The 144,179-nt window shown below is 42.9% G+C and overlaps 1 protein-coding gene across 2 annotated transcripts; it reads right to left on the bottom strand.

Annotated features, from left to right (window-relative positions):
• Positions 1-1,006: 1,006 nt before the first annotated feature.
• On the bottom strand, positions 1,007-114,493 carry PLPP4 (phospholipid phosphatase 4). Of its 2 annotated transcripts, none has more exons than XM_090058242.1 (7): positions 114,352-114,493; positions 75,679-75,787; positions 65,693-65,783; positions 62,119-62,182; positions 60,442-60,566; positions 16,180-16,350; positions 1,007-4,069 (listed from the first exon to the last, which is right to left on the bottom strand). In XM_090058242.1, exons 1-7 carry the CDS (start codon positions 114,405-114,407, stop codon positions 3,870-3,872), a joined length of 816 nt encoding a protein of 271 aa, XP_089914368.1. In that variant the 5' UTR covers positions 114,408-114,493; the 3' UTR covers positions 1,007-3,869. The 2 variants fall into 2 exon arrangements, with proteins under 2 accessions (XP_089914368.1, XP_089914369.1); XM_090058243.1 differs by lacking the exon at positions 114,352-114,493 and adding an exon at positions 73,994-74,125.
• Positions 114,494-144,179: the final 29,686 nt, after the last annotated feature.

Raw genomic sequence — 144,179 nt, forward strand, 5'->3', positions numbered from 1 at the left:
CACTGCCAAGCATTGAGCCCAACCTCATCACCTGCAAGTAGCACCAGGCTCGGCGCTTGGCTGGTACAGCCAGCCTCGGAGCTTGGCAGCACACACGGAGCCAGGCTCGGTGCTCAGCTGGCATGGCACCATCCCCTGTGAGCAGTTCTGGGCTTGGCACTTGGTTGGCACAGCCCAGGCAGTGCCGCTTACAGGGGATGGGGCCACACCAGCCAAGCACCAAACCTGGCTTCATCCCCATTTCCTGTGAGTGGCTCCAGGCTCAGCGCTCAGCTGGCTGCCTCCATCCCTGTGAGCAGCACTGCCTCAGCTGCACCAGCCAAGTGCTGAGCCTGGCGCCGCTCACAGGGGGGTGGTGATATGGTATATAAATTGAGGTTGAATTTCAAGAATTAAAGATTGGGCCTCAAAACTCGACTTATATACCACTAAATACGATATACTGTCATGGAACGAAAAACGGTGGTCAAGACCCTAACTGAATGTATAGTCAAGAACATGCGAGAGTAAGATAACATAAACATTTCTGGCTGTGCTTCTGGTACTCTCATTCCACCAAGCAGTTATTTTCTGAAGTTCATCTGTTTCATAATTGTTCCAATATTCTCCGAGTTTTGGTATTTTCCCTCAGTTTTCCATTATATTTATTTTTTCTTGAATCAGATGATTTATAAAGTCGGGAATTTTTGGCATGTTATGATATACAGAACTTCACCGACAAAGGGGTGGGCTGTGATTCAGCTGCTTGTGTATCTGAGACTAACTTCAAGGGCTAAGATACAAATGCTGTGTTTTCCTGCATGAAAAGCGGATAGCACATTCTGACTAAAAGGGCAGCTCCTTTCATACAGCAATAGTAAATAGCTCTCAGAATTGCTGCTTGCCACTAAATGACTGTAGTTACTGAGAAGCTGGCAGTTTGCTACATTCAGTAAAGTTTGCTAATGAAACCAAACTGGTTACCTTCTCTTTACCAAAAAAATGATAACAAGCAGATGTACAAAAACCCACATTCATGTGTAGTTTTATTGGTGCATTACAACATTACATTTCCTTCACATTAAGAGAGCATGAAATTAAATACACTGATCCACAAAAATGCCTTCCCTGTACTGACTTCCACTAGTAATTACAACTCCTATGGATCCTTCCATAAGTTTCACTTCATTACATCTTTCATAATTTTAATTACATTTAATCAAAACTTGTACATGGTCTATTTTATGACTTTCAACTGAAATATCCCCATTAAAAATACTATATTCTTTGATGCTTTGCTATGTCCTTTCACTCATTTATCTTGCAATGTAAGTATTTATGCTGTATTACATTTAATACTCCAACATTTTAACAGTTGCTATTCATCTGAAGGCTGTGTAAACCTTTCACATCCCAACTTAATAAGGGGAAGATAGTTTACTGTATCAAAAGCCTTTAAAATACAGGGAATTTATAACGCGCATTTTGGAGGTCCTACTCATTTTTTAAGAATAAGCCAAATCGTTATAAAAACATGCAGAATGCATTATACACAGTCCATTTTAATTCAATGTTTTTGAAACGTTTGTGTATAACTTGCAAGATGATTTTTTCCCCTACCGAAACACAAAGGTAATGGGAAAAGTCCTATATCATTTATAAAAATTAAAACCTTGTACTAAGGCTTTCCACCATCCTATCTGAATTAATAGAAAATTATATCCTTGTTACAGAATTTCTTGGAGTGGTTTAAAGCTCTATAGAAAGGCAAGTATCACACACTATCACATTGTGTTATTTTTTAGGGGGATTTTTTTCCCTGCATTAGATGGTTTTGCAGACTTACTGGCAAAACTTTTAATATAAATGCAACTAAAGCAGCATAACAGTGCTTATAATGTGCAATCTGGCATAGTAATACCAGTGCAGGTAAAGTAATTCTAGTATACTTGCACCTATACTAGGTCCTCTACTGGCACAGTTATAAAATCATACATCTTACTGGCACAGCTACGTAAGTTTTAAGTGTAGAACCCTATTGGACTTGCCCCTGTTATGTTGTTTTGTAGATCATTTCCCCTTTATGTTTCTTTTCATTTTTCATTCATATGTACACTGAGCTTGAGTGCAATTGCTTTTTAAATTTATTTTTAAAAATGGGCTCATAACTTTTTTATTTCTCCCTCGCTATAAAAATTCAAGCATTGCCAATCAGGGAATGGCACTTCTTAAAAAAAAAAAAAAAAAAAGCAAAACCAAACTACAAAGTTGTTACTTTTGACAAAAAGGAATGACAAGCCTTTACATAGACATACACAACTTGTTTGAATCACAAAACGCCTACAAGGCCAATACATATTCCAACAGGAACACATTAGGTATAAAGTAACTATGGCAGCAGTCTCCTCCAGTCTAAAGCACCATAATGGGTATTGTTTATCAAAGCTATCTTGATTGTATTAACCAGCCAATCCAGGCAAGAACGCTTTGACTGTTAGGATGTGATTGAGAACATTCACCTGCTCTTTCAGAATACATCTACTGAAGGAAATGCTGGAATTTAACACTCTGCCATCCAAGGATAAATCATTTCACTGGAGCATGATGTATTTTTGATACTGCATAGTGCACAAATAAGTCATGGAAATACGAACTTCAAAATAATAAACCTATTGTTCATCACATGCTAACTTCCTCCCCACCAGTGGCCAGATCCAAAGCCAACAAAGAGTAGAACAGTAATATTCCCTTGAATTTCAATGGGCTTTGGACTGGCCACAAATGCCCCTTGTGAACACTCTCCTTAAGTGAGTTGAAAATGCAGAAAATATCAAACAGAACATTTTTTGTCAGACTTCCACCAAGTATATTTATAGTGCTGTAAACTAACACAAGCACTCATGAACAGAAAAACCAATGGTCACAAACTCGAAGTCCTTATGTTCCTTGAAATCACCACTGCTGCGGTGTGTCATTAGAGACTTTGACACAGAAAATTGTGGCACACCGAGATTAACAGAAAACATAGCGATTCTGCATCTTCACAGTTTTAGATCACGTGTTTTTGTTCTTGGTTTTTTCCTGTCGGATGTCATGGGTGTCATTAAGTTTCACTTCATTTTGAAAGAAATTGCTGCAAGAGCTCACAGGAAAATCCAGATGTTTTAATATCAGTTTTTTATCCACCCTATAAACATGTGTTATTGCAAGCTGACAATTTCAATAGCTTTGGATAGCTCTGCTGTCAGCACCGTCCTATTGAAACGAGTGATGTGCCTAAGCTTGGCTTTTTCAGATGCCAAACTCTTCACACTTTTAAACTACCATTTCACTAGCAGTTCAGAAGAACCCTGCCAAAACTTCACGTCTAGCACAAAATATTCTTGTCATGTGACGATTTATTATGAGAAAAGACCACAAGATATACATAAGGATGTTTTCCTTACATATCAAATTTATATGAAGAAACAGACCAAGAGTTGGTTATGACAGGTGCTGGATATCTCATCGAAAATGCTGAGTGCCCCCAACACCCACTGCAATCATGAGAGTTCAAGGCAATCAGAAATTCCCAGGCAATACTCAGCGTTTCACAAGATCAACTATTTTCAGGTCTATTGGATCTTCAGATACATCCTTGCTAAGCTATTCATTTAACTAACTTTGCTGCGAGATTTTCCTTCTTTTAACTCTCTGTTTTAATCTTGCAATAGACTGAAAATGGACAGCTGAACAAGAAAACAGTATGAAGGAAGAGCTGAGCTTTTCAAAGTAGAAGGGTGTTATAGTATTAAAAAGAAAGAACAAATGTACCATAAGAAACATCATGTTAAGAGACTGGTGTGGAGGAGTGTGAGAAGGGCTAAAAGTTCATCCTGTCCGTTCATTAGTCATACTGGTCCTTCGGTTATTCCCTCAAGAGGCAGGCCAGTAGCATTATCTGCTGTAGGTCTCTCTTCTGTCTTCGCTGAGTTCTGAACAAGGAGGCTGACGTAAGGTTTATGACAAGATGTGTTACCCAAAGGTGGGTAGTGCTGTCTGTAGCAAATATAAGCGAAAATGAGCCCAATGACTCCTCCAACAAAAGCATCTAGGTAGGAAAAGCAACAAAAAGTTGATTATTGAAACAGCAGTAAATATTGATGACTGTGAAAATAAAAGCTGTGGCATTGTCCTGGTAGCATGCATTCTCAGGAGCTACGCAAGTCATATAGGTACATACAGGCTTCAGACGTGAACCCAGAAATGTTCATATGCAGGTTGAAGATCAAAGGGAATCAGGCTGCTACATTCCAAGAAGATGGCCTATGAGGCTTACAGGAAAAGTCGAGATATACTAGCTGGTCACAATTTGTTGTTAACTTGCTTTTATAATTTTTAAACATTTTGCATTAAGCTATGCAAAGCTTTTGCAGAGACAGGTCAAGAGCATTTAGACATTACAAAACCAGCTCCAGAGCCAAGGGGACAGATTCTCTCCCCACTGAGCCTCAGTTCTTTGTGGCCGTGGCATTGGAAGGGTCCTAAACACACCACGGGATACAGATGCACCGTGGTAACTGAGAACTGACCCTAGTACTCTTTCCTGCCATAGCAGGTGGTCGGACTCAATGATCTGCTCAGGTCCCTTCCGACCCTACCAACTATGAAACTAAGGGTCCCATGTTGTCCCCTCACAACATGCATGGGAAACTGTGGAACAACTGCAAGATGCTGGGGGAGAGATGGTGATCTGGACTGCACTTTTGTGTTCCTTAATAAGTGTTTGCACTGTAAGATTCATTTGTGCATTTAAGAGTTTTCCTTCTCCAAGCCTGCCATGTATAGGTGCAAACTCACTAGCATATTTGATGCTGGTAGAGGATCAAATACTCAGCTATACTATATGGCTGTTTACCTACTAAACGGTTTTTACTCTTCTTAGTGCAATTGCATTTTTATATTTAAAAATATCAGCTCATTTGAAACTTAACATAGTTGGAAAGACACATCCCAGTTAAGCAGTTTGACTTTTTTCTTTATTTCCCTGCTCCTCCCTGACGTCAAATGGAGATCTCCAAGCCTGCACTCATGCCTGGTGACAAAAAGGCTCTGACACCTGCCAGTGGCAGGGTATTATTTTGCCACTGACAGGTATGGGTTTAAATGGTGCATGGTCATTAAAGCATATTTTTTCTTTGGTGTCACCACCCCAGCAAACGAGATAAGGATCTTCCTTGCAACACAGAGGTTTGCTATCTCAGCAAGTGGGGGAGAGTGAGGTGTTGTGGGACTGAACTTCTCTAAGAAAAGTACCGTCTCTCCAGGGATAAGGTATCATGCTGTTTTTTGTTAAGTTCCCACCCACTTCTTGGTAATCAATCTGATCTTTTTTTTTTTTTTTGGTAATATGTTTGTTTTCAAGTGGTCAAGAAAAACAATTCCTCCCCAAATAACTGCTGATATGAAACTCTCTTAGATTTACATGCCAAAAATACTGAAAGGGAAGTGAAAGGAATGACATGACACTGGGTTTAATTTTTTACAGAGCATGTAACAGAGCCTACTATATACTCTGTGATTGATTTCATATTTGCTTTGAAGAAAATTGTAGCATATGAAAAACCCAAATCATTGTGGTTAATTACCAAGAAAAGGAAATCAAATCAATACAAATTTGCTTTTCTTGTCTGAAATATAATACAAGAGTAATTTAGAATAAAATCTCACAGTTTGTCAGTCTGCTGTACATTAGGAAAAAGGGAATGTAGTTCCCACTTCAGTAGATAAAAATATAGGGCCATGTCCTATTTAACCTTTACATGCATCAATGCCACATAGTTGCCTAAGTTACTATTTTGTCCATCATGCAGTTTACATTTTATTGGTACTTAAATAGCCCACACTTCCCCTCTGAGCTCAGGTATATGCATAATACGGGATAAGTCCCCAAAATTTTAATTGTGATTTTTCTCCAACTTGCAGCTGTTTGGTGCTCTCCCACCTTTCAGCTTAGCAGGCCAGAGTGGGAGTTGTGATATCTGGCCTTCTCAGTCCAAAGGGACCTGAACCTGTCTCTTGCATCCCTGCAGAGTGCTTTCACCATCAGACCATAAGCTAGGCAGTGCCTGAAATACACCCCAGCCTTTTTCTTCAAGCTACCAGGCAAGAAGGGAAGATATGTGGAACCAAAAGAAAGAGCATTTAGGGCTCTGATCCACCCGCTTCTTCCAATAAGGCAGAAACTATTCTACTGGGGATGATCTATGTAAAAATTCAACAAATATTAAATGCAACATGCCAAAAAGTCATTGGGAGCATCACAAACCCATCTGTGGGATGCCCCCAGAGCCCTGAATGTCTCCCCTCTGTCCTTTTATTTGTCAGGGGGCAGACAAAGGCTTGCTCCAGAATAACTCCTTATCCCTGCAAGCCTCAGCACCAGTGCCCTCATACCAGACCTCACAGATGCAGCAAGGAACTCTCTGCCAGCCCTAGGTGGCCTCCAGTTTGGGTTGTGATAGACATTTTAGGGCCCCCTTACTGCAGAACCAGCTAGCTAGCCTGGAATATCACTTGCCCAGAGATCACTCTTTCCACAGGCAATCAGTAAGCAGACAGAACAACAAAAGGATTCATTATGTAGGAGAAAAGAGTTATAGAAGTAGGGCTACACAAAGCTTCAGGTGGTGACTCGATTCGGAGGAGATTTGGCCTAATTCGGTGGCCAAATCTCCGAATCGAATCAGGGGACTAATTTAAAAGTCTGAATTGATTCAAAGCTCTCTGCATCTTCAGAAAAGATGCGGAGAGCTTTGAGGACTGGGACAGTCCCCAGTGGCTGCAGCACGGAGCTGCAGCTGACTCTGGGCTGGTAAGTACTAGGGGCAGAGGAGAGGCGGTAAGTACTAGGGGTGTTGGGGGCAGGGAGAAGGGACCATAGGGGGACCTTGTCACCCCCCGACCCCTCCCTGCTCCCGCCCCAGCTCAGCACTTTGAAAAGAAGCCCCAGTGCTCACTGGGTGCTGCCGGGTGGGGGGGTTGATCCCTGCTGCCCCTCGCTGCCCCCCACTGCATGGGGGGCTCTGCATGAGCCCCTTAATGCCCCCCTGCTCCCTCAGCCCCTCCATGGGTGTCCTGCTCAGGCCAGCTCCAGCTCTTTAAGAAAAAAGAAAAAACTAGGAAAGCTCCAGACTCACGGCTCCTGCAGTGACCTTGGGGCTTCAGGGGCTCATACAGAGCCCCCCACATGGCGTGAGGCAGCAGGGATCACCCTCCTCCTGGCAGGAGTAGTCAGTCCAGGGGTTTACTTGGGTTTTTGTTTTTCTTAAAGGGCCGGAGCTGGCCCAGATGGGGCACCCATGGCGGGGTTGGGGGAGCGAGGGGCAGGTCAGGGGGCTTGTGCAGAGCCCCCCATGCAGCGTGGGGCAGTGGGGGGCAGCAGGGATTGCCCCTCACCCGGCAGCACCTGCTGAGTCAGGGTTTTTTTTTTTTAACAAGTCCCAGGAGCTGGGGCAGGCAGGGCAGCCATTGCCAGGCTGGGAGAGCAGGTCGGGGATGGGCCTGGCCGATTCGGAGATTCGGCCAAATTGAATTGGGACAGTGATTCAAATCACTGAATCAAATCGCTGTCCCCCAAATCATCCAAATCCGAAGCAAATACTAGCCGCTTCGCACAGGCCTATATACAAGCAAAACTAAGCATAAGTTTGAAGACAGAATAAACAGACAAGCTTTATCCCCTCTCATCTGGCTACACCTAAGCCCTCCTGGGAGTCCTGGCAGTATCTCCAGAACTCAACCTTTCTTCTGATTCTGCCAGCCCTGGCTGCCGGAGCCTTGGACCCTTCTCCAACATGGGGAAAAACCGCAGGACCAAGCATATGACACAGATGGTCCCCTAAAACAACACCAAGCCAGCACCTTCCACAATACTGTCATAGTTCTCATGGGTCACAGAATCCTCCAGAAACTTTTCTCCCGGGAAACTTGGTATTTTTGGGGGTGATGGACCTTTCTTAGAGGAGGTGGATTTCCCCATTACAGGCAGACAATGTTTTGGGTGCCCAACCCAATAATGTTTCCTTCTGCCTGGATCTGGGAGTAGCTATTGTCCTTAAGTATTCATCCCTCAGTTCTTTCACTAAACTGTGCCCAAAAGCATAAAGATCTATACAGTCAGTGTAACAATCTATACAATGATAAAAGAGACATAAATGAATACAGTATAGCATGGGCTTTTGAACAGAATCACAAGTGCCATCTGAGTAGAATAAAACATTTATGATACCCCACAAACCCTCAGACCATAGTGGGGCTTGTGACAGGGTGTAGGGGCCAGAAGACAAGGTCCCCTACTTGTCGGAGTATACTCAGTAGGAGTATACATCACTATACTATTTATACCTAAGCATTAAAAGCTTTTTTATCCTATTTGCTCAACAACTGAAGCAGCATTTTATTAGGTTTGCAAATCTAAATAGAGCTCAAAACTGATCTCTGTTATGTATGAACTGTTTGACTGTCTGACACAGTACTGTAGTGGTTTGCCTATTTCTCTAAATATAGTACAATTATTAAGAAGAACAAAAGAGTGGCCAGTGGCAATTTTAAAGCTCAGAATTTGCATGGGGATATGGGACAAGGAGGGCAAAGTCTGCTGCTGCAATCTGGACTACAAAGTCATATAGGCATACTGTGTTGGTGGTAGGGAGGCAAACAATGGCGGTACTAACTAGGCCTGTGCGAATAGGGAAGTATTTGATTCAGATTCAGCTGATTCGGAGGACAGTGATTCGATTCAGAGATTTGGATTGCTGTCCTGAATCAATTTAGCTGAATCAGCTTTGGACGATTCAGCACTGATTCAGTGATTCGGATCAGCCAGGGAGAGGCAGCCCCACCCTCTGCCCAGCCCCAGCCCCAGCCCCAGCCCCAGCCCAGTCCTTGCATTAAAAAAAAAAAAGGGCCCTGCACTCACCGGCTATAACAGGGGCTGTGGGGGCCTTGAGGCCTCCTAGCAGAGCCCACCCCATGCATCCCTTGCTCCCCGATTGCCCCCCTCCAGCCAGCCCCACCCCTGATGTCCCTGCCCTGCCCAGCCCCAGCAGTTCTGAAATCAAAAAACCCCCAAAAAACAAAAAAAAACCCCACACTCACTGGTAGCAGCAGTAGCTGTGGGGGCTCTGGGCCCACGTGACAGAGACCCCCGCAGATCCTCCACTCCCCAATCTCCCCCCCACTCCCAACACAGCCCCACCCCTGATGAATGCCCCACCCAGCCCCAGCATCCTGGCAATTAAAACAAAAAACAAAAAAAAACCCTGCACTCACTGGTAATTGGGGCTTTTGGGCACTTGTGGCAGCATGGGGCAGTGGGGGGCAGCAGGGATTGACTCCCCCCTGTTTTGCACCCCTGTGGCAGCTGCTCCGTGGCACAGGTGCAGCACAGCTCAGCAGGGCACCTCCCGCTGCCTGGGAATCAGGTGGAATCTCCTCTGAATTGAATCAGCTACCAAAGCTTCACACAGCCCTAGTACTAACCTTTTCTAGATCCATCCATGCCTGGTCCTGCCACCACCATCCTGCAAAGTACCCCACAGCCTGTATGTAGCCCAGAGGGATGAGTGAATTTGTCATAAATTACTTTTCATATTTAAAAACAGCTTTTTCTATATATAAGTATGATTTTGTGGTTTTAGTGTTCACACTATTGCCCCAGCAAATGCCAAAAGCAATCAGATCTTCAATGCGTCTATCAGTATAATTCTGTTGACTTCAAAGGAGCTACTCTAATTTATATCAGCTTAGCATCTACCCTGCACTGTGTTTATAGTAGAGCTTACTTCCTATTTGAGTACTCAAACACAGTGTGGACAACATGAATGACATGCTATAGTTTCTAATATCACTGGATGGTTGCCATATAAGTGTTGTACAAAGCAGGCTACTAACCAAAAAGCACATACCAGATCACTGGCGATGCACAGGGGATACACGGGGGTGCACATGCACCTGCTGCGAGTGTCGGTGCACCCCCTGCCAGGCCATACTCCCTGTTTAGGCAACGAGCAAGGGGGCAGGCAGGAGTACTAATGCCTCCCCCTCCGCAAGCACCAGCCAGGGAGTGGGGCTCCAGCAAAAGCAGCTGTGCTGCTTCTGGAAGTGGCTGCAGGACTTCTGGAAGCAGCACAGCCACTTTTTGGTAAGTGAGAACAGCTGCTGGGGACCCTTCCCTGGTCAGCGCAATCAGCCATAGGGGGACCCCCCAGTCCCCGGTGAGATCAGTCACTGGGGGACCCTCTCCCCAGTCAGCATGATCATGGGGGACCCCCACCCATTGCTGACTGGTCGGGGGGCATGTACCCCCCCCCTTACTCAAGAGGCACCAGTTGCCCATGTACCAGATTAATGTTGCATGCTGTACTGTTTCTCCGCATTTACTTTCTCCCTTCATAACTATACCCAGAGTACCCAGATCTAAAAACACACTGCTAATTGTGTCATGTCCCCTCTACACTGTTCAACACATTTAGCTTTAGATATAAAAATATCTTGACTTGAACTTCTATTGACAGCTAGGCCTTAGAGACCAGGCACCTATATTTATACTTCCTTTCCCAGTCTGTGAATTAGAAATCCTGGGATACCTGTGAGCTGTTCATTTCTCCATCCCTTAAAAATTGAACACTATTTCTGAAAGGTTTTGAACTGTGAAGATAAGTAATTTGACTTTATGTTATTGATACAGCAAGACTGATAACTCAGGCATTGATTTTTTGCAGTCCTACTCACTGGGTCCATCTACATGTGTGCAGAGTTGATTAATAAGCTCTATAGTCTATGGTGCCCACTGTGTACCCACTGTGAGTAGCATGTGCCCTCTGTGAGTAGATGTGCCCACTGTGAATAGTATTTTAAGCAGGAAAATCTAATAAAGACAAAATCGCCATAAATATTGCACAGCTGTTTGAAGAATCTCATTCAAAGACTAAGCATCAGCATTTGATGTCAAACTAGAGAGACATTTTGAATGGGCTCTCAAGTGTGCCCAGGGTCTAGCTCTTTTCAATATTTTTATAACTTGGACTATAAAATAGAGTATCCTTGTAAAAACTATAGTTGACATCAACCAGGGAAAGGGCATATCCACTCTGGTGAATTCATAACAGAATTCAACATAAGCTTGATAAATCTTGGTCCAATTTACTGAAATTAAATTCAGCTAAATAAATACAAAGTACTGCACTTAAGAAAGAGAAATGAAACACACAAATGAAAAATAGAAAATGAGTCACAGAATCATAGAAAATGAGGGTTGGAAGGGACCTCAGGAGGTTATCTAGTACAGCCCCCTTGCTCAAAGCAAGACCATCCCAAAGCAGATCATTCCAGCCAGGGCTGGGTAGTCAATCGTATGTCAAAAAAAGGAAGTAGGATAATAAAGGATTACTAGCTATATGTGAGTTGTTAAAGTGATCTTGCTGCAAAAATGCAAATGTCATTCAAATACAGACTGGGGAATGACTGGCTACGCTGCAGTACTGCAGAGAAGGGTTACAGTAGACCGTAAGCTGAATATAAGCAAAGTGTGCTCTTGTTGCAAAAAAGGCCAACAGTACATTGGGTGGTATAACATGAGTGTTACATCAAAGGAAGTGAGAGAAGAGAAGTTATATCAAGAGAAGGATCACAGGAAGCAATTCTTCTGCTCTATTCAGCACTGGTGAGGCCTCACGTGGAGTACTGTGTCCAGTTTTGGGTGCCACATTTCAAGCAGGATGTGGACAGACTGGAAAGAGTATAGAGCAGAGCAGCAAAAATGATTAGGGGCCTGGGAAGCAAGACTTCTGAGGAAAGGCTGAAAGAGCTAAGGTTATGTTGTCTGAAGAAGATAGGACTAAAGAGAAATTTGATACCAGCCTGATGGGTAATTATAAAAAAGATGGAGATGGGCTTTTCTCTGTGGCTGAAGGGGACAGGATTAGAAGCAATGGCCTCAAGTTTCAACAGGGGACATTTAGGTTGGACATTTGGAGAAATTTTCTGACTATGGGGGTAGTTCAGCATTAGAATAGACTACCTAGAGAAGCTGCACAATCTCCATCCTTACAAACTTTCAAGAGCAAGTTGGACAGACATTTGACTGGGATGGTTTAGTCAGGGATAATCCTGCTTTGAGCAGGGGAATAGAGTAGAGGACTTTGCAATGTTCCTTCCAGCCCTACTTTCCTATGAACAAAAGAGTCATATGTAAAACACAGGAAGGACTCATTGTTCAGTGTGGCTGAGTCCTGGAATAATGTGTCATATTTGGGGCACTGGGCTTGTTTAGTTAATAAAGCAGAAGACTAAGGAGGGCATAATAACAGTCTTCCAGTTTCTAAAAACGTAGTGTAAAGAGACTGGTGGTCAATTATTCACCATATCCTTTGGAAGAACAACAAGGGATTGACTTTATCCACAGCACAATAAGGCCCCTGAGAAAAACACTTTCTAACTAGCAGGGAAGCAAAGCTCTGAAACAGACTACCAAGGACATTGGTGGAAGCTCCTTAATTGGAGGATTATAAGAGCAGGTTAAATAAATATCATTTTACACTTGGACACACTATTACTTTCTTGTGGCCAGAGTTACCAAGAGCTAGAGTGACGTTTCCTTTTATTTACCTCTTCCCCAATGTATGGGCTACCTGCAAAATTTATCAAGATTGAATATGTGCCTTCAGATTCTCAATAAAAATGCTAAATAGTTCAGAATAAGAATATGTGGGACCCCACTAAAAATCAATGTCTTTGATTTCTTTTTTTCTAGTCTTGTTGCATGTTGTCAGAAAGCCTTCAAGAGGGTACTTCCACTCCGGCCTTCTCAGAGCACAAGTGTGTTTTGTGTTTTTAGAAGTTACGGCCTTGCAAAATACTTTTTTTTCCCCCATTTACCAGTATTAGAAAGGGAATTTTGTTCCCAAGCTGTTTATTACCATTGGTTCTTTTATCTATATCTCACACACACACAGATAAATCTATCTATCTATACATCTATATATCGATATATATCACTATCTAGTCCATTCCCGTTTCTGATGCAGGATCAGTTAAATATACCTAGGCCAACCTTGAGAAATATTTATTTAACCTGCTCTTAAAAACACCAGTTAAGGAGCTTCCACCAATGTCCTTGGTAGTCTGTTTCAAAGCTTTGCGTCCCTGCTAGTTAAAAAGTGTTTTTCTCAGAAGCCTTATTGTCCTGTAAATAAAGTCAATTCCTTGTTGTTCTCCCAAGGGATATGGTGAATTATATATATATATATATATATATATAGCGCGCGCGTGTGTGTGTGTGTGTATACAAATCAATATATATGTATGTATATAAAATGCAATACTTGTATATGAACAATATGGATGAAAATAATATATTATATAAAGATAGAAATATTTGGATTTTTCAAGTTAGGAAGAGAAATATAATCTTTTCAAAAAGAGAGCATGAAAAGCAAAGCTTGGATTGGGATACCAAATGGAATATGCTAATCTTGTAGAGTTTTCTAATAGTGTCAGACTATTAAGACTGTATTCCGGTGGAACAGAAGGACGTTCATAAAGCCCTAATAATATTTTGAACCCATTCTGTGGGTTGTTAATATAAGGTTACTATATTTCATCTTTCACCTACAATATGCCAATTTCTGTAGATTATATTGATGGCCCTTTCTCCTTCTCTGCTGGGCAGTTAAGATCATATGACAAAGGCATCAGAAGTGATTTAATAGTACTTGCGGCCTCTTCTGAGCATAAAAAACAAGGGCTGAGTTACCATCCTGTCTAACACTGAGTGAATTAGTATATCCCTTGAGGATGTGGTTCTTTTCTGACTACGGGGGTAGTCAAGCATTAGAATAGGTTACCTAGAGAAGCTGCAGAACCTCCATCCTTGGAAATTTTCAAGAGCAAGTTAGACAGACACTTGACTCTCTTAGGTAAGAGCTAAGGTCACCTGCAGGATAACACAATTGCCAGTACAGTCCTGGCTTCTGAGCAGCCAGTTTTCAGTACCATCTCCTTAAATATTAAACAAGCATCTAGGCAGATGTAATGGACACAGTGGCAACCCCTTGGGTGTAGTCTGTTTCCGTCACATATAAAATATACTGTAAGTATCTGCCTCATGGCGCACATTTCAGTTCATAAATAATTCTTGTTCATGGCAGGATAACGTATGCACTGCAAATATGCATTCAGAAAGCTGGAGAAGAAACAGTAAAACCACCCTTCCCCCTTTTCGGTCCCTCTAACTGATAAGCATGAAGGTGCATGTGCTTTTATGTATACAGTTTTAATAGTACTTTCCACTGCTTTTCTCTGTGCAGCAGCATCCTCTACAGCAACCATCTACTTCTTTGAAATTAGATTTCTGTATTTCTTAATACAGAATTGCCACTATGGGTAATACAGAATATGCCACTCTGTCCTGTATCTAATTTGTCCCTAAATTGCATCTAAATAGGCCCCTGAATCTAAGCTGACTCAGAATAACTCTCTTAGAACTTGAAATTGTTGAAGTTTTATTGACATCCTTGATTGTTTGTGGATTTAATGCTGTAAAGTGTCAATTTTTTAAATATTCAAATGGGAAAAAGAAAATAAAATGTTTGCCCTGAACAGTTTCTCATATTCTACTTTTCTTCATCATTTGCTATTGGGGAAAAAAGAAGAAAAAGTAAAAATGGGAGAAAAATCCACAATCCATAATCCCCCAAAAAAGAATGAAAGTACTTTCTTTCCAAAACCTAAAATGAGATTTTAAATTAAAAATTTCAATTCTTGTAAAAAAAAAAAAAAAGAAAGAAAAAAAATCTGAATGAAGATCTTTTTAAGGGAACACCCCCCCCCCCGGCAAAAAAACAAACAAACAAAAAACCTGGTTTCTGAACATCCCACCTATTTGCTACACTGGTTTGATAGATATTAGAAAGATTATCTAATAATTATTAATGAGATGAGAGAATAATGGAGTTAGTACAATTAATCCATGAAACAAGACATTCATGAAATGTCAGCCCTTCTGTTCATTAATTGTTCATGTACCAAACCGGATTTCTGTGAAGGTGTTTGCTTATCTCTAAGTATTGTCTAACAGTTTGGCTGAACCTTTTAAGGCCTAGAAGTTGGCAGTATGCCATCCATTTCAACTATCTGCAATTCACTGCATGTAGTTACCTAAGTTACTGGTAACAAGAAGCAATAAATCTGGGAGTGATCAACAGGGACCAGCCTTCAGACTGACTATCATTTTACCTAATAACATCGCCTGTTGTCTCTGCGTGTAGACTTTGGACTCACTTATATTTAAGGATACATATTTAAGCTACTAATGACACTTTTTGCTGCTGTCAGGACCATAGGTTTCTACTCTGATAAGTAAGTCCTTAATTGTTGGAACAAAAATTGTAAAGTTAAGTGTTTATTATATGGTGCTAAGATTTTTTTGACTGAGTTTGTTTCTGGTAGGAGTGGAAAAGAAGAGTATGTTAATGTAATATGTGCAGAATTCCTTAATTTGTAATAGCGTCATAGCAAACTTACACTGGTACAGCATGCCTGGCACATATTGAATCCATAAAGATAACAACTGTGAATTTGTGCTTCCAAAAGTAAAATGCTGGGCTCACAAACACTATTCAGCCAGAGGCTATAGAAAATCGATTTTTTTTTCTTTAGGACATGATTTGAACACAATTCATTTCCCTTTCTAAATTAGAAGCTTAATGTGGAACCTCTGGCTTTAATTCCTCCAGAGCCATTATGACCTTAGTTTCTCTCCCCTAACATCTGTTTTACCAAAAAGTTTTAAAGAGCTAGAAAAGCTCAATCTTTCCAGCAAAGCTTTCAGCATGGGCAAAAGCTGTTACCATCTGCACTTTATCTTATACACCTTATGCTACCATGGTTCATTTAGGACCTTTATGAAAAACGGCATCTTCCACAGCAATGATCCAAAATAGGTTTATGTGCATTCACTCATATACAAAAATGCACATTTATTGCGCACCTGCCATATTTGCACACACTACAGATACTAAAATGAAGCTGAGAATGAGCAGCAAGTCAAACAGGCTGTAGCACTCCATCCCAGGAGCTCTCGGGACAGATGGCTAATCAGTGAACTACAAGGATTTAAAAAAAAAAAAGAAAAAAGAAGACGGCACAGCCATGGCTCACCTTGCCAATGATGCTTGTAATCGCACATGCGTGACAGGGCAATCATCATGGCACAGTAGAGAGGCAGAATAGCTGCACAGAGTCGCCAGCTTTTCCCACGGCCATTTTCAGTGAAGCAATGCAACTTTCCAGCTAGGTAGAAGGTCGTAAAGCCAAGCCCTGAAAATGCAACTGACAGAGAAATATACCAAATTACAGAACCATAAAATTAACAAGACAAGAAGAATAAGAGTGTGTGCCTGCACGATTTAACTCATAGGAGCCCTCTGCTGCACCAGATCCTGATCCCGGAGGCACAGATCCTGAAGTTCTGTATACTTGCAGCTATTATTAGAATTTCCTTTTCAAAAGCACAGGCTGTGTACCTTAAACCCAGATCAAATCTAATGGTGCACTCTGGGAATTGAAGATGTTCTGTACTTTGTAGGAGGTACTTGGCACTTTCAGACTCGCACACCCATTCTGTAAGCTGTGAACATGTAGCCGACGAAGAAAAGGTGAAGTGACAACATAAACCCTCAATCAAATGACTCAGCTATTTGGATTACAGAAAGAAATGAGGTGCATGTCCCAAGCAGCTAACATTTCAACAGCTTTTTAGTAACAACAAGAGTGACATTGCTAACCTTACAATTAATACTGTGAGTTCTAAATTTGGGGGGCGCAGTCCCGCAGAAAATCAGGCCCATTGCCTGTAACCTCACCTAGGCAGCAACACAAAATAATGAAGATAAGGAAACCCTTCAGAATAAATCCATTTTCTTCTCATAGGTGTGCTTTTTGCATGCAATCCACTATATCCTCAAATACTGTGCTACCTGTACATTTTATAATATTTCCTAGAAAGATTTTGCCATTGATTTAATCTTTTAGTCTTTAGCCTTTGTCCATTACTATGTCAGTTTCACAACTCACTTAAGCACGTGTTACATTTTATATAAGTAACTACTTGGTTTTATGCATATGGTTAAAAGCCTTGCTGAACTGGGGGGGGTATGCTTGGAAAGGAATTTACAGTGTAAACAGATTCAGTGTAGACACAAATGTTTCAATACATTTCAAAGATATCTCTGGATTCCATTTACTTCCTTCTATTTAGCATACTTAGTTAGCAGTTATGACAGAACCCACATGCCAAATTTCTTTACGCTGGATGTTTTTTCCACTAACAGCTGTCGATGGAGCTAGAGTAGAGATATTTAAAATTTATATGATTTTAGCACATTTTAAGGTTCTGTTGTTAAATTAAAATCAATGTCAAACACACAGCTCTGGAAAGCAAGCCCTTCTGTTTTTCCAGATATCCAGAGACTGTACTGCCATTCTCACCTATAATCTAACCCAGTCTGGAAGAAACAGCAATAGAAATATAAGTATATGGCACTTTCTATGTTCATTTCCTAATCCTGTTACTAAATTCCAGTTCTAAGAGTAAACTAGAAATAAACCACTGAAAATTCCCATCATTTAAAGTTTTAGTTTCAGCCAATGTATGCCTGATTCTGATTCTAGAGGCAAATGTCTTTGTGAATGAACTCTTTTATTGGACCAACTGCATGCCTGCAGTAAAGTTAGTCAACCTTTTGAATGCAAGGCATTCTTCATCAGGTCTCAGGAAAGAAACAAGGAAATCAATTATTAAAAATAGTGGGCAGGGCTGTGAAAGTGGAGAGGTGAGAAGTTCCCAGAGTAGCAGACAAACAATTAGTAAAATAAAAGATTCTAACTCTACTCATACCTGCACAACCTGGAAAACAGCCTATCGCTAGGACCAACTGCTTTATGGGTGCACGACTAGAAGGCAATACATCTAATTAATACGATAAATTCATTATCCTGCTTTTGTTTAATTCCACAGCAAAATTCCTAGTGATGTTTGGTCAGGCCTAGATTTGTTTTCTAAGGCTCTTCAAATGCCCTTCAGCACATATTTTCCATGATACAAAGTAATTACTTTTGTGCTGTCCAAATGCATCTATGGAATGGCCAGTTTTAATTTGCTTCTACAATGAAGTATCTTCACAAGTTTAAACCGCACAGAGAATTGAACCTAATTACCAAAAGCTTGCTTTTCACCTTAGCGCATGCAAATAAATCAGTTCCTTTGAACAGAGGTGTCAGGGAAGGGATGGCTTGTATGTTAAATATCAAACTGGGGCTCCAAACTTCTAGTTCTCTCCTAGACCTCTTCAATCCAAGTTGATTTTCAGAAGAGTCTCCCTATCAGAAGAAGGCAGGAAGTGAACTTTGAAGGCAATTTCAGAATAATAAAGTCTTCCTAGAGAGCCGTTTCTTTTAGGACAGATGTCTGTCAACAAGTGACTCCTAGATGAGTATAAATCTACTTCATCCAACTCAAACTGAATCATAATTCTTCCCTGAAAGGTTTATATTGTTCATGATTTTTTCCTTCTTCCAATTTCCGTTTGGAAATCTCCCTTGTGATTCTTTCCATGATTACAAGAACCATGACTGGAATACCTCTAGTGCAGCTAAAAATGCAATAATTTGAACCAGTGAAACTGTGTGTGTAATATCTGCACACATCTAAGAGATCTAAGAGTTCAGCGAATTTCAATAAGCATCTGAAATGTCAACTGATTTTCCCAGTTTCTAAACTGCTAAGTGATACACTTGTGACATCGGTCTACAGTTCATACCTACTCATATTCAAAGTTGCTGTACTTTGAAAAGCAATTCCAGTGCAGAAAAAAACAGCAAATCTATTTTACATTTCCTTCTGATGAATAACATACTTCACCAGAGTAAAAACACCAGAGAGGAATTGCTTTGCATCTCTCCAGATTAGGCACCAACACTGAAGAGAAAAACAGCTATTAAAATGTGTTCCTATGTTAACGTCAATGCCTTATGTTTTATTAATGTGGTCAGAATATAAATGGCATCTGGTAATCAGAAAAACGATTTCTGAGTATTTATATCAATATTAGTTTATTACCAGAGGCTGCAGGAACCACTTTTCTTCCTAACACCATGCAACTAAAAACATGGGTGCCTGTTCCTTATGTTCTTTAATCTAACTATTTTTACTTCAGGCACAAAATTTCCATACTCATAATACAACCAATATTGGATTGCATTAAGATGCTGCAAGGCCAAAGATCTTTTATAAAGGCAGCAAAACAAATATTATTACTCAGAGCATAGTGGTACCCACTGTCATAAAAAAAAAATTCCCTGAAATCCATTTCAATACACTTAGTTCCTAAAAGCCCTTCCCATCCCCCAAAAGGCTTTTCTTTTAAGAGAAGATCATTAAGTTCAAATTGGGATGAGAAGTAGAGAACATGCTTGATATTTATTATTTGCATAGCCTCTCTCACCTCCGGGACTCTCAGAGAACTAGAGACTGACAAAAAAAGAAAAGTATTTGGAGTGTCTTTGCTTCAGCTATACAAAGTAAAAACAAAACAGATCATCAACAGGAGGTTTCAAAATCTTCTTTGTAAATGGCTCCATTTACATTTCTCTTTGCTGAGAGAACACTTTGAATTTTTAAACACTGGTGGTAATTCAAATGGAGCTGAAATGTCCAATTGCTGAATGGAATAGGGACAGTGGGGGAGTTGTTGGGACTGTCTGATCCAGATCTGAACTGCTGAGTAGTGGCAGTTTGCTCCTTACTATATGCATTATATATCTTAGTCAAGCCATCTATGCAAATTTTTATGCTCGATTTCTAGGCTCACTGCTAAATCTCTGTGGAGATCATTAAAAACTTTGCTTTGTGGAAAGAAGTCTTCTGAATTATGACTTTCCACTTTGTGCACTCAGATTTTTCTTGGGAATTCCCTCTGCGGTATATAAGCAAATGGGAAGCAGATGGAGATTTAGCTAGCTATATCCCTTGCAAACAGTAAGTGGGCGCATTATAGTACTATAACTTACAGGGCTTTGAATTTGAAACAAGATGGTAAATGAAATGTGAAGGCTTAAAGCACTGGACAAATTCAGATTAAACCTGACTCCAAGAACACAAGGCAAGTCAATCCCACGTTCTTTCCAGAGCTTCCATTTCTCCCTTTATTCTGTGCAATCTAATCTACAGAGCAGCATCCAGAACCATAACCGCGCTCTATATTGCTCTGGAGATTGGTGACAAAAGCTAATGACTTAAAAGAATGTTTCTGCAAAAGTGCAGTAGAAATTAATTGCAGATTTAGCTTGACAGGGTTAGAGTCCAACAAACTGGCTGGCAAAAAAAAATCTAATTTTTTTCTCATGATCCAAATTTGTTCAGAGCATGCAACACCTCCACTGAGTTCCTCATCAGAATGAGCAGGATCGATATTTACTGTATAGACAGAGAGGCAACATTTGCCTTAAATTGTCTGTGCCTGCAAATTCAAGGTCAGATAAAAAATATTGAGTGACAGACACGAAATTCAGAGGGACTTTTCCTCCACGCAATATGAAGAAGTGGAGCAATGAAGCTCTAGCTTGTGATTATGAAACTAATATTCTCTATCCTGGCTTTACATTGCAATATCATGAGATTAATTTTCCTCAGCCTGGACCTCAGCTGTTTTTCCCCCTGGTCTCTGTGTGTACAGTAGCAGCTGCAGAGGAGAATGTGGAATCAGTAGATAAAGGGGGAAGATCCAACCGCATACTCTGAAAACATTGCTTTACACTCTGTGGAAGCCACTTTTTGCTTGATGGCTACATTTTAAAGATATGTTTCCTCAACAGCATTAGGGTCCAGAGAAGGGCCACTCGTATGGTTAAGGGCCTGCAGGCCAGGCCCTACAAGGAGAGATTAGAGAAACTGGACCTTTTCAGCCTTCGCAAGAGAAGGTTGAGAGGCGACCTGGTGGCTGCCTATAAGTTCATCAGGGGGGCACAGAAGGGAATTGGTGAGTATATATTCACCAAGGCCCCCCCGGGGGTTACAAGAAATAATGGCCACAAGCTAGAAGAGAGCAGATTTAGATTGGATATTAGGAGGAACTTCTTCACAGTTCGAGTGGCCAAGGTCTGGAACGGGCTCCCAAGGGAGGTGGTGCTCTCCCCTACCCTGGGGGTATTCAAGAGAAGGTTGGATGTGTATCTAGCTGGGGTAATGTAGGCCCAGCACTCTTTCCTGCTTATGCAGGGGGTCGGACTCGATGATCCATTGAGGTCCCTTCCGACCCTAGCATCTATGAATCTATGAATCATTAAGGAGAAACAATTCAGTCGCATAAAGATAAACCTGTGCGGAATTATATGTGAATTCACTCCTTCACATTCAACCAATGTCATGTATTTCAGGGGGGGATGCTCAAGGTAAAGACAATAGCTCAGCTGTACTATGCCAAAAATGGACATACACCCTGACCACACGTTTGGGTATTAAACACATGAAAAGCATTGTCTAATGTTATATTAAAACAATTGTTATGATTTTGCGTTAAGAAGATAGATGTGAAACAATCAGTAGACCCATTGGTATAGATCTTTCTGTTCCATTTTCAGCTGCTTTGTTCCTGGTTGTAATTAATATTCAGAGCCACCTATATAATGAAGACAAGGAATGACCCACAGCAAGCCTGCCTAGGAAGCAGCTAGCACAATCTGAAATGAATGGGTCACAAGGATTTAGCTGAAAACACTGTTAACTAAGGTGAAGATTGATACTGTTTCAAAGTCCGGATATAAACATGTACGTGCCTTTATAAAAAGGAGAGGGGAAAATTATCTAAATATGTATTCCAAAAAAAGTAACAAGCTTCCAGCATTTGCTCAATCCCAATCTTGCCGTTACAAATCAAGACCATCATCTAAGAAGTGCTAAGTACACTCAATAATTACTCAGGACCTCAAAGAAGTTGTGAAAAACCTTGGAAGGTTGGACTTCAAGTGGTAAAGCATCACAGAGCTTGGCACATGTGTTGTGTTAAGAAAACAGCCCTATTTAAAAGATGTACTATGCTACTACTCTTTGTGCAGCAGTGGCATTGAGAGCTGAGGCGAGGTTCCCATTATGCTAAGCAGTGTGCAAACACAAAGTTGTTCAATGGGATTAGGTGCCTAAGATGCCTGTACAGTCAACTGATGAATTCCCATTGACCTTAATTTGGTGTCTCTAATGGGGCCTAATGCTCAGCCAGGAAGAGATGATAATTAACTAATAGGGAACACTGAACATGGGATTGACTGCTCTCTTGTTCTTCCTCAAAACTTAGGCAACTAACTCAGGGTGGCACCTTAGGTACTTCTATCAACATAGGTACCTTCCCTCTGGGTGGTCTGGATCCTTTCTCATTAGGGCATTTAATGAACACCACTAGCGCACTGACTTCAAAATGTAGCACAGCACTGTCAAAAGGCATTGTGTTGGTGATACCCGTCCTTTACGCATAGCTTATGTATTCACCCAGGAAGTGGGAGGACTGAATTCTAAGTCTATCGCAGCCTGAGAGCGTTTGAATATACAACTTTCACTCCCCAGAATGCTTTAACCACCAACCTATAAAATAGGCCAAGTGTAAGGGGTCCTGCACCCTATGTGTTGAGTCTAGGTCACTGGACAACAAAGAGTGCACATCACAGAGCAGAAGGACAAGAAACAAGAGACAGCCTTATTCTGTGATGAGGATACTCCCCTTGGATGTTCCAGACATCACCACCAGGAATTCTTATGCATTTTACATTGATAATCATTGATTTAAAAAACAGAATGTCCCTGACAGCAGGAACTTGGCCAGACGTGTTTTCCCTCAAGATCTCCCACTTTGTGGGCAAGTCTACATGTGCGCTCTACTGCGCGGCAGACTAATTTGCTGCACAGCAAAGCATCACCAACTGCATAAGTGACAATGAAGCCAGCGTAGATTAATTTACTGCGCTATCAGATAGTCCCATCAAAGACAAGTACTATCCAATGGCAGAGGAAATTACTTAACATGTATGGATGGTGATATCCACATAAATTTACTATGGTTCAAACTGCACCAGAGTTTATTCAGTCACTTTAATTGCACATGTAGATGCACACCCAGGTGAATGTTCTATAACAAGAAGCCTCTTTTTGCCTGCACATCCTCCCCACACCATTTTATGTATTTTTTTTCCTTTTTTTCTTCTAGGTATTGACATAGACCTAGTACACTCATTGCAGAGGTGTGGCAAGGCTCAGAGCAAGCCAGAAAGCTGAAGTTGCTTTCTGTAGGAGAAGCCTACAAACTACATCTACAGATCAATTGAGTTCAGTATCACTAAAGAAAACCAAAGAATTAAAATATCCTCTTCAAAGCAAAGCCTGTATGAGACAAGAAAAGCCAAGGTGCATTGAAAACATGACTAAATATATCCTGGTGAACACATTCCCCCTTTAAGACATATTTCCCAAAACAAACTTCCCATATCTGTCTAAAGTTTTATGCTAAATCAGTCTACTCCATCTAACCCAACACACTTATTTTCCCCTGTGGCCATTAATCATCACTACCTCACATTTGCATTTATTAATTAAGGTACATTTCTTTTTAATTTCATCTGTCTTGTCTTTCTTTGGCATTCTGTGTTTTATATTTTATACCTTTTAACAAATGTATTTTTCTGTAAAGTAAAGCCATACCTTGTATTACTAAAACTATTCTTATAAGAATACATTGAAATTGTATCACTGGAATTGCATTGCTGCACTGGGTCTAGTTTCCGGAATAAACAGGAGTGAATCTGAGTGAGCAATTAAGTAACAGGCAGAGCCAGCTGCTGTTACAAGTTAACGAGCGGCAATTAACAGCTCCCAGCCACATAGTGACTGGAGGAAGGTATCAATGCCACCACCTGAAACTCCACTGTATGTGCAACAAGGTATATGGTTTGAGATAATCAACACTGGAGACTAGATGATCCCCAATGGACTGCTCCTGCAACCTTAACAATACGACTGTTAAATTAATCAAATTTACAAACTGCCGCCTGACACTGCACCATCGGGCAGAACCCCCAGTGACTCTGACTAACAGCTGTCATGCACCACTCAAGACCCATGTGGGACAGTGACCTCCAGACTGGGCAGCCAAGATGATGCTGGGGGACCACAAAAGTCTGCCAGAGAAGGGATAAAAGGCAGAAGCGTAACCCTCAGCAACTCCTTCTCATCCAGCACCCAACCTACCGAGACAGAAGAACAAGCAGGCAACCTCCTTCTGGAGAAGACATTGCCTTGAAGGAAGCTGACCATCAACAGCAGATTCCAGCACCCCAGATAAGTATAAACCAACATTGTTGCTACCCTACTATTGCAGCAATTGTGTGTGTGAGTCCATGTGTGCTAGGGTGACCAATACCCATCATAACCCCCCAAAATTTGCACTTATAATTTTATTGTAACTTCGCATCCTGTCTAACAGATTAGAATTTATGATGATCCTAAGAGTTGGTCCTTTGTAGCCAACAGTTCTAACCACTGGGTTAGCGTGAAAAAAGTAAAGATCAACAGTAACAGTAGCTGGGCATGAAAGTGAATGTGCGGTGCTGTACTTTGTACTGAACGTAGCACTGTTGATGTCAATCAGGAGTTAGGGATGCTCTGCAAATGCCAACTGAGTGGGGATCAGGTAGCATTTAGGTAGCTACCAGAACTGGTCATACTAGAGTAAGGAGGTGATGTGCTTAATCTGGACTGCTTGTGGACGGCTCTCCAGGGATCTAGCAGGCCTCCTAAGGCTAAAAAAAAAAGCCTACAAAGGACGGAGGACAGGATTAATCTCCAAGGAGGATCATTCTGCACTGGTCCGGTCCTGCAGGGAGCAAACCAGGAAAGCCAAGGCTGCAACTGAACTCCAACTAGCTTCAAGCATCAAGGACAACAAAAAGTCCTTTTTCAGATATGTGGGGAGCTGGAGGAAAAGCAAGGGCAACATTGGACCCCTGCTAAAACAGATGGGGCAACTGACAACTGATGCCCAGGAAAAAGCCAACCTATTAAATGGGTATTTTGCATCAGTCTTTCATCAGTCTCATGGAACACCCATGCCCTCTACGGGACAGGGAGGTCCGGGTGGGGGAGATCCCCTGCCCTTCATAAATGCTGACCTTGTGAAGGAACATCTTGAGAAGCTGGATACCTTCAAGTCAGCCAGACCTGACAATCTACACCCCAGGCTACTCAAGGAGCTGGTGAGCGTCATAGCCCAGCCCCTGGCACGGATCTTTAAAAACTCCTGGCACTCTGGTGTAGTGCCCAAAGACTGGAAGAAGGCCAATGTGGTGCCTATCTTCAAGAAAGGGAGGAAAGCGGATCCGGCTAACTACAGGCCCATTAGCCTGACTTCTATCCTGGGGAAGATCTTAGAAAAGTTTATTAAAGAGGCCATCCTTAATGGACTGTCCAAGGCCAACATCCTAAGGGATAGCCAGCATGGGTTTGCCGTGGGTAGGTCTTGCTTGACCAATCTCATTTCCTTCTATGACCAGGTGACCTATGACCTGGACAAGGGAAATGAGATTGATGTCATATATCCTGACTTCAAAAAAGCCTTCTATCTGGTGTCCCATGATCGCCTCTTGGTGAAACTAGCCAACTGTAGCCTTGGGTCCACCATGATCCACTGGCTGGGAAATGGGCTCTGTGGTTGGACCCACATGGCAGTCACTCATCATGGTGTCCTGTAACCAGTGGGGTCCCGCAAGGCTCTGTCCTTGGACCCATCCCATTCAACATCTTCATTAATGATGTGGACATTGGAGTCAGGAGCTGACTGGCTAAGTTCGCCGATGACACCAAACTTTGGGGCAAAGCATCCACACCAGGTAAAAGGCGAGTAATCCAGGCTGACCTGGACAGGCTCAGCAAATGGGTGGACAAGAACCTGATAGTGTTTAACATCAAAAAATGCAAAGTTCTCCACCTTGGGAGAAAAAACCTGCAGCATCCTTATAGGCTCGGCAGTGCTACGTTGGATAGCACTACAGAAGAAAGAGACTTGGGGGTCATCATTGACCACAAGATGAACATGAGCCTGCAATGCGATGCTGCGGCTAATAAAGCGACCAAAACGCTGGCTTGCATCCATAGATGCTTCTCGAGCAAATCCCAGGATGTCATTCTCCCTTTGTACTTGGCCTTAGTGAGGCCGCAGCCGGAGTACTGCATCCAGTTTTGGGCTCCACAATTCAAAAAGGATGTGGAGAAGCTTGAGAGAGTCCAGAGAAGAGCCACGCGCATGATCAGAGGTCAGGAAAACAGACCTTACAATGACAGGCTGAGAGCCATGGGACTCTTTAGCCTGGAGAAGCGCATGCTCAGGGGTGATCTGATGGCCACCTATAAGTTTATCAGGGGCGACCACCAGGATCTGGGGGTCGAACGGTCACAAACTACTACAAGACCGTTTCAGGCTGGACATAAGGAAGCATTTCTTTACTGTCCGAGCCCCCAAGGTCTGGAACAGCCTGCCATCGGAGGTGGTTCAAGCACCTACATTGAACACCTTCAAGAGCAAATTGGATGCTTATCTTGCTGGGATCCTATGACCCCAGCTGACTTCCTGCCCTTTGGGCGGGGGCCTGGACTCAACGACCTTCCAAGGTCCCTTCCAGCCCTAACGTCTATGAAATCTATGAAAGCACCTATGGAACTTCTAAAGCCAAAGTTGAGGTACCTAATTATTCTAGGTGCTTAGCACTTATGGTACAGGGTCAACCTGAATCCTTTTTGGACTTAGGCACCTAAGTTCCACCCGAGTTCCCTGTAAGCACTTATAAGAATGATTTAGATCAAGCCTTATGTGCTGACATCCAAAGGATAATATATCTCAAAATAGAGGAAAATAGATAGAGCTACATTCTATTCCTCCATTTCCTAGCTATCCTGATAGCATCACACAGACTACTGGGCCTGTGGGGCTGCTTTAGTTCCAGTGAAGATTCTGTATTTGCAAACCTTTGTCCCATTCAGAATGGAAGCTGAAACCGTCCTGGGAATTGTAGTGCAAGCCAAGGACTTTTAAAAGGAAATTCTATAGTTCACCCTGCTAATGTTGTTTTTATACTGAAATCTTTTTACTCCCAAGTACAACCAACAAAGAAAGCTTCATTGCAAGTGCACATTACATTCCTTAGCATCCATTTCTGTACGTATCATTAGTTATTCCTTTTTTGCTGGTACAGACTGATGGTTACGTAGACCTGCAAGTTAAAGGTGTCTAATTGACTTTCCCTTAAGTATTACTGAAAACCTATTTAGTTACTGTACAGCACGTTCCACCCACAATGCATACCTAAGGGATGTTACCAAGGAGTCTCGCTAGCTCTCTGTTTATCAAAGGAACGCGCAATTTTCATTCAAAGTCAGGCTTTTTGGAATACTAGTGTGGTAGTGGATTTGGTCGGGCTTCTGGCCTGCTTGACTAGGAAAACAGACAGAGACCAGAAGTGCTGATACTGCTTATTTCAGTTATATGTTCTGAGATAAGGAATCCTGCATGCCTTGTTTTGTCTTGATATATTACCCTGTGCACAGATGTTTTCTTTAAGTAAACTGTCTGTATGTCTGTGTGTGATTTACCATTGTTTTGTTTCTCCAAGGTTGTATTTTTTTCTCTTTCTCTGTCTTAACCATGTATAAACATGGTTGTAAACTTATAGAGTTCAAGAAATCCTTTGAAACAGACAAGCCGGTGATTCCCCTTGCTGTATGGAATTCTCCCTGTGATCACAGTATAGCCCTAAATAAAGAAAAGCTGGCTCTGTCAGTTCTGATTCAACCACAACGCGAAGTTTGATTTCTTCCACTCTAGCTACACGTGGGACCACCTTGCCACATGTACAGGCTAGCTTGCTGCACAGTTAGCTTACATAGCCTCTTGGGTTTACTGCTGCTGTGCAGAATACAGCCTATTTTGTTTGTGGAAAACAGCCATTTTGAAAGACCATCATTTAAAGCAAGAAGGGATCATTGGTGCTGACTTCCTTTTTATTGCTGGCCATTAGCTTTCATCCTGTCTCCCCTGCATTGAGCTAAATAGCTTGTATTTAATCAAACACCATCAAGACAGCCTTGATGTACAAACATCAAGGGGTGGAGAACCCACCACTTTCCTTATTAATTTGTTCTAGTGGCTAATCAACTTCCTAAATGGTGCCTTATTTCAACTTAATTTTGTCTGGCTTCAGCTTCCCCCCGTTGTTTTGCCTTTTGTTGGATTAAAGGTTTTGGGATACAGTATTCCCATCCCAAGGAGCTATTTATAGGTTGTAAGTACTACCACTCAATCTTCTGCTTTGATTACCAAAGCAAATTGAGCTCCTTAAGTAACTGTATTTTTTCTATCCCTGAAATCATTGCTGTGGCTCTTTTCTGCTCCCTCTGCAAGTTTGCAGAACCCTTTATAAACAAGAAGTGGAATAGGAGTCCAGTGTTGGTCTCATCACAAGGTAAATCTACACAAGGTGTTTACTACGGAGTTGCCTACTTAGCTCAGCAGCAAACATTTCAGCATCTACATATGTAAGACAATTAGACTAATAAAATACAAGTATTATCCTGCTGCAGAGTAAAAAACTCTGCAGTAGAGCATATGTACCTGCTGACACGGCTGGCTGGGACACAAAGGTAGAGGTGTACTGATACATTGGTCCAATATCGGATTGGTACAGATATAAAGAAAATTGGCTGTAAATGGGCCAATACAGCTGATAATTTGGCCAATAAATGCTCATGCATGCGTACAGCCATGAGCAGAGCCCGGCAGCATGGAAAGCTGTGTGCAGCTGGTAAGACTGGTGTGGTAGAAAGGAAGGGGGGGAGGAAGGGGCATGGGGGAAAAAGATCAACTCCCACTGTGGTGAGGGAGGGGGCAGGTGCTGCCCAGCAGGGGCGGGGCATGGGACGGAGCCACAGCTCATTGGGGGGGGTGCTCCCACTGTTGCTTGCACCCTGGGAGCCACCGGGGGGGGGGGGTGGCATTTGCCCCTGGATCTGTGTGAGGTGGGTAGGCTGCAGCTGGAGCTCCAGGCTGGAGCTGGGGCTGCTCTGGGCTTATCTCAAAAGGGGCTGGGCATGGGGCAGGGGCTAATGGAGGGGGCTGCAGCCAACCCCAATTTTGCTGTAGCCCCACTCACAGTGCCACCACACACGCAAGGCAGCCTTGGCTCTTCCCAGCGCGTGGGTGGAGATGGGGCATTGAGCAGGGGCTGCGCCAGGTGCGCAGTAGCAGCAGCGCTAGGAGCAGGGCTATGGTGGAATTTGGGGTGGCTGCAGCCCCCTCCATAGCCTCCTTCCTGAGCCCAGCCCCCACTGAGAAGAGCCTGGCATAGCCCCAGCTTCATCCCACAGCTGCAGCCTGCCTCCCCTGCCCTACTCAGATCTGGAGGCACATGCACCCCCACCCCCTGTGTCCTCCTGGGGTGCAAGTAGCAGAATAAGCTCCCCCACAACGAGCCACAGGTCTCCCCACCCCAGCTGGGCAGCGCCTGCCCCTGACTCCTCCCTCACCACAGGGGCCCTTGATCTGCCCCCCCCCAAAGCCCTTCCCCTCCCCTTCCATCACAACAGACTTACCAGCTGCATGCAGCTGTATCAGAAATCAGATCAGTATTGGCCAATATGCTTTCTTAAAAATTGGCTGTCGGTATTGGCCCCCTAAATCTCTATCGGTGCACCCCTACACAAATGTGCTCCAGTGCTGGGGCTGCCTGATGGTTAGCTCCACACTGGAGCACCCTCATGCCCCAGCGACCCCCTCCACAGCACACTGAGCCAGTGGGGAGGAGCCCCAGGGTGGGAGGCTAACTCTGGGGGGTCCCCTGCCAGCCAGGGCTGCACTAACACAGTTCAATGTGCTGTGGTCCCGGGCGCATGTTCAAACGGTGTACCCAAGAGCAATAAACTCTGGAGTTTATTGCTTCATATTAATTGCACAGGAAGACATTCACACACAGAGGTAAACTGAGCCTTCCATTATTACACTCCTCTACTCTTAAACTGAGTGGCTTTGAGAAAAGGCTACCCTCTGATGACTAGTAGCCTTCCAGTAGCCCATGTTTATACACTTAGGAGCCTTAAAGTGGCATCTTTTTTGTTGTTTTTTAGCATGCATCTGAAGTGCACTACACAGAGAGCTAAGCTAGCTCTAAATATGCTATTTTGAGTACTGGAAGCAACTAACACAAGAGCAGAGAGCACTCAGTGAGCTAAATTACCCCACTGAGAAGGGCTGCGAATGAGGATCAGTTAGCCCAGATTGAACTAACTTGGCTATCATCCACAGCATTCAGTGTACTCAGTCTATTATGTGCCTGAGTGCTGGCTGAATTACACATAATCCTTTCACTAACAGCATCACTCACCTGACTACTGTTCTTATTAACAGTAATTCTTTTTTCTTTGCTGTCTATCTTCCTACCATCTGATATTCCTTTATTCGTTGCTGCACCTTCATTTACCTGATTTTCTTCTTCCTATATAAGAAAAGCGGGTGCGGAGATTACATGAGCCTAATCCTCCTTTTTTTCAGTCATTCAGAGGGCTGGTACCCAAGATACTCAGGTGGAATCATCTGAGAAGAAATGAACCTTTTCATGAGTACCTCCTAGTATAAGTATCCCCAAATCTTTCTTATAGTACCAATTTGTTAAGTCTTGATACCTTCCCATGCCTTCAACTCTTCTTCTCCAAGGCCTGAAAGAATTCAACTCAAGATCTCTTTAGTCTTCAGTTCTTTGCTTATCTCCACTAACCTGAGCCATAGTCATTTTGATCTGTTTAGCAGAAATTTGGCATTATTATTTCTCCCAACATAGGTGCTCAATGATTTTTTATGCCCTTTTGGGATCCTTTCCAGCCTCAGGTCCATGTCTTGCATTCTTGCTAATGGCCAACAGTGCACATTTCTGTTCTCTAGATCTGAGCTGATGATCAGACACCACGTAAAAAGAAGTCCCCAGCCACAGAGACCCAGACCTGCCTCTTCCTGGTGTTGATGCGTCTCTGGTTCTCCCTCTTCCTTCTTTCCTTCTTTCTGTAGTCTGCTTTCTCTCACAGTCTCCTTCACTCTAGTGCCTAGCATTTCCAAGCCTTTTCTTTTGTTCTTGTAGAATAAGCCATTCTTTTCTTTTGCCTTGCCATCTCATTGTCCTGAGATGCCCATTTCTCTTCATGTTCCTGTGCAGAGACCTTCTTTAACTCCGTTCTTCCTCTCTGTCTTGTACCTAGGTGTCACCCTCCATTTTTCTGCTTACACAACTGATTTGTCATTATGATGCTAATTATAAATATTACAGTGATTAATACTAGAGATGGGGAAAACAGAAACCTTTCATTGGACTGTTCCTTCCCCCTGAATATCTGGCAAGAGTTCCTCTGGGAAAAAGAACTTTGCATCCATTAAAAAAAAAAGCCCTTCCCTTTCTGAATTCATTGTTGGTAGAATATAAGCGTGCCTCCCCAATAAGAAAGTGTTTTGATCTGATAGAGAAAGTGGAAGAATATGCAACTAAAAAGAGCTATGATCATTTGATTTGCAGCGTTTTAGACTGTTCATTTGACTTTGGTACCTAAAAAATAAGAGTGTAAATTTTACTCAAGTTATTTTAACAACCAATGTGTTATTCAAACTACACATCATGATGTGCTGACCTGCTGTATTTTTCCATTTTTAATGTCTACTCGGTTCTGAAGAAAATTACAGATGTGAACGAGTGCAAAGCTGTCACACATCTGGAGGTCTCAGTTGAGGTTATAAAACACTTAAGTGCACTTAACATGCCTGCTGACATGACAGCAGCAGGAAAGCAAGGTGTAAACAGAGACGGTGGTAGGAGAAGAGTCCAAGTAACAAAATACTAATACTTAGATTAAAACTATCCACTGACAATCATGCAATAATTTGTCAATCCCAATTCAAGACAGTAGAAATTATTAGTTATAACATGATACTTAAAATCAATAATTTATTTAGGAATATGTTATTGTTAATGGTTCAAAAGTAGATTAAATGAACTAGGAGTATATATCACTGCATGTCTTAGCTGGAACTATTAGATTATAAATATTAATGCCTTGATTTTTGGCTACAAAACACAGGGGCATCTTTAAATCAACTCAGAATGAGGGGGTTCCCCTTTTATATTCAGAATTTTCATATCACTGATGTCAGTGGATGGCAGAGAATGAGTAAAAATAAACCTGATGACAATGATCTGAGAGAGAGGGTAATCATTCTTTTCCATCATAACCAGTGAGCTGCTGTACTTTTGTACAGAAAAAAAATGAAAGGAAATATTTGAAGAAGCTTATGTAATATTTACAGAGCACCGAGGGTGTGCTAGGTACTTTGCAGACAAGGCGAAAGACAAGGACTCTGCTGAACGAGTTTGCATTCTGTGCCCTGATCCTGCGACTAGATCACAACAGGAAGCCCCCTTACTCTATATGGTACCCACTGAAGCCAGTGTGGCTTAAAAAGGGTGTAAGGTTTACCCCTGATATCTGATTGTCGGATCAACAGTACATACAGGATAGAAGCTGTTGTTGAAGTACATGCAAGCACCTGAGCTAGTACCTAGGCTCCATAATCTGCACTGGCTCCCTGTGGATTTCTGCATGCAAGCAATGACTTGGACATTTCTCAAATACCTAAGGTCCAATATGCCTCAGAGAACACCTCTCTCTACTGTTTGAGGGGGGAGGGAAATGAAGATGGGCAATCTTAAATTGCTGAACACAGACATATTTTAAGCTATATCACTGGGGTTCACCTGGAGTACATGGTTAAGAGCTCTTATTAGATATTTATAATGAAAATATATTCATTTTATGTTTATGTGCCTTGTGCTTGGTTTGTTTCTGGTAATCTTTTTTGCAAGCGTTTAACAAAAGGGTGTGGCCACAGGAACTAAGTACAGACAATCAAAAAGCCCAAGGCTAAACCGATTCAATCTTTGCAGGTTAACCTAAGCTGTGTAGATTGAACCAATAAGCAAGTGAACAGACACTGACTTTTGATACTGGAAATGCAGCCACATGCCTGCAGTGGCCCAGGCCAGAATTCGGGGGGCACTAGAGCATGCCTCCCTACTCAGGTGGAGCAGATCGCTTAGGCCAAGTCCAGCCTGCCCACCCTGAAAGCAGGGGGTATGCAGGGGAGATGCAAAGCATCCTGGGATGCTGGGGGACTGTGAGTTAACTTGAATCTGAAGCAGATCTGAGACAGAACCTAAATCAGTTAAGTCTGATACGATATCCATCCTGGTTTATCTTAAACCAGTTTCAGCCATTTTGAAAGCGTTTTATGTGCATTGAACTTCCATTGTTACAGATTTGAATTGCTTTACAATCACTTACACTGGTTTATGTGTAATTTCTGTCCCTAGCCATGGAGACATGAGAGGCATCCATCTTGAAATCTGATCTATTCAGGCCATAGGCCTTGAGGCTGGACACCTTCAAGTCAGCTGGCCCTGACAGTTTACACCCCAGGGTACTCAAGGAGCTGGCTAGCATCATAGCTTAGCCCCTGGCATAGATCTTTGAGAGCTCCTGGTGCCCGAAGTGCCTGAAGATTGAAAGAAAGCCAATGTGGTGCCTATCTTCAAGAAAGGGAGGAAAGTGGATCCAGCAGACTATAGACCCACCAGCCAGACCTCTATCCCATGGAAGGTCTTAGAAAAGATTATCAAAGAGGCCATTCTTAACAGACTGGCCAATGGCAACATCCTGATGGATAGTCAGCACGGGTTTGTCGTGGGTAGGTCTTGCTTGACCAATTTCATTTCCTTCTACAACCAGGTGACCTATTACCTGGACAAAGGAGAAGAGATTGATGTCATATATCTTGACTTTAAAAAAGCCTTCGATCTAGTATCCCATGATCACCTCTTAGTAAACCTAGCTAACTGCAGCCTCAGCCACATCACAATCTGCTGGCTGGGGAATTGGCTCCATGGTAGGACCCAGAGGGTAGTGGATAATGGAAGTCAATCATCATGGTGCCCTGTGACCAGTGGGGTCCCCCAAGGCTCTGTCCTTGGGCCTATACTATTTAACATCTTCATTAATGATGTGGACATTGGTATCAGAAGCAGACTGGCCAAGTTTGCCGATGACACCAAACTCTGGGGTAAAGTGTTCACACCTGAGGACAGGAGGGTGATCCAGGCTGACCTTGACAGGCTCAGGAAATAGGCGGATGAGAACCTGGTGTTTAACATTGAAAAATGCAAGGTTCTCCATCTTGGGAAGAAAAACCTGCAGCATCCTTAAAGGCTCAGCAGTGCTATGCTGGCTTGGGGGGTCACAAAAGGGACTTGGGGGTCATGATTGACCACAAGATGAACATAAGCCTGCAATGTGATGCTGCAGCCAGTAAAGCAAGCATAACACTTGCTTACATCCACAGATGCTTCTCAAGTAAATGCAAAGACGTCATTCTCCCATTGTACTTGGCTTTGGTGAGGTCACAGCTGGATTACTGCATCCAGTTTTGGGCTCTGCAACTCAAAAAGGTTGTGGAGGGTGCAGAGGAGAGTCGTATACATAACAAGAGGTCAGGAAAGCAGACCTTATGAAGAGAGGCTGAGAGCCATGGGACTCTTCAGCCTGGAAAAGCGCAGGCTCAGGGGTAATCTCGTGGCCACCTATAAGTTTATCAGGGGTGACCACCAGGATCTGGGGGAACGTCTGTTCACCAGAGTGCCCCAAGGGATGACAAGGTCGAACAGTCACAAACTCCTGCAAGACCGTTTCAGGCTGGACATAAGGAAGAGCTTCTTTACTGTCCAAGCCCCCAAGGTTTGGAATAGCCTGCCATTGGAGGTGCTCCAAGCACCTACTCTGAACACCTTTAAAAGATATCTGGATGTTTATCTTGCTGGGATCCTATGACCCCAGCTGACTTCCTGCCCCTGGGGCAGGGGGCTGGATTCAGTGATCTTCCGAGGTCCCTTCCAGACCAAATGTCTATGAAATCTATGAAATGGTACAGAGTTACCTACATAGATTCTATGAACTGCATATCATGAAACTGCAAAGTGAAGATGGAAATCCTGAGGAAAAAAAATCATTTTTTGTGCCTGTTTGCTAGGAATAAGGTGATCCTATGTGCAGCTTCAGCTCATGAAGTTTTAAAGGTCTGGTTTGTTAAGCATGGCACTACATACATCTTCCTTACTTTTAACTGCTTTTGTACTGAAGAAAAATCCTCACTATATCCAAGGAGAAACAAATTATGAAACTGCAAACCAACAATTTACAAATGCCTACATAACAATCTGTCTGTTTGCAGCACTTCATACTTGCAGTGATTACTGTATATATTCCAAATGCAAATGCAAACAGATACTATTCATCACTGGAATTGCATGGAAGTGTACTGCAATCTTAGCTGGGGCAACTGGTGGGTGTTTTCAGTTTCCCACTGTTCAAAGAATGAATATTTATCTTTCCTAAAGGAAAATGTATGATAGCAGATGGTTGTGTAAATGTTAATGCTGATTCTGAATTCAAAGAGGACTTGATAGAAAAAAATCTCCCTGAGAACATTTACTGCTTTGTTACAGACAACAGAAATGTTTTTTAACAAGTGGGATAATCTTTTGATTTAATTGTATTTAATTGTTGTCATAAAAAACAAAGACAATTCAGCATGCAATAGATATTAAAGAGCTGAGCACACAAGTGTATACAAACATACAGAAGACAAAAGGGAAAAGATATCAGAGGCAGGGATACTGCAGGACAGGAGTGCACCTAACATCACCATAAAGGAAATTAGCTGGTATTACGTATTCCTTTCTGTATTTTCTCTGTAGGATTCTTTTATTCAACTGCTAAAAAAATGGAGCCAATTTACATTAATATCATTATGATCCACTTTTTTTGTTTCATCTTCCAGCTCCATCTTATGGACCTATTAAGCCAAGGTATCATGCCTGAAGGAACTCGTGAGCATGTCAGCACTACCAAAAGATGAGAAATACACTAGCAAATGAGTCTCAAGTTTATGCTAGCCAGCCCACCTGTATTAAAAACAAGTTTCCTAGCAAAGGCTAGGGCTTCTGCATAAGGAAGATTTTTTGTGAAAGTTCATATTTATATAGACTCAGAATCTCAGCATGGATTCACCAGGGGCAACTCATGCCTGACCAGCCTGATTGCCTTCTATGGTGAGGTGACTGGTTCTGTGGGTGTGGGGAGACCAGTGAATATGGTATACCTTGAGATTAGCAAGGCTTTTGATACAGTCTCCCATACCATTCTTGCAGGCAAGCTAAGGAAGTACAGGCTGAATGCATGGACTCTAAGGTGGACAGAAAACTGGCTAGAGCATTGGGCTCAAAGAGTAGTAATCAATGGCTCGATGTCTACCTGGCAGCCAGTATGAAGTGGAGTGCCCCAAGGGTTGGTCCTGGGGCTGATTTTGTTCAATGTCTTCATCAACAAACTGGAAGATGGCACAGAAAGCACCTTCAGCAAGTTTGCAGATGACACCAACCTGGGGGGAGTAGTAGACACACTGGAGGTTAGGGCTAGGATGCAGAGTGACCTAGACAAATTGGAGGACTGGGCCAAAAGGAATCTCATGAGGTTCACCAAGGACAAGTGCAAAGTCTTCCACTTAGGATTGAACAATCCTATGTACCGGTACAGGCTGGGGGCTGACTGGCTGGGCAGCAGCTCTGCAATAAAGGACCTGAGGGTTACAGTGCACAATAAGCTGAATATGAGCCAGCAGTGGGCCCTTGTTGCCAAGAAAGCTAGCAACAACCTGGGCTGCACTGGTAGGTGAGTTGCCAGTAGGTCAAGGGAAGTGATTATTCCCCTCTATGCAGCACTGGTGAGGCCACATCTGGAGTACTGTGTTCAGTTTTGGGGCCCAATACAAAAAGGACATGGACAAATTGGAGAGAGTCCAGCGAAGGATAACAAAAGTGGTGAGGGGGCTGGGGGACCTGACTTATGAGGAAAGACTCAGGGAACTGGTCTTATTTAATCTAGAGAACACGAGACTGAGAGGGGACTTAATAGCAGCCTTCAACTACCTGAAGTGGGAAATGGGGGTTGAAAGAGAGTGGAGTAGGACTATTCTCAGTGGTGGCAGATGACAGAACAAGGAGCAATGGTCTCAAGTTGCAGCAAGGGACATTTAGGTTAGATATTAGGAAGGCTTTTCTCACTAGGAGGGTATTAAAGCACTGGAACAGGTTACCCAGAGAGGTGGTGGAAGCCCCATCCTTGGAGGTTTTCAAGAACTGGCTAGACAAAACCTTGGCTGGGATGATCTAATTGGGGCTGGTCCTGCTTTGAGCAGGGGGTTGGACTAGATGTGACCTCCAGAGGCCCCTTCCGACTGTAACTTTCTATGATTCTAACTCCAGGCAAACCTAGAGTAAGCTAGTCCTGGAGAAATACATTTTATAGAATTTATTTCCAAATTACTCAAAAATTCAAACAGCCCTTGCTGTCTGCTGTTTGATGGGTAAATCTGCACGAGAACAGGAAATAAGTATAACATGAAAATCCTGCACATTCCTAGGGTCACATTAATAAACTGATAAATCCTGCAAAAGATTTCTTTCCGCATATCTAAAAAATTATTTCTTTATTTCCCTCGACTATTCTTTAGGAGAATTAAATATTTCAGAGTGACATTACTATAAAGTTGTTAATTAACAAATTTATCTTGAAAATAGGAAAGTAGTGGCAATTACAGCTGAGAACCTGGAGCACTAGCACATCTATTACTTAAAGTGTTCAATCTACAATGATGGAAATATAGTTATCTGCCATGAAATTACTAACAGAAGATAATTAAAAGTTTAAATTTAGATACCCAGCTATAATTACACATGCTGAGGAATATTTGAAATAAATGTTCCCCATATAGCAAACAATCCTATTGAAATTCAACATTTTACCACTCTATATATTAATCACTTAACTTCTTAAACCCTGAATAAAAAGTAAAAACACTGTATTTTCTGCAATTCCCTTGTTCATTTTTTTTTTTTTTATGAACAGGGAGGATCTTGTCCTTTCATATCTACTATTCCATATTTTCCAAGGACAATCTTTTCCCTTTCAGTGGCACAAAAAGGCATGCAGTAAATTCTACATTGATATAATTAGTGTTTCATAAGGCACACGTGATTCTGTTGTACACTGCATAGTTGTCTTTGATATCCTAATAGTGGATGACTCCTCTAGGGGGTATCAGTATGATAATGAACTGTACAAAAGGAAATGTTGCCACTTTTGAGAATATTTAACTGCCAAACCAAAGGGAAAATAAACTATTCAAGAATCACAGCATCATCAGCACATAGGATGACAACAAAGGTATCAGTGCCATTTGCAATGGTGGCTTTTTTGATGAGAACATTTGAACCCTACTGAGACTCCAAACTCATTTCACAATGGGCCCCAGACTGCTCCTAGGCTATTTATGGAGCTGGTTTTGACACGTCACCACAATGAAGGACATAGCAAAAACTAAAATGGAGGTTCCAGAACAGAGAGAGAAATGGCAAAAGGAACATTACAACAGTGGTGGATGTTAAAAGAAAAGAACCCCTTTTTGGTTCTCAGTGGCACTCTGCCAGGTGTTAGCCCTTGTTCGTTTGTGCCTCGGAGTGGAGACTCCCGGCTCCTAGAATGGAATACAAGTAGAACAGCCTGATTATACCAGACAGTTGTGCTCCTTCCTTGGAACCAGTGAAATAATGATCAGCAGCCTTCTTAAAAAAAGTTAACGTATTAGAACATTGAACAAAGCATAAGAGAAGATATTTTCAAAGGAACGAGCAGCCTATATGACTATTCAGACTATGCCTATTCTGCAGATCTTTGTCAACATATCTGTAGTAGGCAGATGTGTGTGCCTGATCAATACAGTGATGCTATCAGAAACCTCAACTGGAGATGCAATTAAACTGGTAAAACTGCTTTTGCTTGTTCCCTTTGTAAGGTAGTTTAACTGTGCTGGTACAAAAAATTGTTGTGTTAATAAAAGTGTGTCCATACTAGTTGCTGGTATAGTGTTAGTAATTCTATACAGATAAACCTCTCCTAGAGTAAGTAACCATGGTTTCAATCTCACCTAAGCTTACAATTCATTACTGGCAGAGACAGACCCCCCTAAAGAGAAAGGAACGAACCTCCACATACTGAAGTTCCAGGGTGCCTACAACGCACACGGAGCCTGCTGGAGCATGGCAATTGCCATGGCTCCAGCAGCCTCCTGTATCTTCTGCATCTGCGTCCCCAGTTAAAAATGGAGCCAGGGGTGCTTGAACTAAAACTTGTTGAACAAACTTTAGTTCAAGTGCCCCACCAGGGCCATCCCTGGGGGGGGGGGGGTGTGAATCGGGGCAACCGCCCCAGGCCCCATGCTTTGGGGGCTCAACGGAGGTGGGTGGAGCAGTGGCTCCACGTCCAGCCGCTCGCTGATGATGGCCCCAGCATCTTTGGAGCTGGGACCAGGGCCGGGGCTCGGGCCAGAGCAGGGATGGGGCCCCACATGGGCTGATTTGCCCTGGGCCCCGCACCCTGCTCAGGTTGCCTCTTGCCCCCCACCACCATTTTTAAGCATGGGGACGCTGATACTCGAAATGCAGTGGCACTTTAATTAGAGCAGCTCTCAGAGCCACTCTAATTAAAACTCCCCACTCCCACCCCCGGAGCACATGTAAAATTGACCCTAATGACTCAGCCTAGTCCCAGTTTATCTTACAAGAGCGTCTTCCCCTGACTTGGCCTCCTCTCAAGGAAATTCCCTGGTCAAAATCACCACATTGTGTCAAGTCTCTCTTTAATTTCATATTGTTACTTCCTAGTCCGCCAGCCAGAGCGGCCTGTGAGGATGCCTCAGTGATGGCTGCTCCATTGTTTGGAAGGTAAATAATTCAGATTCGGTGTCTTGCAGTCAATGGTGAAACATGCTGAAATTGTCTGTTCCACTCTAACGTATCACACACCATCTCAGAAATCCAGGTAATCCATGGCATGGGGGAAACCTGAAGTCAAAATGAACAAGGCACTAGAAAGTATGCTGTAGGAAACAAACTAGCCTTAGCAAGAAATGGATTAGATTGGGGTGGGCAAATTAGGCCCATGGCAGACTCCATTTCCCAGCAGCTCCTGCCCAAATTGCGGTAGCTGGTCTCCATGGAGACCCCAGAAACAGCAGCACTCCAACAGCATGGGGCCAGGGTTTCTGTGGAGACTGGCCCCAGCAGTGCTGGCAGGGTGCGTGGCTGAGTGGGGGCTCCTCTGGGGTCAGAGCTGCAATCCTGCGATGGTGATAGCGTGTCCAGAGCCAGGGCAAGCTGCACAGTACAGTGGCATATTTCACCCCACAAAGCATATCTGGCCTCAGTGGGGCATGCACAGAGGGATATACTTATTTACAGAATCTAGCCCATCATAACATAGGGTGATTCACTTTTCAATTGCCTCCCAGTATGAAATATATTTTAATCCATGAATTTCACTCTTTTAAATTGTTTATAACAGCAAAACAGAATTTCAGGTTTCCAAGTCATGAATAAAAAACCAATCTTGCTGTCCTTACTAGGGGTGCACCAATAAAGATTTTTTAGGCCAATACCAATGGCTGATTGACCAGCCATATTGGCCAATACTGATTCAATTGCTGATATGAAGCCCAGCAGCTTGGAGAGCAGTGTCCGGATGGTAAGCCTGTTGGGGGAGGGGAGGAAGAGGCATGGGGGTGCATATCGAGGACACCACGGTGAGAGGAGTGGGACTGGGGCAGGGTTTGGGATGGAGCCAAAGGAAGCTCATCCAGGAGGTGCAGGGAGGCAGCTCCTGCTGCTGCGCACACCCCAGGAGAGGCATGGAGGTCATGTGCCCCCCAGATTTGTGCATGGGGCAAGGGCAGGCTACAGCCATCCCAAAATTCACTGTAGCCCCCCCCCCCCCCCACCCCGTAGCCCTCCCTCCCAGCACCACCACCACCTGCCCCCAGCACAGGCCCGGTTCAGGGCCCCACTCAGAAGAAACTGGCACAGCCCACCCCAAGCACACAGTCTGCCCTTGTCCCACACAAAAATCCAGGGGGGGAGGGCCTGTGTCCCCGATGCCTTCCCAGCAGATGTATGCAGCAGTGGGAGCCACCCCCCACGTGTCCCCAGATGTCCCCACTGCCTGCAGCTCCATCCTGCACCCCACCCTACCTGGCTGTGCAGAGCTTGCCCATGCCCCACTCCCTTCGTCATCATGGGGGCCTCAATGTGGCCTCCTCACGTCCCTTTCCTCCCCGATGCATCTTCTCACAGACTTACCTGCCAGATGCTGCTCTCTGACCACCTGAGCTGCACTCCTGGCCATGTGCATGCTTTGGCTGCATACATGCATGCAGCATTTGTCAGTGACATTATCAGCCACATCAGCCAAAAAAAGGTGATTGCCGATTATGTCAATTTTCCTTTTCACAGATTTCATAGACATTTGGGCTGGATGGGACCTAATTAGCTCTGCAGTAAAGTCTCCACATCTACATGTGTTGCCCTATTAGGCTTCAGTAAACTAATAAACTCCACCATAGGCTGGTGCTTGTATTTATAAGTACTAGCCTATGGCACAATTATTTACTGCACAGCAACACACATATAGACACTGACAAGGCTGGCTGTGGCACAAGGGTGCTTCAGTGTGGGGGCTGCCCCCTGATTAACTCTACACTGAAGCACACTTGTGCCCCAGCCAGCCCCTACGCAGCACATTGAGCCAAATCAGAGCAGCCCCAGGCTAACAGGCTGACCCCCAGGCCACCTACAAGCCAGGGCTGCTCTGACCTGGCTCAATGTGCTGCGGTCCCAGATGCACATTCAAATGGCATGCCCCAGAACAATAAGCTCCAGCACGATATGCACCAGAATTGATTGCTTTAAATTAATGGCACATGTAGATGCATCTGCTGATTTTAACATGTGTTGAGGAGAGATTTAGAAAGGGAAAAGGGAGAGCTACCAGAATGCAGACTGACATTTTATTGTACGTGGAAATCCAAACACACAAACAAGATTCTGCAAACCATGTTGATTTGATTTTTATAATGAGCTTCATTAGAAAATTCATTTCATAGATGTATCTTTTCAGACAAACCCTACAGAAGAAGGCTCACAAATATAATACCATTTATTTATTCAAGGTCAACAAATAGCAAACTTACATAAAATTATATAAGCCTCAAACCAGACCCAGACAACCTTTTGAGGCCTTTGACTGATTTATCAGATTTGAGAAATCCCAGTCTTTCAATATCCTAAAAACATTGGTTTAGCTCAGATGAAAACAACTGAATAATACTAAAAAGCATTCTCAGAGAAGGGGAGCTAAAATAATGGAAGAAAAAGCCAGGTTTCTGTAGGAAAGGCTTTGAGCTGTGTTATTTTTAATAACTTTTACTGTAAGTATCTCTCATGCAACATATGATATATAAAAGCAATATTTTCTATATCCTCCTCTGAGAGATGAAAAAAGCATTATTATCTACCTTCTTCTCTGTCTCAGAGTTTTATATGTGATATTATTACTGTATTACCCAAGAATGTTCCAAGTAAAATTAAAGAAGTTCCAATAAGCCTTTTGGATTCTTTGGCACTTTCCTTTTTATGGGTAAAAGAACAACCTGTCTTTGGTGTTCACAATTTGATTTTTCAGATTTTCCTGTTTTCTTTTTGTTTCAGGTTAAGCTGTTCCAAAGATTTTGTTTTTTTTAATCAACTGATTTTGATTTTTGGATTGGGCTTTATTCACTAGAAGAGAACGTCAGTGTTGTGAGCATCATTTCTCCGTGGATAGTTTTTTGAAGAAGGCAGTTTTACAGCTTTTCCTAAAGATGGTCAAACTGTAGACTATAAAGAGCCTATTAGGTGGTTTGGAAACAAGCTTGCTGCTTGCAGAGAAACTCACAAAAGACACAAGTACCTTTTATTTTTCACTCAGGATTCATTATATTAGTAGACAGGTACGTGTTGTGAAATGGTTCAGATAAAAAGCAAACCAATGCCATAAGAACTGCCATTTACTGCCACAGGTCCATCTTGCCCAGTATCTTTTGTCACACAGTGGAAAAGAGTGATGCTGAAAGGGAAAGGAAACAGGGTATAACCAGATCTTTTTCATTGTTCCTCTCCCACTTGCAGCTTCCATCATGTAGGCTAGGTACAGACATTCAAAAAGCCTGAGGAGGAATCAATTTAAGTTACACGGTTTTCTGAAAGTGGCGTAATTTAGATCAGAAGTGAACGGCACATGCTTTCACTCTTTGGTGGGGGGGAGGAGCAAATCTTAGGCTGGGTCCCACCGTTTTTAAACAAGTGTATGTATGCCAGGTGTATCTATACCACAAACTTCTGTTAGTGGTATAGATCAGTTTCCTATCACTTATACAGTAAAATCTCTGTTATCCAGCATGTGTAAGGAATGACAGGTGCCGATAATGTAAAAATGCCAGTTATCTAGAAAGACTGGAGCTGGTGGGAGGGGGGCGGGGCTTCCATGCGGTGGCTGGGGCGGGGAGGGAGAGAGGTTGCACACAGCTTGCACACTGGGGTGGTGGATGGCAGCAGTGCAGCGGCACCACGGGATGGGTGCACATGGCACATGGAGTAGTGGATGGCAGCACGGTGCCAGTTAATAAAATATGCCAGCTAGTAGAATGCTGGAAAACAGGGATTTTACTGTACTAGAAAAAGTGTAATGTCTGTACCTGGCCTTAAATGCTACGAAGTTCTGATTCAGAGGCCGTCCTCCTAACTCCCATGCTCAATAGCTACTGATGCACCTTTTTTCCAAGAACCTGTCAAATTCCATTTTGAATCTGGTTAAACTGTCAACTTCCACAACATCTTGTGGCAATGAGTTCACACTTTAATTACACACCGGGGGGGGGGGGGGCAGGGGGGGAGAGAACGTCCTTTTGTTAGCCATTACATCTACTTCATATACAAGATGACAAGGTGAATGACTTCAGAAAATTGGTTTATTTACCAGGTTAGAGCTACTTAGCAAGATGGTGATCAGTTTAATGCAATCAACAACTTAACAGTGTTTGGAAACCAATAATTATTACCCAATATAAGTAGCATTAAATTGTATGAGTTAATTTCTTTGCATGCAGGAGCCTTACAAGTAGGAGACCTTCACTAAGCAGCCTACCCATTCCATAGATCTACATATTCAGCAGTGGCTCTGAACTGCCAGTTAAGGAGTCTCCATAGTGAGGTAGGAAGGTCAAGAGTAACTATCGGCATCCTCTGATGAAAAGCAGCAACAAAATGCAAAATTAAGCCAAAGCTGCATTAGCTCTCCAATATACTTCCATCCGTGCTACATAATAGCCCTTTAGATAGAAGTTCTGGGGTAGTGACTAACAAAGACATGCTATCAGGGAGACAGAAGCTAGAAGAAGGACCCTGGAGTATGCAGGAAAGCCATTTGTAATCCCAAAGTCTACGGGACCCTGTATTTTTGGCAGGAAAATGAATCTGGTCCAAAGAAATTATTGAGAGTGGTGCTGTGAAATGAGCCTAAGGGCACTTTTCTGTTCAATCATCCATGGGTTTTCCCATTCAGGGACGATGATCTCCACAGAAAACTATTACTGAACTATACTTAAGGTTGATACAACTGATGATCATGAAATTCTAGGTCAATTGGAAACTGGACTATTTTAACAACAAAATCTCTATTAAAAACTGATCCCAACTTATTTTTATTTCATTATTTATTGAAATAAGGAATATAATTTATTGACATGATTTATTGAAATAATGAATATAATATATAATTATTTCATTAATTATCCCAAGATGTTTTTATTCCATTATTTCAGGAGAAAAAGACAGATTTGGTTCTACTACTTGCTTAACCCCCCTCCCCCCCACCCTTTCTTGCAGATCAGTTCTTTCTTCCCAAGTCTGATCAAAGAAGTCTAAACGCCCAGTAATATCTATTAGGTGGCTCATACACAGAAGAAAGAAATTATCTATAGCATGCAAGGGCCCAATTTAATTACTACTCCATGCTCTCAAAGATTTTTCAAGTGCAAAATAAGAATCTAGAGGTCTGATTCTTCAGTTATTATTTCACACACTTATTGATTCCTTTTGGAATGCAGTAGCAGTGATTAATAAGACATTGCTAGCTTCAAATTCAATTAAACAGTTTTGACATTGACCTCAGCTACAGCAAAGTTAGCCCCAAAACAGAACTAAACTCAAACCACCACTTGGCTACGGGGTTAATCTTTCAAAATATACACCTGAATGATGAGGCTGTAGAAAATCTAAACAGCTCCAAAATAATCCCATTGAAACTCAGAAGTCCCTACAAATACGACCAATAGCAAAGACACTGCAGTCATGCTATATTATCAGGCAGAATTTTTTTTTGTATAAAATCACAGGTAATATTCCATAAACAGGATTATATCCTAATAACAATTTTAAGAATTTCCTTAGAAGTATGGTGCTCATACCAAAAAAGTTCAACTAATAGTATTATGTTATAGATACATTAATTAATTCTGTTGTTTGCCATCACGTCCATGAATGTCATGAAACAACGATATGCTTTAGTTAGAAAATGAGAGACAATATTTCTCTTTTCCATTTCCAAAAAGGCCAAAATTCTTTCAGAATTTAAAAGACTTTCCATTCATCAGAGAATAACTAGTTCAAAACGCATACAACACGGTAGTCCTTGTTATTCCACCAGCAGCCAAACACACTAATTACATTCTCCATCTCAGGCTACATGTACATGGCACATGTCTACACATGCAAATGCTCTGGGGTGGGTTTACTTTAGAGTAACATACTCTAGAACAAACCCACCCCAGGCAGGAATCTACACATGCAGTGAAACAGAAGCAGATTTACTACTTATAGCAACAGTCTGCTCCTGCTCCCACCAGCTCTGCACCAGCCCCTTGCAGCAGCCATGAGGAGCTCTAGGCTCCTCCTGGCTGCTAGTCCGGGGACTGGCAGGGAGCATGGGGCCAGGAGACAGCTGTGTCCTGGAAAGAGCTGGGTCATTGCTCCCTGAATCCGAGAGCTGTCTGCTGCCAGGGCGGGCTCTGCCACAGAAGCCCAGGCAGGGGCAATGTTCCCTGCCCCAGCAGCAGGGAACTCCTAGCCCCCACTCCACAACTGCAATAATGGAGCAAGGGCTGGGAGATTCTTATTGCCAAGCCCAAGCTCTGCAGTTGCAGGGCCCAGGCTGGGGGATTCTTATCTCCCAGCCTTGGTCCTACAACCATGGAGCTTGGGGTGGGAGATGAGAATCTCCCAGCCCACTCCCCACAACCACAGAGTGGGAGCTCCCTGCTATCAAGGCAGGGAGACATTGTCCCCACCTGAGCTCCAGTGGCGGATCCTGCATCAAGAGTAGGCAGCTCCCAGGGGCAGGGAGCAATCTCCCACCTCTTGCTGCCCAGTTGACTAGGAGCACATTTGCTCCCAGCTGGCCATCTACATGTGCTGTACTGTGCAGTAAGTAATTGGGAGTAAATTTGCTACTTGTATTTATACTCACAATTAGAGCAAATTACTATGCAGTGATGCTTACTGTGCAGTAATTAGCTCTAGTCTTGAGTACAGCATCTCATGTAGACGCACCCACATTCAGGTAATCTGGGAGAATTCTCCCAGGTTTGTTGTCCTGGTAGAAAAGCTTTCCCAGGGCAATGTTTAGATACATTTGAACACAGAGGCCCTAAAGAATGGAGAACTTGCAATGCTGACACTGTACAGCTTGGTGAGGGTAAGGGAAGGAGTGGGAGAAAGCCTCTGTGCTCTGCAGGCTCCCTTAGTTGGCCTGGCAACAGATGGCAGCAGTACACAGGGCAGCCCTGACTGGCTGACCGAGACGGTCCATGATCATCCTGTGATTCCCTGTAGCAGAATGTGTGGCTTGTGAATGGGGTGTGTTCTACTCCCTGCTAGAGCAGCAGAGTCCAGAGAGTGACACACTGTCTCCCTGGAATGAACCGTTACCTACCCAATCATAGACTGTTACCGATAAAAATGAATGAATCTGTGCAAATTTCAAAGATGAGGCTGGGAATATTTATGGAAATTGAGGGCCTGATTCTCCATTCAATACACTGAATCTGGACACACAAAACATGGAACCAATAGTGTTACCTCAGCACAGAGAAGATGAGACAGAATGCAGAAGCAGGTCCAAAAAAACTTTAAATATATGGGTTTGTACATTCAATCAAGAAATCCTTTTTTATTTATCAAGTAGGGATCAGAAACAATGTGACCTGCCTTTTCTGTAGCGCATCTCAAACATTTGAACATTCTTGATTGATCCAGAAATAAAACATTTAAAAATATTCACTAAATAAATTAGGACAGTTAATAGATTCTGAGAACTGCAATCTGCTTGCTAAAATTTCTGCACAAAAAAGGAGGATAGAAAGACAGAAATATATTATTCATTATGAATTAGTCAATCACTTTTCCTAAGGAAGCAAATATGCCAAGGTCTGGTCTTGTTAGCTGCAAAGCATTCTAGAGCCTTTGAAATAAAACCTGCTTTATTATTATTACTATTACTATAATAAATAGGCACTTCTAGGAGAAGTCTAATGTATTTGGCAATCCTATACAAACTTGAAGTCTCTGATCCAGCTTCCACTGAAGTCACTGAGAGTCTTTCCACTGACTTCAGTAGGATTTGGAATTAGTCTATGACCTACAAGTGCCTCCTTCCAGAACCTAGAAAAAGTTAACACTGGAGAATTGAGATACTTGCCAGGTATTATCAGATCTAACTATATAATTTAGCATTTTACACCCTGCTAAAGAAATATATGAAGTAATTTTATATTAGTATGTTATTTCACACTGTCTCTAAAAATATTGCTAGCTATTAGTACCAACACTCTTCCATGTGTCAAGTATAACCGTGTACAAAGGAGAAAGTAAATAAATATGTGCTTATTACCAATACCCCAAAACTAGACCCGGCTCAAAATGTAGGTTTAGTTGATAAACTGGGATAAAACAGACCCATCAGATTAGCCTACGTACCTATGCACTCTCTATAGACTTTGGCTCTGTGAATTAGTTTAGCTGTTTGAACAATATTCTGCAAACTATTTCCATCTAAATGTATGACTACCTGATGTACCGTTAAACCACGTGAAAAAGGCAGGGAGTAGTCGTGATTAGATTACTGAACTCTCAAAAACAGTATGCCAAATCTTTCCCAATTTTCCCCATAGGTTTAATTTATGAAGTTCACAGGCAGTGCCAAGACAGAAGGATTGCTGTGTTGTAACTGTACTGTGTATGTGTTATGGAACAATAAAGTACCTGCATTATGGAGAGACATTCATGTATTAGTCAAAGACCAGGATTCAGATTGGTTACTTTACACACCCAAATGCGACTTAGGCAAAGTTTAACTGCCTACGTTCCAAGAGCAATCCAAATTGGCTCTGTACTAAAAGCCACAGAACTCATTAGATGCATTCGTTCTGAACCTTATGGTTCCCTAGCTCTCTATACTTGGGCTTCTAAGCATACTCACCAGTTATTCAGATGACGTACTTATGTGCACCATAGCATTTAACTCCCTCCTGAGCTTCCTTGCAATTCACATTTTTGGTGGGAAATACCTTAAAACTCATCCTTATTCCCTGTAGAAACACCTGCTGGTAGAATCAAAAGAGTCATACCTAATGTGCACTAAATACAGCTCAAAGATACTGATGCCCACATTTTACACAATGGCCCTCCAGAATTCATTAGTGCACACCTCAAGAAGTGAAAAACCTGTGTCATAGGCCTTTTCAGCCTGAGGGGATTTCAATTCAGGTTTTCTACTTCTCAGGAGAGCACCCTATCTGCTAAGATCCGCTATAGAACAGGCTTAGTAAGGCCGCTCTAACCATCCTCTTGGAGCTGACTTACTGAATAGCCAAGAGTTCATGAGTCATTGGGCTGGGGCTCTGGCCCTTCTCAGTTTGACTCCAATCTCCATCCCCAAAGTGAACATCACAAACTTGGAAAAACACTGAATCAGGGGACCCAGTTTCTGGCTCAGGCTCCTTCCAAGATAAAAGCCTGTAGTAATTAATACAGAGAATATCCTTTGCAATTATAAGCTGGAGGGTTTTAGCAAAGAATTTCCTTCTTGAAAAATCTTACCCTGTTCTGTTCAAAGAGATCTATGTATCAGCTCTTTGCCAAACTCCATCTAGCCTTATAAAAAGATTCTTTCAATTACGCTGCAAAAACCGCTTCTCAACAGTTCCAATTAGAGTCTATCTTGGATTACTTTTCCAACTTGCTGAAAGAAGCCACAAGCAGAAAATTCGAACTCTGAATGCCCATGTTTTCAAAGTTATTTAATTACCTAAAGGTATAGATGGTACTTACTGGGGTTTTCAGGAGGCCAGGTTAACTAACCTCCAAGAATTTCAAGCAATGCGGAAAATGCTTTGTGGCACTGTTGTGTTATGTATCTTTAGGAACATAATACCTGGAAGTAGAGCCACATAAAACATGCCCAAAGGGATGATGCACTAGTTAAAAAACAATGCTCCCAATCTCCCTCCTATATACAAGATCACTCACTGAGCGCATCTACATAAGATGTTTACTGTCCAGTTGACTAATTAACTGTGCAGTAAACAGCTCAGCGTCTACATGTGCACCCTTACTCAGGTGCAGAAAACTAATATGAACTCCGCAGCATGGTACTACCCTGCTGCAGAGTATTTTTGTGCTCAGCAGTACATGTGTAGATGCTGAGCCAGCTAGCTGGGGTATGAGCGTGCTCCAGCGTGGGGACTGCCTGCCAGCTAGCCCCATGCTGAAGCATCCTCATGCCCCAGCCAGCCCCTCCACAGCGTGTCGAGCCCAGTTGGAGCAGCACTGGGCTGCTGCGACCCAGCTCAAAGTGTTGCTGTACGGGTGCACTTGTAAACGGTGTGCCCGGGAGGTTGCTCACATGCCCCAATAAGCTCTGCAGTTTATTGTTGCACACTAGTGGCATGTACAGACAGGCCCACTATGTTGTTTCGCAGCGGTATAGGCACAGAATGTCAAGGGCTGAAGCTGAATCTAAAAGTGCAGGATGGTCTGTGTACTCATTGGCAGCCAGCTTTTTTTCCTGCATCAACTCCTACCCACTTCTTTAAGATGAGGTCAGTTTTCTCACTGCACTTAATGTCCAAGTAGATCCATGGGGCAGTATTTGTAAGTTTGAGGGTGTGCCAAACATCTTCCCTGGCATTCCTGTGGTGCTGATCTCAAACATGCTGTCCCACCTCTCTCCTCCTCCACATGCATCCAGACTAGCAATGAAGCAGAGAAGTTGCAGTGGGGACTGGGGCACACTGCAGACCAAGATTTTGGGTGTAGTGGTGTGGGCTGCCCTCAGTGCTGCTTCAACCTCACTGGTCTGTTTGAAACCTGTAGAACAGGAGCAAGCAGGCTGGACATGCTGGGGATCAGCAGCCCTGGGAAAGCGATCCCTTAGTTTCTTAACTGGTGTTAGTCATAGATGCATCATGGATGTTTACTATGCAAAAAAAAAAAAAAATGAAATGAATGGTACCATCATTTGTTGTACTTACATAGGAAGAAAAACATAGCTATTCAACAAAGTACTGGAGCAGTTAGTAAACTAATACATTAAAGTGTAGCTTAATAGAGGAGAACCAGATTGAAATGATGAATCTGACACCAAAGAGAACTATCCAATTAGATGGCTCAAGATTACATCAGAGAAAAGTATTTATCCTATGGTGAACTCAATAGACTGTATAATAATCTTCCAAGAGAACTGCAGGAACCCCTATTAGCTAAGATGTTTAAAAATCAGGCTGGGGAAAAAGCTAAAATATATATTTTGTCAGGAACAATCAATCTGGCACTAGGAAGGGACTGATCTCCTGAAAATGATACAAGGCTGTTCTATCTCCAGCTTCTTGAATCTAGTTTAAGAATGGGCCTAAACTGAAAAGTTTGGGTCTAGATCCAAACTCAATGCGTTTTCAAGGAAGGGGCTTTTTGGATATAGCTCAATTAGGGTTGGAGGTGAACAGTAAAGTCCTAATTTATGTTCCAAATCCAAATTCCTGCAAGGACATTAGCAGTTGTGCAAACTGGCTTGTCCTCATGATACCTTAGTGGAAGTATAAAATGAAGACAGAATTTCCATTTCTGTTTCCATCCTGCCTTGCTGAATTACAGCCAGCTAATTGCTGCGACTGTACAATCAGAAGTACATTAGCCCTCATACCCTTTTCTCTTTCCTCTGTCTCCATCTTTGTCGTGATATTTGGCTCCTTTGCATACCGCGGTCTTATTACCTGAAATGAGATCCTCCTTCAATATCTTTGTGCCATTGATTTGATCGTTCTGCTCCCTGAACTGTTTATGCATTGGGTAAAAGGAAAAAAAATAAGTGGCAGCTGGACCTAGAACCCAGGACTCCCTCCTCTCTGGGCTACAGTGTCATGATGCCTCTTTCTTGTTCTCCTATAACATTTGCATTTCCTTCTGCCCGTTGCCCTAATTTGGGAAGAAGGGTGAAAAGTGTCTTTAGTTAGCTAGCTTCTAACCTGGCAGTAATGGGTCTTTTGCCACTGAAGCCAGGGATGTTCTTGAATGGCTTTTTTGTGACCTAAGCCCATACACTGACCCTATATTCCATTTAGTCACCTTGTTTGTCTAATACTGCAAACCCTGCAGACCTGATATTCCCACTGAAGTCAACAGAAGTCAATAGCTCTTTTAAGCACACAAAGAATTCAGGAAAAAGGGAATTCGCTTCCTGAGGAAAGCAAAGGCAGAGAGTTCATTATTTTACAGGCTATTTGCTGTTTGTTCTAGCTCAAGAGGAAAGCTAGGGCTGGACAATCAACTTCATTCTTCAGATTCCCATGGTGACCATAAGCAATAAAACTCTGAAATAAAGGCATTTTTAGGATGTGACTACCATACAAAACCAAACTTTTCTGTTCTGTCATAAATATCAGGGGCTATTACGTTGTGATACTGAATATTTGGGCACATTTAAATCATTTTAAAAATGTATTCTGCTCATATCTTCTAAATTTTCTCACCCAGGCAAACTCAGATCTCCCAACACGTATAAACTGTCTAAAATAAAATGTTCAGCAAAAGCAGAATACATTAAAAAAAAAAAGGCAAACTGAGAAATCTTTCTTGAATTGGTAAACACACAAAGCTATTTATGGTAACAAAGGACTGACTGATATTGAAAACAACCTTTCTGATTTCATTTCCAGTGTTTATCACTGGACAGCTGGTTTACTTGGAATTGCTCTACTGAATGTAAAACTGGCATTATAAGAGCCTATTTCCCGTTCACTTTCTCCGGACTCTACTGTGGAAGGCAATAATTAAACATAACAAGGGACTTTTGTACGATCGGCACTTTTCAACAACAAATATCTAAAGACTTTGACATTATCGATTTTCAAATAAATTGCACAATAGAAGTCTGGGCTCACACTTGGCTTGTGGAAAGATCTTGTCAACCTGACGCAGACACCAAAGTGACATCGGTCGTGTAATAAGAAGGGAGAAATCAATTACAGGAGGCTTTATGTCCGTCCTATTAGTATGCTGCACGCCTGCAAATTCAGCATGCTTTTCACCCACTACTATGCATTTGGCTTATTCAGTTGTGTGCTTTATTTATTCATTGTATTTGTCACTTATCAGCCAGTACACATGCATCTCATTTAATTAAGTGTATTTTACTGATGCACTGTATTTCTCCCTGTTCTGTACCCTGGGTAATCATTATGTTATACATATTACTAATTCCAGTTTGTCCACACTATAATAGTTTTTATTGATTTCAGCACGATTCATGCTGTTTGTTGTGTTAAATATACCAGAGCATCATGTCAACATGAACAGCCATTTTGTTTTTTTTTCTTTTTTATGTTTTGATTTTGCTACCTTGCCTTGCATAGTTAAACAATAGCTAGTACCAAGAGAGAAGAAAACAGAGGCAAACATAGCATGCCTGTCCATAAGGAGGCATATCAGGGAAGACTGGCTGAAAGAGAGGAAGAAAGGTAGCCTAGTTGGGGCAGAGGCAATATCCTACCTTCTGCTGTGCTAAGCATAAAGGGGGATACGTTTCAAGATCTTTTAGATGGCTAGAGCAAACAGCATTGCCACTACATGCTATCAACCACAGAGGAGAAATTCTGCCACTGGCGAGCACACTAGTGTTAGCATTCTCCAGAGGCAGGACTGACTTTCTCCTCTTCCTCACTGCAAGTCAACACTCCTACACCAGATGTGCCTCTTGAAGAACTATAACTTATTCAATTGCTATGTGACTTGCATAGTCGCAGAATAAGTGTTTTGACATGGCCAAAATGGCCAACAAAATATAGAGCCTTTGCAATATTATTAAATACCAAAAGTAGACCACCTTATCAAAAGGACTCCCTGGTCCAATTTAGTACAGGGTCTGTGCTGGCACGAAGTCTAGAGTAAGGATCACTAGTGAAAAGTTCTCCAGAGCAAAAAGATGCATTAAGCACCATCATTTACTAGGTCAGACTAAAGGCTCATCTTGCCCAGTATCCTGTGTCACACACTGGTAGAGAGGGGACACTGAAAGGGAGAGTGAACAGGGTATGACACATTTTTTCCATTGTTCCTCTCTCACTGCCTCCAGCATTTAAGGCCTAGGAAGTTCCGATTCAGAGACTGTCCCCCTAATTCCCATTCTCAATAGCTACTGATGCACCTTTCCTCTGAGAATTTCTCCAAACCTTTTTGGACAAAGAAGTCACAACCTCAGTAATCCTATGCAGAAAAGGCTGCAAGGAACATAAGACATGGCTAGGGCTGCTTTACCTTGATTTGAAGCATGTCTTCAGCAGCCTCCACACATGGGGTTACAGTATCTACTCAGTGGGGAATGGTAATTTTGTCTACTTCGCAGTCAATCCTCTCAGAGCACAGACAGTCCCTGGAAAAATCATGGAGCAGGTCCTCTAGGAATGCATTTCTAAGCATTTGGAGAAGAAGGTGATTAGAAACAGTTGGAATGGATTGCTTTCTATAATGAGATGACTGGCTCTGTGGATACAGGGAGAGCAGTAGATGTGATATAACTTGACTATAGCAAGGCTTGGATACAGTCTCCCACAATATTCTCACAAGCAAGCTAAGAAAATAAAGGTCGGATGAATGGACTGTAAGGTGGATAGAAAAATAGCTGGATTGTTGGACGCAAAGGGTATCAATGGCTCAATGTTTACTTGGCAGCCAAGTAGAGTGCCCCAGGGCAGGTAGGTCCTGGGGCCAGTTTTATTCACTGTCTTCGTCAAGAACCTGGAAGATGGGATGGGATGGGATATAGTGCAACAAGTCTGCAGATGACGCCAAGCTGGTGCAGGGCAGGTAGTAGATATGCTGAAGGGTAGAGCTAAGAATCAGAGTGGCCTAGACAAATTGGAGGACTGGACCAAAAGTAATCTCATAAAGTTGAATAAGGACACGTGTAAAGTCCTGCACCTAAGATGGAAAAATCCCATGCACCAATACAGACTGCTGACTGTGTGCCCTTGTTGCAAAGAAAGCTAACAGCATACTGGGCTGCATTAGTAGGACTGCTGCCAATAGACTGAGGGAAGTGATTATTCCCCTCTATTCTGGACTGGTGAGGCAGGGGAGGGCAACAAAAATAGTTAGACGGCAGGGGAAGAGAACTTATGAGATGCTTATTTAATTTGGAGAAGAGAACACAGAGGGAGGATGTAATAACAGCCTGCAACTACCTTGGAAGGGTGATTACAAAGAGGATGGAGCTAAACTGTTCTCAGGGTGGCAGATGACAGAAAAAGCAGCAATGGTCTCAAGTTGCAGCAAGGGAAGTTTAGGTTAGATATCAGAAACATATCGTGTTCCATCTACTACACAACTGAAACAAATGCAGCTCGACTGTAACATTCCCTTTCTTCATGAATTAATACAACAGCCAGAGGGTGTGCCTACACGTCACACATGATCACCAGCTCCATCGCTGTAGCGGTGCACTCCCTGGGCACAGTGATGTGTAGACACACCCAAAGTAGCAAAATTAAATTCTGATACTGCAAGCAATTCTACTACAGGCCTCCAGCATGGCTTTTAATCTATATGGTACAATGTTACCCTGACTTAAGACTAACACTAAGTCTTTCATACTGTAAATATACTTATCTTCTTGGTAGTCCATTTATGTGCCATTAAGCCATTAAAAAAGATGATCCCTACTGTCATTTTAGACTATTTCCTGTATCCAAAGAGAGAAAGCTGCTCAACCCTTAAAGGGTTTAAACTGGAGATGTAGGGAAAACACACACCCAACTTGCATAAAACTTCCAGATGCACTTTGAAAAAAAACCCTCAGCATTACCTGCACTGAATAGGATGATTGCACATACTCTGTAATTCAAGCTACAGCCAAAGTTTGAGTTTCACTTTTAAATAGTCAACCTTTTTCCTGATGAGTTGACTTCCTGTATAATAAGGAAACATCCAAAACAAGGTCTGATTTTCCCATCCCTGCTCAATTTAAGATGCTCTTACTCATATAATACAATGTCTCTGGCTGCAAAAAAATCTACCCATGTTTTGCTAAGCCTAAGTATGACGTCAGTCAGCCTAGAAGATCAGCTTGATGGCAGAACCCCATGAAAGCATCTTCCTGTGATGTTTCACCCTACATTGTACAATTTATATTTTTAAGATTAGAGGCCTGGATCTCTGCTCAGTTGTTTGTAACCTCACAGAGGGCCGTCCCAAGTGAAGAGAGAAACGTATCATCAGTAGAAGCCAAACTGAACCATGACATGGAACTCATAGCTTCCTACCTAAAACAGTGACAACTGAAGCTGAATATACAGAAGACCACCTCCGCACTTTTTCATCTGAACAATCATGCAACGAATGCACAAGAAGAGACCAACCTACTTGGGTGTCACTCTAGACAGAAGCCTAACCTTCCACCACCAGCTGAAGGAGTTGAGGCACAAGGTAATATCAATAGCAGCAGCCATTAAGAAACTAGCTGGTACAACATGGGGAGCCGACTTCTCTACCTTGAGAACAACTACACTAGTCATGGTTTATGCACCAGCAGAATACTGCCTTCCTGCATGAGCAAGTAGCACCCACGCCCACAAACTGGACAGTACCCTGAACTCGACACTATGAACAGTAAGTGGTATACACAGAATGGGAAATACGTTCGTGGCAGGAAGACCCTCTCATAACATCAAGAGGTCTAGAATACTGCTTAACCTGGCAATAGAAGCCCAACAGAAAGACCATCTACTACATGACACGACTGAAAAATACCCAATCCAGAAACATCCAAGAAGCAGAAAACCCTACCAGTACCCTTCAGAAACACCCCAAAGAAAGCAGGAGCACCATGCTATCGTCATGGCCCAGAGAAGGTGGGAAGAGCAATGGAATAATAACCACACCCCACTACACAACTACATACAACTACCATCATCACACCCACCCTCCTGGCCATAAACTCCCATGTAAGGCATGGGTAAACCTGAATCAACTGCCTATGGAGCCTTCGACAAAATCAAACATAAAATGGGCCTTACAAACTCACCATTGTGTCCCTATGGCAAAGGAGATCAGACAGCCCAGCATATACTCACTGGCTGCCCTCTATATGGTCCACCAAACAGTTTAAAAATGTGCAGTAATATTGATGGATCTACTCTTAAATGGTTGGAGGAGTCGACTTTCTGAAGTGATATGCAAGAAGAAGAAGAGAAACACTGGGGGGTGATGTTTGGATAGCAGTTTTTTTGATAATCTTCTCACCCTCCTGAGCTGGGTTATAAGCCCCACAAGCGACTGGCCCGACTTTGCAACCAAGTAACCAGAGTCCAGCATATAGTCTTGTCATTGCACTGCCATCATCCATCCAGGAAATACTACTACTGAAAATGATGCAACCAGTAATAAAGGACCTATGGCAGGAGTGGGCAATTATTTCAGGTGGAGGGCCACATAACAAGTTTTGGCGGGCCACATAAGTAGCCCCACCCCTGTTGGGGGCCACATAGGTAGCCCCACCCCTTAACAGTTGCCCCACCCCAGGCTCGCCACATTGGGACCGGAAATCCTGCCCCCAGATATATTTAGGACCTTTGCCACCAGAAGTCCTTCCCCTTGCTGCCCCCCCACCAAATACTCTGTTTAAGAGGGGAGGTTACCATCTTAGAACCAGAAAAAAAGGAAATCATACACTAAAATCAAACACTTACTATATTTTAATGTTATGACAAAAATATTTGTCATGACTTGTGATTGTGTAGGGTATAAAGAAGAGACTGCATAATAACCCTGAAATAAAGTTTCACTCTTTTATATTGTGTGGGGGGTGAGAGGGTGTGGCTGCGTAGGGGGGCATAGGATATGTATGTATGCGTATGTATATGTATATGTCGATGGGGGTTGTGGAGGCAGGGTGTGGGTGTGTGGAGTGTGAGGCAGGATGGGAGGTGTAGGGACCCCCCTGATGCACTCCCCACAAGACAGTCACGGAATATAAGGAAGGTAACATGCAACGTATTGTACATGGAAAATGAGATTCCAGCACTGGTGACATCTCAGCAATACAAACTTGTTACACGTTCATGTATCTCTGAGTCTACAACCAAACAAACTTTTCTGTCAAAAGACTTGTTTTGCATGGAACAGATTTTAGATACGTGTATCTAAAGCACTCTGCCTGACAACAAGGCCAAGGACTACTGTAAGAAACACTGAATTGATGGTAAGAATGACTCTTGAATTGGGGCTTTTAATCTCTTTTTACCAGCTGCCTGGCAGCATGTTGCTTTCACTTGTGATTTATTTCCTTCACATGTTCAAATGAAAAAGAAAATACCAAACTGCACTGGGCTACTTTTAACTATCATTCACAGAGAGATACTACAGTTTATCATGTCAAGTCTCATTCTTCTCAGAGCAAGTTTATATTTTTTTGACACTATAAAAAGAAGAAATCGTGGGAAAAAACCATAAACTTCTTGGTGCTGCTTAAATACTAGGAATATGGGCAAACTCCCCAACTCTTTATGTTACAGTGCAGAAGCTATAGCTGAACTTAATGCTGGAGGAAGTATGGTAATATTAAAGATAAAATTCCATTTTCACTTACACCTCTGCAACTATGGTACCACTCCACTAATGTTAATACCGTCACGCCATATTACACTGGTGAGAGAACAGCATTTAGCTCTAAGGGTGCAATCTATATAACACTGACACAATTCAGTTAACCCATCCTGGTCAGTAGTATTGGGCTACAGGCTATAGTACACATTTATCAATAGTAACTTGTAGTTACTCATTTTATTCCACTCTGGATAGGAGGGCGTAAGAAGAGCCCTCTGACTGACATAGTTAGTGTCTGGGACAAAAGAAATCCTGAAGGAAGGAACCTAGGGAGAAGTTTAGGCTTGACTTAAGAAGAAGTCTTAGGCTCATGTTCATGAAGGGAAATTTTGGACTTTACTGACTCCAATTGGAGCGTGTCCTTTTTTTCAGGGGTGTAGGTTGTAGTCATGTTGCTCTAAGGACATAAGCGGACAAGGTTCTTTGGGTAAATCCAGTATCTTTTATTAGCCCAACTCAAATAAAATGAGACGAACTCAAACTCCGAAGAAAAAGGAGTGTGTCCTTTTTCTTTGGAGTTGAGCAGAGTCCACCATGATAGCAGGCAGTTAGGAAATTTATAGTGGAAGGCAGCACTTCTGAACATCTATGGTTTGGAACATCCCAAGAATGCAGTCTGACTCTCCATTTTATATTATGTTGCTACTTGCCACACTTGTGACCAGTAGAGGACAAAAGAAGCAGCAAGGAAATGAACTTCCTATCATTACAATTGTTTAAAATAAGAATCTTGACATTCCTATAATCTGGATGACCCTGCTATGCAGAAATAGTGGCAAGAAGTGATGTAAAAGTGTAGAATAGTGTTTCTGCTAAGTGAAAATGAAATATTTATGCGAAGCTGCTTTCTAAGACTTCAGAACATACAGCACCATCAGATACTGAAATATTATGACAGGGATTTCCAACCTTTTTTAATAAGTGTACCCCCGGTGCCAGACACGGAGCTAGAGGGGTGGCATGTGGCTGAACGAGGAGCAGCAGCACAGGATGGTGGATGGCAGTGGTGGCCGCATGCATGTCGTGTCTCCGCACCCCTCCCCGCCACATGCATGCAGTAGTTTAAAAGTAGAAGTTCTTCACTGCACCATGACGATTGCAACTCGGTGTAAGAAACTAGCATTTGAGGACATTGCATATATTCTATAAATACTACACGAACAAAACAACTGCATACTATACATATATACAACTCCCCACATAAGAACTAGACTGTGGACTATCAAAAAACAAGTATGGTGTCATGGGATACTGCCCTGTTTTAGGAGCATCCAAGGGACAAAACTCTTCCCAATTTTCTCTCCAGGCCCGTCTTGCTGCAGCAAGTAGTTAGTTACTGCTGATTTACCACTTCCTATGTGGAACTGTCCATGCTGGCACGTTAAGGACACTGTCAAAACTCCCATTCTCTACCTTGGAGGGGGCACATAGCTATCACTTACCTCCCATACGCTTAACCTAAAAAATTAGTGGAACTCAACTAAGTTGAAGAAGCAGCCCCATTTACCCTTTATTCCCATCTGCCCTTCACAGTCCAGCCTTATGACACTGGACTGTAAATGCAAATATAATTCTGCTGCGGAGTAAAAAACTGCAGCAGTGCACATGTAGATGCACGCAAGCTGAGCAATCTCAATGATTCAAACTTATGTTCACTAAGTTGTTTTACAAAGATAAGAACTACTAGATGGTTTGTAATTTTCTCAAAGTTTGGTAAATAAACCTAGCAAAATTTGCTGTATATCCAGATTCCTAGAAACCCCTGAAAAAGTTCTTACAGATCTTGATTTTCTCATCTTCTTTCACCTCAAGCAACTTCTTATTCTGCCAAATTCAATAAGACTTCCTGGGAAACAGAGGCAGTACTCAAGGAAAGAGGCACAGTACCTTAGTTTTTAAAAAGAACAATACCAGAGAGCTCAAAACATGTGCTTTCTGCACTCCTGACTCAAGACACAAGTTCTGATCCCTCCAGCAAAAAAGCATGTCACAAAGAGCAATGTTAAAACATAGATGAGATTAACCTTGCCAAAGGTATACTGTTTTCTTGGATGAACTTACAGGAAGAGTGGATACTGGGAAAGCTCTTTCTGCCTTCCGACACCAGATCTGGATCACCTGTGCAGTGCATTTCAGTGTTCATTACTCCATCTGGAAAGCAGCGGTAAAAGAAATCGGGACGCGGTCTACAAAAAACACCATGAACATTTAAAACATAAGAGCTGTAGTTAGAAACAGACCTCAAAGCGATTGTTAAATGTATTGACTATCACAGAGGGTGTTCAACTCCTTCTGTTTTATTCTACCTACAGTAGCAACTGAAATGTCTCTCTTCGCAATGCGCTGTTTCATTTCATGCTGAACTTTTACATAGAGCCTCTAGGCAGACTCCTCCAGCACAATGGCTTAGCAGGAGTTGGACAGGTCCGTCTCTTTAGGCTGGTGGGTTCAAAGCCTGAGGTTATGTAGGGGGCGGGATAAAAGACTCAACCCTGCAAAGGATTTTGCAGGGCTACTCTTCATATATCTCACAGAGTGACCAACCTGTACATTTCTTTCAGTGAGCTAGCAGACTACCCAGGGCTGCTCACAAGTTCCACAGGGTGGCATAGGGTTTTGTTGACCTTCCTACTGGTAGCCACCTTAGGTGTTACTATAACAGGGAGGCCAAGCCAGCTACTTAGGACTGGGATCAAGCAACAATCAAGTGCTAATCCAGAAACAATCGAGTCAGCTTGAATGTTGACTTCCTTTGCTACTGTGGTTTTTTTCTGATACAACGGTGACTCTGACCCAGCTCACGAGACTGTTGGGAGGACTGGTTACTGAAGTTTCTAAAAAAAAAAAACTTGTAAAATGAAAAGGGCTAAGTGTTCTGAATGCCAGAACTAAATATTTGGGGTGAAAAATAATTAAGTCAAACTACAAGCAGAAATATTTTGCCTGCAGCACTCCTACAGCACTAGAAAAGAGGTGGAACCAGACAAAATTCATTGGACAAAGTTTATTTGCTGAGGAATGCAGTTTTGGATGGATCAAACCTACTTGTGAATTCCTGCTTAACTCAGCAAAGAATAAATGTAAAAGTCTAAATGTTTCAATCAATCCAAAATGAGTTTTCTCTCGGGGTTTGGCTTGTTTGGTTCCCCACCCCCCCATTTTGCCCAGAAAGGCAAAAGTTCTGGCTGACCTAAAACACATTCTCATCTTTCTTTTCGTTCAGATTCTCACAGCTCTAGAAACAGTCCTTCAGGGCTCTGACTTCCAACCTAGGTGTGCCCGATGAGCCCTGGTGCTGCTGGGAGATGTCATCTGTGGTAATATGTACTACATCAAATGCACTTCCACTGTCACAGGGTGAAATGAATTGATTTCAATTTACTTTTGCTAGTGGGAGCTGGCAGCTAAATCCCTGCACACTGTGGCTCTTCCCTCATGCGCCATCAATGAAATGAATGCATTTCAATTTGCACCTTTTTTGCCCTGTTCTTGTTTGTCTGGATCTTCCAACACACAAGCACGAACAGCGACAGCACAGAATCCTGCAAGTCAGATGTGTCGTAATGAGGTCATGCACCGTCCCCACCAGGGGCGAGCGGAGCACAACAGAAGTTTCTGCTAATCCAGTGCGTTTGGAAACGGTGGTTATCTTTTTTATTAAGACAGATGATATTTTGTCAACTCTGTACTAATTTCTTTGACTGTTTAAGCCATCATTTATAATATGACAAGACTTACCTCCCCACTATTAATTTAATAGTATTTGTACAGACTCCATTCAGAGCTAGAGCCAACGAAACAGCTAAAAAGAAAACAAACAGAACAATAGTAATATAGCTGCCAAGTTATAAAACTGTAACATTAAAGCATTTGATTTATGGATTGAAACTTTTATCAGATTGAAATTGGATTCTTTAGCATAGCTGAAAGATTTTAATAACCCCAATGGTTTTCTTATTCTACTTATTGAGGAGCTTATTTGAGACCAGCGCAATGATCAGGGACCTTGAATGCTAGTTTGAAATGCTAGGTCATCTTTCAGACGTATGAGAAGTGACTGGAGAGCGGGTTTCTGAATACACCTGCTCTGTTCAAATTACTATACCAGGAGCAAAGCAGTGGAGAATAGCAATATTCAATAGCAAAGAACATGTAACATGTTTGCAACAGGAGCCATCTCTTACAACTATCTGCATGAAACCTAGTACACAACACCATCTAGCACCTGGATGCTCTGCTCCGCTAGCATCTGAACAGAGCAGATTGAAATTTTTTCCTATCTTCTTTAGGAAAAAAAAATCAGCTGTGGGATGGACAAAAGAATAACAACTAGGAATGGTCTAATAAAATGATGTTTGTTTATGGTAGAGAAATATCCTGCTATTTACTCACAAAGTTCACTAGACTCCATGAAGACCCTGACCTAAATCTCTTGGAAGCCTTTATGTTGACTTTAACAGGCTTTGGAACAGGGCATAAGTTTCTCCCTGGTTAGATTTAAACTTATTTAATGCTGCCAGCCACCTTATTGTTACATGCTATAACGCAAGAACCGGTGCACTTTATTTCCTCCTGGAAAATCTATCAGCAGATCTCTTATTTTCAGCAGAGCAGTTACAGTGAGATAACTTTCAATTATGACACCCACACCAGGCTATTTTCTCATTGGACTGCTACCCCAATTGTTGCAGTCCAATACCCCGCTAACGCTTATCAGTCGATATCCATAAAATCAATGTCCGAGGACACAGTCTATCATAAGAATCTTTGCCATGTCATAGGATTTGTCTATTTTATTCTTTTTTTAGGTAAAAAGCAACAACAACAAAAAGGGCATTCCCAGACATTTACAATGGCTGCTGGCAAAAAAAAAAAATCAATCCCAAGGACAGGTGTGTTGTCCAATATAGACCTTCACCTTTTACTTTCAACCTCTCTCTCCCTCTCTCCTCCCCCCCACCACACACAGTCCCAGCACACATACACATATATTTACACATGCATACACTCCCCACCACCACACACAGCCCCAACACACATAAACACATATATATACTTCCTTGTACCCAGGCTTTCATTTATTTATGGCAACTTTAGGTAGTGGCTGTACAATAATTTTTCTGAAAGATCAAATGCTTTTGACTAGTAACATCATAACACCATGTTTTCTTATTAAGAGAAAGGGAATGTACAAGACACACCATTCCTAAGATACACTAAAAACCCTCTGATGTTTCTACCAAGCTCTAACATGACTATAAAACCACAGGGCTGATTGTCTACACAGCCTTTCACATTTTGCAGCCACCTCCATCTGCAATGCAAGTGCAAGCCAGGTACAAAATGCTATCACAGGTATAAGATTTGTGCTTCCTTTTTAATAGCTATACTAGTGGCAAAGCAAGGGAAAACTACAGCCAGCCTCTGCAGTCCTTAGCTGAGAGTCGAGGTGGCACAAAGGAAATTGTACTAGCAGCATAACAGGTTTTTGGGTTTCCATAAAATGCACCAGATCCTCATATTGTGTGACAGCAGAGTTCCACCAAAGTCAATGAGAATGGCCTAAACCAAGTGGTTTTCAACCTGTGGTACATGGGAACCTGGGAGTCCACAGACTATGTCTAAGGGGCTTGCGAAAGAGGACTATGATCAATCAAAAGTGTGTGAATACCCAAATTTACAATTCAAAGGGATCTCCACCTAGCTGAAATGTTGAAAGGGGTCTGCACCTCCATGCCAAAGTTTTTTGGGGTCTGAAAATGAAAAAAGGTTGAAAACCACTAGTTTTAACCAATGGTTTTCATCCTTTTTTGGCTCCTGGTGCCTCTTCAGAACTCCAGTGACTTGAGCGACACCCCAATTCAATAACTAATGTATTTATTGCAGCACTTACCTCCTGGCAGGGGGGAAAGGGAGCAACAAACACTTATCTCCCAAGAGAGAGGCAGGGCAGGGACAATCAGGACCTTATCTTCTTGCACTGAAGCTGGCACAGAAGAGCCTAGGCTTAGCTTCTCACACATGGCGAGGAGCAAGCACTTAACTCCTCACACAGGGAGTGGCAGAGACAAGTGCAAGCTTACCCAGCAATGAGCTTGCACTCACCTCCTTGCACAGAGGCCAGGCAGGGAAAAGTGAGCACTTATCTCCTTGTACCCCATGGCATCCTCAAAAGGACCTCATGGCATCCCAGGGGGCTGCGGCACCCCTGTTGAGAACCCCTCGTCTAAACCAGTGTTCTGAACAAGTTCATGTCTGAAGATGAGATCCCATTAAACCACTAAATCTGATTTATCTCTTTGAATATACTAAGCCACAAAAGGTCTTATGTTTATGTTAATATTGAATAAATGAGGCTTATGGCTACATCAAGACCATGGTTTCATATGTGCTTATGTGGAGGGAGGAGGTTGAAAGACAGTTTTATTATCTGGATCCTGTGGATCTAATGGTAAGTACAGTCCAAACTATCAAAAGCCAATGCAGTCCAGAAGATTCCTGGGCCAAAGAGGTGGAAAAACAGATCCATGGTTCCTTTTATTTTGAAATAACAGCAATAAAATTAAAACCAAAACCATACCACTATGTATTTATACTTATAGCTACATGACCCCTTTCTAGTGAGTGCATTTACATCAATAAAATATAACTTATAATAAATTTAACAGTATACTACCAACTACTGGCAGCATCAAAATAACAGTCCCCAATATCTTTCTCCAGCCACTATAACATCAGCACAGAAAAAACAACCACAGACGCCCTATGCTGCCTAAACACCGTTTCCATTCAGGCTTGCTCAGGCAAAAACCTTAGCAAACTTATGGCTCCATGATCTGATAGTCAATACATTTAAGCAGCAAAGCCAAGAGAACTTAAGAGTCACGGATGCCTCATTAGAAATGCCCTGCCAATATCTGAAACTTTTGCCTGTAAGTAAAGTGCTTTGGCTGACACCAGACTTTGTTCATTTGCAAGTAACGCGGAAAAAGCCGCTGGTTTTCAAGTAAAGAGCAATTCATTGGGACACTTTCTGCTACAGACACTAGCCACTTAGCATGAGAAAGATCAAATCTACTTGATCAGATAAACAGTAGAAACAGGGAAGAGATCCTCATGTATTTAAAAAGATACGTACAAGAGAGATTTCCTTAAGACACGGTGAAATTCTGGCCCAACTGATGCCAACTCCAGTGGACTACTACAGAGCCAGGCTTTCACCCATGGATGCCTCGTGGCTAAGAATACAACTTGGTACAACTTTGGGCAAAAATGATCAAAAAGTTTCATTTTAAAAGCAGGTATACTTTACCTAAGAAAGCCTCCTTAATTTCAGTCTTGTCTGTCCGCCGGATTATTTTTACCACAAAAATGACTGCCAGCGGTGTGAGAAACGAAATTGCCTGCAAGAGATAACAAACAATCTCGTGAGAGTGCCCACTCCTGCCAGTCCCACTGATTAATAATTAGTTCCACTTAGCTCCATTTAGATGAGATGGCTAAATGATCTTTATCGAACTCCTGACCTCAAGCAGAGTGGGATGGATTTGCATTTGTACCTAGAGGGCAATGAATATATTAAAAATGGTAATATAATTGTGGGTTATAATTGATTGGTAATTGCTTAGGGCTATATTTAAACTGTCAGATTCATAAATGAAAAGGAGAAACAGTCTATAAAGCTCACGACTCATTACTGCCACTAGTTACACCTCTATATGCTTACAATGTTTTCTAGAAGCATTTAAGTGCCTTTCCTCCACCGTGTCATATATCATTCACAGCAGTGTAACGTTTAATACCATAAAGCATATTGGGGTATATGCCCTAATCCTGTAAACATAATTTTATTCATCAAGTCAGACTATATGTCTGATGTTTGTAGGGTCATATTGTGCAATTTATAATGGAAAGTAACTACTGTCCTTGTGTTAAGTAGCTTATCAGAATGCAAGCAGCCTCACTGAATGCAACAAATCAGTTAGGCTACTCCCAATGCAAGATACTACTCCCTGTGAGACGAGATGTCAGATTTATACCCACTCTTTATTTTGTTTTTCATTCAGGCCAATCACAGTTAAAATATCTGGTGAACAACTCATGATGAGGATATTGTAATTTGGTCTGAAAAGCAATAGCTATTTATTACCATGAAACAGGCTGAAGACAAAGCAAATGACCTCATTACTATTTTGCTGCTCCTATTTTTTTCTCTGAATGGACATCCAACTGAAAAATATTTCTAATTGGACTCACTGTGCTACCATGCCACCTGCCGCTAAAGCTGTCCTTCTCTGGCTGCCATAAGCAGACCCAGGGTCCCATTGCTTATAACCTCTGTTGTCAAATGCATATTCTTTCATAGGTCCCATTATCCCCCACCTCAGGAGTACCAACAATGCTGAAATTCCTCACTACTTTTTATACACTTTACTGCACTGTACAAGGAGCGTCTATCAGCAAGAGGGTTATCTTAAGAATCAACAACCTGAGGAACTGAGATGGGCAAGAGCCAAACATCACACGGACTCAAAGACTGGCCTCCTTCCACATGCTGAATAGTACTCTACTGCATAACAGGATCCACTAACTACCACTTGTAGAGCAACATACTATGGGATCTAAGGGGCTGGGTTGGGATGGGAGGAAGGGGACAGCAGAGAAAGGAGTCGGACTCCAACTTGAATTTGAAGTATTTAGACTGTTTTGCAAAATTTCAAAATAAAAGTTAATTAATGTATTTGGAGACTGAAAGTTTATGATTATTCCTTTTACAGAAAGGTAGGTGGAGTCCTATTAAGCACATTGCTTAACGTTGGTCAAAAATGGAAATTAAAAAAAAACAACCCTCCACTTCTGGAATTATATTCACAGCACAGTGCGAACTGGCAAAGGAATCAGACCTGAAATCTGTCCTCAGATGAAGGTGCATGACTCCTACAGCCTCTGATATCACTCATGAGTTTTCATTAAAGGAAGCATGTGGACTTTAGCAGATGAATCATGTTGCAACTTTAAAAAAAAATTACAGGTTTTCAACAAGTGTGTTATCATAAAGAACATTTCTAGGTTCGTGTGACGAACATCTTTCAGCAGGGACACTGCTCTGCCAGCTCTGTAACTGAAGGGAATCAATTATTTTATATAGCAGAGAAAAGTGAGAATAGTTGTCTTCGACTTTTTAGAGACTACAAAATTAAACTGTACGTCTTGATACTGATCTGCCTGCCATGTAAACATGTGCAAGCTGCCTACTCTCAGCCACACCGTGCTACCTTTATTCAGGTTGACTAGTATCTTACTACTTGTGTAGTCCAACTGACAATGAAGACATGATGAACTAAAACTCCCTCCTATAAAACGGAATGGCATTCAGTAATTGAAGAACAGCCTTAAACTCCTTTAACCTCCTCAGGTTAAGTGAGCTGCATAACATTTCAGAGTATTTATTACTATTACAATATATCCTGCACCAGATTCCATTCTGAAGCCAGGAGATAGCTTCCTGTTTTTATATTGGATTTATCGTGCCACTGATTCTTGTGCAAAATACTCACTGTTTTAAGTTAGCATTTAGAAGCAGTTTTATTACCCTAGAAATGTAAATTCTCTCTTCACCTTTGTCTCTGAAAACAGACATGAAATGCTATTGCCAGAGACAGTGAAATAAAAATGGTAAAGGCAAAACCTAGAATTATTATTATTCCAAAAGTAAGGATTCCTGACACCCATACCCCCCCAAACCTGTCTTCCATTGTTGATGGTGGTTTAGTGGCATTAGAAATCTTTTGAACAGGCAGAAGCAGCAGAAGATACCGACAAACGGCAGCATTAAAGCAGACTCTAGTTCCGAACTATTTCACAGTCAGTCTTCAGAAATCGGGTACCAGTGCAGATTTCCACATTTCACAAATTAAAGGATTTATGCTGGCAGTTCAGAATAGTTTACACTTATAACACAGTCTTGATCGTTTTTCTCATACAAAGGTATTCAAAATTAATTATTAACTTGTAATGAGTACAGATTAAGAATTAATTGATGTTAATTTACTTCTGTGCAACCAGGCCTGGCCTATGATTTTTTTTTCTGCAATAGAAATTTCAGGGCTCGCATCCACAACGTATTTGCCAAGAGTCTAGAGTAGTGATTTTCAACCAGGGTGATGGGGTGCTACAAGATCCTTTTAAGGGTACCCCAGGATGCAATCGCAATTTTAGCATTTTTAGATGTGCCAACACTTGCACATCATTCACAAGATAAACCCCGGTATTTCGAACAGGATTTCATAATGTCAGAACACCCTGACCTGCTATGATCTTTCTGACCTCTTTGCAACAGAAACAATGCTCTGTTATTTTTCCTTAGTCAAAAAACAAGTGAAAGCTAAGAGCTGGGATTTTCCTTACTGGCATCTTGAATTTAACAAGGGGTACAACTTGAGTCACGACTCAAGTCTGAAAAGGTTGAAAATCACTGGTCTAGAGAATAACGACCTCCTCGTACAATTTTAGGTTATGGTTCCTTTTCTGATGCTGATATCTTCCAGTATTGCTTTGATAGCAAACAGGAACAGGAATAGTCTCTTTCTGTCATTATTCATATTGGCAGTCTAAAGCTACACTGAAATTCCACAAATCCTAAAGAAAAGCACTTCATGTTCTTTCTAATTACTTCAATAAGTCCCCTTGCACATTCGATTTAATTTGTGTGTAGGAAAGTACTGATTTTCAGTTATGTACTATTTTATTACTTGACAGCATTTGTAACAGTTTAGGGCAGGGGTGGTCAAAATATGGCCTGTGGGCCAGATCTGACACTCCAGGCCATTCTATCTAGCCCACAAGGCTCCTAAACAAAAAAATTAAAAATATTTATCTGCCCCTGGCTGCTGTCAGATGACAGGAGCCAGGGGCACTAGGACCCAGGGGGGGAAGCTGCTGGAAGGAACCAGCAGCAGAAGTAACCAGCAGCTCCCCGCCCAGCCAAGAGCCCCTGCCTTAGCAGGAGCTTCCAGCCTCTGAGCCTAGGGCTGCTCCTTGCTTCCCTCCACCACAGAGGAAAATTCAAGTAAGAATGGAAGGAGGGAGGGAAGGATCACCAGTGCAGCAAGAGCCAACTGGCACCGCGCAGTTCCCAGCTGGCAATCATGTGGTGTTCCTGCTGTGTCACATGGTCCCAGCCCCGCAACCAGAACCGCATGGTGCCAGAGCTGCAGGTAGGGAGCGGCAGGAATGGGGTGGGGTCAGGGTGGGAAAGGGAAGTGGCAGCAGGGGGAGGCGTGGAGCCTGAGCTAAGGCTGGTGGCAGCAGGAGCAAGCTGGTAGCTGCAGAGATGGGCTGGCTCCTGCTGCATTCTGTGGTCATGGTGTTGCAAGCAGGAAAAGTATGCTGCTGGGACGTGCCCAGCTGTGCAGTGCCACACCGCTTGGTTCCCAACTGCAACGCTGGGACCACTGAATGCAGCAGGAGCCAGCCTGGCCCCATAGCTCTCAGCTTGCTCCTCCTGCTGCCACCTCTAACGCAGTGTGCCTGCAGCTCCCGCAATCACAGTGGGGGAAGCCCCATGGTGGAGCCCACTGCCTCCCCCACTCCATGCTGCACAAATTGCTAGACTGCCCCTAGTGGAGGGACCCCTGTCCCCCGCTCTCCTGCAGAGTCCAGTGGGGGCTTTCCTGTGGGAGTGCAGCAGCTTCAGGGGACTCCAGGTTCTTGACCACCTGAGCGATGGCGATCATTGCTTGCTGGAATTCACCATCCAGCGCAGGGTGTCAAGGGTCTGCAGCAAGGCAGTAGCTGAAGCCCTTGACTTCAAGAGGACCAACTTCAATGAGTTGAGGAGATTGGTAGGAGAGGCACTGGGGTCCTGGAGGGTAGGGGAACTGGGTGCCCAGGATGAGTGGTCGTTCCTTATGGAGACGATACTCAGAGCCCAAGGGGTGACAATCCCAATGAGAATCAAAGGGGGTAAGAGTGCTCAAAATTCCCCTGGCTCACCAATAGCATTCAGGAATGCCTGACTGCCAAAAAGGAGGCATACACCCAGTGGAAGGGGGAGGGGGGATATCACCAAAGAGGAGTATACCTCCATCGCTCAGGTCTGTAGTGGGGCTGTTAGGAAAGCTAAGGCAGATATGGAACTAGGGCTTGCATGAAGGATCAAGGACAACAGAAAGTCCTTTTTTTAAATACATAGGGAGTATGAAGAAGGCACCAGGTAATGTGGGGCCCCTGCAGGATATGCTAGGCAATCTGGTGGTTGCCCCAGAGGAAAAAGCAGACCTTTTTAACAATTTCTTTGCCTCCATTTTTTTGTGCAGAGACCAGGACTCCCACACTGAGATCCAGGAAGGACTCAGGCGAGACTCCAGCAGGCCTAGGGTCAGGGAGGACTAAGTTAGAGAACTTCTGGAGGGGCTGGACGTGTTCAAATCAGCAGGTCCAGATGCTCTCCACCCCAGGGTCTTGAGGGAATTGGCAGGGGTTATCGTGGGACCCCTGGCATGGCTTTACAAGCACTTGTGGTGCTCTAGCCAGGTGCCAGACAACTGGAAGAGGGCCAATGTGGTACCCATCTTCAAAAAAGGGAGGAGGGAGGACCCAGGCAACTATAGGCACATTAGTCTTATTTCGATCCCAGGGAAGGTCTTTGAGAAGATAATCAAGGAGCACATCTGTGAAGGGCCAGCAGCGGGGATGATGCTCAGAGGCAACCAGCATGGTTTCATTAGGGGCAGGTCCTGTCAGACCAACCTGATTGCCTTCTATGATCAGGTCACAAAATCATTGGACACAGGTGTTGCGGTAGATGTAGTCTTTCTGGACTTCAGGAAGGCCTTTGACATTGTCTCTTACCCTATTCTCATTAAAAAGCTAGGCGACTGGGGCATTGATGCCTACAGTCAGATGGATAACAAATTGGCTGAGGGGCCGCACTCAGAGAGTGGTGGAGGACAGGTCATATTTGACCTGGAGGGATGTGAGCAGTGGAGTCCCCCAGGGCTTGGTCCTTGGGCCCACATGGTTCAATTTCTTTATTAGAGACTTAGACAAGGGGTGAAAAGCACCCTGTTTAAATTCGTGGACAACACTAATATCTGGGCTGAGGTGGGCACGCTAGAAGGGAGGGAAAGGATACAGCTGGACCTGGACAGGTTACAGGGGTGGGCAAATGAGAATAGGATGGGATTCAATACTGACAAGTGCAAGGTGCTGCACTTGGGCAGTAAGAACTGGCAGCATACCTACAGACTGGGAACTCTCTTCTTGAAAGCACAGTGGCAGAAAGAGATCTTGGAGTCATTATCAATTCCAAGATGACCACGGGCCGCCAATGTGAGGACATAGTCAGTAGGGCTAACCACACGTTGTCCTGTATCCACAGATGTATCGCAAGCAGGGCCAAGGAGGTGATCCTCCCCCTCTATGTGACACTGGTCAGGCCGCAGTTGGAGTACTGCATCCAGTTCTGGGCACTGCACTACAGGAGGGATGTGGACAGCATTGAGAGGGTCCAAAGGAGAGCCACTCACATGACCCTATGAGGAGAGGCTACAGGTGAGCCTTCCTGTTCAGCCTTCACAAGAGAAGGCTGAGAGGAGACCTGGTGGCTGTCTATAAACTTGCTGGGGGGGACCAACGGGAAACGGGAGAGACCTTGTTCCCCCGAGCGCCTCCTGGAGTAACGAGGAATAATGGCCATAAGTTGACTGACAGTAGGTTCAGACTAGACATTAGAAGGCACTACTTCACAGTCAGGGCGGCTAAGATCTGGAACCAACTTCCAAGGGAAGTGGTGATGGCTTCTACCTTGGGGGTCTTTAAAAGGAGGCTTGACAATTACCTAGCTGGGGTCATGTAAGCCCAGGGCAGGGGGTCAGACTAGAAAATCTGCAAGGTCCCTTACAACCCTATGTCTATGAATTTATGACTAATAGTGTATTATTTGGGATTTTTTCTGGTTCTAAGACGGCAACCCCTCCCAAAAAGAGTATTTCTGGGAGGCAAGGGGAGGGACTTCTGGTGGCAAGGGTCAGGGGTTAGACGGCAGGATTTCCAGTCCCAATGTGGCAACTAGGGGCGGGGCTACCTATGAAGCCCCCAACAACTCACCTAAACTTGTCAAGCCACCCTTTGCCGAAGATAATTGCCCACCCCTGGTTTAGGGCTAAGTTGGCCTTTATACTCAGCCCTCTGTAACTGTGCTGTCCTGGAAGTGCTGCAGGAAGGAATCATGTAACCTTACATCAGGTGACAGTAATTTAGTATGTGTCCATAATAATAATAAAATTCCATCCTTTTCCATGCCAAACCAGTCTAGCACGTTGACTGCAATGTTTACTGGGTGGGGCCAATGCTCTTTCCCTCCCACTCAGTGAAGAGGGAAGTAGCTGGCACACAATCTCTCTTATCCCTACTCAACCATCTCAGGAAACCATCTATGGAAGTATATAAAAAGATAGCCCAGGCCATGAGGCGTCTCTTGATGCTCATCTTTGGAGAGCTATTTGCAGGTATTGCTCCTGTCATATACAGATTCTAGAATGGAATCTGTCTTAACAGATACCTGGTACTTGCTTTATGTAAAGATTTACAGATGTAATGCTTTGTGCAACTGCTAGAGCTGCATTCCCCTAACTTCCTCTGAATTTAGTGAGACCTGAAGGGATTCAGCACTTCACAGGATCAAATATACCTGTCCTTGGAGAAACAAAAAGTACAGAAATTCTTCCGGCCCTTTTATTTTGCTTCTGGCCCAAACGTAGATTTGCGCTGTCTAATCTGTACCTGGAGCTACAATATTCATGACTATTTTCTTAACTTTAAAAAGTCTCACAGGGCATACCTCCATGAGACATTTACTGTAGAGCTGACTAATTAGCTCCGCAGGAAAGTCTCAGTGTCTATACATACGGCCTTATTAGGCCACAGTAAACTAATAAACATGGTCGTAGGATAATACTTAACACAAGCGCTATCCTACAGCAGTGTCATTTTGTGCACTGCAATGCACACGTAGATGATGATGGGCTGGCCGGGGCATCAGGGAGCTTCAGTGTGGGGGCTGCCTACTCGCTAGCCCTACGCTGAAGTACCCTCATGCCCCACCCAGCCCCTCCACAGCACGCTGAACCAGATCGAAGTAGCCCTAGGCTAGCAGGATGCCTGCCAGGCCTGCTCTGACCTGGCTCAACTTGCTGTGGCCCTGGGTGCACATGTAAACATGGCACCCAGGAGCAATAAACTCTGGCATAAACTGCACCAGAGTTTATTCAATAGCATGTATAGATGTGCCCTTTGTTAATAAATCCAGTACTTCAGACAAAAATGTTAATGGGTCCTTGTTAGTAAGCTGTATCCACTCGTTTCAAAACTGGTTTATAGCCCTGGTAATATGAAATACTTTATATAATGAAAACTAGAAAACAATTAGACGGTTTATTTTTATATTAGAAATGAGTTATAGTTTCTTAAGTCAAGGAGCTGTTCACATATGAGATAGTCTGAATAAACCAGGACACACAGTGTACATGGTTATTAACTCACTACTGCTATGAAGTATACTGAATTCTTGTAAGGCAAGGAAAAAATAAGGAAGAAATACTCCCCTTCATACCTCAGCTATGTACTGAATGTCTCCCATCAGGAGGAGGCAGGATTAATGCATTGTCATATGGAGTTCCCTCACCCTCAGCTTGGTTTAAAATGGTTTCACCACTGCTGCAAAACTGGACACAGTGATTTGCAACTGAATGAATAAAATATATACAGTTACCTGAGCATTCATGAAGCAAAATACTGCTCAGTGAGTGCATCTACACATTAGCTTTACAGCAGAGCTGGCTAATTACCTCCACAGTAAAGCATCACGGTCTACACATGCACCCATATTAGGACACAGTAAATTAATTAACTCTGCTGTAGGACAGTACTGTCAGGGACAAGTACTATCCTACAGCAGAATAGCTGCATGCACCGAAACGCTCATGTAGACAATGACCAGGGCTGGCTGGGGGATGAGGGTGCTACAGTGTCGGGGCTTCCTGCCAGTTAGCCCCATACAGAAGCACCCTCATGTCCCAACCAGCCCCTCCTCAACATGTTGAGTTGAGTTGGAGAAGCTCCAGGCTGGCAGGCTGACCCCCAGGACCCTCTGCCAGCTTGGGCTGCACCAACCCAGCTCAAAATGCTGTGGTTCCAGGCACATATCTAAACACTGTGCCCCATTCTGGCAGGACCCGCACCAGAGTTTATTGCTACATGCTAATTGCATGCATAGATGCATCCAGTGTGGGCAAGGTTCGAAGAGTTAGGCGCAGAACTGCATCCAGCTCTATCCTTTTGTGCTTTTTTTTTATGTCTGCTTTTCATTTAATGAAAAACAGGTATTTTTCACCTCTTCCTGTTGGTAAAACTGGTCTTAATTGGTCTTCCTCCTGACTCAATAATAACAATATCCCGGGAGATTAAACACCTTGGCTTTCAGCCTCTGACTTCATAAGATCGGGAGATGATAATTGCCTTGTAAACAAGAAGTACCCTCAAGTTGTTACTGTATAACAAAAACAATATTTATTGACTTTGGCTTTACTGTCCTGCTAGAAAATTACAATAATCAAACCACACAGGTTTATTCTGCCTTCCTTCTAAATTCAAGTTGCTCATCTTAAAAATAAAGACCACAAGTGAAGTCCTGGACCCACTGAAGTCAGTGATGAACTATCCTTGATACCAGTAGACCAGGTTTCAACCTCAGTATCACACTAGCCTTAGGAAAAGACCACTCTGATAGGGTTCTTACAAAGATTAATGCATTTGTATTAATGTATTCAATTATAGCGACCAACATATCTTACAATATACCTTCTAAATGTGAGGTGGTGTTAATCTAGTTAACTAATATGGAGTATTCATATGCATAGGAGCCAACTTTTCGACGTCAGACACCTTAAAGATTTAAATAGGTGCTGAGTGGGATTTTCCAAAATGCCTACATAACTAACTTTGTATCATTGCTCACATCTACTTATGAATACTTTTTTCAATTTAAACAGTATTATCAGTATTGTAGCAGCCGGCTATACTGTACTACTGCTGCTGCTCTGCTGGTTTTTAAAACATGGTCTGTATTATTTCTCACATTATAATCTGATGCAGTTTTATGTGATTTTGAGCCTCATAACTGGAACCCAAAGAGCAGACAAGCTTGTTGTGGGTTTTGTCATGTGTTGTCAGATGAAAGCATATTTAGTTTACAATACTTCCAGCTGTCAAATGATCTATTAAATCTCTGGTACTTACAAACATGAGACGCGTAGGTATGTTGTCTGACTGTACCAAAGGATTTTTATAGAGCCAGATCTCTTCTGGCTGGATAACTCGATGGAATGGATCCAAAAACTCTGTAAAACTAAACATAACAATAAAAATATATTTTTCCCATTTTGAACATATAAACTGATAGACCTACATTTCAGATCCTGCCACCCATATCCATTTATTGTCTGCCATTTCACATCACTAGGGGTGCACCGATAAAGACTTTTTGGGACGATTCCAATAGCTGATTATTGACCAGCCATATTGGCCAATACCAGTCCGATTGACAATATTCAGCTGGCATCTTGGAGAACAGCGTCCAGCTGGTAAGTCTATTGGAGGGAAAGGGTGTGGGGGGGCAGGACAGGATGAGCAACAGCAGTGTGGAGAGGGGGGTTATGGCAAATTTTGGGGCGGCTCTAGCTCCTCTATAGTCTCCCCTCCCAGTGGTGCTGCCACCACCCGTCCTGCCCAAGCACACCCGGGGAGCACACAGTGGCAGCCCCATGCACAGATTTGGGGGGCACATGCACCCCATGGCACAGATTCAGGGAGCACATGCCCTCTATACCTCCCCCAGGGTGTGTGCAGCGTTGGAGCCACTCCCCCACACACACACCCCCCTAGGATGAGCTGCCAGCTATGTCCCATGCCCCACCCCAGTCAGGCAGCACCTACCTCTGCCCCGGCCCAGGCACAGACCCACTCTCTCCCTCACTGCAGATTCCTCGATCTGTCCCCCCGACACCCTTTCCTTCTCCCACGCCCCTTCCCCCTCACAGACTTACCAGCCAGACGCTGCTCTCCAAGCTGCTGAGCTGCACTCCTGGCCATGTGCATGCTGCAGCTGTGGGCATGCACACAGCATTTATCAGGGACATTATCAGTCATATCAGCCAAAAACGACCAATTGCCAGTAATGTCAATTTTCCTTTTATCAGTGCCAATACGATATGGACTGATGTATCGGTGTACCTCTCAACATCGCCACATCACTTTTATAGTATTAATATTGTAATAAATATACACTCAGCAAAATCATTCTGAACATGGTATATATTATATTGCTATAAGAATATGGGAAACTTCATTCAGGAGGAAGAACTGCCATGTCATACATACTTATTTTCTACAACAGAAAGTCATGGCTGGTAGATGCTGTGTACAAAAGAAGGTAAGTGCTAGCTGACTATTTATAGCATCCAGGCTTTCAAGTCCCAGTATCCAGAGTTTAAGGTTCAAAACCTAGGGTCCTATGATGAGTAGAGAGATAGAAAGATATAATTCCAGAAATACCTTCCACTGATAGAAAACACAAGATAACTTTTAAAGAACATGTTTTTCTAGAAGGTACTGGCTCCCAGCTCTAAAAGGAGCTATGAAATAGCTGTTTGCTTGGTTTGGTGGCAAACTAAAATACAAACAATCAAACAATCAGACAAGTAAAAAACAGCCAAAACCAAAATATTTCATTGCAAGTCAAAAAAATAAATGTTTAATCGGACCTAAACTGCATATTTTTGTTTGCAAGTTACCTGAAGTTCCATTTTTTCCTAATAACTGATTAAGTCACTAAATGGAAAATTCAATTATTTGCACAGCCAAACCCAGGAAAAAAATGTAGATGTAAGAGCTATAAGTCTGCTTTTCAGTTTTGAGACTTTTGGAAAAGACTTACAGAAGGTGTGAAAATAACCTCAGTATGAAAGTTCAAGTCATTACACTTGACTTTGGGGAAGCCAAAGACTACCAAGTAGTCTCAAGCCTTTTACAACCTGGCTGCAAAAAAAAGAGGGGTATCACAGTCAGCAGTTATTAAAAATTAAATATAGTGTTGCAATTTTGTTTGCAAAGTTAAGTAAAAAGAATCATGACTTAACCACACTGCAAATACATGTTACGACATAAATTAAACATTTTTTAAAAGGTACAAAATAATGCAAAGTACAACATTATGCAGAGAAAACAAATGCTAAGTAATGTTAACATCCTTTGGTTCTAGTGGGAAAACATAACTCTGAATTTTATGTTCATTATGTGCTCAGTATCTTTTTAATCTTCTAAAGATGGAGTAATTTTTGTCTCAGCACAGAACCTGCTACTACTATTATTATTTTATTTAGTAATATCATCTTACAGCCACATAGCTGGTTAAATATGATTAGGGAAATGTTGCTTCCTTTTAACTCTGTTCTCTCCTGATTCTATCAAATACGGTCAAGTATTACACTGGAATATAATGAACAAAAAGGAAAGCAATTATCTGAAATGAAGTGAGAATTGATTCAAAATAATCTCTAAGGAAAAAAGGATGGAGAGATAGCAATACAGAAATAGTAAGAGGAAAAAGACCATCCCAGAAAAATCACTTGTTTGTATAAAAAGAGCTCACTGCCAATTAAAATTTCATGCCAGGGTAACTAAAGAGACCAATTCACTTCCTTTTGAAGAATCAGTAGCGAGCTGCTTGCTCTGAGAATTCACCAGCTTTCAATTAAATTTCCTATATGACCTATTAAACAATCATGGGAATATACTGATTTCTAGGTTGCCTGACTGTGATTGATGTGCCTTTGTCCAATTTGAAAGTGCAGCCTATTATTATTAATAAGCCAGAAAAAGGAAGTTTTAAATGGCTGTACGTATTAGTGACAGATTCAGGTGCTAAATAAAGAAAAAAGGTTTTTGAACACATTGTATCTGGCACTTGATTTCTTTCCTTGAATAAAGTATAAGAAAGTGTATGTAGCCTTTACTTTGCTGTTGTCGGGTCTTCCTTTCTGTATTTTTAGATGTTTGAGAAAGCATAACATTTGTTAATAGCATTAGAAAACAAGCATTTTATGCAAGAGTAATAACCTAATGTAATTCCTTAAACCATTAACTTCCATTAACTCCTGTGGGCTTTATTTCAGGCCTGTAAGGGGTAATTTTCTAAGAAGTAAAGTTAGGTGCTTAAATTGTGTTAAAATTCAATGCGAATGTTGATGCTCCTTTGAAAATCTAAGCTTTAGTGCCTCCTGTCAAAATCCTAAATAAAAATGATCTGATTTTCAGTGGCACTGACATCTTACCACTTTGTCTAACTTCAGTATCATCAAAGGACACTTGTCCTTGTTGTCACCTTTTCCTTGATATGAAGATGACAGTCTTTTGGTAAAGACAGGTCATTGGTGCACCTAGAGATGACTGAAGAGGCCCAATCTGAGATATGCACATATCCTGGTAATGTCAGGTTATAGATCTTTCCCTTTGTCTTTCTCACCTACTCATCTCCTTGGTGAGGTAATTTGGTCGAAACGGTCTGTGCTTTGCCATGCTTCATACTACAGGGGACAATTCAGTGCTCAAGTCTCCCAAGCATAGATGTTAACAGGGTATTTCTTCAGATTGGCCTTCAAGATGTCCTTGAATCTCTTCTTTTGTCCGTCTCTAAAGCAGCGACCATTGGCAAGTTGGGAATACAGGACCAATTGCAGGAGTCAGTTGTCAAGCATCCTTATGACATATCCTGTCCAATGGAGCTGGTGCCATATAAAAATGGCTTCAATGCCAGTGGTGTTTACTTGAGCCAGAAAACTGGCATTCATTCTTCTGGCCTTCCAAATAATATGGAGAATTTGCTGAAGACATCACTGATGGTCCCATTTCAAGGCTTTCAGGTGTTCCTGGTCCAGGTTTCACACCCATACAACAGCTTAGGGATGACAACAGCCTAAAGACAAGATGCTACACATTTTAAAACTATAGCTATTTGTAGACAGTTGGCTAATTACGGATCTAAGAGACTAAAACTGAGAGCCTAGGTCAGAAAACTTTGCCTTAAAGATTTCTGCCAGCATGAGCCATTCATAAGGATTGAATTAACCAAGTTTCTCCCGCCATATCTCTACGCTACCCACAAGCAGTTTAGGAATCCAAATTCATTTCAAATACCACCATTGTTCTGAGCTCTCCCACATAAGGGCCGGGGTTTTTTAGGATATACACAAGGCATTACCCACTTGCCATCATGATTTTAAAAGGAACTGGTGACCTAGGAAAGAGAGAGTGGAGAAGATACAACTATAATTGTGAACATGGCAGGACAGTGATAGCTGCAAAATCCACTACCCCCTCTAACAATCCACTTCCCCAACTAATCAAGCATCACAGAGGAATGGAGGTTTGTCAGAATACTTACCTGCAAGAAAATAATTTGTCAGATTATTTCTTGTGAATGAATCATATGAAGAATTTACACACTTTGCTTCTGTTCCCCAATTTTCCAGGACCAGTTAGAAAGTTATGGAAATGTGCAGCTTAGGGGACTGACTTCAGGGGATCATTGATTACATACCATATTCCAAGAGTGGGGCAAAGTTTGCCTTGTCCAGGATTAGTAACCATATTTGCTATCTGTCATTCCATCCCATGATTGGTCACTTGGGATACCATTTACACAAGTGCCAAACTCACTCAAGAAAGTGGGTCCCACAAAAGACATGTTCTTAAGTCACTTAGGTGCTTTTGAGAATTCTGTCCATGTTATTTTGGTTTAAAGAATCTAAGCATTACAAACAAGAAGTCTCTATTTGTGAATTACCTGCAAACTGCTTCAGCATTTTAGAAATGTACTTATTGATGACATCTGCATTTAATTTGATTAATATAAACTTCCTAGCTATCAACTGCCTCTGCTCTAGTAGCTCCTTGACAACTCTGAAAAATGCATTTTAGCATCTTCAACTGGCAGTTACAGAGCCAAAGCTAACAACACACGCAAAATTAATATAGCAAAAATTCAAAAATAATAGTCCAAATCTTCCTGGGACTTTGAAAAAAGGTTTTGCAAGCTGGCCAGGGGGGAAACTGGGAATGCTTCCAGAATGAAAACATTTGCAAATATTTACTCCTGCTAGGACTGGCAATGGCTCAGCTTTGCATGAATATTACTGGAAATAAAACCTCACTCCCCAAAATGTTTGTGAATCTGGATCAGAACCCACGTGACACTGAGTGCTCTCAATCATTATTAGAGGCAACTAGCTTTGTGAAGAGTCAGGTCTTTTGTGAAACTGTTGTACTTACCCAGCTGTAATGGTGCCGTGTTCAAGGGAGCGATTTCAGTGTGGGGTTGGGTGGCTAGCAGGTGAAAAGGTGGGTGGCGAGTGGTGTCAAAAGGCAGGACACAAGCAAAATGACTAACCCTAAAGGTGGAGGAATACAAGAGAAGAGAAATGGAGGGAGGAAAAAAAGAGAAGAAAAGAAGAAGTGGCTGGTGAGGTAAGAAAGCATGGAAAGGCAGGAAAAAGAATACCAAAGAGCAGCAAAGAAAACCAGTGCTCTCCGGTGTCAATGACAGTGAGACAGGCAGCCAGAAAAATCTTTGCACAAAAAGACATCTGAGGTGGCAGAAGGAACAGACAGGGGTTAAGGTAGAGTAATTTAAAACCACTAGACTGAATAAGAAAAATATTCAAATGGAAAGTGGGTGGTACAGAGGATTGGCAATGATAGAAATCATAGAGAAGTAGGGTTAGAAGGGACCTTGATAGATAATCTAGCCCAACCCCTGAGGCAGGATCATCCCTATCCAACCCCTCCTATACAATCCATAATCTAACCTCTTAGCAAAACCACTGTCAACACTGACACAACACACGACATACCACCATAACAGGTAAAGCAAAAGGACCACGGCAGCTAATATCCTGCTTCTGCAAAAGGTTGTTAACGTATGCTCAAGAGATCTGCGGCAGAGGGGGCCCCCAGTACAGAGGAAGCTAAGAAATGAAAGAGGCTGTATAGTGTTTGATAAACCATGTGAAATGAATCTGGTGATCTTAGTCTAGCAAATGGTAAGTCAATGGACACCAACCCATCCCACGAAAAGGATGTTACCACTTGCCATTCTGTGCTGACAGACGTAACGCCTTCCCACACAACAACTGAAAGAGCATGACATTAAGAGGAGCAAACACAGATTCTCTCTCAGCTTCAGAAGCCAAAACAGAAGGAACCTTTTTTGGGAATAATGCCGCCATACGCCAAACTACTGACCTTAGTTGCCTTGACTCCATATTTTGAGATCTAGGGCATTTGTACATGCCACAAAATTGGCCTTTAAAGCATCTTAAATGCCCTTTTGCCCTGCTTTAATGGCGCTGCTGTTTGCACACTTGGTGGTGTAGTCCGCTTTAAATGACTTTGGTACACAGCAAGATAAAAAGCTTCCAAGGTGTTTTAGTTCACTACCTAAGAAAGTGCAACAGTGCACGGGGCCCTGGAAGTTGATGTACTTGGGGCTTGGTGGGCCCCATGCAGCTGAGGGGCTGTAGGCTCCACTAAAAGGGAAAAAAATAGGGTTAGCCTGAATTTTTTTTCTCCCTGGAACCTGCCTACCTGAGCTGTGTGGTGGCCCGGTGCCTCCCTCCACGGCTGTGGGGGGGCTGGTGCACCCCCCAGGACTGCCCAGGCCGGGTGCCAGCAGGCAGTTGCCACCTGAATGACCCCACACAGCTCAGGGACTGCTCGGCCCACCGGCAGCTAGCCCCCCTTCCCCCCACCTTCGAAGAGGCAGTAAGGATTGGGCCCCCACCCTTGTGTACATGCCACGCAAATTTGGTTCAGTTTAATTCTCTCTAAATTGAAGAGGTGTTTTTAAAAAAAACCCAGTTTCAATTTAGGGAGAACTAAACCAAATTAAACCCCTGTGGCACTTATAAGCAGCCCTAGTGTCTGGAAATAGTAGTGTTGCAAACGGACTACAAAGCGGCATCTATATCACAAAAAATATGCCAGCAACACAGTATTACTTAGTAGAAAGGCAAAGACCCTTTATGAGCGCATACAGAATTACCAGTCTAGTAGCATTAATAGTATTATGAGAAGAAAAGATAGGTTGCAAAAGAAAAGTTAAGGATTTGGCCGAACTCAAGGAATTGCCAGACAGTAACTGGGCTCTTAGACAGTCAAGATATAAACACAGCAGAAAGGGCACAAAAGGATTTGTCTCTGGGAACCTGAGGAGGCCAGATAAAATATAAGAGGCGTGTGATCTTGAACCCAGGACGTACAAGGCTTTATGTTCTCATTCTGATAGCCTTTATTTTGTGACGAGGACTAAACTGAAATGTTCAGATTCCTCCTCTCCTAGGATGCGAGCAGTGGCTGTACTTAGTGGCCTGCTAAAAATGCTGAGAGAAAAAAAAAAAAGGAAAATGGAGCCATGTGAAAATCAAGATGCTGTTCTGAAATTTAAAAGGGCCCACCAAACAGGGAAAAAAAAGCTCAGTTAGGCTCCGGAGCGGTGAGAGATACGTGGGTGAAGCCCGCTGCGCCCCCACTCCCCCGAAGCCCCCCAGACACCCCCTCAGCAGCCGCCGAACCCCCTGCCGACCCCCAGCACAGCCGGAGGTGAGCGGGCTCGTGGTGGGAAGGGGTTAACTCCTCGCTCCCTGGGAGGAGGCCGCTGCCTGGTGCCCGGCCGGGCCAAGCCCCTGCCCAGGCCCCTACTTGGCCCAGCCCCCCAGGGAGCCCCACGACCGGAGCCGCGCGAACAGGCTGCGTAAACAGGCGCTCAAGTTAGCGCGGAGTTCGCGCAAGAGAGGGCGCGGGAGGGCACGAGACCCTGCCTGCGACCCCCCGCAGCCATAGCCAGCCCCAGCCGTAGCCAGCCTACCAGAGGCATGACACAGATGGGCACGCGCCGCACCCCGAGGGTCCCCTCGGGCTCTACAGCCCCCCCATCGGGCACCTCAGAGACGGCCACCCAAACGGAGCCCATGGTCCCGGGCTCCACTCAGACGGAGCCCCTGACTCTTGGCTGCGGGGGCTGCCTGTCCCTTTTTCAGGCTCTGGGGCCCGGGAGCATGGCCACCTCCCCTTGCGGGGTCTGCTCCCTACTGAGGTCTCTGGCGTGCCAGCTGGAGGAGCTCCAGGCCACAGTCCAGAGACTGCGTGCCATCAGGGACTGTGAGCAGGAGATGGACTCCTACTCTCAGGAACTTCTCCCCCGGGAGCCGCAAGGTAGAGCACTGTCTCCCTCCAGGACTAAGGAGGACTCTGGGACCTCCCGCTCTGCCCAGTCAGGGGCATGGACCAAGGTGGTCAAGGGCCCCAAGGCCCGCCGCACCAAGGCCCCTGCCCCGCCGGAGCTTAGCAACAGGTTCGCACCTCTTGTGGCCCCAGCAGAGCCTGCTCAGTTGCCAGCTCCCGCAGGCAACCCAGGCTCAACCACAGCTACTGCCCCCGCTCTCCCCAAGACAAAACGAAAGGTGTTTGTTGTGGGAGACTCCATCCTGAGGGGACTGAGCGGGCAATCTGCCGCCCCGACCCCTTAGCCCAGGAAGTCTGCTGCTTCCCGGGGGCCCGCATCCGAGACATTGCGGAGAGGATCCCACAGCTCCTCCGGCCCACAGACCACTATCCCATGCTCCTTATTCACGTGGGCACCAATGACATAGCTCGGAGCACCCCCAGCCAGGTCATGAGGCACTACAGGGATTTGGGAGCAGGGCTTAGGGCTCTGGTAGCTCAGGTGGTGTTTTCGTCGATCCTCCCAGTCTCGGGCTATGGGCTGAGGAGGGAGAGGAGGATCCACGCAGTCAACCAAAGACTGCGGCGCTGGTGTCATCGGGAAGGCTTTGGCTTCCATGACCACAGCCCGCTCTTTGGCGAGAGAGGCAGCGAGCTGCTGGGAAGTGATGGCCTCCACCTCTCTCCCCTGGGGAGGAGGCTCTTCTCAGCCAGGCTGGCTGACCTGATCCACCAGGCTTTAAACTAAACCCACTGGGGGATGGGGGGACTACCACCACTGCTGGCCCGCTGAGGAACCCTTGCAAAGCCAGCACACCAAGGCACTCAAGGGAGCCCACCCCTGCCCCAGCCCTGGCACAATCTGTGGGCAAGGCAAGAGCCCCCAAGGGCACACTTGCCTGCCTGTACACTAATGCCAGGAGCCTGGGCAACAAGCAGGAGGAGCTCATCTTCCTGCTCAGTGCAAAGAATTATGACGTCATTGGGATAACGGCGACCTGGTGGGACTCCACCCATGACTGGACCACGGGTATAGAGGGCTATACCCTGTACAGGAGGGATCGTGTTGACAAAAGGGGCAGTGGTGTAGCTCTCTATGTGAAGGAAAGCTACATGTCCCTGCAAGCTGATGTTGGTGACCAGCATGGACAGCTAGAGACCCTCTGGGTAAAAATTTGTGGGGAATACGGCACAGGGGACACAACGGTAGGAGTCTACTACAGACCTCCCACTCAAAGTCCCGAGCTTAACCAGGAGTTCGCCCGGGAACTGACTGAGGCCGCTTGCTCCAGGACCTTGGTTGTCATGGGGGACTTCAATTACCCGGACATCTCATGCGAAGATCACTCAGCAAAATCCGAGCGGTCGCAAAGCTTTCTCTCATGCGTGGATGACCTCTACCTGACTCAAGAAGTCTATGGGCCAACGAGAGGCAAAGCGCTGCTCGACCTGGTACTGGCTACAGGGCACGACCTAACTGGCGACCTAGTGATCGATGGGAAGCTGGGTGACAGCGACCACGAGCTGATCACCTTCACCATCCGCCGTAAAGCTGGCAAGTCAGTCAGCAACACAGAAGTCCTTGACTTCAGAAAAGCCGACTTTGACAAGCTCAAGAGGCTAGTCAGTCAGGCCCTCAGGGACCATGACCCCAGGGAGAGGGGAGTTCAAGAAGAGTGGTTGCTTCTCAAGGAAGTGATCCTCAATGCACAAGCTAAATCTATTCCAACACGGAGGAAAGGCAGCAAGAAGGCACAGCAGCCTCCTGGCTCTCCAGGGACCTAGTGGACCTCCTGGGGCTAAAAAGGAAAGCCTACAAAGGATGGAGGACGGGATTCACCTCCAAGGAGGATTATTATGCGCTGGTCCGGTCCTGCAGGGAGCAAACCAGGAAAGCCAAGGCTGCAACTGAACTCCAACTAGCTTCAAGCATCAAGGACAACAAAAAGTCCTTTTTCAGATATGTGGGGAGCCGGAAGAAAAGCAAGGGCAATGTTGGACCCCTGCTAAACCAGATGGGGCAACTGACAACTGACGCCCAGGAAAAAGCCAACCTATTAAATAGGTACTTTGCATCAGTCTTTCATCAGTCCCATGCGACGCCCATGCCTGCTATGGGACAGGGAGATCCGGGTGATGGGGATCCCCTACTCTCCATAAATGCTGACCTCATGAAGGAACATCTTGAGAAGCTGGATACCTTCAAGTCAGCCGGCCCTGACAATCTGCACCCCAGGGTACTCAAGGAGCTGGCGAGCGTCATAGCCCAGCCCCTGGCACGGATCTTTGAAAACTCCTGGCGCTCTGGTGTAGTGCCCGAAGACTGGAAGACGACCAATGTGGTGCCGATCTTCAAGAAAGGGAGGAGAGTGGATCCGGCTAACTACAGGCCCATTAGCCTGACTTCTATCCCAGGGAAGATCTTAGAAAAGTTTATTAAGGAGGCCATCCTTGATGGACTGGCCCAGGCTAACATCCTAAGGGATAGCCAGCACGGGTTTGTTGCGGGTAGGTCTTGTTTGACCAATCTCATTTCCTTCTATGACCAGGTGACCTATCACCTGGACGAGGGAGAAGAGATTGATGTCATATATCTTGACTTCAAAAAAGCTTTTGATCTCGTATCCCATGATCACCTCTTGGCCAAACTGCCCAGTTGTGGCCTTGGCTCCACCATGATCCGCTGGCTGGGAAATTGGCTCCGTGGTCAGACCCAGAGGGTTGTGATTGATGGCAGTCACTCATTGTGGTGCCCTGTGACCAGTGGGGTCCCTCAAGGCTCTGGCCTGGGACCCATACTGTTCAACATCTTCATTAATGATGTGGACGTTGGAGTCAGGAGTGGACTGGTCAAGTTTGCTGATGACACCAAACTTTGGGGCAAAGCATCCACACCAGAGGACAGGCAGGTGATCCAGGCTGACCTGGACAAGCTCAGCAAATGGGCAGACAAGAACCTGATGGTGTTTAACACCAAAAAATGCAAGGTTCTCCACCTTGGGAGGAAAACCCTGCAGCACCCTTATAGGCTCGGCAGCACTACGCTGGCTAGCACTACAGAAGAAAGAGACTTGGGGGTCATCATTGACCACAAGATGAACATGAGCCTGCAATGCGATGCTGCGGCTAATAAAGCGACCAAAACGCTGGCTTGCATCCATAGATGCTTCTCGAGCAAATCCCAGGACGTCATTCTCCCCTTGTACTCGGCCTTGGTGAGGCCGCAGCTGGAGTACTGCATCCAGTTTTCGGCTCCACAGTTCAAAAAGGATGTGGAGAAGCTTGAGAGAGTCCAGAGGAGAGCCATGCGCATGATCAGAGGTCAGGAAAACAGATCTTACGACGACAGGCTGAGAGACATGGGACTCTTTAGCCTGGAAAAGTGCAGGCTCAGGGGTGATCTGATGGCCACCTATAAGTTTATCAGGGGTGACCACCGGGATCTGGGGGAACGTTTGTTCACCAGAGCGCCCCAAGGGATGACGAGGTCGAACGGTCACAAACTCCTGCAAGACCGTTTCAGGCTAGACATAAGGAAGAATTTCTTTACTGTCCGAGCCCCCGAGGTCTAGAACAGCCTGCCAGCGGAGGTGGTTCAAGCACCTACATTGAACACCTTCAAGAGCAAATTGGATGCTTATCTTGCTGGGATCCTATGACCCCAGCTGACTTCCTGCCCTTTGGGCAGGGGGCTGGACTCGATGATCTCCCGAGGTCCCTTCCAGCCCTAATGTCCATGAAATCTATGAAATTACCAATGGATCTTTCAGGGCAATTAGCAAGAGCCTACATCTCTGCTTTCAAAAGCACTGCCCCTGGGCAAGTGGGTCTGAGTTTGAACTGGCTTTATATAATCATTCCCTTAATGCCTAATGTAGGTAAGGTAGGGAAAGAGCCAAAATCATTGAAAGCCTTAAATCCTACATAAAACAATAATGAGGCTGGTCAAAAGGAAAGGAAGGAACATAACTTGGATTGATTTCAGTTAAAATAAAACTTATTTGTTCACTTTGTAATAACAATTTACCTCTCTCTAATATTATGAAGACCTCTCAGCTTCACCTAACCTATCTTGCTGGCAAAGACTACCAGAATATTGTTACAATTTTTACCTCTATTTCTCGGAATACCTTTACAGCCACCAAGGAATTCATTACTTGAATGTAATAATAAAAGCATTTAAGGCCAATCATTCCTCTTTCACTGCTGTGCAAACTCTGGCCCTGACCCTACATTCAGGGGGGCAAAACAGACAAGACTGAAGTTGATGTAGCTCTACACAGGTTGATCAAATTATGGGGATAAAAGGCACTTACACACACGTACACATGCCCACGCACAGTAATTCTCACGCCGCTGTAATGCAACAGCTGTTTTGTACAGAGGTCAGGTGCAGACAAATCACAGGATATAGTAACTATGAAGAAATGAAAATCTTGGCTGGAGATGCCAGGACAAATTTTTACTTCTGAAACAAGTGGCAATATCTCTAATGTTCTGGCAGAGCAGAAAGGACCTTATGTGGCTGAACTGTAACAAAGTCTACTTATTTGCAACATAAGGGATGAGTTGACAGAATTTGAATTTGAGGCTCAAATTAATTATCCCTCCCACCTGCAATGTATAGCTCCCTACACCCTCCAAAACAGTAATGCAAAAGTTAATGTAACCTGCACACACCTGCCTGTTGAATAACTTATTGTCATGACAAAAATCTAACAACATGCTATCATTTTTTCCATTCGTTTAACACCAATGGCGGAAACAAGTCTTTTCAGCTGCTTTGGGAAGCTCTGTAAATAAAGACCAAGTATTAAACGCCTAAGATGGACTGTGGCTGGAATGCAAAACTGACTTAACAGGGCGGATGCAGATAGTTGGGGCAGCAGGTAAGCTGAGATAAGAAATGATGCCTGTGGTTTATCATTGCCATTCTGCTAACCACATGGAAGCAGGAGGAATTCTATTAAACCTGCTCGAACGCTGCTGACCAGTTGTGCTCGTGAGATAAGCTGGCTTTGTAGTAACACAAAGGTTATAAGGAGGGAGGTCTGTCCCTAGTTAGATTTTTTTTTCCTTGTGCAGTCAGTTTGGATAGTCATAATTCCTTAGCTGGAAGAACAGGAAGGAATTATATTTTGGTAGTGCAATGAAACGGCTAAGGCATTGTTATTACTGCTGATGGCCCATAATCTCATTACAGGAAAGTTGATACGTATTCATAAATTTAATTCATTTAATTTTTTAGTTTGTTAGCAAAAATAGAGCTTAGTTTAAATGACTAAAGCACAGGACTCAGGCTCCTCTGCTGCCGCTGCCACTGATATTCAGTGTACCCTTGAGCAATTACTTAAGGCAACAATGTCAATTCCTGGTGCATAAAACAAAGCATCTCAGTTTGGTTTATGTGCAAGCAGGCTAGCATTTGACTATAAAATTGTTGGCCTCAACTGCCACATCCTGCTGTTTCCCCACCAGCAGAAGGGGCAGACCGTTATATCTATCGTATAACAAGGATGCTGAGAGGACTCAGTAATGTTTCTCAAGTACGCTGGGATTCTCTGCTTGAAGATTATTTTTATTATAGCCACTCATGTTATAGCTACACTAAAACAAGTGGGTTAAATAAATATAATAGTTTCCATTCGTACCAAAAGGAAATAAAATAGCAGCTGTATCAATAAAAAGGATGGTTTGTCTCCTTCACTTTAATGACTAAAATGCTGCATTATGTACTTGAAAATATAGTGTTATGCAGTGTGTACCTCTCACTTGATTTACAGTCTATAATCCTAATGTGGAGCTTTATTAGCTTTGATTGCCCTGCGCCATTCAGAGTAAATATTCACCAGAACCACTGTACAAAGATAATTCAGAAACTGTTTTTATTGTTCCAGAAATGAAAAACCCTTGTGTTTCTATCTATTCCTGGTAAACCTGAGTTTATGGACTGGTTTTTATTAAGACTGATAGGGACAGCAGCAGAAAACAGCACAAGTCTTCCTATATCCAGTCCTGAATCAATGCCCAATAGAGCATTGTGAGACTGAGGGAATGGTGTAGGTGGATAGCATTTTTAAGGACCTATATTGTGTGTGAAACCAGGTCTACAAGCAAATACTATAGGCCATTTCTTTTTAACTCTACCAATTCTGATTTTTTCCACAATCACCTCACCTCTAAATTCTACGCTATGCCTATAGGGCAGTCTCCCTCAACCTCATCAGATTAGTGACCCATTACATTAATTTTTGTGCCACTTCCTAAATTTATTATGCAAGTGAGAGTAAACTACGTATTCGTGATAACAGTAAGCCTATGCAATTTATTCCTCTGTATGTTTGATGTTGCTGAGAGAGAGTACTTGATTATAAAGTGCACCAGCATGTGTGGGGAATGAAGGAACAAGACTTTGTCTTAAACTGTCCAATGCTTTGCAACTCTTCACGCTTCTCCTGGGGGCCGTGACCTACAGGCTGAGAAACACTGCTCTAAGGGTAAATCTAACTTTCACTGAACACTTCCATTGACTTGTGCGGGAGTAGTATCCAATCCATCACGCCTTTCCTGAGCTGGTCTGGAAGTCCTCTCCCTATTTAGGGCTGTTCCTAAAGGCCCTGACAACTCCGGTTTCAATCTAGCAAAGCAATCAAACATGTGAGCAGTTTCAATAATGGCAATGGAATGACACATGGGCTTAAAATAAAATAAAGCATATGCTTCAGAGTCATCCATGCCAGAGCATAGCTGTCAAAACTGAACTCTTACAGCCCCCTGCAACATTCACATCTTTTGTGACAAGAAGCTATCTTAGTTTTTCTAATGGGTGAAAAATTCTTAAAATGGGAGGTTTGTTTATGACAAGAGAATGGAGGGACCAAAGTACACCAAACTTAATCTAAGGAGGTGGCAGAATTCAAGGGTATGGCAAGGTGGAGAGAATCCAAGCTGGACACTTCCCTTCATCCCGAGCCTCTCTCGAGTTGCATGCTTCCCTTCATCTGTCTATGATTTTGTGACAGGGACCGTAACTTCCTCCCTACTTGGTAAGCACTCGGTAGACTTAGTGCTATCACTATCCATATAATAAATAATAGCAAGACTGCTGCTACAATCCTGGCAAAGGAAGTTCCATAGGAGTTCATCTAGCAGACTAGGAGAGATAATGCTTTTAACACCAGTAAATTCTTCCAGCAGCCACCTGAGACTAGCACACTTTTCCCATCCCTACAAGGGTTTGTTTATTATTCAGACTTTTACAAAAACCTTAATTTGCAGTCCTCACACTCTCTTGGGTATCCTGGAGGAATAAGCGGTGCTAGCCTTGCAATATTTACACAAAATTAACAAGGTTTCCCCTGTGTGGCACCAAACTTTGCCTGGTGTAAAACATCAAAAATTCAGCATGTTTTTGTCTAGTAGATGTTTGAAGGAAATCGATGGAATACTTCAAATAATTATGAAGTAAATGAGAGGTGAATACCAGGGCAGAAGAGGTGAAGGGAGGTAAAAGCAATTTGTCCTTGCATTAATACAGGAATGTTTATATGACCAGAAGATAAGAATGTTCCTAGGAATCCTTTTTCCTTCCTTATAACCTTCTCTTTTAATGCCAAAGACTATCAAAAGCATTTGCTCTTTAGGAGGTATATGGCCTCGGATAAATTGGTAGCAGTTGATGCCAAAGACTATTTTGGTGCTTTAAATTAGAGACAGCAATGCTAAATTTCAGCAGTGTAACCCCACCACAAATTTGATCTTGACATTTACAAAATGCCATTTGGATTACAACTGATTCGAATAAGGTTTTCTTTTTCCATTATGGAGGCCATGTCTCCTAAATATACTTCCTCTAGAGATCCCGGCACAAGTTGGACTAGGGCTGGAAATCACCAGGATTTGGGGCAGGCTTATCAACAGATTTTCCAAATTAACCTTATTCCTCAATTCATTTATCAGGTGTATGTTTCTGGATGGAGTCCCTTCTGTACTGCAATGGTACCTCTTCCACATTTCAGCTTTCTGGACTAGCATTTTACTGAGTAGCCCAATAGGATGAGCTGTATTAGCACTGGACAAGCACTGACATTGCAGTAATGCAACCCAAAGGGACTCTCTATCCAGGAGATGTGAATGATGGTGGCTTTGTTAATCACCAATGCAATCACCATTTATCATGCACATCTAGCTACTGGTCCCTCGACTGCTATGATCTGCAGGGCTCTTCTTGTTTGACAGAATATACATGAGTAAAAACTGCATCCACATCTTTGTCTGGAGTTTAGTTCTTTTATTTCCATAACATCATAGCTCTCACACTTGCTGGGGAGTCGAAAGGGAATTTTGTTCCTGCCTTCATGACATTTTCTGACTACTATTTACCATATTCTTACCCTTGCCTTGATGTCATCACTTAGGAAAACCAAGTCAAACGTTTCTGGAACAAAAAGTATAATGCTGTATCTATACTACTTTTCTACTGATCAACAGTGGCGGAAGAATATATTATTTGGGAGCCTGGGAGTGCAAGGGGCAGTGCATAACATGGTTCATATTTATACTGCAATGTGGAAAAGAAACTGCTGCATGAATATTTGCACAAAGAGAGAATAGAGGTTGGAAGGTTTGGGGTGGTGTTCCAGACTGGACAAAGTTCACCTCAAATACATCTTTGGTAACTACTGCAGAGCGAATGAATGCTTTTTCATTCTGAGTGGAAGGAAGTGAGCCTTAAGTTTAATCATTTAATGCAAAGTATCCTAATACCACATACCATCTCTGCTGATTTTTCAAGCACTGGAAATGAGCCCAATCTGATCATGTCATTCTCCTCCATTACACAGTCCTATTAAACCTAAGAGGCAATGGTTAATTGAACATGTATGGATCACACAAGTACATCCCACGCATGAATCATATGTCTGATATATACAGCAGGTTAGTTTCCCCAAGCATGGATGCTTGTTCTACATGTGCCCAAAGAATACAACTGGCTAAAATGTAGAATCTCTTCTTATAAATTAGCTAATGTTTGGGAAGCGCCTGGAACATGACCAGCACTGCATAGTGTTAAGAACTGCCATTGCCAGGGTATAGGAAGAAAAGCTACTGAACGAGGAAAACTTCAATGAAAAGAGAGAGAGACTGCTGATGTGGGAGTTAGAGTCATTTTACTAGGACCTTTTCACAGCCATTTCACCCGTACAGAGGTGGGGCGTGAGGAAGTAATCAAATAAGAGGATGAATTAGGGAAAGCTGGGTAATGCTGCACTGCAGCTCTGCACAAGGGAGTAGAAGAAAGGATCATTCTCATAAACCAGAAAGGAATACTGCAGAACAGGTTCAACTCAGATTTTTTATTCTCTTTTTTAATTTCTTTTAGAATAATATTGAATTCTTTCATGAAGTATGATTTGCTTCCTGATCATATCACTAGGTGATAATGATTTTGTAGTAAAACCTGGCGCACAGCTTCTCTTGCGGTGAAAATGCCACACAACCCTTGACATCTTTCCTCACACTCAGTAATTGTCCAATGGTTAAGGCATAAGGCAGGGAATCTTGTGCTGGGTGCTGTTTCCTTTGCCTCAGACTTACTGTAGGACCTACACAATACCCCCTGTGCCTGGGTCACCCCATACACAAAAAAAGCACTGAAGAAATGGGAAACCATGTCAGAACATGAGGCTATGTGCACTTGGAGTTAAAATAACAGTAGTTTTCATACCTGCATTTTAAAAGCAAAAAATAAGATTCAAAAACCATTCAAGCCCTTTGTTAAGGATTTTTCCCTTGTTTTTTTGTAGGCTGTTCAAATTTCCTGCAAAAATTGCTGAATGGTATGCTAACTTGGTGTACTTTCAGCACAGAACAGTCCGCACACCATCTTTAATTATTCTTCCTTTGATCTGGTGACGTATAATTTTACATGCACAGGGTTGCTTAACAAGAAGCATGCTCTCTTTGGGGTCAACAAGAGAGAAATTGTTTAGTGCACTGGATTAGTAACCAACAAGTGGATAGCCAGTAAATTATCATTAAGAACATTTATTATCCTTCTTGTTTGCCTTACACATAAGATTCTGTCTCAACTAACTCTTTACACCAAATTTTTTCACCAACTGCAAGTTCTGCAAAGTCTTAAAACTAAAAGATGTTTCAGGGTTGTAACGTATAATCAAATACATCATGCAACTGATCAACTTGATTCTCTGTTTTCAGCAGCTGCTTTGGCATTTTCTTCCTGCTCAATTTCTTGCAGTTATCTCTAAGCTGTGACATACAGATTACAGCTTTCAAGCATTCCATTCAAGTCCTGCAGTAAATTTAGCTTTTGGAGTTCATTTCCAGGTTTTGACATCTTCTCACCGGCTAAGGACAGACATTTAAAAAGCCTGAGCCTGAATTGATTCAATCTTTGCAGGTTAGTCTAACCTGGCTAGGATGAACAGGTTTCTAACTGGACAGACGTCCTCTCTGGACTGAGGAAATTCAGGCACATGCCTGCAGTGGCTCAGGCTAGAAGGTAGAGGGTGTTAGAGCAGCCCTCCCTTCCCTAGCAGAATACTGAACTGGCGTCGGGGGAGGGTGGTCAGGCTCTGGCAGGACCTCTGATTAGGGACATCTGCCTGCACAGTCCCAGTATTTTCCCCGCTCGCTGCTCAAGGGGAAGAGTGTTGTCAGCCCCCAGTTCCCTGCTAGCACTCTGAGGCAATGGGAGGCTGTGCAACACACGCATCTGTTGATGATACAGAGCTTTTTAATCTGCTTCCCTGAAGCAAACTGACAAGCAAGCAAGCCAGCAAAGGACTGATAACAGTAATTATCACCCAATCAGCAAAACAATAGCCTCTCTCCATTACTTCAAACTCTGTTCTGTCTGCTTGTCCCAGTGAAATTGGACACATACACACACACACACACATCTGCATTAGCTAGCATACCACATGCCTAGGGTCTCTGAGGCTGGGGTCCCTGCTGTAGGAGATGGGAGGGAGGGCGGGGGGATTTCCTGCTTCAGCAGCAAGGTCAGGGTAGGGCATGGGGAAGCCAGGCAGACTCTGCTGTGGCTGTAAGTCTCTGCTGGAGCTCCAGCCAGGGAGTGGAGGGGAGGGGCCAGCCCTGCTGTGGAGCAGAGAGCCCTGCCCAGCCCAGAGAACATGCCAGGATGCTGGGGGAGTCTGGTTTAATTTAAAACAGCAAGGGGTCTGGGACAGATATTGCATTAACTGGTTTGACCTAAATCAGTTAAGTCTGATGCTAAATTCAACCAGGTTTATCTCAAACCAGTTTCAGCTATTTCCAAGCTGTTTTATATGCACTGAACATCTGTTCGGTTACAAGTTTAAACCAGTTTCTGATCACTTAAACCAGTTTGTGTGTAATGTCTGTCCCTAGCCACTGAGTCCTCCTTCAGCATCTGCTGAAAAAAGTTGCCTGTCATTGTCTTGTGCATAGAGAGCTCTAATACTGTAATAATCATGACTTTTGACACAATATAGCCCATGATTTCTTGAATGTATATTTGCTCTAAATAATATGAACACCATTGCACTGTTGTAGCTTCAGGCAGGGTTCAAATTATACTTTGACTCTAGGGAGAGTCTGCAAAAAAAATTGGACTGCCCATCACGATGCCCTAATAAAATCGGAGACCTTTTTAGGTTATGATTTTCAAATCTTACAGGGGGACTCGTCTCTTATGGAGGGGGCTCAGCCTCCATAAGCTCCCCCATAATTCAAACCCTGGCTTCGGGTCTTGTCAAGGTAGTGCCTTGCCAGCTTGCTAACTGGCATTTACTTTGCCATTGTGGCAACGGTCTTCGAAAGCAGCCTCGCTAATAAAGTATTTTGCCCTTACAGTAAAATAAAAGAAGTATCACTGATGTCAAATACAGTTATGTTCAGTCCAGGGTAAAACCAGATCTGTCTAGAGATCACTGATTTCTCTGAGAATTTTGTTGTGCAATTTTTATATCTTTTAAATGCATATGAACAGCATCCTCATGTCTTACCTGCTCTTCTTCTGTTCCTTTTTGCCTGCTTGTACAATACGATTCATTATGCATCAAGCTATTTTCTTTGGTTTCATAATGCTCAGCAATAGCTTGTCTGTTTTGCTGACTTTCACACCAACCTTTTAGTGTTTACCATCTGTGTGATGGTGGGCATCCTGCTGGCATATTTTCTGTTTCAATATTTTATGTGTACACAGTAGGAATAACGATAGTATATATTTTAAAATTTTAATATGTAGTAGTGTAAGCAGTTACAGATTAGAAAGAAAACTGTAGCAAGTTGAGCAGTTACTTATAGCATAAAGGCCAAAAAAAAGACAAAAAAGCAAGTAAATTGCAATTAAATATGTTTAAGAGATGCATGTATGAAGTTTATTCTAAATAGATATTAGTGTGCCAGACGAAAATGAGGTAGAGATCTGCTTCACATGATGTCTCACAGTAGACTGGAGTTTAGCACTACCTGCCAGCTTGCTTAAGAGTTCATAAGTGGTACACACACAAGCGCTGTACTGCATAATACTTTTTTATGGCATTTTTTATTCATTTCTCACCCTTCTTTATACTTCTGTGCAATTTCTGAATATTGTGCAAATTTGCACTCTATGAGTGGGTCTCCACATGCCAGGGCATGCGTCTGCAGCAGCAAAAATAGTAACGGCGCAGATTTGTGCTGCTACTTTTTGCTACAGCGCACGCCCTTGCAAATGCACTTTGGTGAGAAACAAATTGTCCTGCTTTGGGCAAACTGTCCTTGCCCGACTCCTCCCAGCTCCTGGCATGCTGAAGGAGCCAGGGCACAACTGCAGGAGTGCAGACGTTCTGGCTACCAGCCATAGCATTTCCCTGAAGGACTGAGTCTCCGTGTCTTTTGGCACATGCTCCTGTTACGTGCACCACACCACTTTTTTCACAGTGCTTTTTTTTGCTACCGGGATTTCCCAGTAGCAAATTTTGGCTCTGCGCTACAAATGTACTGTGGGGGGCACTTTTTAACATTCCCCACATGCAGTTTGCAGCACCACAAAGTGGTCTGTGATGCCACACACCGCATGTGCCCACATGTCTGGAAGCAGCCTATAAGCTGTAAAATTATGTATAATGTGTGGATATACAATAAGCACAAATACCTCAAAATGTCCTTGGTCCTTAGCGTGACAGTATATAGATTTGAGGATTTGCAATGTAGTCCGTTTATCCTAATACCAAAATACAAAAATCTGTGGAAGACCTGGCATTCTTCAAATCCATCAGAAACACAGAAATAACATACAGGTCTTCCAGTAAAAGAAGTAGGGATGAATAACCTAATTGGTTTTATATTTTAGTTTTATGGTCTGCAACCACAGGCCATCAGAATTCCCCAGCTAACTTAAGCCTATAGGTTTGGTTGGTCATCTGCTGTAACAACTCATGACATGTCTGCTTCTGGGTCTGGGGATGCAAAAATGAAAGACAGAAATGTGAGCAAAATTCATTTCAATTTGAGGGAAATGTTCTTGTTTCTTACTTGATCCAAACAGGGCCACTCATCCCTAATCCTGGGCCTTGAATCCTTTGGCAATATGCAGTTGTTAAGTCACTCTGTGAGACCTAAAAACATCAGGCTTTATGAGGTATAAAGAAAACATGGTGATTTTTTCTCTTCCTTTTTCTTCTTTTCTTAAAAATATTCTAGTCTTGCTTACCTTCTTCCTCCAACACGATTCTCTGGATAACACGAAGGAAAAATGGCCTTATGGTTAAGGCACTGGACCGGAATTTAGAAGATCTTGGTTATGACACAGATTGCTTGTTTGACCCAAGGTAAATCATGTAATCTCTCTATGCTTTAGCTCCGTGGATATACAGGTAGCTCTTCCATTTATCTTGTTTACTTAGGCTGTAAGAAGTGAGGAAAGAAGTGCCTCTTCCAATGTATATGTACAGTGCCTAGCAAAATAGATTATGCCTGCACTGAGGCATTAGAAATAATTAATAATAATGGTAGTTTTATAGCAGGCCAGATAACAAAAAAAGTGAAACATCATTTCTCACCCTACCAGCTAATTTATTTTTATTGAATTATCACTTTCATTCATCAAGGCTCGACGCGTATTATGCAATGTTGCCCACATGCTCTTCCTTGGACTAAACTTAATTTTGCGCTTAAACTGTTTAATAATGTCCTTTAATCTCTGGAAAAAGAAATCCCCTAAGCTGTCTGAATGCTGAAATGGCAGTAAGATTTCCTGAGACGCTGTTCTGCAGCTGGATTAATACAAAGCCGGTAGTTTTACTTATTCTGGGGAATATAAAAAAAAATACCATGTTATAGGCTTAAATCACCTAAGCATATGAATAAATAATCGAATCCACTGTAGACAGTCAAAAAGTTTTGCTCTGGATGGCTCTTAATGTTTAATTTCCTTATACCTCAAGCAGACACTGTTTTCAACCAAATTACTTTCAGAAGCCCCTAGGGACATTTACTTAAGACTGAGTATACTTTTTTTTTTCCTATGCATCTGGACTGTCATCTTGTTGGCTCTGATATGGTGAAAAAAGAAAATAGTTAAAGAGAGATAAACAAAAATATTTGAGCAGTTTTGTGGGGGAGCACAAATTCTTCTTCTTTCTTCCCTTCACCCTGTCAAGGCCCCCATTGTCATCACTGCTATATTGATATAGCAATACTTAGCCTTGGGCTGATACAGTTCTTTAAAATCCAGTGACTGGGACTAAGGGTCAGTTTGGTCTCACCACCGATTCATTTATATTGAAGGCCACATTCGACCCCATAGTTGAGACTTACAGCTTTTTGCTGTTGTTGAGGGGCCGTTCTATTTATCAGTTGTAGTCTATTCTGGTTTTCACATGAATCCAGAGAGCAGAAGGCAGGTTTGAATAAGAATATGTCTAAATTGGCTTGCTTAGGTAAGGGAAGCTGTTGTGGCCCAGAGCTCACTGTGGGATGCAAAACCTTCAGGAGAAGCAGGATCAAGTAAGTGCAGACGTACCCTAGATTTCAAGACTTAGGTCGATTCATCTCGAGGAAATTAAACCAGAAAAAATTAAAAGACCGGCAATTATGATTCCTGTGAAAGGAAACAACTGCATTTCACACATATTGCTCTACAGCATAGTTTCTCAACCTGTGGTATGCATACCGTGAGGGTATGCGAGACACAGGCAGGGGATCCGTGGGTACCCCAACACTCCCTCTCTCTCGCCCTCTTTTCCTCTCAAACTACGGCAAAAAATTTGGTGCTCTGCACATTAAAATTCCCCGGTAATAGTTTGGCTTGCCGCACTTTGCATGGCACTGGGTTCAGCCCTCTTAGCTTTGGGCATCATCACTTCTAGGCCAGGTACATACTTGAGCTGTACACTCCTGTTGTAAAGGTGGCAACCCTACCCACACCAGATCAGACATCTGTCATATCACGGCCTTATATACGCAGCCCTTCCAACATACAGCACATATTAATCTGTAAATATAAAATACCCTGGAAAATTGAGTGTTGGGGTACTTACTAAAATTTTCAGAAGTTTGGGGGTAGTGGCTACTTAAAAGGTTGAGAAACACTGCTCTACAGCACCATCTACTGCCTTTGGGTTTTGTTATATTAGCTTTTTCACCCCCCTCTTTGGTGCTATGATATTTTTTTCCTCGTGCAGCTTTGACTAGCACCCAACCATAAATCTGAGTGGATGATAAGGTATGGCACTGTTGTTACACCTTCAGGTTGTGCTCTTCTGCTCCATGAGAGATGCAAATCAGAAGCCTGAATAATTGTTTAATAAGAAGAGACAAGTAAAATCCTTGCCCTGACAAGGATCAGTGAACAACTGTGGCATGCCAGACTCTGCAAGATGATGTAAATAATAACCAGCAGAGACAGGCTTGTAAGAAACCTCATGTGAACGCTAACAAAAAAAGAACCCGATGCAGTTGAGAGAGCCCCTGAGTGCTTGCAAGGGACAGCCAGGTAGGTAAGTTGCACCGAATCCATCAGTACCTTTCAGGAACATGGCAACTCATCTAGAATCAATCCAAACTAAAAAAAATTGCTTACAGCAGCAACTCACCCCTATCTTAACAAGCATGAAGTAACAACCTAGTTCTGGCCACTTTGTATTTTCTTCCTACCTTTGGCCATTTTGAGTTCGGCACTCAAAACCAGTCCAAAACCACGACAGACCAGAAGTTTGGCACGCACAGACGGGCTTAAGAATGGCAGAACCGGGCCTAAGACCTGCCCCTCGCCCCTCCCCCAAAAGATGAATGCATGTGCTGTAGCCACCAATTGAAACTACTCAGCTTGCAAAAAACTGCGTAACTTCAATCGATTCGGCCTTGGGCTTTTTGAATGTCTGTATCTAGCCTAAAAGTCCATCCCTTCCCCAGATCTTGAACTCAACTGACATGAACATAGCCTGTTAAACGCTGGCCAAACAATTCCAAATTAGCAGTTTCTAGTGCTATACTCGTTATGAGTGGCCATGCTTCATTATTGATGACATGTAATTGGTCACTTAAACGCACTATTATTCCAACTCACTCATCAGATGATTGAAACAGCAGAATAATGAATAACAAATGCACTTCTTCAGAACTAGAGCAGAGCAGAGAGTCTTTTCATTTGATTGCTATGCTACAATTGGTTCACACAGAACAGTAAAAAGGATTTTTTTTAATTTATTTATGTATTGTTTGATTTCAAAAGGACAAATTTCAGTTCAGGCCATCCAGGAATATGCCATTCAGCCAAAAAGGAAGGAAATGAAATATTGGCTCAGGGTTCAATCTTATTTATTCTTTTAATTTTTAAAAATATAATTTCCAAGTGAAAAATCAAAATGTCTGTTTCAAAAATTGTAAAATAAAATTATTCAACCTTTAAAAAAATCCCAACCTTAGTCATATATTTTCACTGAACTTACTATTTGCTATAAACAGTATCAGCTAAAGGTCATCGCCAAATCCAACTGGACTACAGCCACCTATTAAATCAGTGTACATAAAGATGTGTCTAGAGATATTACTAGTGAATAAGAAAGGGCACAGAGAAACTGAATATGCTTTTCTGCCTTTAATTTCTGCCGCAGTCAGCAAACTAATAGAGCAATACTTAGCCACCCTGACAAAGCACTTCATAGTCTATGTGAATACAATTATTAATCAGAATATGGGCTGGGCAAAGCATTGTTCAGTATTAAGCCAGATCTCCATTTGTGTAAATCAGCAGCGAGTGAAGATATGTCAGTGTAGACCAAGCAAGGATTTAACCTATGGTTTCTATAGAAAACATGTACAGTTTTAATAATACCTCCCAGGGTCCCACACACATCCTCAAACTGCATCCAAATGTGAAATACCATTTAGCTGACAGCTCCTCCCTGCCTTTAAACTCCAAGGATAGTAGCCAAGTTCTTGTTCAGTGAAGATATTGCAAAAAACATTTCACTGCAAATTTACAAGATAAGATGGAGCTTTTACTAAGCCCAGGATTTCTGCTTCTCACAATAACTTCCAGCTCCAGAATATTTACATGACAATGTCTGACTATAGCAATGTACCTGTATCTAAGGAGACCTGCCTGTCAGTTCATGCCTAGTTCTTGACCCTGACCAGCATCATCCCAAGAAGAGTCTCTGTTACCATGTATTAGTGTAATCCTTGCCTTTCATGACCCATCACTATAAATGACATTTCTTTTATAAGAAGCTGCTGTTAATTTCAGGTTTTCTATACCTGAAACATTGGGCTGGATTCTCAGGCTCTGCAAATCAAAGTCCATTGAAGGTAATTTATGCCAGCTCAGCTACAAAGTTATTAGGAATGGGACACACTTCAGAGTCACACCTGTATTTCCACTTTTTTTCCAGTTCATTGTACAAGTAATCTTAATACAAACAATACCACATCTTAAAACCAGTTTTGCCCCACCATAACAACCTATTTAGATTTATCTGCATATAACTGCATTATGTCAAAATCCCATGGACAGATGCTATTTCAACAACAGAATATCTGATCACCTTCATTGCTGAAACTTGAAGTGTTATGTAATGCAGAGGGGTATTTAAATAATGAACTATCTATAACATTTACAACCACAAATCATTCATTCCCCTTACAGACGCTTTTTAGTTTCTCTCAATTGCAGACTTTCCTGCACAGGAAAGAGCCAAGAAAGAAAGAAAAAAAGGCTGATTACCTAGGCCCAGATTTACAAAGGTATTTATGCACCAAATTACCATTTTAGTTTGTGGCTATACATAGAAATGAGGCCTATAAATACTGTGATGAATCTGGCCACTGGTGTCATTATTACTGAGAGGCTACTTGGAGTACAGAAAAAAGCATTAAAGGGAAAAACCTGGAAATGTGAAGACCTATTGAAAATACATTGCAAATGCCAGAAAAGATTCATGGCCTCTTTGTTCCTTCAGTAAAGACACTTATAGTCAGATAATTTGAGCAGCCGTCACTCTAACGCTAGGTAGAAGTCACTGAAGCTTTCCATACCACCTTGAACTGTAATGCCACATTAATGGAACATGATTAACAAGTTGGGAAGAGCTGTATGTGCAGCAATTAGCCCTTCTTCATAGATCCTTGACAATGTGGGTGTTGCACCCAGATTTCCTCTGTTTCCGGAGCAGCACCACTTGTACATTCCCTGGAGAGAAAATACCAAACCCTCTCCCCAATCAGTATTTTATTTCATGCTGAAGAAGCTGTCAGAGCTGTTGATCCCGCCAATCACTTCTGAGTTTCTAACCTCACTTTTTTTGCCAAAGTCATGGAGAAAGTGGCATTATCCAAACACAGCACCATGCGCTGGCATATCAGAACTGCTCCAAGCAGTCAGAGACGGGACTCAGCACAAAAATCCACTGGGAGGCACTGAGGACTAACTTCCGCCCCATCTCTTGGTCCGGACTTCTGCTCAGCAACACTTCCAATGTGTCTGCAGCATTTGATGTCATTGTCTACTGGGAATGACGATACACAGAAACTAAATGGGACAGCATTCAACAGCACTTCCATCCTGCTCAGCCTGAGTCCTGACAGGCAACTGTTTCCGTCACCCAGGCCACTTTCATATAAAGTCCTGTAAAGCTCCTTAATCTCTCCTCTTTCCTCCAAGACACTAGTCTGTAAAGTCACAAGCTTATGTCCCACCAGTTTATGGAAGACGTTCTTCTACATGTCTCCTGTAACGATGTGAAAGGCAAGCATTTTTGTGGGTGACGTTATTTAATGGACCAACCACATGGCTGGAATAGATTTAGATGTGCTTCCAGCTATCCTAGTACTCCTCAGGTTTCTGGGAGAGAAGCAGATACAGCAAAGCTTCATAGCAGCCAGAACAAAAGCTCATGTAAAACTATCTATGTAAATAAAAGCAGGGCATAAGAGAAAATATCAGGTAGTCAACAGACAAGGGGAGATGCAGCAAAACCCTGATAATGAAAGGACAAGATAGTTCAGGAGGATCGCTATCACCTGTGAAGTGCAGAGATTAGGATCAAGTAGACTATAATGGACCATGAAGGAAGAAGCAGGCACATGGACGATTACATACAGTGTGGAAGGCTGTAAAATTAGAGAAATTCCTCCGGGGAAACAGACAAACAATCAACATAAGAACAGATAGCTGACTAGAGCAAGATTAAAAGGGAAGAGGATCATTATCTGTAGCATGAAGAAAGATTTTGCAGGAATCCGTAGGTTATAGTATCCCATTTTAAGTCAATATCCGCGTTTGGTCCTTAGGGCATGTACAGACATCATGCTTACAATGTTCTAAATGCACTTTAAACCCCAAGGGCACCTATACACATGCAGAGAGGCTGCTCCAACACACTGTAATTACAGTAATTAATCCAGTTTGCTAGAGCATGGTATTAACCATGCTCCAGCAGACTCCAGCTGTCTCCAGTGGACTCAAACGAGCTTTAGTTAAAGTGCCCCCACTGCCATGTTTCGGCATGGGGACACTGATACACATGACACTCTGGGCACTTTAATTAGCCCCCCCGCCCCCATTCCTGGCACACATGTATAAATGCCCCAAGAGACTAGATCAGCCATTCTCAACCAGGCGCTAGTTCTCTGTGAATCAATTCAACATCATGTGTGGGCACAGAGTATTTTGTGCCTAGTGCCTGGTTAGTCCTCCAAGTACCCCAAGCTGCACCACTCCTCACACCCCCAAACCTCATGCAGGCCAATGGGGCAGCTCTGGGATGCAACCAGGACTCTAAAGCCCAGCAGTCTATTGCCTACAGAGACCACAGTCTGCACGGGTGGGGAAGCAGGAAGCCCCAGTGTTAGTTTTACATCCCTGTTAAAGACCCTGGGTAAGGGTCCCAGGCTTACTGGAGGTAGTAGGGGGTAGCCAGGTTGCAGGGAGGGACTGGTTAACCAGTTATGCCTGTAACAGTAAACAGCTGTCAACTGCTCTGCAGGGAAACAGAGCCATTGCACAGTGGGCACTAAAACAGAAGGGCTGTCAATCTCATGCTCAATGTGAAGTGCATTAGCCCATTAAGTGTTAATTGTTCCTCAACCTCTGTGCTGCACTCTTGCAGCCAGGCATGCCAGGCAGGTTCCTCCCCGTACACACAGCTCTGGCAATGCAGCATACTGGAGCAGCTTTGTAGGGAAAATCCTTTTAAAAGTGCAGCATGAGGCAGAGATTGTGGGAAGTCCCAAAACGACCAGCCTCTGAAATAAAAAAACAGGGGCCCCCAACTCTGCCCCTTCCCACACACACATACCTGGTCACCCCCTGTCCGAGTACGACCACACAGAATTTAAATGGGTAAGCAAGTACAGACATCGGCTGCGCAAGTGAGGCATGCAGGGAAACTGAGGCACAGGCTGTGGGTTGGGTGAAAAGCAGCCCAAAAGCAGGGGGCAAAAAAAGCTGGTGACCCCACCAACCCCTCCATACCACACAGCCTGGGATCCTCCAGGCCAGGATCCACAGTAGGAAGTTGAATTTCCCAATGAAGCTTTCCAGGGCTGGAAATGTCTGGGAGTTCGTAGTGAGGGAGGTCCCAGATCACCCACCTTCCTGGGAGCCACAAGCAGGGGCCACAAAGCCCCCCAGCACTTGGCAACTATACTACTCCACCTCCCTGCCCCAATCTGGGTTTTCCTCCCTGTCAAGAAGAAAACGCCAGGCACAGACCCTGGAAGACACGAGGGTCTGGGTACTCTCCCACCCCGGTAGCATTTTAGCAGCAGTACAATCCCTAAAAGGTGAGTGTGTATGGACACTTCTGTCCAGGGACAACTGTGAACCGGTTCCCAATCAATGGCATTCTTGGACTCTTTCAAGTGTTACGTCTTAATGTCCCACTTATGATTTTTTCATCTGAGGTTCACCTTGCAAAGGTGTTTTGTAACTTTCCTTTGACCACGAGGATAGTAAGGTCAGAAAGGGAGTGGTCATTCTGTGAAAAATGTGGTCCTATTGGTTTTTGTGCGTTTCTGTCCTTCATATTTCTTCTGTAAGAGTTCACTCTGGGGTGTAGTTTCTGTCTAATTCCACCTGCATAGTTACCAACTGGGCATTTGGTGCATTGGATCAGATTACATCACATTTTAGGAAAGGCAGGTGTATGACTCCTTATAATAATGTATTCTAACCCAACATGGAGTTCCTGGAAAGGCTGATTGGTAAAGAGCAGCTGATTCAGTCACAATCCAGGCAGAATTAAAAGAGGATAGCACTTTGGCCAGGTACAGACATTACATTTTTGCTGGTATAAGTGATTGGAAACTGGCGTATACCCTTAACAGAACAGAAATTCAGCACATACAACCTGGTTTAAAAATGGCTAAACCCAGTCTAAGATTTGCACCCCCCCACTTGAGGCTTTTTGAATGTCTGTATCTAACCTTTATACTGTTTGTCAGGATTCGAGCTTTGCCACTAGTCAAGAATATCAACTGCGCATTGCCAAACTGGTAAGTCAGGAGAGACTTGCCACTCCTTTTAGCCTTACAGGTTGCCACAGTAGGGAAGGGGAGAAATGCCTTCTTTCATCTTCACCTGTCTCTCCTTCTCACACAGCGGATGGAGCCCTAGTTTGTTATTTTCCCTTTCCCCATTATGTCGCTGCAGTTCACTATAGCAGGGATCCAGTGCAGCTGCCAAAAAAGGCTGAAATGTATACAATATGCTGCGGGACTCTGTCAACACAAGCCATCATAGACACAAAGGTTCTGTGCCTGATCACCTCCATGAGTTACTAATTGATTTCAGAATACCTCCTATAATAGTCAGACTCGCTCTCCACAAGTTTGTGGAAGTAAGCTTCAAAAGGAAGATGCAGGCAGAGAAATGCAGGTTTAGATTATGAGGTGCTGGTGATTTGGGAATTAAGAAAAATCACAGTTGTCATGAAACTCTGTGCCAAAAGAGATAAGGCTTTGCTTAAGCTTGACTGTGCTCAGATCAAAATGTGAGACACAACTTTTTAATAAAGACTTCCCTTATGCTTTCCCTGGCAAGCCCCATAGCATCACCACTGCTACAAAAGCCCTCAACCAGTGGCTGGGAGCAGATCAAGCTACTGTGCCAGAAGTCAGCCAGTAAATAAGGTCAAATAAGAAAAGAAACAGAATGCGAGCATTTAACTCACTCAAAGAGCTGAAGCAGAAGGTTTGGCATTTGAAAAAAAAGATCCCTTTTATCGTGAGTTCAGCTGGGAGTTTCAGTATATGCATCACCTAAAAGTCAGGTACTGTGAACAGGACGATTAGCATTTGTGTCATTACAACGTTTTTAACTCTCAGAATTCAAAGACGACAAAAAATGGGCATATATCATGGTTCCAGCATTTGAAAAGCAGTGCTAATCTACACAAAACGACCACATTTATCCTTTCCTTTATCCCTTATATCAAAGCCACAAAAATCCTGACCTAGTTTTAATTAAAAATAAGACAAACCAAAAAACCAAAAAACAGGAGCTTCAGCTCAGTGGAACTCCATGTTCTTTACTGAATGTCTCAGTGAACTCAGTGATATTTCTTAAATATCATGACAAGCACACAGGACTTCTCATAAGTATATGTATTTAGGGTCTCTAGTTAGTACACTAACCTCTCAAGATGACATAACTGCGAGAAGTTAGTATCCAAAATACTTTGTGGTATAATTTGACTGCCATGAAATTACAGTGGCCTGTTATTTCAGAGCTTTAAAGCGATAAGGGGCCGTGTCTAATACGAGATGCTGACTGCACAGTCACTGCACCGTCATTTAGTACTAATATAAACATTTAGTCATTTAGTGCTAAATGACTGTACAGTAAACCAAGTTATTGCACAGTAACACCGACTAACACCTTTTTCGTGATGCTACAGCTCAGTAGCCTAATACTACTGCGTAGTAGCATCACATCATGGTTGTTGCCACATGACACTACTAGGCTACACAGTCAGCATCTAATGTAGACACGGCCAGGGACTCTGTAAGCAATGTAACAGCTCTGCCACTTGCCTCAGGAATTCAGCACGACAGTTCTGGTAGGTTCGGAGCAATTAGGAAGCAAGAAGGCTAAGACTAAAACTTCACACAGGTTCCCAACATGGCAAGATTATTGCGTATTATTAAAATGATCTCCCATGTTATGTCACATCAGGGAATCAGTTTAGAAAATGAGACTGCAACCTGGAATAAGAAAACTTTAATCATTTTCCTTGCCTTTAAAAAAGTATAAATGATGGATTAAGGTGCAGTGTGTTCTTTTTGTAACAGTAATTATTGTCTGCTGACCGTCTCTCAATCCATTATTATCAGTAATATTTATATTGGTGTAACACTTAAAGGCTCCAACCGGTAACAGCACTCCACAGCCCTAGGCACTGTCCATCCATGCAATAAAGACCAGTTTGCTCCAGATATTTCACTGTCTAAGCAAACAAGACAAACCAATGATGGGAAGAAGGATTATTTACACTTCATCAATGGGGAATGAGACAGAGCAATTAAAGTCCAAGATTTTCAAACAGGTAGACTCCCATACTGGGTCAATGGGAGCTACCAGATGTTCAAGGCTTGAAAATAAGGTCACTCATTTACATAAAGCCTTAGGTCTGGGATTTTGTAGCCTAGTAGAGCAAGATGGCCATACCCTACCTTTTAATAGAATTTGTGTGATTCACCTTACTTTACACTCCTGTTTTTGAAAACCTTGGCCTAAGTTAATTGCCCAAAATCAAAGTCATAAAGACAGTTTGTGGCAGAGCCAGGTATTACATCCAAATGTCCTGGGTCTCAAGCCAGTACTTTAACCATTCTTCTCATCAATTCTCTTCTACTTGAAATGACTTGATCACTTCTGACTCCTCAGCATCCTCCTCCCATCCCACATACTCCTTAACAGATTCTACCAAGCCAAACCCAACAGGTCCCTTGCACAATGCATGAAAGAGCATCTACAAAGAGTGTGGGGGTGGGCAACACATTGTGAGGGACAACGGAAATGTAAAACAGCCGCCCTGTGGAGTAGGCTGAACTAACTGACTTTATGTGGGCGCATCTACATGTGTCCCTATGGTGCCTGTGTTACTGCATCATCATTTAGTACTTCCAAAAGGAATTACTTGTACTGCACCATGCACACTGCACAGAGTAATTTTTAGCTGCTACTTTGCCATAGCATCTTGCTATAACGAGGGAGTGCATTGCTCCAGTGACGCGACATCACCATAGTGCGGCGCTACAGAGATGTAGCGTCACATGCAGATGAGCCCTGTATGATTTGGCAAAGCAATAGAAATGCACTACAGTTGGGAATCTAACTTTTAGACAGATGATTCAACAAGTATAAAGGCAGAGTGCCTTGCTACCCTTCCTGAGGCGTCATGTGAGCTGGCATCTGGGAAAACCGCGTCTCTTGTTGGAAAAGAGGATCCAGAGCAGGGATCTGGGTTGAGAGGAGCTGAATGTAATGCAAAACTTAAACCTGTGCAAATAAGAAAATACGAACTTAGGATACCTGTCCTGTATCTTCAGATGTGTGCCACTCCTTGCTCCCCATTCAATCCAGATGTAAATGGGACCTTAGTCATTTGGGCTGGGGTGTCAAAAGTAGCTTAATGTCATGCTACCTACTTTATTCCACTGTGTACCATGGGCTACAGAAGCTTGAATGTTTTATCCTAGTTAGCTTTATGGACTGCTAAGTTTGTGATGATCGTGCTTCCCCCCCACCTCGGGGGCAGGTGGGGGGCAGACTACCCAGACAATCATCAGCATCCTATGGTGAGGAAAATCTTAGGAAAACTTAACCAGTCTAGATGACATAATATTTATAAATAAAGAGCAAAACCTACTGTAAAACACAGGATAGGTTTCCATTTACAAATATCTGAGGTCTGAGTATAGGACATCAAATATTTGTAAACAGAAACTGATCCCACACAATTAAATCATCCCAAGTTTAATAGTAGGTTTTGGTCTTTTTTTACAAATACGTTTTATGTGAGCCAGACTGGTGAGGTCTTCCTGAGGCCTTAACAGGTCCTATACACGTCAATTTGCCAGTGGTCACCACTCTAGAGGTGAGCAAAAGAAGACATGGAAGAATACCTTGAAAGCTAATAGGAGGACATGTAATACTAATAGTGAAACCTGGGAGACTCGAGCACAGAATCATCCCCGGTGGTGCACAGGGCAAAGATCATTTTGAGCAAGCTTGCCTCCCTATGGAGGCAAATACACAACGGAGATAAAGGGAAAGAGCAGTGACCCGACGTCACCAGGATTTCCTCCTGAAATTATTTTCTACATCTGCAATGGAACATGCAGATCTCAGACAGGCCTCCACAGTCATCTGTGGACTGCCCAATGACTTCCCTCTTTACTGAAAGATCATCATCCTTGTTATCGAGAGACTGTCGCCATTGCTAGTGATTTGATGTCTGCTGTGTAGAGTACACACGCTGTAGATACCAATGTTCATTAATACTGCACACATACATGTGCATAATACATATATATACATATACACATATATATTAGCCTGCAGGTAAACATTTATCTTCAAGGGATGCTATTAACAAAATTGAGCTGTAGGAAATAGATCTAATCACCCTGAATGACATTTATATTTTAATTACATCACAGTCACTGAAGAGCTCAAGGTTTCATGAAGCAATCCTGAAAGACAATTTTAATTTTAATCAATTAGACAGTTCTAGAAACATTGGGGATAAGTTGTCAAAACTAAAAGTCATAATACTAAATCTTTAACAATGAGTACCAATTGTTATATCCTCGCAACAAGGCAATCTTGTAATGCTGTGAAGTGTCCAGGACATTCCCTTTACAGACTCTTCCGAGACTGAATAAAATGTGATCTTGTCAGCTGCTTTATACACTTATTTGTAATCAAAAGCAGTATCACAGAGACACTCCACTTTACTGACAGTATCAGAGGCACACTGCTTTCATTGCTTTCCTTTCCTCTCATTTTTAAAAACAGCAACATTTCTGGGTTAAAAAGAAAAACAAGTTGTTTCTATAGCTGACTAATTGCTAAAAACGTGTCAGTCAGGTCTGCCTCGTCAAATTTTCAGTGACTGACAACAGCCACAGTCATCGTGCAGCAATGTAAAGGTTACATTTAACATGCTTTAGTCTCACTCCAACATCATGAAAAAATACTCTGAGTTACAGAAATAACATGAAGAAAGTGAAAAAAGTTTAAATCGAGGATTTACTACTCTGACATTAATGACTTAAATTCAGAGTTTCCAAACTAAACAATAAGCCTAACATACCTACTGTCTACTATTATTCTTCAATTAAATATCTCGCCTTGGGAAATCCAGTTACATATACATGTATACTTATACATACACACACTCACACACACATGCATGCAGGTATACACACACACACACACATATATACACACACATACATATAGATATAAACGGAGAGGCGCCTCCCCTTTTTTAAAACAAAAAGTACCATGCCAAAGAGTTAAAATTAAATCTTAAATTGGTGGCATTTAAGCTGTGAAATCTCTACCTTTCCAAACATTTTATGAGTAGGTTAGACAAACACTTGGGTAACATGACCTTGAGTAATGGGTGAAACTAGATGGTCTGTTTCAGACCTATTTTCCCCACAATTCAGTATATACATTTGTTTACGTTTAATTTGACTGATAAACCATATCACATTTTTTCTCCTGATTAAGTGATCTATTCTCATAGGCACAGGTTCAGTCAGACTGATAACAGTGATTGGGTTTTTTTTTAAAAGCAAGCAGCATAGTTAATCTGCTGAAAACCAAAAAAAAAAAAAAAGGAAAGAACAAAACTGCATTTCACTTCTTCCCTGTTTCAGCTGTGGCTTGAGGGCTATTTCAGTGAATGCAGCAAAGCAAAATCTCTCCACCCTCCCAAAAATGAGGCAATATCCTCTATTTTTCTTTTTAAACAATTTTGCAACTTGTGGCTCAGAAGTTTAGTGGGCCCTAGATCTTCAAATACATATCACTGAACTAATCTCTACTTCAGTAGCTGTAAACCCAGAGGGCCAGAATAACCTTCAGCACTTGATCTTTGTAAACACACAGGCATGTCAATAACTTAATTTTAATATGTGAACTGCTCCTAAACTGCTAGTTTAGTATTCAGATAATGATACCAACTTCAATGATTTCTCAGACTACTTCAATTATGATCATTTCTATTATTCCAGAATTTGAGAATGATTCCTCTTCAGTGCTAATACGCATAACTGTCATATCAATGTATACAATTTAGTGACTTCTGATGCCTATCGGGTCAAGAAGATCTTTCAAAACCATTCCACAGTATATAGCGTTTTGACTATCCTGGAACAATTTATGATGGCTTCCACCACTAAGAGAAGAAAAGTTGACAGAAGCTTTTAAGTAAAAGAGATATAGCTGCTGCACTGTTCATTCAAACTTGCAATACAAACAATTGCAACACCTGTAAACGGAGTCATCAAATGGACTATGTGTACATATTCCATCACGCGGTGTGGTGGCATTCAATTATAGCAAGCGCATCTTTCTCTTTTGTCTCTAACTGGAAAATGCTCCAATATTATTGTTAGTTATAGGAATCAAAACTTTGAACCTACAAGGGCATCTGGGGAGAACAGATGGCACACAGGATGGCAATAAGCGAGGGAACCATTCTCCTCCAGGACAAACCTCTAATCCTGTCAAGGTTAGTAGAGACCCAAAGTCATCAACAGCTTTGCAGAACGAATTTGTTTTCCTCAGTCCAGTTCCTAGTGGCCGCATATCTTCATTGCAACTGGCAGCCTCAGTACAGAGGTTTCTGGGGCCTTTTCCAAAGCTCACTGAAGTCAGCTGCATTTCTTTCTTTATGAAGACACTGTCTTCTGAGTCCTAGAGCCGGGTCCCCCAAAACAGCCAGGAAAGTTTGTATTCCTGCTGCCAAGGGCTTTAGATTCCAAGGAGCCTCCGATTCCACAACTTGCCAGTTGCTAAATGTCACTAATAATAGTAGAATGATGACTTTTTCTTCCCTGAAAGTAATCTGATTGACATCTCCTTCAGATGCACTAATTCCACCGCACACCACGTTTTCTTGCATAAAACCTATCAATACTATGTAAAAACCTTGAAAGAAAAGAAGTGTCAAGAGCAGAAACGGTTCTCCTGGCATGCTTTCGGGCAGCGATTCTTAAGCAGGGTGCCACGCTATAGAAGCCCCTACACGTGATTCAAAAGATAAACCCAGAAGTTTCAAGTCTGGATCCACAGCATCAAGACCGTTCTGACCTGTTGCGGTCTCTCCCAGTTCTTTGCAACAAAAGAATTGTTCTATTATTTTTTTCGGAGTCAAGAAATGAGTGAAAGCTAATCACTGGGGTTTCCCTAAGGGGAGCCTTGAGTCTAATGAGATGTGCCTTGCATCCAAAAAAACTGAGCGCCACCGATTTAGGGGAAACATTAGAAACTGAAAAATCCTGTTTGCGCATCGTTACTATAAAAACGGTGTATGTGGGGCTAGGATTATCAGGATGTAAAGTAAGTCTCCTTGTCTGAGGATCATAGCCTTGTAATTCTTACGGCCTAAGGTGCAACCCTTCATAAAACAAAATAGCCACCCGGATGTGAATTTGGAATGATAAATATTTTAGAAATCATGTTCTCTGCATTGATAATGAGCGTTAAAAATTACTTAGTGGTTTCATAAAATAGCTCCCAGAATCCAAGCATGTAAAAGTAGGTGCTCACCCATTAGAAAAGGACGAGGGGTCGTCTAATAAGTCATTCTCCGTTTTACAGTTTTGGAGACTTGACTTCCTTTATCCATCCAAAACTGGGAATTAATTTCAAAACTATTTGCTTAAATAATAAGCGAAGTAAATGGAAATAAAACTTTTTTTGGAGTGGAAAGGTAAGGAAGAAAATAAGAGTGACCTGGAAAGACAAGTGTCATATGAATACTACAATTAGCCATGATTTGCTATGCAAAAAAGGTCTCATGGTAGTGATCACGTATTGTAAAAAAAAAAGAAAACAAAACAGAGCCATACACTGCATAAGATTAAAAGGGCCAAATGCTGACACTTTTGCATTTGCATTGAGTTGCTTATTCCAGAAATAGCTCCACTGTAATGAACAAGGCAGCACTGGGAGAAAAGCTGTTGAAAGTTAGCTGAAAATGAGGAAGATGATATAGTTACCAAAACTACTGCATCCCTCATAGAAAGACCTGCATCAATATTCATGGCAAATGAGCTTTGAAGAAAATTTCAACTAGCAGTACCCTGGGCAAATTATAACAGAGGCGCCCAGCTAGAAATATAATGAGAGGCCCAGGTAGAAATATAAGCAAAGGACTGAAATCCTCCCAGTGAGAAAGCAGCAGCATTGGCATAATGAGTATCCTGGACTGCATTTGTACATGTCTGTGTCAAACTGGCTAAGGGAGGTAAGAAGTAAACAGGACTTTTAGAGACAATTCATCCAGTGACCAAAACCTTTATCGGATCAAAGAGTCCCCGGCAGCATCCACAGCACTCGAGCAGGACGAGAAAGTTTGAGAAGGCACATCCTCAAACATTTAGCAACCGAAACGGGATCCCATCTAAAATCCTAAACTTCTTCCCTCTTCACGTACCTCGAGAGTGAAGTGCACGCGGCAGACAGTAAAAGCCAGCTTCGGGGGTTTTTTAACCTAATCCGTGGCCACTTGATGCATGCAGTCAAGGGAGAAGCATCGCTACACACCTGCCGGCACGCCGCTGGAGAAGGGGTCGTGGTGCCGGCGCGCGGCGCTCGAGGCGCCCTCCTCACACATGCAGGTGCCCAGCCCGGCTTCCCACCGGCGGACTCCGCCCGGGCAGGCGTCCGGCCCCGACGCAAGGTGACACCCGACCCCCGCCACGTCCCCCACTCCCAGCAGACACCCGCCCCGGGCCGGGCGAAGAGCAGCTCCCGTGCCAGGGGGAAGGGCACGCAGCCGGGCCGGGCCCAGGCTCACGCGAGCCCGGAGCAGCCTTCTCGCCTCAGCCGCGCGCAGGGGCGCGGGCGGCCGTGCCCCGCGGGGCGCAGGGGGAACTTCGCGGGCGGCCACTTACACGAAGACGCCGAAGAGCAGCGCTCGTATCCCCACCTCGATGGCGAGATCCCGCATGGTGCGCGCCCGGCGGCGCCGCCGGCTTCCCGCCGTCGCAGCCTCACGCCCTGCCCGGCAGCGCCGGTGCGGAGCGGCCGCCCCGCGCCGCCGCGCTAGCGCGCTCCGCCCGCGCGCGGGGCGGCTCCCGGCTCCCCCCTCCCCCCGCCCCGCGCCGCCGGGCCGCCGGCTCGCGCCCTGCGTCCTCCGGCGGGCGCGCGCCGCCGCCGCCCGGCTCCCAGCACCGGCCCCTCTGCTCCCGCGCCGGCTCCGGGACGCACTGGAGTTGCTCTGCTTGCAGCTGGTCGCCGGGAAAGGTCCGTCTCCGGTGGACCGCCAGCAAAATCCATAACAATAAAAATAAATGAATATATATAGAGAGAGAGATGAGATGATGCTGATGCTGATGATAAAACATTTTTTTATGTATAAAAATATCTATTTATAAAATATCTAACAATAGCTAACAATAAAGTATATATATAAGGATGATTTGATGAGACGATGATGATAAAACATTTTTTTATTTACAAAAATATCTATTTATAAAATATCTAACAATAGCTAACAATAAAGTATATATATAAGGATGATTTATCATTATTTTATCAACTATATTTTTATTTTATCTAACAAAGTATATATGGATGGTCTATCGTTCTTTTATATATCATAAATAAAAATATATCTTTATTTTATTATATCTAACAAAGTATATATGGATGGTTTATCGTTCTTTTATATATCATAAATAAAATTAAATTACATTAAATAATTGTATTATAAATAATATAATTATGCTGCCTAATAAATTATACATTATATAAATATGAATTATATAAAATGCATCAGATGATGATAAATCATATTGCCATTGTTGTATATATATTTTATTGTTAGAGATAAGAACATAAAAATATATTTTATAAATACATGTTTTGATAAATCAACCATATTTTATTATTATATATAAAATGAAGAGGACGATGATAAATAGGCCAAAAAGATGCAGTGGCAATGTTTTTTATTTTTGTAAAAATACATGTCTCTGTAGAAACTTATGTATATCTACACCAGGCAAAATGCAGCCCGTGGGGCAGATGCGGCCCGCCAGGCCATTCTACCTGGCCCACAGGGTCCCTAAAAAAATATAGAAAAGTGCTATATATTTGCCCCAGGCTGCCTGTCATGCCGCCCTCAATGGCTTGCCAAAGCTCAGTAAGTGGCCCTCCGCCCAATATAATTGCCTGCCCCAATCTACACTCTACCTATTACACCGGAAAAGGATTAAACTTTTCCAGTTACAGAAATCTGCACCCGTACAAAGGCCCGCTGGCCACGCGAACCCAGTACAATATCCGCAAACGCTCACAACGCGCGTAAAACTAACTAAGTCCGTGCTGGTCCCTCAGACCAGCCCTTCCTTCCTTTCTACCCTTGCCCCGCTTTCGGGGTCACCTACTCAGTTCAAGCGCCCTCTCTGTTGCTGTCACTCCAGCTTCCACCGAAGGACCCGCTGCATAAATGTGCTCGTTGTCTGCAACGCGTGTTTCTGTAGTCGCCATCCGCGTTATGATAGTACCCTGTGCTCATGTGCATGGTCTGCCGTTGGCGAGTACCAAAGATGTCTTGTAAAAGTGGTAGAAATGTGTCCAGGGGTCAGTACAGCCGAGGTCTTGGAACATATCCCGATTTGTGACGTTGTAAAGTGGGTTCCCATTTTGCGAATTCGCATTACGCGTCATTTTCCAGGAACGCCTGCACAGCATAGAACAAGGGAAACCTGTACTCAATAGAGCGAAGAATGTCAATCTTTTATGCAAATGTATCAATGCTGAAACAGTGCCAACCTGGGCTGTCTGATCTGCACAAGTTGGCAACAGCTAAAACAAATCCTGTGCATTTTATTTTTTCATGTATTTATTTGCCACTGCATCTTTTTGAGTACAGGTTTCCCTCGCTTTATGATGTGCATGCATTTCTGGAAAATGGTGCATAACACAAATTCGTATAATGGGGACCCACTTTCCAATGTCACAAATAGGGATACATCCACTGTACTGACCCCCAGACCCATTTCTACCACTTTTACAAGACAATTTTGGTACCCACCAACAGCAGATGGTGCACACAAGCACAGGGCACTATCATAATGGGGATGGCAATTACAGAAACACGTGTCGCAGACAGCGAGCGAGGAGCAGATCGACTATATTTGGGTGCGCATCACTCCCACAATGCACCGCCCAAAGCAGCTGACTGTGGGCTTCCACTGCACCCATCGCATAACAGTGAATTTAACTGGCATATAACACATTTTTGGTATAAAAAGGGTCATCGCATAAGAGCGAATTCGCACAGACAGAACCTGCATAAAGCAAGGGAGACCTGTATGTGTAAATGGTTTTCTATTCAGCTTAGATGTTCATATCCTTTTTAAACATATTTATTATTGTTAATATGAGGACTGCTCACTTCCTCATGCAAGTGATCCGTCTGGATCAGTCGAGATGAGATGCATGTATATGGTTTTGGCTTTGGGTCCCTCTCCAAATAGACATTGTGTTGGAGATTCAGGCTCAAGACAGTTACCCTAAATGAATCATTTACTTTTGCGTGACCTAAACTCGCCACAGACTTTGAAGACATCCTTCAGGAAACCGCACATCGCAGCTGTTACTGCACACAATCGATGCAACATTATGGCATCAATTCATCATAACTTACAAAATAGTTAGATAAGCAATTTTGTGCAGTGAATTTACTAAGTATATCTTCTTCTAAATGTTTCCACATCAGAGGTGGCTCTGTTTCAGGCTCCCTATAGTCAAATTTCTGTTGACCAGAACTGTGGAGGATCCAGCCGATGGATAGCAGTCTCTAGAATAGCAACAGGCCTTCAGGAGCAGTGGAGGTGCTTGGCATTGCTACTAACAGGCATCAGCCATACTGCTCCTCCGAAGTGTTTGAAGGACAGTGAATTGCTTGCACAGAGCATGGCAATTTTCATCAGCTGCACAGAAGCTCTTCTGTGTCTTATTTTTGTCTGTAGTTCAGATTGTCCATTTCAGCTGCTCTTGACTTGCTCTGTAATAACTTCTTTTTACTCCCCATGTTTACTTGCCCTCTTCCACCTTTTGTTAAATAACCATTTTCATTTACACAATGGAGTTAAACAGTACTGACTGTTCTCCCTGGTACTTAGCTTTGGCTGTACATGCTTCTTTCCCAGACCCGAGGAAGGGCATTTTGTGCCCCAAGTCTTATCTAACTTCTCTCCCAGTTATAGAAGATGATGCAATAAAAGACGTTACCAAACAACCTTGCTTCTTGCTACAAAACAGTCTTTTCTGCTACTTAGTCCATATTTTACTATATTGTCTCTATCTGTTTTTGAAATGATTTTCAATAAAAACAGCAAATGGGTTTGGGGGAAAAAACATTGCTAGGCTTCTTTTATGCTGACATTTCCCTCTTTGATTTATCTTGCACAAACAGATGTTGTGCTCACCTGTGTCTAACTAGGCAACTTATTCAGATCTATTAAGGAGACTGCATCCAAAGCTACACACTGAATTGTGTCCCCTGTATGACTGAGGACAAGACTTCAGGATTAGTGGCTTGTCTTTTGCATTCCTTCTTTGTTTGTTTATTTGTTTGGGTTTTTTTAAGCCGGTAGTCCTAATTTAGCAAATTTAAGCATTTGTTTAATTGAATTATATGAGGAGTCTTGTTGAGACCTGTACAGCAGGCTGTTCTTCCAGGTAATGTCCCTCTCCAACTCCATTGCAAAGTCTTACTTGTTCTGTCTTCCATCATCAAATAGTCAGACCTCTACTAAGTGATTGATAATGTACTAAGTTTTGCATATGCCAGCTATTGCCAGAGGAGTTTATGAGTAAACCTTATTCAAGTGAGCAATCCTTACTTATGAGAATCAGTCCATACCCCCTAAGAGATGATTCATATGAGCAAGGGACTGCAGCAGTGTCATGTAATATTTCATATCTATATTACAATTCCCAGTTCTGCAAAGTTCTTGAAATGAGAGGTGGTAGAAATTGGATAGATCCATTTACCTCAATGAAGTTATACAGTTTACACCAGCTGAGCATCCAAACCAAGTTGGATAGGATTTGGGGGCAGAAACAAACATTTTTTCCTCCTCTTTTCTTTCTTCGCATTTCTTTTTTTCCTTTGCAGTTAAACATATCCACTGCATTTGCTTATAGCTACTTCATTTCCTTCAGTTTTGTTGCAATGCTTACTACCCTACTTCAGAATAGAGGCTTTTTCCTCATCAATCTAGTGCCTATGTATCATCATTTGGTGTTATTTAACTCTTAATTGACTCTAAAATAATGCATTAAAAATAAAATAAAACCTATCCCACTGCAGCTATCTCCTTGCTAAATTCTCATTCCAAATTATGTATTGGCTGCTGGTGATTTATGGAGCATAAAGACCTTAGATTGATTTTCTGATAGCAGATTGAGTTTGCAGCTGGCTGCTGGACAAAACTTGTTTTGACTTTTCATCTGAGCAAATTAGATAGAGGGACAATTGGAGGGGAATATATTAAAGGCTATATTGTGGCATTAAGCTGAAGCCCTGCAGTAGGAGCAGGGCAGAATCACCCTCCTGGTGGTCCTAAAAGCACAAAGCTTTCTCAAATGTCCCACCTTTCAGTGGAAGACCGGCCATTTAAGGAATGCTACATGAGGTTTTGATAGCTGTCCAACTGGTATTGCAGAAAGATACGATTATGGCTTTCCTATCTCTCAGCTTCTTCTGGGGTGACTACCAGTCCTTCTAGAGGTGCTAGCCCTCTCAGTCCCTTTCTTTAGGCCATTGTACCTAACTATACCTGGTCCTTGTGCCCTTCCCTCAATTATGCACCGGTACAGCATAATATTTACTCATAGATCCTAATGTTAGTCATTCAGACTGTGACCTGAGTGGGTGTTATAGTAAGTACTAGGTTCCCAAAAAGGAATATTTTCTTAACGAAAAAGTACAATATAACATTCTTAAGTGCTAGAGACTCAGAGGCCTGTAGAGTTTTCCTTGACTGATGGCCATAGGAAGCTGAGATGAGCTCTTGAAAAATCCAAGATCCTTTGAAAAAGTTACATGAAAGTCCCATTTTTCTTACATAGTTAGCTGGTTAAACACTGGTAGTCATTAAGCAGACCATGGACCTAACATATCTGATATGTTTGGGTAACAACTATACCAACCCATCTTTTTTTGTGTGTGCCAAAAGGAAGTACTGAGATGTACATGTAAGGAAAGAAAAACAAGCCTCTCAGTTCTACTGAGCTGGGGAAAGGATAATCAATGAAAAATTTCTTACTGATCTTTGAAAGATACAGGTGAGGTCTTTCACAGATCACAGTCTAAGTTGGGTAATTCAGTGGGGGGAGGGGAAGAGGGGTACAAAGTAAATTTTCACTAATATTTCAAGATTGAATGCCTGATCTAAGGTCTCTTGAGGTCAATGAGAGTCTTTCGACTGACTGGCTCTGGAATGAACAGATATCTAAACTGTCAGCAGCATCTTGAACAAGGTGGTTTTTATTGTAATTGTGCCTGCCAAAGGGGTTTCACTTTAACACCAGGGCTAGGGACAGAAGTTACACATAAACTGGTTTAAGCGATCAGAAACTGGTCTAAACCTGTGACAGAACAGAAGCTCAGTGCACATAAACTGTTTCAAAATGGGTGTAACTGGTTTGAAATAAACCTGGTTGACTGCAGTATCAGACTTAACTGATTTGGGTCAAACTGATTTATGAAACTTCTGTCCCAGACCCCTTCCTGGTTCAAGTTCAATTACAGTCCCCCAGCATCCTAGGAAGCTTCTCAGCCCTGGGCTGTGTTGTCTGCTTCAGAGAGCAGGGCTGGCTGACAATGGGGGGTGGGGAGGAACAAGTCCAGCTGGGGATGCATCCCAGTCTACAGTGGGGGGGGGGGGGCTGCCGTGGGCCCCCCCCAGCAACCCGCAGCTGGGGGCCAGAGCCAGGGAAGGTGTGGAGAGGGTTAACCACCCCTTCCCCCACCCAAACCTACTGCAGGCTGCAACTGTGGACTACAAATCCCAGAGGCACATGGAAGCAGGAAGAGGCAGTGATAAGCAACCCTGAAGAGTCCTGCTGCTGTAATTCTGGGCTGCAAATCCCAGAGACCTCCAGGCAGCAGGAAAAAGAAGTGAACACACAGCCAGCAAGCCATGCTCTAGCACCCCCTGGCTTCTGGCTTGAGCCACTGCAGGCCAGTGGCTGCATTTCCTGAATCAAAGGTCTGTTTATTTCTGTTGCATTTTAATCTCTGCAGTTTAGACTAACTTGCAAAGACTGAATCAATTCAGCCTTGGGCTTTTTGACTGCCTGTACCTAGCACAGGGTAGTTTGCTCTTAATATCATACTGAAATCAAAGGCCATCTAATACAATGATATAGGGTTGCACATTTTGTACTTTCTAAAAAAGGGTTAAAAATTAAGGGATGGATATTAAGGAAAAATGTCTTCAACTATGAAATGCAGTTTGTTTTCAAGCTTGCATAATTTAAAACAATTCAATGGCTTTCACAGAAGGACAAACATACAGAGAGGGAAGGGATTTCACAAGGTCACTTACTCCACACCCCCTGCTCAAGGCAGAATTGCCCTAGACAAATGTTTTCTAACCTGTTCTTATAATCTTCCAGGGCAGCTACAGTGGTGTTTACTTAGATTCTGTGCTCTTTGTCTTTTTGTTCTGTGTTTGTGCAGTGCCCAGCAAAATGAAGCCATGAGCTCAAATAATAAACATTTTTTGTAAAAGGAAAATAAAATCAGCTTTGACCAAGAATAAGATATTTCAACTCCAATAGGGCACTATTAATATACAAGTGAGATAAGACTTCAGAATGGAATAACTACTACCACTTCCTCCATGCTGTGATCCCACCAGTTCCTTCTGGTTTCATTGCACTTCCAAAGGAAAAGACGACTTTAGCACTATTAGAATGCTTTCAAGGGAGGATTTCCCGTATGTGCTCAAACCTCTCACCGGAATCAAAAGTAATGGAATGATCCACAGTGGCAAAAAGGATAGCAGCGTTTACAGTTGAGGGCTATGCAAATGTCCTGATTTCCATTTTCTTTCACTTCACTTTTCTGAGCTGACAAGGTTTTTGTTTCTCAGTAATAGACTACTTCTATATTGGAGGCACCACACCGAGCAGTTGTTTAATGATATCACGGACTGGCTAAGCTCTTTGTGATGAGGGTTTAAAAGCATTCAAATATCACTCGTGTATAATACTAAATATTTAAGGCAGATTCTACTCGTCTTGTCTTTACTTTTGGATGAGATAATTTGCAAACTTCAATTCTGCTATTAGCAGATCCAAATCCATTGCTTTCAGTAGCGTTATGCCTGGACAGGAATGAGATGAATCTGGCTTCCTGATTTCCCCAGCAGCAAAAAGGAATTATCTTCTTTGTTCCCATCACTTGGCTGCCTATTTGGGGGGTGACAACAATGAAGACTTCTGATGACATTATTGAAAAGTGAATCCTGAATGGGACTGGGTGGGAAATACTCTTTTTTCATGTGAATCTTTTCTATTCTTTTTAATCCTTTTCCAAATTGGGGCAAAAAATTGAAATTTTGGAAAGTTCTGTCAACCAAAAGTTCTAAAGTATGTCACATTTGCTTTTTATTTCATCCTTTCGATTTCTTTTTAAGTGGTACTTTAAATTAACCTACATGTCAAAAGAAAGAGCAGTTTGAACCAAAGTGCTGCAATTACAAAATATCAAAATATGAGACATTTCAACAATTTCTGAGCTTTTTTCATTTTTATTTTCCAAATAAGGAAATGTGTTTAATTGAACCCTTTTCCACCAACCCAAACTGCAGTTTTCCAATCCACCTTCTGTCTGTTGTTATTTCCCTACCAAACAGTTTGGTAAAAAAGATCTATAGTGCTACAAATTGGAGAACAAAGCTGGGGCCTGAAATGGTGGTTGTAAGTGATGTGTTTACCAATCCATTAGAAAATGAACTGGCACCATCAACTCATTTCACATACTTCTACTAATAACTTTTGGTTAACACAGCCTTGAACTGAAATTTGTCTGGAGTCTTGTAGCTCTGTAATCCAACTCAATGTATCACCATTTTTGGCCTATTTTTAGTAATAGAAGTAAAAGCAGTGAAGAGTTGGGGGAATGTGTAATATATTTGTGCACTGTCTAAATCTGTATGTATATATATGAATTCCACGAAGAAGAACTTTGTAGGCCTGCACAGGTCATTCTTTAATTACAGAGCTCACTCCAAAAGTCACCAACTTCTATTTTTGGTTGTAAACCTCTAAGATAGAGAGTACTTTTGCATAACCTCTGTTTCAGATGGATGTGGTCAGAAAGTGTATGTGTAATTATATAGCATACCTTGGTAAGTTTTTCAGCTCCACACCAATCCTTTGGACCAATGTTAATTGAAGAAAAAATAACTAATTAAATATTTTCATGTGCAGTTATTGTCAGCGATTGCTGAGAGGATATGAAAGAGAATGGGAAGACAGAACTAGAAATGGAGGTATTTGACAGGTGAATATTGTTAGACTGCTCCCTATGGACCATCCTCTGCTCCATCCCTTCCATGTAAGTAAAGGGGGCTTAACTTCACTGAGCATTTCCATTGCATTACTCCATTCGACTGAAACTACTAAATGAAAATCACTCTTTAAAGCTATTCTCTTTGTACACAGGAATAACTGAGAGCAGTGTTTTTTCCTACATTGTACTGATTCTATTTTGATAAAAGTCAATGGGAGTTGTTACAGTTTTATAAAGGGAGAATCATGTTCACAGTTTTTGAGCGGGGCCTGCCTTTTGCTCCAATTTACTGCTATCTATAAGCAATCGCTATGCTTTATAGGACGAAGAAGAAACAAAATCAATTCTCCATAAAACCATGCAAGATGATTGGAATGAAATCTGAAACCAAACTGAAGTCTCCCCTGGTTTGGTTTTTCAGTCGGGCCAAGAACGTCATGTGATTTGCTAAAGTTTGCTAAATGTGATACATGAACTTGAATTTAGGCCGTTTTCTACTTCTATCAAGTATTTCTGATTCTCCTGCAAATCCAGAAGAAACACTGTAAATGAGTTCTGTTTTTTAGTTTAGTACTTCTCCACTTGAATGAGAGCAAAACCTGTAGAGCTTTTGCAGCTCAGAAACAAAGCAAATGTCCAGATGCAGTAAAGTCCTCAAGTTGTCAGATACATGTTCTGCGTCCATCCGCCTGACTGAATGAAAAAGTCAGGTTCCTGTACAAGTCTGTATTGAAAAGGGCGCTTCCCACAGTTTACATGATGCAGCAGAATGGCAAAAATTGCAAAGTTGACTGAAAAAGATGCTTGACTTGAGGAATATGTATTACAGAATATACACTTTAAAGGAAACAATCTGCTTATTCTTTCAAATGGAGAAAAGAAAGTGTTTTAATCTGTCTTGTCACTCTGAGTTTCTTTCCTTTAGTGCTATTGTACCCATTTATCCTTGAACTTGACTGCTCAACTAGACTCATTATTTCCTTCATAGCTGCTTGACCAATCATATCCAAGTAGCCACTGGGGAAAAGCTCACTCTCTTTCTCCCTGTCTCCCATGTATCATGTATCTTTGGATTCCCTGAGCTGAGCATACTCACAGAGTCCTCCGACATAACTCCCTTCCATGCTGATTGACATGTCTGAATCGGAAATGGAGGACTTATGTGGGGCAGTATCATAAGGGAAATGGCAGCAGGGAAGTCTTACCTTGTCTGTCTTCACAGTTTGCCACTGAGAGATTTAGCCTGACGAAACAGCCAGAAACTTTATGAAGGTACAGGATGCCCGCTTAATCCATGATCATTTATCTGATGGAATAATTTTGTATTAAATACCCAGCAATCTCATGCAGGTGCCCACAGCATATAGTTTTATACAATGCAAGACCATAGTCACATTATGGAAATAGCTCTAAAATGGGCATGTCACTGGAAAAGCAGCCAATATATTGTCTGTAAGCCGATAACTACCCCACAGAGAGAGAAAGAAAGGGGAAAAGCAACAATAGTCTGTGCAGATAGAAAGGCCCATAATTGCCACTGCTGAACTCTGGAGCATGGGCATTAAATTGCACATACAAGTAAAGTGCAAAATACCCAGCTGAAGAACACTTCCCCGTTACCCTAATAATGGAGGACTTCTTGTTAAAAGGAACCGGAATCAAAGTAGTTAATGTCTGTTCTGCACTTCCCACATGCCCAGACAGTTACACATAGCTGATACAATTTGTTCCCCAAACTGGATATAGGCAGAAGAAATCTCCAGGTTTTAGTGCCTGAATAACTACCATTCTGTAGTTGCTTTCCTCAATGTGGACTCTAATAAGGGGGAAAAAAAAAACCTTCAAAGAATAACACTCAAAGGAATTAAACACTTCAATCAGTTTGATGTAATCATGCATATCTTAATTACTGTGTATAAATATCATATTTAAACCTTTATAGAACCAAATTGTTAACATTTCTATTTAGTTACTGTATAAGAGTCTATAATTGTCTCATGATTGTGCCTAATTAGACACTTATTCTGAACATTAAAATATCAGTGTATTTCAATGCTCCGCATTTAATAAAATTATGTCAAGTGTACAAGCTGAAAATTTATTAAGACTTGAATGTGTGTGCTTGGAGCCATCTTGTGGCCTAGAACTACACTGCAGTAAGGACAGTATCTCACTGCATCTGCCCAAGTACAGAAAGCGTCTGCCAGTGCATATCACAGTGCTTATACATACTGTATGCCAATGAAACAATCAAGAGATCAACAATTAACAAACAACAGTCATACGTTTCCCCTAATAATGAAGCCCATCTCAGTGCAACAGTAGTTTTCAGGGGAATGCCTTCTTTTGGAATAAAGGTTTCAATTTTATTTGCACATCCTACACTGTTTGTCCATGATGGACACGGTCATATTTTCAACCCACATAAACTGCAGTACAGCTACACTGCAGTGAAGTTTGATGAGGCTGAACTGTGCAGCTCATATATTAATTGTACAATTGTGCAATTCAGATATCTTATTAGCGAGCCAGTTGGCTATTTGTGGGATTGCATTTCACAGGTTTTCTAACGAAGTGCTCTGGTTTTAGAGCTCCTAAAAACAATCAATGGCCTCAATTTCCTGGGACAGAGTACGCAGCATTATAGTATTCTTAGGGATGGGGTCCCCTCACTGGGATCCCTCACTTAAAGACAAATCTTGATACAATTACTCCCCATTGCTCTGGAGTTTACTGCCTGTTCACCTCAGTGGGGCTGTCTGTATTGACAGTTACTGCCTAAAGGTAACTTGTTCAGTACAATAATATGGCCGGTGGTTAGCAACCTCAACTTATCAAAAAATGACTGTCGGTCTAGGACTGAACAAGAAATGTAAGGAGAAATAAGAGGAGCAAGAATAAATAATGTTAATAACAATAAAATAAAACTTTCTGGAACAGGCCGAAATTGTACAGTTTGACTACCAAGGTTTGGGGAACGGATTTGGCATGCTTTAAAGCAGACAGCGACTGATGCTGATTAAATCTGGATTTTGGATTCTGTATAGCTCAGAACATTGGATTGTTCCCTGGGCCTTGGTTTTATCCCATCTCCACTTGGACTTCATCCAGAAGAAGTGAGAAGGGATGAGATCCAATAACTTAATAGCACTACATTTGGCCTTTTAACTAAATGATCTCCTAGCCAGGAAAGCTGGGCCTTTTAAGCACTGCCATGATGCTAGGTGTTATTGTACCCTAAGGATTCCTCCTTAATACAGTGCAGTAGTTTTGCTCTTGAATTGACATTTGACAATATTACTCTACTGGTAACAGAAATCTCTGTAATTGTGGCAGTAAGAGTAGTAGTAACATTCTGTGAATGAAAAGTCTGGGCAAAATTCCCCCTGACATAAGCTATCTCACTTCAACGGAATGAAGTCTTGAGTCAATCTGGTCCCATACCTTGCTTCTGCATCAGTGCACATTGACTGTGCATGCTCAGTAATCAGAATGATTGGCTAGCAATAGCTGTCTTGAATGCACAGTAACAGGCATTCCCAAGACTGGAAGATAAATGTGCAGCAGTGCAGCCATACCTCAGCATTCCAAGCACTGAACCGGTTATTTCCCAATTTTCACATTATTTAGCATCCTTATATATCACCAAATAATAAGTCCATGCTAATGTAGAGGAGAGAGAGAGGGAGAAGCATTTCTGTTGAATGGTTGGGACAACAGCAGTTTCTACATCTTATCCTGATGAGCTAATGCGAATGAAATCTAAATTCTGTTTTCAAACTGGGCACTTGGGAAAGCTAAAAGGAAAACTCACCACTATTTTATCATGATCAGATCTGGTGCACCCACTCAAGTCACAGAAGAAAGTCAGAATCTTTCTTTGCAGTTTTATCTTGACCCACTGCTGAAGTCTATGCTCAACAGTTGCAGCAGTTGGTGGGCATGCTCTTTTGGGAGGGACCAGGAGGTGGCTGATGTTTTGTTAGGCATACAGAATAGCCAGGGGGTTCTGATTTATCATCACGTTGCCTCTAAGAACACTGGTGAAGGGGAATTATTATTAGACTTGGACACCAGCTGTGTTTAACTGATGTCACATGCAGCATCTGCCAAAATGGCAGAACCTGTGCCAGTTGTCCCCCGGCCCAGACAGTGGAATTCATGCTTCATTAATAACACAATATATGTACTTGTTTAAAAATGCACAAGTTGCTGCAGCTTGGCCCATCATGTAAGTGGAGATATCAATTAATACTGATAGCCCATTTAATCTATAGGTATGCTGTTTTCCTCCTGTAAGTCCCAAATGGTGACTATGGAAAACTAATGTTACAGCTTTCTACCAGAAGATGTTTGACATCATCATTACTCTTAAGAAAACCATAAACCAGCCAAATAATGTACCTGCAGGTACATCATGCATTTAGCCTGTAATATCAGCTAGCTTTATAGTAATAATAAGTCGCCAGAAATGCCCATGGAGATTCTGTATCAGCTGATGTGATCAGTCCTAAAACAAAACTACAAAGGGCAGCTTGTTTTTTACAGGCTTTGCCAGTTCTTGAAATGAGAATCATCAAGTGGCAGGATACATGCAAGCCATTGAGCATTTGAATGCTTGCTTCTGTGGAGCAGCGATAACACGTGAGCATCTGCTGCAATGTTTCCCAAACTGTTAAACGCTGAACCCCATTAAGTTCCTGTCTCTGATTATCAGTCTTGCTTTGTGTTTTTAAACACAAGCCATCTAAAGTAACAGACCCAAATCCTGCTCTTCATCTTTTGTAGTCCCGAGACTTGGACCGCTGGTCTACATTTCCATAAAATGATGCATCCCTTCCTTTCTTATACACTTTGATAAGTAACAAAATAATAATGTAAATGTTTGAAATTGTTGACATTTTAGTCAACAGCTGTTGATAAGATAGTTCACATCTCTAGGGTATTGATCGAGTGTTCTTGCAGTACTATAGATCTCTCATGTGACCAGGGGTTTCATCCACATCAAAACAGACGCGCCATAGTTACTTAGGCCCCTGGCAGATGTTACGCTTAAAATGTGATTAACCAGTTAATCCTGTTTTAAGTACTAAACCTGGCTACACATCCATTCTGTTAATGGCATGATAAAAAGAGGGAATAAGCTACAAAGTTATTACCCAAAATATTCCCATTACACCTTACCATGAACATGTGGTCAGCCTCAGGAACACACCAGAGCCTTGAAGGGTATAACCCTTACAGTAACCAGCTGAATGGTGCTCCCAGCCTCGGGAACACTGGGTACCCAACTTGCTACTTGCTGGTGCAGGAGGAGTCCAGGATCATGATCCCAATTGCACCCTATAGCCAGTGAAGGAGGATCATGATCCCAGGACAAGTGTCGTATAAGTGTGGCAGGAGGTATAATTATTGGGATCATGGACCAGATCCCATTGCACCTTTAAATGAATGTCTGTTAGTGTCTCTGCACCTCTTCCTTCCAAGCTGAATTGCTGCTCTTTGCCCAATAGGTGGCCAATGAGAGCACACAGCCTGATCAGCTTGTCCCTAGAATGAACTCCAGTAACTGTACAGACATACAACAGGATGCCGTCACAGGGCACTAAGGTGTGCCCACTCCTTTAAGGACAAAAGCAGCCTAACCAGAGAGGCCTGGAGACTAGGCAGAGCTCCACAGCTGCAGGTTGCCTGAGCAGCAGGCTAATGAGAGAATTAGCCTGCACTTACATGCAGTCAGCTGACCAGAAGGAGGCAGGGCCCTGGGCACATATAAGCCCCAGGGCTGGGGCTGGTAGAGGTTAGTTCTCTAGCAGGTGCCGGGGGAAGGAGCTCTGGCATGAAAGAGCTGCCCTGAGATGTTTGGTTGTCTGATCTGATGCCTGCAGGACTCATATGGCTCTTCGAGCTCAAAAGGTACCCTGGCCTGAGTGGCATGCTTTTCTAGGGAAGAGGTTTGATTCCTTAAAGGGGCAGAGTGTGACTCTGTCATTATCATTATGATATAGTCAAGGGGCTGATGCTTGTGTTGTCAGTGGTTTGGGCTGAGGCTATTAGGGGAGGTGGAGGCCTCATTAGTGCCCAGAGGGGTGCAGCTACAGGGGCTGGAGAGCCCAGCACCAGATGAGTGCATTAGACAAGGATCAGGGACCCAGTGACAAGGAGAGATTGATTAGAGCTAGTGCATCAAAGCCAGGCCCAATACAGTGGTTCTAAGCTAGAAGGCCCACCTATATTGAAGGGAAGGAGCTTGAGTAGGCTAAGACCCCAACAGAGGGAATAATATTCATGTAACACCCATAAGGCATGGGGCGTGGTAAAGGGGAGGTTTTGGAGCCATGCATTTAGCCCATAAGGCTTAAAGTGAGGCAGTCACTTGAAGCAGGACCCAGTAAGGAGTCCAAGGACCCACAGGGTCTATGAGGGTTTAGCCAAACTGGGGCTGCCCAGAAACTTGTGGGTAGCCTCCCTACTTATTATTTTTACCAACAAGACATGGCAGGAGAGATTAGAAGGTGCCCTCGGGGCAGAGCTGGCATGGCCATAGAGCCCTAGTAGCATCACAGCCATCCATGGGGACCCCGCACCATGACAGATGCCTTGGAAAAAAGTATTAATACATTTATCCGGTATCTATTCAGTGCGACAGTGGACATGTACAATCCCAGAACAAAAGGCTTTGTTCCAGGAAAAATATGCTTTCTGTTTATACCCTCTGAAAACTCAGGCAGACTAGATTCATAGATTGTTAGGGGCTGGAAGGGACCTCACAGATCATCGGGTCCAGCCCCCCACTCTAGGCAGGAAGATAACTGGGGTCAAGTGACCCCAGCGAGGTGACTGTCTAGTCTCCTTTTGAAAACCCCCAGGGTGACTGCACCACCTCTGGAGGGAGTTTATTCCACAGTCTGGAGACCCTGACTGTGAAGGAGTTTTTCCTGGTATTAAGCTTGAAGCAGCCTTCTAGGAGTTTATAACCATCAGGAGTTTAGTCCCGGTCTTCCCCAGGGATGCTGTAGTGAACAGTTGTTCACTGAGCTCCTGATGCACTCCTCTGTAAGCCGCTGTCAAGTCCCATCTCAACCTTCTCTTCTTTAGGCTAAAGATGCCCAGGTCCCTCAGCCTTTCCTCGTATGGCTTGCCTTGCGAGTCCCTGATCATACAGGTGGCTCTTTTCTGGACCCTCTCAAGTTTTTCCACATCCTTATCGAAGTGCGACGCCCAGAACTGGACGCAGTACTCCAACTGTGGTCTCACCAGTGCTGAGTACAGTGGGAGTATCACTTTCTTAGTTGTACACGAGATACGTCGGTTGATGCATGCCAGTGTGTTGTTTGCCCTGCTGGCCACTGCATCGCACTGATGTCTCGTGTTCATGCAATGGTCAATCATTATCCCTAAGTCCCTTTCAGCCATGGTGCAAAGTCAGGCTGTCACCACTGAGCCTGTATGTTTGTTGAAGGTTGTTTGCCCCCAGATGGAGCAGCTTACACTTGGAAGTGTTAAACTTCATCTGGTTCCAGTGAGCCCAACTCTCTAGCCTGTTCAGGTCTGCCTGTGTCAGCAACCTATCTTCTGGCATGGCCACGCTGCCCCATAACTTGATGTCATCTGCAAACTTGGCCAGTGAGCTTTTTACTCCCCCATCCAAATCATTGATAAAGATGTTGAAAAGCACTGGTCCAAGCATGGACCCCTGGGGGACACCACTGGCCACTTCATGCCAAGATGACAGATCCATTCATGAGAATTCTCTGGGTCCTACCCTGTGGCCAGTTTCCCACCCACTGAACCATCGAGCAGCTGACGTAGGGACAAATTTTGAAGGTTTTCTTCTCAGTCTAGACATCAATCTTTTTTATTGAGAGTTAAAGTTTTGGAAAGCAACTGAGAGGTCTTTCTTTGTCTCAGTTTTTAACTTGCAATGTTTTATATTTCCAAAATTTGGTTCTTGGCATTTTAACATATCCATAAGTAGCACTTTTCAGGTGAGAAGGCAGCTCAGACATAGTGTCAAAGAAGGCATAAGTCATATGAAACTCTTTACAGTAATTAAGACATACAAAAAGCTAGAACTCTTGGTTCCAAAATGATACCTTTTATTAGACCAACTGGAAAGTAGCAAGAAAATCGTCCTTTTCTGAAAGCTTTCTGGAACAAAGTCCCTTCATCAGGCTCTGGGAAAAGTGGAGAGGGTACAAGATGGTAAAAAGTCTCCAGAGGTAGGAAATACACTTCATTTTTGCACAGAGGGAGCTGAAGATGGAAGGTTGTCCCTCTGGGTCCATGAGAGTGTCTTTGTGAGCTGTGTTGAGTAGCTCTTTCTTTTTTTCTTGCCATTTTCTAGTTGGTCTAATAAAAGGTATCATTCTGAAACCAAGAATTCTAGTTTTTTGTATGTCTTTTTGTCTCAGACCAACATGGCTACCATGTACACCCCTGAAACATGGAAGATGCCGAATTTTAGCCGATTTTGGATTTTAAACTTCATTGCAGAACAACAAGGAAGTTTTTTTTTTTCACTTCCCTGCCTGCCATCTGACACCTCCAGGGAAGGAATTCTACCTGATCAACACATCAAAGAGCTACTCAACACAGTTCACAAAGACACTCTCATGGACCCACAGGGACAACCTTCCATCTTCAGCTCCCTCTGTGTAAAAATGAAGTGTATTTCTTACCTATGGGGACTTTTTACCATCTTGTACCATCTCCACTTTTCCCAGAGCCTGACGAAGGGACTTTGATCCCAAAAGTTTGCAGAAAAGGACAATTTTCTTGCCATTTTCCAGTTGGTCTAATAAAAGGTATCATTTTGGAACCAAGAGTTCTAGTTTTTTGTATGTCTTTTTGTCTCAGACCAACATGGCTACCAAGTACACCCCTTACAGTAATTAAAAGTTATATGTAATGACTAGCCATATATTAGAACATTATGACAATAATGAACCATTTGGAAGACGAACTAATGTGAATTTCCATAGTACTTACTTGGCTGTCTTTCTCCATGATATCCCTAAAACTGAATCAGCTTATCACTTGTATTTGAGTCCATAGTTTCAGTTCAGTTGTATCTCTAGAGAAGTGGCTTGCTAAAGGGCATACATGGTGTAGGAATACAGGATTTGCCAAGCCAGAGTTTTCTTATGATTCAGCAAGAGAAGGCTTACTCTCTAATTGCAAGATTTTCTCTCCAATGACCAAGTTTGGAATCTGGAACATATGTCTTTTCTCTCACAGTATTTTCTTTTCATTTCCAGTGCTCCCCTCTGTTTAAAGGGATGAAAAGTCCTCATTCTTATTATGGGGTACTTTTGTGTCATACCTGATAGCTCAAACTACAAGCTTGTTATAATTACAGAATTAACGTTGGGCTATTAGATAACTCACTAATAATATTTGCACCTGAAACAAATTGTGGGTATAAAATTTGCACATGCAAAATTGGGAACAACTTTTACACACCTGAACAGGAATTTCTTGAAGTCCTCAGGGCAAAAATGCCACAGCTGGAGCCAACATAGTCAACAATGAGAATATTGCTTCAGTTTAACAGGTTTCGCTGATGACCAGGGATCTGGGTTTTCCATTTCCCATGGAAAAACAGTAAAAAAAACCCATGGATTTTCCTTTTTAACCAAGAAAAACACAGATTTTTGGTGGGGAGTGTGATGGAGCTGCAGGCAGCTCATCTGGGGGGTGTGAGAGGCTGGCTCCTCACCACTGTGTGCACTCCTGGGAAGGGTGGGGGGGCATGTGCCCCCCAGATCTGTGCATGGGGTGGGGGAGCAGGTGGGCTGCCCACTGAGGGCTTGGACTCCACACCCTGCTGCCCTTCCTCCCCTCCCCACCCAGAGCCTCTGAGGCCCAGAGGGTGGGATTTGGCGCATCAGGGCAAAGTGGGGCTGGGCGGGGAAGCTCCTTGCCACTGTTAGCAGGCCCATGCCACCCTAGCATGGCACCCCCAGCCCACCCAGCAGCAACGAGGGGCACAACTTGAAGGGGAGGACAGCAAGAAGGGGAGCCTGAGGCTGCAGTGGGCAGTCCATGTCCACCCCTCCATGGGCTCCACTCCAGCTCTGCCTCCCATGGAGGAGGAGGAGCCGGGCTCCATGTTCTGCTCTACTGCAGCAGCCACTGCCTCCCATGGGCAGCAGCCAGGGCTCCAGTGCTGCTGTGGTGGGCAAGGGGGCTATGGACCTGGGTCCCTGGCTTTGTAGCCCTGGCAACTGGGGGCTGCCTTTAGCAGGGCTGGGGAGGTGGTGGGGGTAGGGAGTAAGGGGCACCAGCAGGGTCAGGTGGTCTGTAGGTGGGGAGTGAAGGGCACCAGCAGGGGTGGGGAGGCTGTGGGGAGTGAGGGGCACCAGCAGGGCCCAAGGGCTGTGGGTGGGCTGTGAGGAGCATCAGCAGGGCTGGGAGGCTGTGGCTTGGGAGTGAGAGGTCTAGACCTGCATCCCGGTAAGCTAGGAGGGCAGGGGGAGCTCTGATTTTCCATGATAAACTCAAAATCAAATACCAAAATGTATAGGTACTTAGAATTTATTTTATTACAGTGATTGAGGTACTGGTAGGCTTCCAAATTGCTTTAAAATTATATATATATATAAAAAACCCATTGTGTTCAACTGATACATATAAATATGGTGTTTCATTTTAATCGCGGATTTGGGGGGTTTAAATCAGAGAATTTGCATTTTTACCAGAGAATTTGTGATTTCTAAGCAGAGAAAACCAGGTTCCCTGCTGATGACAAAGACAAAATAACACCCTCTGTGTTTAGCAAAGCAGAGATTGCAGTCTGGGAAAAGGTCTTCCTTACACCCTGCCAATCCCAAGGTGCTTAGTGAATCTGCAGGTCTGTTGGCAAGCAGTGTAAATGATAGCAACTCTTAATGCTACTGTGCTTTAGTCGGAGGACATGACTGGCGTCCTGCCAGGCAGGGTCCAGGAAAGCACAAAACTGATGAGAAAGGCCAAGTTAATAACAAGAATTCCCAGAATCCTAACAGATATTTATCTGTCTTAAAGCCTTGCTCTCTTTACTATTGTTACTTATTCGTTTGAACCAGAAGCACTGCTTGCCATGAACGGAGACGGACTATTTTGCTCAGAAAGATCGTGTTACACATATATTAGGAATTAATGTTTAGATGCCCAGAAAGTATATTAATAATTTAGCTAGTTCTTGAAATGTAGCCCAGGAATGCCTGTGAGACCATGATGCTTTGTGTTTGCCTGAGGATTAGTGTGCCAGCCTCAGTATTTTACTTTTTATGCTTTGCCTATTGTGTTATCAACATTAAAAGGGGTAACAACACAGCAGACAAAGGAACAGATGAAGCAATGGGCTTCATGTGAGCATGCTGCTGCTCGTTTTGCGCATCTCTGGTAGTTTTTCAAAATGAAGGCTACTTATTAAGTAAATGAGCTGGTTGGGTTCCAGCTCGCAATGTAAAGTCAGTTAAAATTATTAGCCAATTTGATCAACCATAATTTACATTACATAGAAGTGCAAATGGATGGTCATTGTGTAATAATTCTACGCTTCTGGCATCAACAAGTAAATAGTTTGGCAACTCCCAGGCCTTTTAAAAATTTAAGCAAGCATTTGCCTACTTCACCCAAAATCTATTGAAAACAACACCAGTTCCTGATACAGAGGAGTTAGATCAGACTGCATCTGAACCTCAGTAAGGATTAAATTAGCCTCGATTTCCATGGAGTTGCACCAAGTGAGGATCTGAGCAACTTTTTTAATATGATCCAGATTTAATGTTGATTTCCACTGGGCTTTCCTCTTCAGTATATGAAATTCTTATTACAGGACACACTTTGGCTAAAGTACTGTATTGCCTACTTCTTAATGTTTTTGAAAATTTGACACCCTAAATGTTCATTATAAAGTAGTCAAGTAAATCAGAGGCAAGAGGAGACAGTCGTGGCAGCTGCCACACAGGCACTGTGGTAACTTCTGGCTGTCACTGTGCCACCAACACAATTGTGTCATTTTTTCCACCCTCCTTTCCAAGCCAGCACACTGGTCACCCTGCCCTAGTTACACCACCAAAATGTCATAAATATGTGCCCCTTCTATTTGTCTCCAGGGAAACACGTGCATGCTCATCTGGACACACCCGTTGGATGCATCTACATGTGCTATTAATGCAATGCAGTAAATGGCTCCCAGGCTCCTGGGCACAGCATTTACATGTGCTCCCAGGACCACATCAGTTTGAGCCAGAGCAGAGCAGCCATGGGTTGGCAGCAGGCTTAGGGGGCCAGCCCCAGGCTCTAGGTTGTAGTGTTGGGCAGCAGAGATGCTAGCTGGGGCATGAGAGTGCACAAAGAGCAGAGCCATGTGGCTAGGGGGTAGGCAGGGGTCTGGCCCTCTGCTTCCTGAGCTGACTGGGGGCAATTTGTCTGGGGCAGTGTTTACACATGCATTTAGGTGCAGTTATTTTCACTGCAGTACCTGCAGTACTGTCCCTGACAGTACCAGCTTATGGTGACGAATATTAGTTTGCTGTGGTCTAATAGCACTGCATGTGTAGACTGTGATGCTTAATACCACAGCAAATTAGTTTACTGTGCAGTTAAGAGCACTGTTTCAGACTGAACTGCAGTTAGCATGAGTTAACAAGCTTTAATTTGGCCCACCATTGTAGAGTTACTCTAGATTTACTTCAAATACTAGGCTTTCCTAGCCTTAGTTGTATACAAGTCATTAAACAATAAAATAACAGTATTCTGACTATACTTTTGCCTTTGGTCCTTTCACCTCAATGCCAATATCTCAAGGCCATGGTAACCATTGGGGGTGTGAGAAGCTGGCAGTATTCAATTTGGATTCAGCCCTATTTGGGGGACAGTGATTCAATCCGCTGATTTGGATCAGTGTCCCGATTTGACTCAGCCGAATCGGAAGATTCGATTCTGATTTGCAGAATCAGCGATTCAGCCATACACACGCCTTTATGTGGGTTTTTTTCTACATGCCTCAAGGTACCAGGCATGGCTTATAAACACTAAGATGGTGGGGTGGATGCAGCGTCCCACAGGAGTGCAGTGGAGTCCCCTGCACACTTGGCAGCAGACCGGGAAGTAGACCAGAAGACACCCCTCCCACATCCTCCTGGCTTGGCAATCAGCCACAGGGGGACCCTGGGTGCCCCCCAAACCAAGGAGGCACCAGTTGCCAAGCCAGGGAGTAGTGAGGTCCCCTGCGCACTCTGCTGCAGACCCAGAAGTGGACTGGAAGTACTTCTGATCCCTTCCAGGTCTGCAGCTGAGCACACAAGGTACCTCCCCCCCACCCCCCTGCTCCGGGGGGACACACTATCCACCCCACCATCTCAGCATTCACAAGCCACACCTGGTACCTTGAGGTACATAGAAAATATATATAAAGCTGTGTCTATGGCCAAATCGTCAAATCTCTCTGAATTGAATCAAGGGCTTCTGATTTGATTCAGAGAGATTAATGGGTCTCCTGATTCAATTCAGATTTGGAGATTCAGCCACTGAATCTCCTCTGAATCGAACCATCGACCAAAGCTTCGGAAGAACCCTAGTAACCATTACTTTGAGATCTAAACTGAATGCCACTTAACATTCCCCAGATTTAGTAAGAGCTAAGTGTAATGTGTAACTTCATCCTAAAAGCAGAATCTGGCCCACTGGTTTAATTTTTAAACACTACTTCAGTCCTCTTCCAAGTAATCACAACTGCAAGATTATAAAGAAAGCCACATAACACCGTGTTACAAGACACTAATATTGTTGCGTGTGTGTGTGTGTAAATATTTCATAGATCTATTGTTGGGAAAAGTCCTTCTTTATTTTATAAGAACATGTATGGAGAATCCTACTGAGGAAGCAATCACAGATGATCACTGTTTTGAAGGGGATATCAATTAACATTAAATGAAAGGGGGAGATTCCTACAGAATTCTATATTACCCTGAAATTAATTCTAAATGTGTTCACAATAATTAATGTTGTTGTTATAACAAATACCAAAGGAAATAGTGTTGATTAGCCACTTACTGTTGAGAGCTATAAAAGAATCTAATATTACCGAGTTTTTCAGTTTCTGTAAGTGAAACAGAATAGAGTATCTTTGTTAATAATGCAGCCCACAAATTGAACAGGATTTCTGTCAAAGTTCTCAAGGCTTTTACTGGAAGCCAAGAGGCATGTCATGCCTTAATTTGTTCTAAAGGGAATATTTAACTAAAGTTAAATTAGTCTTGAGGTGCAAGTAAACAGGAGGCTTTCATCAGAGGTAACTCAGTCTTAGAGGTCCTGGTACTGGGGTTGCACTGTAATGTTTCACAGATTTATAGTAACTGTAAAATTCTCATAAAAGTACTCTTTGATATGCATTTGATTAGGCACACTAGAGAATTCCTATATAAGCAGTAAAGCTTTATTTTTCTTCTATAAGGCTGTGTTGTTAGTTCTGAGACCGAAGACTTTTTTTTCCCTATTGAAGGTCAGATTTTGTGTAAAACAATATTGGCAAAAGGGAGGGGGGAGCTTTTATGTCTGAAAAAGACATAAAAAGATCTATGTCTCCAAGTAGTAACATGTACAGTCTACACACCGACAATCCTTCACTCTCCTACCCCAGTGCTGTAAGTGATGGTATATTTATGGTTGATTATCCTGACATTGTATTGGACACAGAAAAAATACATAGAAATACAGCAAATTACTTTGACATTATGGAAATATATTAATGGAGTTTTGCTAAAGTGTGTTATTCCTTATTTCAGAGGTTCTCAGCCTCGGCCTTATTCCAATTTCACGTGTTTTTTTCTTACACTAGCCATTAGAAAATTTCTTCTAAATAAATCTCAAATATTTATGCATTGTACCCAATATTTGTATATAGAAAAATAAAAGACTAATTAATAAAAAGAGGTTAAAATAAAAAATGCAATTCAACGATTTTTAGCGACTGGCTAGACAACCTAAGTTTGCCCAACAATTGTGAAAGCTTGACCTGTGAAATCCGACTGCCCAAAACAGCCAGGGTTTCATCTGGGGTTTTTTGTGCTCTGGGCTTCCTGATTACCAGTAAATTGATTTGTGCAGGAAACTAAAGAACAAGAACTCATCCACAGACTGGGTTGTGTCCAGTACAGTTTAAACAGGGACTGTGGATTCTTATCCCATTATCCAGATTAGCTTTCTGACTCTTTTATTCCTATGAGTTTATTGCTTGCTTGTTGCCTCTCCCAGCACTCCCCCTCTTCTGCCTTCTGTATTCAAATTCCTCTCTCCTTCTTATACACTGCATTATGAACGTCCTTTCCCAGGATTTGAATAAGTAAGCTTCAGGCCACCATCTCTTTCAGGCCACCATCTCTTTCCTCTTGAGGTTTCCCTAGGTCAATGGTTCTCAACCTTTTTAGGCTCAAGGCACCCTGCATTGGATGCAAGGCACCTCTTGGAAAATGCTAGCTCTTATTTTTCACTTTCTTTTACTACAGAAAAATAATAGAGCAATTCTTCTGTTCTAACTCAGAAAGCCCACAAATATCAGAACGTTTCTAAGACTATGAATTCCTACTTGAAATCCCTGAGTTTCTCTCATGAATCATGTTTGCATACGTAACAAGGCTAACATTGTTTGGCACCCTACAACATCCTTGAAAGAAACTCAAGGCACCCCCAGGGTACCAGGGCATCTGATTGAGAATCACTCCCTTAGTTCTTGCTCCTCCAGTGACATGTTGCTGTCCCCATCCCGATTACACAGCCCCGGGGCTTCAAGACATTGTGACCTTCGGAGAATTTAATAAAGCAGTCATAAAAGTTATCCATAGCTGTTACAACCACTCCTAAAACTGCTGTTTTCTTTTACTACACAGGAACAATTCACATTCAGGAGTCTGAGCTGAAGAAATTAAGAATGACAACAGTATCACAGTGATAAGGCTTTTTGAGGTCATTCCCATCCAAAAAACCCCTACAAACAAACCTAATTTCACTTTCTTTGTATAGATATTTTTGATGAAAGATTGATCAGTGACTACGATTTGCCATGCCTGCCCTTAAATTACTGTATAATTTTCTTTATTAGTTAAAAAAACAATATAGGATCCAGGGCATCTGGAAAGGGCTTGAAGGAAACTCATAGGGTCACTTAGTCCAACCCTCTGCTCAAGGCAGGATCCTCCCTGATTAAATCGTCCTAGCCGAGTGTCTGTCTAAACTGCTCTTGAAAATTTCCAAGGATGGAGTTTCCACAATATCTCTGACTCCTCCTAGAATGACAGTAAAACAGAGGAAGGGCAGAAGAATGATCTTTTGAGTTTTACAGATTTCCTACAGCAAAAGCTAGGGAACAGCAATGCAATGGAAGGTATCAGTTGCCAGCCACCAAAAACATTCTTGTGTAACTCAACAATGGAATATGTAAACCCATGTAATCCTTTAAGCACTGATGAACTTTAGGATCCTAGATTGAGGAAAAATATTTTCCTCCACTATTTGCTCAGTTGGGGAAAAAAAGACCTATTGTTAATGCAAATATTCTATTATTCACTTCTATTTTATTAAAAGTTTTACTAATATCGAGCACATCAGTGGATCCTGGATTTTGAAAAAAGGTGTGATAATGGTGTGGCACATCATCACATATGACACAACTCATATTTTTCTCCATTTAAGATAAATTGGAATCACAGAATCATAGAAAATTAGGGTTGGAAGGGACTCCAGGAGATCATCTAGTCCAACCCCTTGCTCAACACAGGACCAACCCCAACTATATCTCAGTTGAGGCTTTGTCTGGCCAGGTCTTGAAAACCTCCAAGGATGGAGATTCCACCACTTCTCTGGGTAACCTGTTCCAGTGCTTTAATACCCTCTTGGTGAGAGAGCTTTTCTTAATATTTAACCTAAATTTCCCTTGCTGCAACTTGAGACCATTATTCTTTGTTCTGTCATCTGCCACCACTGAGAATACACTGAGCGAGAACTTCTTGGAACAATACCACACTGTTGGCTCATATTCAGCTTACTGTCCACTGTAACCCCCAGGTTCTTTTCCGCAGACCTGCTGCTTAGCCAGTTGGTGCCCAGCCTGTATCAGTGCATGGGATTGTTCCACCCTAAGTGCAGGACTTCGCACTTGTCCTTATTGAACCTCAAGAGATTTCTTTTGGTCCGATCCTGCAAGTTGTCTAGGTCTCTCTGAATCCCAGCCCTACCCTTCAGTGTATCTACTAGGGCTGTGAGATTTGATTTGGCAGATATTCAGCCCAATTTGGTGGCCAAATCTCTGAATCCAAATAATCAGAGGACCCCTTAATCTTTCAGAATCCAATTGGAACGCTCTGAATTGATTCAGAGAGATTCGGAAAGATTTGGCGATTTGGCCATAGACACAGCTTTTTCTACATACCACTAGGTAGCAGGAGGCTCGTGACTGCTGTGATGCTGGGGTATGTGGAATGTCCCACAGGAGTGTGGGGGCTCCCCAGCATGCTCAGCGGCAGACCTGGAAGTGTACCAGAAGTGCTTCCGGTCCACTTCTGGGTCCACCGGGGAGTGCATGGGGGCCACCCCACACCCTCCCCCCCAGTTCAGCAACTGGTGCCTCCTCCTGGGTTTGGAGGGGGCACACAGGGTCCCCCTGTGGCCAATCGCTGAGCTGGGGAAGCACTGGGGGGAGACCACCTGTGTGCTCCCCAGCAGACCCGGAAGTGGACTGGAAGAGCCCCTGCATTCCTGTGGGACACTCCATCCACCCCAGCATTTCAGTATTCACAAGTCATGCTAGTACCTTGAGGTATGTAGAAAAAACATTTAAAGCTGTGTCTATAACTGAATTGCTGATTCTCCGAATCAGCATCGAATCTTCACATTCAAATTAGGCTGAATCAAATCAGGGACAGTGATCCGAATCAACGAATCAAATCACTGTCCCTGTTTCGGACTGAATCCAAATCGAATAGGGCCCGCTTTGCACACCCATAGTATCTACTAGTCTCCCCAGCTTGGTGACAAACCTGCTGCGGGTGTACTCTATGCCATCTTCTAGGTTGTTGATGAAGTTATAGAACAAAACCGGCTCCAGTGCCCTGGGGGGGGACTCTTATTTGGTACTAGGTGGCAACTAGACATCCAGCCATTGATTACTACCCTTTGAGCCTGAGGATTCTACCTACCTTGTAGTCCATTTTTCCAACCCATACTTCCTCAGCTCACTTGCAAAAATGCCAGACTAGCTCCCCGGCATCTGCACAGGCACTGCAGGCTTAGAATAGAAAGTTGGAAAATCTTATTTCTGTCACTAAAGTCAAAAAATATGACTTAGAATACACTTAGGGAGAGAGGTATGGTCAATGGAAAGGTGCAATTTTTTATGGATACTTTTCTGATCACACTCTAATTTGAAAAAACAAAACACTACCACCTCTAAAATTAAGATCCTGTGCTCCATAATGAGGATACAATGTTCCATTTCACACTGGCAGTGGCCACAGCTTGAGGGCATTCATAATGTGTCAGCTACACTTGGCAAGAACTCCTCTTCATTTCATGGGGGATGCCACAGAAACAAAATATAGAAAAAAAATCCCCCAAAATAAATTTTGGAAAATCTTTTTCCTAGTTTTTCTTTACATTTCACAGTCAACGCACTTATGCTAAATAATTCACTTTGATGAATCCATAACTTTGGGTGGAGAAATACTCCATTGGAAAATATGTAACTAGCTCTTCTCACTCACCCTTAACATTGGTGTTGGATATGGGCCAGGATCTATCAACAAGAGTAGACACTTTGCTCTTAAACACTCGAGTTGTTCTGCTCACTGAAAAAGAAGCTGAGAGAAATCTAAGTAAGAATTATAACCAGTGTCCAGAAATAACGGAATCAATTGCAGGTATCCAGAATGTGACTGCCTGGGTAAATATGTGTTTCAAAGCATCAGGATATAACCTCCTTTATCTTTAACAACCTATAGATCCATTTTGCCCCCTCAGCAACTTAAAGCGGAAAGCATATTCAATCTCTCTAACCCACCTGACAGTTTGAAATGCTTTAAAATCTCTTAAAGGCATCAACTATATTACGCCGTTCAACAAGGATATGTGCCCCCAGATTTCCCAAGGAAGTCTTCTTTTTGTATTAATAAGTGTTTGACATGTTGCTCATTTGACTGGCAGGCTTGTGAGCAGAGGAATAAGGGAAGTCCCCACTTCACAGGAAGATGATATGTTTTTTTAGTCAAGATATATATACACTGTAGGCAGAAACATAGAAAGAAAGGACATCCTGGGTGAAGTCCAGACCTTTTAAACTTAAACAGCCCCATGTTACAAGCAGTTCTGTTTTCTGCCCCAACTGCTCCCTGGGGTGACTGTCCCAGAATCTGATTTCTCTAATGGTGAGGAACAGTCCTCTAGTTTATAGAAATGTCATATTTATTTGTGGCCAGTTTTTGGTCTTCTGCCACCACAGTTTTTTGTCTCAGATAGTTCTTTTCATGTCTTTATAGGCAGTAATCATACCCTTTCTTAGCCTTCATTTTGCTAGGCTAAATTAGAAAAGCTTATCTTATCACCTTGTCTAGATTTTCCATTCCCCTGATTATCCTAGGAGACTTTTTCTGCCCCTGTTCCACTCAATTCATCCTTCTTGTACCGGGGTAACCAAAATTGTACATTGGTTACTAAATGAGGTCTTATATGAGGGGTGGTCAAAATGCATCCCGGGGGCTGGATGTGGCCCACCAGGCCATTCTATCCAGCCTGTGGGGCCCCTAAAAAATTTAGAAAATCAATATTTATCTGCCTCTGGCTGCCTATCATGAGGCCCTCAATGGCTTGCCAAAACTCAGTAAGCGGCCCTCTGCCCAAAATAATTGCCCGCCCCTGTCTTAACATGCATGACTGCTTTCCTATGTCAGCCAACAGTATCCCCCAAATATACCTCCTACAATCACAGCTTGTATCACTGGCAGCTCTTAGTCACCCTGTGATCAGAAAGTGTGCCCACGTCTTTCATTTCCATCTGATGAGCTTCTGTGAAGAAGTGGACCACAGGCAGTCCATCTTAATGGTTAAAGTCAAGTCGCAATCCTGGAGGCAGAGTGCAGAGGTGACACCAGTACTAAGGCAAAAGTGTGAGCCAAAAGTTATACTTAATATCAGACTGGAGTCAGAGACCAGAAAATTCAAGGCAAGGGAAATGGATGAAGGTGGGAACCAGAATAACCTCCCTCTGTTGCCAAGTGAGGAGTCGAGAGACAAAGATGGAAGCCAGAGAGCCAGGCCAGGGTTTGTAGCCAGGGATCAGGGCAGAAGCTGTGAGCTATGTGGAAGCAGAGAGAACAAGCTAGGAAGCAGTCAGAGACTAAGCACGTTTCAGGCTTCTGAGGCAGTGACCTGCCAAAGTCCAACTGAGAATACTGGGTTTAAATCTTGGAGCTTGTCTTGCAGTTAGAGCAATTAGAAACAGCTCATCCCAGTCAAAAGAGTACAGACCTTAAGCTTGGTGTTGGCGCTCAGCCTTATCAGCTCCAGTTTATGGAAACTAGTAACAAAAATTGCTAAGTGCATGACTTTGCAGTTGGTACTATTGAATTTCATCCTATTTCTTTTACCTTTAGGTCATCTAGTTCTTTCTGTATGATATTCTGAACCTCCTCTGTATTGATGTTGCCTCCCAAATTTGTATCAGCAGCAGATTTCATCAGCAAACTTCTGCCACTTGTGCCAAGATCTCAAGAGGAACTCCACTAGTAACTCATCTCTGGACCACTGCTTCCCCTTTCACCACTACCAGCAGCCGTCTCCCCTTAAGACAGCTCCTTGCCAGATTACAATTCTACTACTAATTCCCACTTTCTCTGTCATAACTGTTTTCCATGTGGCACCTCAGTCTAGGTGGATAAAGTTAATCATAGATCCTTTTTCTAAAAAATCAGTTATTTTATCAGTGAAACATTTTAGGTTTAGGTATATTGTATGACCCAATATACCTTTAATAAACCCATGTCACAGTTTATCCTATTTTTTCTTTATCTACTGGTCTTTCATTATCTTTTCTTTAATTATCTGCTCTAAGGCTATGTATACTACTGAAGTGAGACTTAGAGGCCTTTAATTACCCAACTCACTTTTTTCATATATATTGGCACAACCTTTTCTATTCTCTAA

Source organism: Crocodylus siamensis, chromosome 7, assembly GCF_052110815.1.
Source record: "Crocodylus siamensis isolate JL-2025a chromosome 7, ASM5211081v1, whole genome shotgun sequence".
Classification (NCBI taxonomy): Eukaryota; Metazoa; Chordata; order Crocodylia; family Crocodylidae; genus Crocodylus; species Crocodylus siamensis.

Coding starts and splice junctions, on each gene's coding strand:
- PLPP4 (XM_090058242.1), bottom strand. CDS start 114,407: ATGCGGGATCTCGCCATCGAGGTGGGGATACGAGCGCTGCTCTTCGGC. Junction 75,788..114,351: donor CTGCTCTTCGGCGTCTTCGT/GTAAGTGGCCGC, acceptor TGTTATGTTTAG/TTTTACAGAGTTTTTGGATC. Junction 16,351..60,441: donor TCCCAGTATCCACTCTTCCT/GTAAGTTCATCC, acceptor TTTCTCTGTCAG/TTGCATTTTCAGGGCTTGGC.